Below are 143,538 nucleotides of genomic sequence, written 5' to 3' on the forward strand. Positions count from 1 at the left end.
CCCGGCCCTCTGAGGTCAAACACAACCCTGATGCAGCCCTCAATGAAATCGAGTTTGACACCCCTGTCCTAGGTGTTTGTGGGAGTATGGACTGCTCTGGGAGTGTTGCAATGTCTGAAATACCCTTAGGAGATTGTGCAACATAGTGAGCTGTATCTTTTGCTAAATGGTAGTGGGGCAGTTTGAATCTCACCAAGATCAAGGTTAACTCAGCCTTCCATCCTTCCAAGACCCAGATTGTTGGGGGCAATATGCTGACTCTGTTAAACCACTTAAGAGAGGGCTGTAAAGCACTGTGAAGGGGTATATAAGTCTAAGGGCTATTGATATTATGTCCTGAAGAATCTGATGGCCAAATGTGGCTTTTTCAGGCTTGTGCCTCGCTGTGCATATTTTCCAATGAGACAAAACAAGACGGGAAGATCATTGTATTACAATTTATCAGAATATTAAAACATAAGGGATTCCTCATTCAAAGGGAATCCCGATCTTTAGCTTACATTCCCTTTTATAATTAACATAACAAATCTGAAAGAGGAAAGTTGATTAGACAGGATAATAGCATACATGTGTATTAAAATGAGGTCTGAAGGGGAATAAATTGTAAGGGCAAAGGTTCACAAGAGATAAGCCAGACTCCAATTTGTACTAACAAACTTTTCTTATCAGGAGCTAGTCTCCAGCTTGTTTATCGGTTTAGGAATGTTAAAAACTAATAAATCTTGAACATCACTTTAAAAGAAAGAATATAAATCAGATTAAAATACAAACTATGTTAGTTAACAAATAACAAAACCCATGTTATTTGTCTCTAAGATCATATCCTATTCTTCTTAATCCCACCAGCTGAAGATCTGGGGGGGGGGGGGTATTAAGAAAGAGTGAGTCTGCTTCCTGCCTCTAAAAAAACACGTGTCTTCATTTCTCATTTAGGGAAAAATAATATTCTGCTTTTTAAAATATTCAAAATATTTCATTCTTCTAGGGGGGGGGGGGCTTCCCACAAAATACAAGCCCCTTTAATGGGGTGTGGGGGGAGGGTCAGAAACAGCTATTTTCCAAGTTTAATGTTATCAATAAAGAATATTTGTAGCTCAGGAATGAAACGAGAAGACTTTGGTGTGCTGGTATTAACCTAGTCTGGTAATGAAACGTCTACAAGAAAACAACCAAGCTCAGAAAGCACCCAGGACTCCTCCAAGTTAACATTTTCTCTCCCAAATTCAGGAAATATGATTTCTCCCGGCTCCACGCAAACTCGGTCCGAGTATTTCTAGGCAACACTTTTCAGTGTCCGATTTCAACCTCTACGTCTATCAAGACAAAGTAGGGGCCATTTCCGAAGTTCTGCCCAGAAAAAACCAGTAATCATCCAGCGGCAAAAAGACCAGGAGAAAATATGTGTTGTGACTGACAGCGGCCGCCAGCGGGCCTTTTCCACAAAACTTCCCGCGGAAAAGCCCGCCCAGGCCGCGCCTAATGAAGAGACACCATGTACCGTCGCGCGTTCTTGGGGCTTCGGGCCACCGCCGTCTCCTGGCTGTGGACGGGAAACAGCTGTGCCTGCAGCCGACGTTGTAGCAGCGAACCAGGCACTTCTGAGCCGCGCTTGGTGCGGATCGGCTGCGCCTCAGGCTTCTGGGGGGACACTGCGGCCGCAGGTATTTCCGAGGAAGCCGCGCTAGAGGGAGGCTCGGCCGCAAAGCACAGGCCCCTTTTTTTTTACGCCCGTCGACAGGCAGCTGCTAGGGCCGCTTACATGGCGAGATGTCCGCAAACTAAATATGATTCGAACACAAAACACTCGCCGCTCCACCTTCACGTTCCTACGTTGGGAAGAGAACTCGCCAACGGCCCTCAACGAACTGACTTTCGAATACACGCTAACACGCATGCGTCGTAAGACCTTTCGCTTACGTCCTCTCGACGATTTGTATTCTGACTTATAGCCGTCCCCAGTTTGTGCCATTATCAATTTGCCCCAACTTCACGGTGCTACAAATATATATCCCAATGGAAGCCCGTCTGTATTTTGTACATTGCGCATTTCCACCACGGGCCTTCCAACAGATCTCTCTCCCAAAACTTCCGTTTACTTCATTATGCCGCTCTTAAAATGACTCGCACCTGAGTCTTGGAGAATTGGGAGTCTTGAAGTGGAGAAGTCAAAACACACATCTTCCCATTGCCCGGAATTTTCAATCTAACTTTTTCCCCACATGCGTGATCTGAAAATAAACTGGAGTAGCTAACCACTTTTATTTATTTATTTTTTTGGAGCAGTTTGGCAGAGTTGTTGAAAGATAATCATTTGCCTTATACTGTAAAATTCTGAAACCTCTGAAAGAGTGAATGTTCACATTTAACAAGATGATGTTCAAAAAATATTTGAACCCAGGAGGGATGATGTCAAAGAAGGGACACCTTGAATAAACTAGAAGAAGCAAGACAGAGAGCTCCTTTATCCCCATTACACAACATTCTGGTGAATTTAGGAAACAGGAGACTGCAGTTATATTGGAAGGGGATGTACAGTAAGCAAGCATAACATGCACAATATAATTTTATAAGAATGAAGGCAAAGTTCATAAGAGTAATTTCTATATTTTCATAAGCAAGAAACTTGCCAACTTTTTAAATGTGTGGACTTCAACTATCAGAAAGGGGATTCTGGGAGTTAAAGTCCAAACATTTTAAAGTTGCCAAGTTTGAAAACATGACTTTAAGCAATGGGGCTTTTACCCAAAGAAGTGGATTGTAGCTAAAAACACATTTCATAGCTAAGGTGAAACTCCACCTGGTTTACTAATAACATTTGCAAGGCCAAGTAAATTTGAGACAAAACTAGTAATCTGTATCTTAATGAAAAGCTTCATGGATATTTGAGAAATATTTTATCACTACCTAAGTTCAATGAGATTTGGCATTGAGTTTTAAAAATTAATCCTCTTATATTGGAAGGAGTATATGCACATTTATCTTGTTTTTTGAATTACGTTTTTAAAATTATATAACACAGGGATGAGCAACTTTTGGAATTTATTGTGAGTTAAATTTATTAAGGAATATAGTAAGTTTTTTCATCATGTTTTATAAGGGTAATGTCTAGATCTTTGTCCATATTAAAGTCAATTTTCAACACTGTTAATAATTGTTTGCTTAATGAAAGGCCATATCTTGCCATTTGTAATCTTTTTCTCTTGATTTTCTTTTATTAGTTCCTCAGCTGCTCTACGGAGGAAAGCTGGATTTCCTGATTTTTGATTATCTTTCTGAAATTACAATGTCTTTACTAGCTAGGGCCAAAGCCAAATCTCCAGTAAGTATATTTTTGCAATTTTGGGAAAATAAAACCTAGAAAAGAATCCATTCTATATCTATGAACTGTTAAAGCTGTCAGATTTGTATAACATAACTTTTAACTGATCTAGAATTTTTGAAATGCTAGAACAGTAAAATTTGAAAGAAATAGATCACTTATCTGAACAGTGTTCCTGTAACTTAATTACTTCAACCTAAAATGCACTTTCTCTGCAGCTAATAGCATTATAATTTGTATTAATAGCTTTTTTAGTTTTTCCATTTCTTTAAGGAGAGCATTTGCTTAATTTTTTTCTACAGCTGAACAATTCAGAAATATTTCTTGTAGAGACAAAATGCAAAAATCTATGCCAACTGGAAAATTTGCTTGAGAAAGAAGAGTAAGACTGAACTCTAACATAATCAGAGCCACTTAAATAATTTCAAGAGAATTATTTTGAAGTATTTTTATTACAGAAAACATGTCAGAAACCAAATCTTAATTTCAAATAATTTCAAAAACAATTGGCTTGCAAAAGCCTTTGGTTTTTATTCAGAAGTGCCAGCCACAAAAAGTTTAGAGTTTGAGAATGAATTTTTTGGAGCTCAATTGTTGTTTTCATTGCAAAAAGGAAATATATAGAAATAGAACAAATCTTTGCTGATGATTTGGTATATTGTCCTAGTTTAATTTCAGTGTTTCCCTACCAATGACTTGCAGCACTTAGAGTCATCCATGTCTTACAATAGTAGTAATAAATCCAGGCTTTTTACATTTTCATAGCAATGATGGGTAGCATTGTAAGAAGCAGTAGGTCACGAAAAAGGAAGTGGCTTTAGAAAGTACTCCCCTAAATAATTTGGGAAGATTGCATTGATACTTTAGAATGAGAGATTTTGAAAGAATATTGATTTTTAAAAGGCTTTAGACATGCATATGTCTGTAAAAATGAATACAATTTAATTCTATTGGATTTTCTGCCTTTGAAAAATGGATTTTGCTATATTGTGCAGGTGCAGGAATGGATGTAAATTTGCAAAATAAACAATTCTCTTATTCCATTCTGCTTTCTTATACATGTCCTATAACATCCCTCGACCAAGGATGTTTGAGATGGACTGCTTGTAAGGAAAGTGATTTTGTTCTGCTGGCATATGTTTTATTTGTAAAATCTTTTTTATATAAAATCTGCAGGACATTGATATTGTTTAATTAAAGGTTTAATTTCAGCTGTCAATTGAAGAACAATCTTGTGTGAAATACAGTACAGCTTTTCTTTTTAAAAAATTGGATTTTATTTTGGAAAAAAATGGAAACTTTATAGTTGTTTCAACTGAGGAGGGTTTTATGGCACTGTAATGAACAACAGAAAATAATATGTTATCTGGTAAAATGCTTCAGTTTATTTAGGTGGCTTTTTTTTAGGATTTAGGATACGCTCCTGATTTTGTGTCAGTTGCAATGGCTCCTTATATAAAGGACATACGCAGGAAAGGTATGTTGGGCATATTTTTGTATTTTAAGCAAAAGTCATAATTTCATATTGATGTTTATAATAGCTAATGTTTATATTAATTAAGAAGTCACAATTATTTTCTTCCAGTTTACAGTTCTGAAATATTACATGTAATTATTTGGAATCTTGGTTCATTGTCTATTAAGTTACAGCTATTGAAATAGTAATGCCTTTTGTTTCTTTTTCAAATGTCAAGTCACAATCCTTGGCCTTTGCGATCACTTAGTCTGCAGGTTCAAGCTGATCCAGAATTTCTGCTAAGTTGTTAAAGATGGGCAGAACCAAAACCTATGATCAGGCCTATGTGAATCTCACTTCCTGGCAGCATGACGAAAGCTCTCAGTCCTTACAATTATTTCTAAACTTTTCTTTCAGTTTATAAACAAAAAATCTGAGAGCCATCGTGAGAGATATGTGACTTTTTAAAGTCTAAATAGAATAAGCGGTTAAAATAATTTATAGTAATTTGGTCTCATAACAGTCTGAGCAACTTAATGAGAAATCAAATGATAGTAAACCTTTGATTTAATAGATGTAGGTTTAATTTTATAGATATTGCTAGAGATAAAAATATACTGAATACAAAGACGTTATCTGATGAATCAGATCTTGTCAGAAGGGACATTATTCATTGTTAAAAGGGAATCGGCATTTGGTTTTAACAAGTATCCGTTCTCATTACTCCCTTAAATTAGGGTTTGGGTATATGTCTTAGCTATGTGCCCACTGTTATGAAGCTTTAATTTTGTTTAGGTGTTCGTGTTATCAGTAATGCTGGTGGAATGAACCCACTTGGGTGTGCTGCTGCTCTTCACCAAGTTGCCAGAAATGCTAATGTTGACTTGAAGATAGCTGTTATTACTGGTGATGATTTGATGGGAGAGGTATTTCAATATTTGTAAAATTATGATTGTTTAAAACTAGCAATTTTACTAGGTTTGGTACAATAAAAAAAACAGTTTTAATTGCTATACGACTGAATCCTGATCAAAATCATGGTATTTTCATTTCTTATTCCCCAACTTGCTACCAGTTACCACAGACATTGAAATGTATCACATGGTATATATATAATTTTGCACCGTACTAAATCTGTTTAATTTTTTTTAAATGATAAATCTATTATTAAAAAGGGATTATAATTGATAAAGTACCATAGAATCTTCTGCATACGTACTTAGATGAAGTTTACTAGTAAGACTGCATATCCCTGCAACTTAGCTTTTTCTTGCAATGAAATTTATTCAGTTGTGGACTCAAGAAACAGAAGCATCTTTGATCTCTCAGAGCTTGCAGCCAAAATCCTCAACGCATTTAGGTGAAATCTTTGTTCTTTCCAAATACGATCTGCAACACCACTATGCTATTTTGTGTCTAACTTATCATCTACCTTTGATAAGAAGAATATAAGTTACAGGTTTAAAAGGGCTCATTGCAAACAATCTCACATGACTCCATTTATTTTCAACAATTTATTCGGATATAAATTTTATATGTGCTGCAGATGAATTGATGTATTTATCAATAGCAGCAATTCTGCAAGCAAGTTCAAATACAGTAGGTTTGTATCCTACTCACTTGATTAAATATGGAGTTAAATTCAGATAATTAGATAGTTCTCAATAACTCTTTCTATATCTTAACATTGGTTTGTTACCACGGTTGAAAAAGATTACTCAGATTACAGGTTAGCAGCACCAACTTTATGGCAAACAGACAAGTGTTTTTAAAAAAATATGTGCTAGATAAATAATTACAAAGAAACAAACTTACGTAGTTTCTGTAGTTCCTTAAATAATGAATGCTTTTCTAAAAATGTAAAATGATGTTGATCAAATTTTGTGACTGAGGAAGTTGTATTGATTTTATTAACATTTTAATATGCTGTATATGTTAGGACAGTATATAAATAATATTTTCATAACAAAATCATAGGTTTATTTTGTTTTATTTTACAGTTAAACAATATAAGAAACACCATCATAAAACAGGAGAATGGAAAACTATTTCCAGAAAATGTTCAGAGCATGAATGTATATTTAGGGTAAGATATTTAAATATTTATTTTGTAAAATGTTATCTCAGAAGGCAGTGTATAGTGCAGTGATGGCGAACCTTTTCAGCACCGAGTGCCCGAACCGGATCAGCTAGCCAACGTGTCATTTTTTAGGCCATTTTCAGACTGGTTTTGGGTATGTTTTGAGGCCATTTTCTGGTGCTCCTGGGAGGTACATGCCAGAAACCAGAAGAGTAGCTGGCGACAGCGTGCATGCCCACAGAGCAGGCTCTGCATGCCACATCTGGCACATGTATATAGTGTGTACTCATTTCAGAATCAGAATAGAGCTGGAAGGGACCTTGGCGGTCTTCTAGTCCAGCCTCCTCAAGCAGGAGATCAAATACCATTTCAGACAAGTGACTGTCCAGTGATGACAAGCTGTTCTACTAGTTACTTGTCCTCAGTGTTAGGAAGTTTCTCCTTAATTCCAGGTTGCTTCTCTCCTTGATTAGTTTTCATTCACTGTTTCTTGTCCTGCTCTCTGGTGCTTTGGAAAATAAATTTGTGGCAGCCTCTCAAATACTGGAATACTGCTATCATGTCTCTCTAGTCCTTCTTTTCTCTAGACTAGCCAAATGCAAATCCTGTAACTGTTCTTCATATGTTTTAGTCTCCAGGCATTTAATCATCTTAGTTGCTCTTCTTTGCACTTTTTCCAAAGTCCCAACATCTTTTTTGTAATATGGTGAACCAAAACTGGATGCAGTATTCCAGGTGTGGTCTTATTAGGGTTTTATAAACTAATATGTCATGTGATGTTGATTCTACATCTCTGTTTATGCAACCCAGGATTGTGTTAGCTTTTTTGGCTGCTGCCACACATTACTGACTCATATATCAGTGATCATTCACTAGGACTCCAAGATCCCTCTCAGAGTTACTGTTTTTGAGCCAGGTTTCACCCAATCTGGCTGGGCCCGGAGGGGGGGTTGCCCCTCAGGGAAATGTGCCCTCCAGGTTACTGTGTATTCCACCAGCCACGGGCCCAAGGTAGGGGTGGTGGGGTAGCGATAATCATCCGGGAAGATTTGGCACCGAGAGAATTCACTGTGTCGCAGATATCTGGTTGTGAGTCTCTGGGCGTGAAATGGGGCCCAGGGAGTCAGCTGGGCCTGTTGATAGTATACCTGGCTCCCCGCCATACATCAACGGCCCTGCCCGGGCTCCTCGAGCGGATCGCGGAGATGGCGGTTGAAACCCCCAAGCTGTTAGTGATGGGGGATTTCAACCTGCCATCGACGGGAGAGGCATCCGGGGCAGCCCGGGAATTCATGGCTTCCATGACAGCCATGGATCTGACTCAAGTAGTTCAGGACCCCACGCACGAGGGAGGCCACATACTGGATCTTGTGTTTGTCTCCGACCAGTGGACGAGTGATCTGGGAAGAGGGAATTTAGTCATCACGCCCCTGTCATGGTCAGATCACTCACTTCTCCAGCTGGACTTCCCTGGCGCTGCTCCCCACCGCGGGGAGGCGGAACCAGACTATCCCAGGTGGTTCCGCCCCAGGCGTCTGATGGAACCAGATAGGTTCCAGGCGGAGCTTGGGCCACCTCCTGCAGACCTGCCCCGCCCCCGGGCAGAGGACCTGGTAGCCGCGTGGAATAATGCGGCCGCCGGTGCCTTGGACCGGGTGGCGCCTTTGCGGCCTCTCCGACGGCCACGATCGACCCGGGCCCCCTGGTTTAACGGGGAGCTAAGGGCGATGAAACGCCATAGGAGACGCCTAGAGAGCAAGTGGAGGTCCTCCCGCTCCGAATCCGACCGAGCACAGGTAAGAGCCTATGTAAGGACTTACCTTGTGGCAATAAGAGTGGCCAAACGTCAGTATTGTGCCACCCTTATAGCGTCCGCAGAGAACCACCCTGCCGCCCTGTTTCGGGTGACCCGCTCCCTTTTGTCACAGGGGCAGCGGGACCCCCCATTGCTGGGCCAGGCAGAGGAATTTGGAGAGTTCCTGCAGGATAAAATCGATCGGATCCGAAGGGGATGGACCCACCTCAGTGCTCCAGTGGGGACGTCCGAGGCTAGTCTTGAGAGACCATGCTGGGAGGAGTTTGACCCTGTTGTCACCGAAGATTTGGACAGGTTGCGCGGGCGACTGCGAGCCACCACATGTTTATTGGACCCGTGTCCCTCCTGGTTGGTACTGGCCTCCTGGGAGGGCTCACGAGGCTGGCTACTGGGGCTGGTGAACGCTTCGCTGGGTGAGGGCCTTTTACCAACCGCCTTGAAAGAGGCGGTGGTGAGGCCCCTGCTCAAGAAGCCTTCTCTGGACCCAACGGAGCTAGCAAATTACCGTCCTGTCTCCAACCTTCCTTTCTTAGCGAAGGTTGTTGAGAGTGTGGTGGCTCAGCAGTTTCCGCGCCACCTGGAGGAAGCTGATTATCTAGACCCGCGCCAGTCCGGCTTCCGACCCGGTCACAGCACGGAGACAGCCTTGGTCGCGTTGGTGGATGATCTCTGGAGGGCAAAGGATGGGGGTTGTTCCTCCATCCTTGTCCTATTAGACCTCTCGGCGGCCTTCGATACCATCGACCATGGTATCCTATTGCGCCGTCTGGAGGGGTTGGGGGCACCGTATTACGATGGTTCCACTCCTACCTCTCTGGCCGGACGCAATGTGTGTTGGCAGGAGAGGAGAGGTCGACCGCGAGGCCCCTTATCTGTGGGGTCCCACAGGGGTCGATCCTCTCGCCTCTCCTGTTCAACATATATATGAAGCCGCTGGGCGAGATCATCCGTGGTTTTGGGGTGGGATACCATCTGTACGCTGATGACACTCAGCTGTACATTTCCACCCCAAACCACCCCAACGAGGCTGTTGAAGTGATGTCCCGGTGTCTGGAAGCCGTACGGGTCTGGATGGATGACAACAGGCTCAGGCTCAACCCCTCCAAGACAGAGTGGCTGTGGCTTCCGGCTTCCCGGTTCAACCAGCATATGCCATCGCTGGCCATCGGGGACGATCAATTAGCCCCGGTGGAAGGGGCGCGCAATTTGGGCATCCTCCTTGATGCCCGGCTGTCTATGGAAGATCACGTGGCAGCCGTGGCGAGGGGGGCGTTCCACCAGGTTCGCCTGGTGCGCCAATTGCGGCCCCTTTTGGACCGGGAGGCCTTGCGCACAGTCACTCACGCGCTGGTGACGTCTCGCCTGGACTACTGTAACGCTCTCTACATGGGGCTCCCCTTGAGGTGCACCCGGAGACTGCAGTTGGTCCAGAATGCAGCCGCGCGGGTAATTATGGGGAGATCGAGGTTCTCCCATATAACACCCATCCTGCGCGAGCTGCACTGGCTTCCTGTGGCCTACCGGGTGCGCTTCAAGGTACTGGTTACCACCTTCAAAGCGCTCCATGGCACAGGGCCTAGTTACCTGCGGGATCGCGTCCTGCCCCATACATCCCTGCGACCCGTCCGCTCACACAGAGAGGGACTACTCCGGGTGCCGTCCTCCAGAGAGTGCCAGAGGGCGACGCCCAGGAGTAGGGCCTTCTCTGTAGTGGGCCCCACCCTTTGGAATGACCTCCCCCCAGACATCAGGACAACAACCGACCTTCGCTCCTTCCGTATGAAGCTGAAAACCTACCTGTTTCGACTAGCTGACCTGGCATAATACTACAACCTCTCCAGCCCAGGGCATTTTTAATTGGTAATTTTAGTTTTTAAGGGTTAATTTCACTGGGGTCTTAACTTTTTTAGGTATTGTAACTTATTTATTTATTCTTACCTCCTCTGTACGCTATATAATACTTTTGTACGTCGCCCCGAGTCCCTGTGGGGAGAGGGGGCGACTAATAAGTTCAAGTAATAAATAAATAAATAATAAATCTGTACTTGTACCTTTGTTTTTTCCTGCCCAGTGGTAAAATCTTGCTTTTCTCCAGTTTGCCCTATTATTCAAGTTTGTCAAGATCTTTTTGGATCTTGAGCTTGTCTTCTGGAATGTTGGCTATTCCTGCCAGCTTAGTGTCATCTGCAAACTTGATAAGTTCCCCTTTTGTTCCCTCATCTAAATCATTTATGAAGATATTGAAAAGTACTTGGCCTAAGATGGGACCTTGTGGTATCCCACTGCTTACTTCTCTCCATGTAGATATAGTACAAAACAAGGAAGACTTATTTTAGTTTGTCAGCCAGTTACAAATCCATCTGGTGGTGATGCTGTCTATCCCACATTTTTCTAGTTTACCAAAGTGTTGGTTGTGATCTACTTTGTCAAATACCTTGCTGAAGTCTAAATATACTACTGTATTTTTCGGAGTATAAGACACACCTTTTTTCCTCTAAAAAGAGGCTGAAAATCTGGCTGCGTCTTATACACCAAATACAGCATTTTTTGCCTCCCGAAGCCCCACCCCTTCACCAAAATGGCAGTGCATAGCCTTATGGAGGCTGGGGAGGGCAGAAATGTGCAAAAAACGGCCCGTTTTTGCCCCCCCCCAGCCCCCAGCAGCACTCTATAAGCCTCCATAAGGCTATGCATGCAATTTTTTTTGATATAAAAGCAGCCTGTTTTCACGAAAAACGGGCCAATTTTTTGCTCGATTTTGGCTTCCCCACCCCCAAAGGAGCACTCTGCAAGCCCCCCCCCAGGCTATTCATTCCCCTTTTTTAAAAAAAAAAACTGGCCCGTTTTTGTGAAAAACGGGCCGTTTTGGGGAGGTATGCAGAATGCTAAAAAAAATTTTTTTTCCTTTCAGAAAGCTGTTTAGTTAGAGGGATTGATGAGAATTACATTGGTCAAGTGCTGTGCCAGCAGAAACAAAGTTTTAGGTGCTACAGGTTGTCAGCGATTTCCTTCTCCAGCACATAGATAAATACACCTGGAAACATCTATCTACCTACCTACTCACTCACTCTCTCCCTACCGTATTTCTCTCTCTCTCTCTCTCTCCCTCTATCTACCTATATACCCACCTACCTACTCTCATTCCCTCTCTCTCCCCCTACCTATCTACTGTATTTCTCTCTATTTCTCTCTCTCTATCCCTCTACCTACCTACTCTCTCTCTCTCCCTACCTATCTACTGTATTTCTCTCTCTCTCTCTCTCTCTCTCTCCCTCTAACTACCTACCTATCTACACACTCTCTCTCCCTACCTACCTACTGTATTTCTCTCTCTCTATTTCTCTCTCTCTCTATCCCTTTATCTACCTACCTACCTACCTACTCTCTCTCTCTCACTATCTACCTACAGTATTTCTCTCTCTTTCTCTCCCTCTCTATCCCTCTATCTACCTACCTACTTTTTTTAAAAAAAATTGCCTCTTCAAAACCTGGGCGTGTCTTATACTTCGGTGCGTGTCATACTCCGAAAAATATGGTATTTCCACAGCATTTCGCTGGCCTACTAATTTATCTACTTTGTCAAAGAATGACATGAGATTGGTTTGGCATGATCTGCTTTTAACAAATCCATGCTAGCTTTTAGTTATAACTTTGTTTCTAGATATTCACAGATTTTTTAATTACTTTTTTATTATTTTCTCCTTGGTATTCTGTATTTCTGTAGAGATGTAGTTATCTTTTATATATAATGCAACTCCACGTCCTCTTTTGTTAGGTCTGTTTCTTTGGAATGGTTTGTACATTTCCATCATATATTCCAGTCATGAGTTTCATCCCACCAAGTTTCAGTAATGGCAACTGTATCATATCTATCTTCATGTACGAGTGCTTCAAATTCACCCTGTTTGTTCCCTAAGCTTTGAACATTAATGTATAGGCATTTGAGTCCTTTATTAGTCTTGAGTATGTTTCTTAGAGCTCCTACTTTGTAACTGGGATTTTACATCCTTTCCATCACTATTTCATTATATTTTTCTTTTTTTATTTCTTTTTTCTCTTTGCTTCCTTCCTACCTATGTGATTGGTTATCTAATGGTTTTTACTTTGAATTAGACGCTGTAGGTTGTGAAGATTGTCCCTCCTCAATTTTAGTTTAAAGCCCTTTTGATAAGATGAGCCAGTTGTGTTCTGATTATATTGTTTCCAGTTCTTGTGAGGTACAGTCCATCCCTTGCCAGTAACCCCTCATCTAGGTCAGGCATGTCAAACTCACGTCATGACGGCGGCATCACATGACATATTGGGACTTTTCCCCCCTTCTCTAAACCAGGCATGGGCGTGGCCAGCTTGTGACACATCCAGCCCATGGGCCAGGAGTTTGACAGCCCTAATCTTGGTAATCCAGACATGGTCTAGGAAGCTGAAGTTCTGTTGACAATACCAGTTTTTAAGCCAGTGGCTCTTTTTAAAAATCATTTGCTCCCTCATTGAATGTTGGCCTTTTGTTGGAAGTATAGATGAAAACACCACTTGTGCTCCTAATTCCTTAACTTTCTTCCCTAGTGTTTGTAATCTCTAGTTCGGGTATCTGCAACCTGCAGCTCTGAAGCCACAACTGGCTCCGCCCCTCACCCTCCCCTCAAAGTCACTAGGACATTTTGGTGCTGCACGCACCTTAGTCACTCGGGGAGATGCATGACTTGTTCTCCGCCCCGAGACACTGGCCCAGCTGTGGCCAATGCTCCGTGTCATAATGGACTCCAGGATTGGACTCCCCGTTGTGAAGTGCACTAAATTTAACTGTGCTGCGCAAGGCATTGTGAGAGCAGTGGGCAGGTTATGGAGGTGGCAACAGCAGCAGGTTAACCGCAACCAGGCTGGGCCAGTATCTCAAGGCAAGTCACACATCTCCCCAAGTGACCAAGGTGTGTACAACATCAACAAGAGCTGGAAGAAGTACCTGTGTTAGGGCTCCTCTCCTAATTTAAGAAAGTGAAGACTCTTGACACGGATTATTTCAAATGGAACCTTTAATTAAGAAGAATGGAAGCCATTAGAGCAACATCTGAATCCCTTTTGGCAATGCAAGTAGAATTAAAGTAATAGTGACCCCTCCTCTTTGTCAGAATGCAGATCCTAGCCAATACACAAGTGTGAAAATGTTTCCTTTATCAACTGGCCTGAGAGCCAAATAAACATACATTCCCATGGTTATCTTCCGTTAGACATCCCACACGGCCATCATAAATATTCCTCAGAAGGTGGTGGGATCTCCGGCCTTTCGGGGCCAGGAAACCAGTTGTAAAATATCAGTTGTCACAGGCACTGCCAGTAAATTGACAATTGAGTGGCAGCTTCACTTTTAGGGATCTGACAACCTGTGAGATATGGTAAGCCCAGGGGTGCTTTGCTCCCACTCTGGAATATGGAGCAAGTCTCCATCGCCTGCCATCACCCTTACCTTCTCAGGCCAGGTGAGGAGTGACTGGGAGGGGGGGGCAAAGGGTGGGGCCAGCCAGTGGTGGGTTCAGCTGACAGGGAGCCACAGCAGGCGGATGAAAGAGCTTCCTTTATCTGGGAACCTGAAATGACTCCTGATTTAAATAATATGCTAAAAAGCACCCAAAGAAGAAGAAAGAACAACATAATAAAAAACAGCCCCAATCCTTGCCTGTTTTTGGAAATGGTTCAAGAGGGAACACACAGACACACCTGTTAGGGATGTAACCCTAGGCTTGGCTTGGCAATGTATATAAGGTATTTGTAACAAGTGTATCTGTTACTTTAAATGCTCAAGAGGTGTAATTGGTTTGTTACCTCATGCAGCTATAAGAGGGAGCCAGAATGGTTGTTAGATCTCTCTCTCTGTGTTTTGTTAGAAGCTGATCAGGTGTATGGTGAGGTATTGTGGTTTGCAACTGTTAGCTATTTTGTGTGTTAAACTGAGAATATAGATAACTGACTGACTGAACTGTGTATGACTTGGACTGTTAACCGGACTCTGAATACTTCTATATTTCTACATAGTAAACTACTATATTTTTATACTATTCAGTGTCTCAGTATGCTGGTTTGTGCGTGTTATTCCATATCACTCTCATTACGCTTCTCTGCATACTCGCTCTTCTAACGGGGAGCTTAATCACTTAACAACACCCCCATACACGAGATAGAAAGAGAGAGAGAGGGATACAGACAGACAGAGAGACACAGAGAGAGAGAGTTGGGGAGGGAGGGAGAAAGACAGACACAGAGAGACACACACAGAGGGAGAGATACCTGTTTTCCACATAAAAGAAAACACAAGGAGCCACAAAACCTGGGTAAGCATGGCTGGGGGGGCGGGTGTCCTGTGACTGGGTGGGAGTGAGTGATGTTGAGTTGGTCATGCCCACCCAGGTTTTGTGGCTCCCGGTGTTTGTTTTCTGTGGGAAACAGATCCCAATGGCTCTTTGAGTGTTTAAGGCTGCAGTCCCCTGCTCTAGTTATTGTTTTCAGATTCATTGTTATGCCATTGGCTCCCACGTGTGGGAGAAGAAATAAATAAAATTATTGCACTGGATAGATAGTTTTAATTTTTGAGCCAGCTAAAAATATATTCCATATTGTTTTAATTTGTGAGGTATTACTTAATGGAATGCATGTAATCTCCATTGTAAAGAGCAAGCAATTATGATACATCCACTACAAATTTTGCACAGACGCTAAGTAGTAATGCTATAATAATCAAGCTGAAAAGAAGAAATATATACTGTGATAGACATATTGAGAAAACTAGAGATGCTTAATTAAATATTTTTTTTAATACAGCTTGCTTTGATTATTATCATCTATAAAGTCACTCTTTCAGAAGCATCTAAGATACTCACTTTAGATATTTAGTCCTGTTGGTGCTGTCCAAGATTTGCTTGAAATACAAAGATGCTATGATGATTGGGCTGATTATTTAACTCTAGTGTGTCTGAATGGTCTATTCACAGTCTTAGGAAGTTTTGTCGCTGTCCCTAGTGGCATTTATTGCAGAGAGGTATCTGTATTGGTTGGTTTGGCTTGCTTTCTTCTGTTCTTCCGTCCATTTGATACTTGAAGTTTAAAAATAAGACTTTTTTTCCCCTGAGATGAAGCATGCACATGGTTCATGATTACTCCTTTTTTGTCCATTTTTTGGCTGAATGACTGAACGTTTTACCTTGTAAATGAAGAGCGCCAGGCAGGGAAAGTTTTTGCATTTGCAAAGCTCTCTTGTGGAGAGGAGCCCTTTGCTGCATTTGTTTTGCCAATGTTCTCATTACAGCAATTAGAAACTGTAGTAGTTTTTATTTTATTTTTGGCAGCTAGAATCTGTCATTCTCTCTAAGATTTTAATATGGCAATCTGAGTTGGTCTCTCCACACATCATCCATAGTGAAGCATACAAACCAGCATCTGCATTTCCTGCATCGGATGAGAAGAGCACATCTTTCTCCTTCTGTCCTGACCATTTTTTACAGAGGCATGATTGAGAGCATTTGGAACTGAAGTGCATCATTGTTTGGCTTGGTGGTGGCAGTGCGTCAGATAGAAGGTCCATACAGAGAGCGGTAAAGACAATTGAGAAGATTGTAAGAAACTCACTTCCTATATTCATATAAGCAGTATTCAGGATACTGCTGATAAGCGCTATGTGCTTAGAGTTCAAAGCATTGTTAGAGACCCCACATACCTACTTTACGATCTGTTTCTGTTGTTCCCCTCTGGGAGGAGGTTTTGAAGTATTTCTAGCAGATTCTATAACACTACCAGATTCTATAACAGCTTTGTTCCCTATGCCGTCCATCTGGTAAACTTGCAAGATTCTTTTTTCTTGCCATGTACACTTATTCATCTGAACTAGACTGTGTTGTTTCTGTGTCATATAATATATGAGGGTATGTGGGTATAATCATAATTTTTTATTTATTTATTTTGTCATGTTTATATAGTGTATATTGGAGGTGGTGACCTTTGAGAGTTGTATAGAGCGGAATTTCATTTTAATGTATGCCGATTAGTGTACTTTTAAAATGACAACAAAGTTATTCTAAGTCTAAGTCTTAACTGTTTCTTCAGCGCAACACCAATCAGCAGAGCTCTTGATCAAGGAGCAGATATTGTGGTGATTGGAAGATGTGTTGATAGTAGCCTTGTGTTGGGACCACTACTTCATTCTGTAAGTATGGATTAATATTTTTAAAATATTTTCTTTTTCTACTAGCCATTTTACCAGACTAAATACAGGTAATCCTTAAATTACGACCACAGTTGAGCCCAGAATTTATGTTAATTGAGAAATTTGTTAAGTGAGTTTTACTCATTTTATGATTTTTCTTGCCACATATGTTAAGTGAATCATTGTGGTTAAGTAACACAGTTGTTAAGTGAATCTGGCTTCCCCGTTAAGTTTGCTTGTCAGAAGGTCGCAAAAGATGATCACATGACCCCAGGACAGTACAACTGTCATAAATATGAACTACTTGTCAAGCATTTGAATGTCAAGCATTTGACTATGGGGATGCTGCAACGGTCATAAGTGTGAAAAATAATCATAAGTCATTTTTTTCAGTACTGTTGTAACTTTGAATGGTCACTAAATGCACTGTTGTAAGTTGAAGACTACCTGTATTGGTCATCTTTATGAATTTTTAGACGATTCTAACTGATTTTTCTACAGCTGTTTTCATTACAATGCAGCATTCGTTCTTCCTAGTATAATAAGTATGACTTGACTTGTCTTTACCTTCAGAAAAATCACACATCTTCTTTCACACAGCTACCACTTATCCCAACCATAAGAATCCATAATAATCCCTGCAACAAAGCTAGCACATACACTACATAGGATGTAAATTCCCCTTCCCTTCTTCAAACTCACACATCCTTCCTCCCAACCCAAGCCCCATATACATATTGACATATTTATTTGTTCCACCTACTGGCAATAAACACTTTCTGCTGCCAATTCTTGACATAAGGCAGTAACTAATGTTCTCCTCTTAGTGTGACTTCCTTTTCTTAGTGCAGTTTCTTCCCAGTGCAAATCTTAAAAGATTTAAGGGCCAAGCATTTTTATGGGATATTTGCTTCTGCAGATGCTGTATTGGTAGCATCGGTAGTCCTTAATTTATGACCACAATTGAGCCCAAAATTTCCATTGCTAAACACGATAGTTGTTGAATGAGTTTTGCCTCATTTTACAATCTTTCTTGCCATAGTTCTTAAGTGAATCATTGTAGTTGTAACATGGTTGTTAAGTGAATCTGGCTTCCCCATTGACTTTGCTTGTCAGAATGCCACAAAAAGGTGATCATATGATCAAAATTCGGATGCTTGGCAATTGGCTCAATATTTATGATGATTGCAAGTCATGTATAAGCCAGTTGCCAAGCATCCAAATTTTGATCATATGACCATGGGGATGCTGCAGTGGTCATAAATGTGAAAAACAGTCATGAGACTCTTTGTTTCAGCGCTGTTGTAACTTCGAACAATCACTAAACAAACTGTTGTAAGTTGAGGACTACCTCTACCCATGTTATTTGTTAATTGCAGAGCTAGGAATTGTTACTCACATTTCAAGTCAGAACAAAATTTCATAATGTCCATCTTTCCTATATATAAAAGAGAAGTAAACCAAACACAACTGAAGTCCCATAGTAATACTGTATGTATGGAAATATTTACATATACATAGGTTAGTTTTCTGTAATAACTTTATTCTAAATGTTAAGAAATAGTTATGCATATGATAAACTGAAATTTGATTAATTTAGTTTACTTTCACTGATGCAACTATGAATTCAGATTCTGAAATACACAAAACTTTTAAGCTTGTGACTGTGACATTTTGTTATAGTTTACAAAAAAATATATAGTATGCGTTGTTCTTTTTCTTTTGACCCAGAAAATCGAGTTAATTTCAAAGAGAGATTTTTGCTAATGCTGTTTCCCATTCTATATTTTACAAATACATGCTGCTTTTCAAAATAATACAGCATTGTTAACTTTTCTTTCATCTGAATTTCTTTAACTGCAACTTGCAAACAATTCAGCCCACCACAAGAGGGCAGAAATGGTCAATTTTAATATGTCAAAACAAAGAAAAGGGAGAAGACGAATAGAGAAGTGGGAGGAAAGACTTACTGGGGGGAAATCAGACAACTATAAATTGCTACATGGGGAAATATAAAGCTGAGATATGTGGTTTACTCCTATACATGATAATAAAACTGAATTGCTAACTAATGAAATATGATAATGGAAAGATAATTAAATAAAGGTTAAAATATATGGAATATGGACTAATATGAAACTGTTATGGGGAGAATGTAAAGCAGAGGTATGCGATTCACTTTTATACATAATAATTAAACTGAATTGCTAATTGATTGAATATGACAATGGAAGGACAATTAAGTATGGGTTAAAATATATGAAATATAGATACATATAGAACTCCTAAGATAATGAACAAAGTGAGATGTGTACCGCTTGTTATTCTATATAATAGACTAAGGGTATTGTAATGAACATTGAACAGTAAGGATTGTTATTTAAAGACAATTAAGGGTAACCTAAGCCAAGATATGGAAAAATGGAGAGGGAACATGAAATACTGACAATGGGAAATTATTGAGATTATAAAGACAGAATCACAAATTTGGGGCCTGAAAGGATGCATAATTATATAAATATAATGATGAGAATATCTGGGAATTGTAACCAGGTCTACATCTCGGCCAAGAATAGGCTGGGGGGGGGGGTGTTTAAAAATACAATTACTATATATGTATGGGGGAAGAGGAGGAGAGAAAGAAGGAGTGGAAAGGGGAGAGAGAAGAAGGAGAGAGGAAGGGGAAGTAGAGAAGAGAAGGACAACAGAGGGAAGAAAGGAGGTAGGGAGGAGGAGGAGAGAGGGAGAAGAAAGTGATGGATAAGGTACAAATATGGTGAATGGAGAGCGGAAGAGCCAATAATTGTTTTTGGGAATTGATGGTAAGATGAATTGATGTAAACATTTAATAATATGTAATAGTATACATGTGGTTATATGTTATGAAAATGAAAAAATAAAAAACTTTATATATGAAAAAAAGAAAAAACAACCAAAAACAAGTTTAAATTAAGGGAGTTCTTTTTGACTTAGAAACCACGTTTAATATTAACAAGTTAGGTTTGAAAAGTTTTGCACTGGATCCTGTTTTAAAGATATTTGGAAATCAGATGGATGGATGGATGGATGGATGGATGGATGGATGGATGGATGGATGGATGGATGGATGGTGTCAGCTCTGCCTAGCTCGGCTTAGGGCCTCATAGGCATCCTGCCATCGAAAGTAGAAGGGGGCGGGGGAGATGAAAAGGCAATAAAGCTTTGTGTGTATGTGATAGAAAATTGGAATGGGGGAAATGACAGGTGATATGGACCAGGGCAACTGGATCCTGTTTGTACCAGCATCCCATGGACAAGTACCCTGAGAAATGTGCGGATTACCCCCCAACATCTCAGACTTCTCAAACATCTTGGCGAGCTCCGATTGGCTGGTCACAGGGGGAGGGATGGACTGGAGACAAACCTACACCTTGTTTTTGTTATCTAGCAAGTACGGTAAATTTCAGAGCTGGCTTGACTTTATTGCAACCAACATCCTTAGTAAAATAACCTTTTGCTTTAACCAAATTGAATCGAAGGCTTTTTCCTAAGGGATCGGATTGGGGCCAGTCTGACATTAAGCCAGTTCTGCAGTTGTGGTCAATCTGGAGAGGAAACCGCTTCTACCATGAGGTCCATGCAAATGATGTTGGCTCAAAGAGCGACCAGGAAGATATTTTGGCATGGGGAGGAAACATCCTCAAAACCCCAACCTGGAGGGCTAGATCTGTCTGCACGGCTGGGAGAGGATGACTCACCAAGATCCTTAATGGTCCCTTAGGATGAGGAAAAAGGAAGAATGGGAAGAGAAACCCATGGGAGTGACATTCACCCATGGAGGCTATGGGGGCCACCGGCAAGACACTTGAGTGGAGCTGGACAAACTGGAGGAAGAATCGAGTGCAGGTGAGCCAGAACGAGAGGACTGGATGTTGGAACAAGCCATAAAATCCCAGAGGGGCTTTTTGGTAGTCTGAAAGCTCAAAAAGCCCTAGCCCGGGCAGCACATCCGACTGACCAGCTGGCTTCAGCCACGGCAAGTGAGAGGGAAACTGCCTCTGCCACTGCAATGGCAACAACAGCAAACTCCTAAGCAACCGCAACCCCCCCCCCCGGCACCTGGTCCCACAACTCAGCCTCCACTGGCTGCAGAAGCAGCACCAGCAAGGCAGAGAGGATGCAAGATACCGGCCCTGTAAGTTCAACAGTGACTCCAAGCAATTGGGGTTCTTCCTGGCACACGTTTGGATATACATGCAAGAGTTTGGTCCAGAAATAGCCACCAAAGGGGCTAAAGTGCTGTGCATGACTATGGTGTTAGAGGAGGTCACAACTGAATGGACGGTCACCATCCACAACAATGATGCCACAGAGCTGAGAAACTTTGCCACTTCATGGCTACACTTCGGAAGTGTTTCAAAGACCTTCTAGCCGATTGTAAATCATAAAGACCTTAGCCAAGGGCACAGGGGCATAGCCATGTACACCCAGGAGTTTCGCAGCTTAGTCTGCCAACTGACTGACTGGCTAGAAGATATCTTGATTGGATGCGGCCAAGATGGGCTAAGTGACAAGGTCTGCAACCTGCAATCTGAATTTCCAGAGGCACCCCCTATATATGCTTCATGACTGGTATGTCATAGCAGAGGAACTGGAAATCAACCTGGCTCGATTTAAATACTAGCCAAGCCATGGATGGTGAAGATCCTCCCCCCAAAAAAGAGACCCCAAAACTGCCACCATGTGAGCAGACCTCATGCGGATGATCCACTGGCTGCTTCAGGTGTTGGAAGGAGGGGCACCAAGCTGCTGACTACCAAGATGTATGCCCAGCCCAGAAGATGACTCTGAATCTTGCCAAAAAACCAGCGAAACTAGAACAGTGAGCCTATGAAACTGCCCTGAAGGAAGTAGAAGTCGTAGAGTTTAGCCCATCCCCCAAAGATGGCAGGAGAACTCTGACTGGGAAGTAAAGTCACTCTGTAGGAGTGACATACAAAGGAGGTGCTCCCTGTAGGCTGTGGAGAGTGGCAGCTTTCTTGCTTGGCGCAGGGTTTCCTTTTTACCGAGGACAAGGCAGCCAAAATGGCTACAACGAAGCTGGGGCAACTGAAGAAAAGAACATTGTGCAGGACCGGGGAGAATGGACAGTGAGTGGAACTGGGTGAGGTGATTTTTAAACTTTACCGAGGATTTGACCCTAAAAGAAAATTAATCCGGAAGAAGGAACTCTCTGGAATGTTTGAAAGTGGCGACCAAAGAGTGTAAAGAGTAAAATTATACCCGAATAGGAAATCAGGAAGAATTACAAAATTCAGAAAGATTGGATATTTTTTTTTTATCGGCATGACTTTAAATAGGCATTTTAAAATGCTGGCTATTTGACTGTTTATTGAATAGTTGGATATTTTTTTGAATTAATCTGGAAATAATTAACTGGAAGAAGAGCCTTAACGTTGAATTTTAAACAGATGGCACCATCTATTGGTGAATGCTTATTCCTAGAATAATAAAATAACCCTGAAAAAAATCTGATAAGAAGAATGTACATCTGGAGGTCTCTTGCATTATTTATTGCTATATATTTTTGTAATGTATGGCATTAGAGGATTAACCTTCGAAACCTGGAGGATATCTAAGGGAATAACTTTTGAGCATTGGAATTAACTAGCAATTTCAAGAGTGGATTTAAGGAATTACTTGGAAAACTCCTGAACTGTATAATAGAACCAACTGATTAATTATGGGATATAATGGTGGCTGGGGGATTCTGGGAGTTGAAGTCCACAGGACTTAAAGTCACCAAGTTTGAGAAACACTGCTCTAGACATTGCCCAAGGCAGGCGAGGCACAAAAAAAGTGGAAAGGGCATGGAGGGGTGAGTGGGCATTTCCAGCAGCAATACTACCTTGTAGCCAGAGGTGGTATTTGCTGGTTCTCTGAACTAGTTAAAATTTCCACTACTGGTACGCCCAAACTAGTGTAAACCGGCTGAATACCACCTCTGCCTACAAGGTAGTATTGGATTGGAAGGAAATATCTTGTTGGAAGTAAGGATCTGAAATTCAAAGGAAGACATATTAATTTATTCAGTACAAGCTTTATCCATTAAACCCCTGGAGTAGTTAAATCTTTCCATAATGAAGTAATTACATCTGAATTTAGAGGAGAAACTTGTTCAAATTTTATTATAGATTTTTTCCCCGGTATATGCATTTATCACTGGATTGTTCTTAGAATATGAGCCATATGAAGCTTTTGTGAAGATACTGTCAGTAAGGACTAAAAATAATTTTGTCACTAAGTAAGTTTACATCAATCTCCTTATATAAATTCCACTAGAATTTCTATTGGAATGTTGCCTGCTTAAAAATAAGTTAGAAAATAAGCCAGTTTAGTCTTTTAAGTACAACTTTCATTTGATTTCACTTGAAATATGCTAGTCTTACAATAACATAGTTCCAACCAGTGGTGAAATCTAAAAAATATTCCTACTGGTTCTGTGGGTGTGGCTTGGTGGTGGTGGTGCCATGTGACTGGGTGGGCATGCCTATGTAGTCATGTGACTGGGGGATCAAAAGACAGAAAATTTAACAATGTCCTGCTGGAGCAGGGGGTTGGACTAGATGACCTCCAGGTCCCTTCTAGACCTGGATTGCTGTCCTCTTTCAAGGTAATCCTCTGAAGCTGTGTCTAGTGCCAGGTTTGTGGTCCTTCCTCCCTCTCCTTCCTCCCTCCCTCTCTCTCTTTCTTTCTTTCTTTCTTTCTCACTTCCCTCTCTTTTTTCTCCCCTCCTTCCTTCCTTCCTTTCTTTCCTTTCTTTCTCCTTTCCCTCTCTTTTTTCTCCCATCCTTCTTTCTTTCTCTCTCTCTCTCTCTCTCTCTCTCTCTCTCTCTCTCTCTCTCTCTCTTTCTTTCTTTCTTTCTTTCTTTCTTTCTTTCTTTCGCAGCACCACCCCCCACCCTGTGTTTTGGCCTAGCAGGCCTCAGGGAAGCCTCCTGGGAGCAAAAACAGACTCTCTCACCCCGTTTTTGGCCCAGCAGGCCTCGGGGAAGCCTCCTGGGAGCAAAAATGGACCCCCTCCATTTTTGCCATAGCAGGCCTCAGGAAAATGGACCCCAAATGCTAAAAAAAAGTTTTTTAAAAAGTTCCCACCATCGCGTAGCACAGCTGATGGTTGGAATTCTTTTTGAATTTGTTAAGCATTTTTTTACTACCAGTTTGGGCGAAGGGTAGCATTTTTGTACTACCGGTTCGGCCGAACCGGTAGCATTTCACTCCTGGTTCCAACATGTCCTAGATAGGTGTTCTGTAGCTACAGACCTAGAATTCAGGCTCTTCATAGGGAAAGATATGTTGAAAGTGGGGAGGGTGTTTTTGTGGAATGAGATTTATCTACCATTTCAAGAACTGATGGCCACTGAGTGTTTAAAAATATTTAGTAGTACAGATCAACTATGGCATGGCTAAGATAATAGAGAGCTTGTTTAATTATGTCATCTCCTGGGAAACTAATGCTAATAAGAGAGAGAGAGAGAGAGAGAGAGAGAGAGAGAGAGAGAGAGAGAGAGAGAGATCCCCCCTACACACACAAATAAATATAGATATACAAGGAGTCCCTCTTTGAGGAAGATGGGCAATTTTGAAATGTGAAATGTATGTATATACCCATACCTACACACGCACATATATTTATATGTATGGGTCTGTTTCTTTGTATGCCTGAGTGTGTGTGAGAGAGAGACAGAGACAGAGAGAGAGAGGAGAGAGAGAGAGGTGCATATATGTAGTGCTAACTTCCTCTTTTCCCTTTGTTGGTTTAATTGTGAAATATATAACCTAAATAAAAGACAATACAATTATTTCCAATGGATTTCTAGGTCACTAGAGTATTTTCTCTGCTTACTGCATTACAGTAATTGCACAGGCAATTTATAAAAACGAGAAAAGCGAAATTGGATGGATTATGGAGGGTGTCCATGAGCAACGTATTCCTATAATGTCTCTTTCATATTGTATACAAATGAGCATGCATAGAAGAGGAAACTGGGAAATAGCTGAATTTTTATGAGCTATGGAAATCTGTTGCGGGTTCTGCTTTTGTAATTTAACATTCTTTTCACTATTTAATTCTATTTCATTGTGTATTTTTAAACATTATTTTTCTAGTTTGGATGGACTAGAGATGAATTCAGCCTATTAGCAGCGGGAAGGTAAATATCCTCTTTGTTTCAAAGAATATTGTTAATTTTAATACTTTTAAAATAATTCAACAGTCAAAATCCCTGAAGCAACTAATAATTATGATGTTTCAAAGTCTCTTTCAAAAGGATATCAATTTAGATGTAATAAAGATTTGTTTTTCTAAACATTGGATATTATACAGTAGAAACTTTCAGTAAATGTTAAGGTTTAAAACTCACTTCATTAAAATTGTTTAAATATCAAATGTGATTTTTAGTCTTGCAGGTCATCTGATTGAATGTGGTGCTCAATGTACAGGTGGAATATTCACTGACTGGCATACTGTGCCAAATTGGTATGTTTATTGTTCTGTAAGATACATGTTGGTGAATATTTTTGTAATATATTTTAATACTTAGATTGCTGAATGATAGCATTATAAAGACACTATTCAGCCTATGATCATATTAATATCTGTGCAAAAAATATCCCTGCAAAAATAATTGTGTCACTAAGTAAGATTATATCAATCTCCTTATAGAAATTCTACTAGAATTTCCATTGGAATGTGGCCTACTTAAAAATAAGTTAGAAAATAAACCAGTTTAGTCTTTTAAGTACAATTTTAATTTGATTTCACTTTAAATATACTAGTCTTACACTAATATAATTCCAATATGTCCTAGATAGGTGTTCTGTAGCTACAGACCTAGAATTCAGGCTCTTCATAAGGAAAGATAAGTTGAAACTGGGGAGGGTTTTTGGGTGGAATGAGATTTATTCACCATTTTAGGAGCTGACAGCCTCTGAGTGTTTCAAAATATTCAGTAGTACAGCTCAACAATGGCATGGCTAAGATAATGGAGAGCTTGTTTAATTATGTCATCTCCTGGGAAACTAGTGCTAATAAGATTTTTATGGAACTTGGAGGAGAAGTTAAGACTGAAAAAAAAACCTGGGTCCTGGGAGAGTGCAGTGGTAGATGTTATTATGTTTATTCCTCCTTAGAATTAATGTCTTGTGATGAGAAATCTTGCCAATTGGTACTTGTTTATGTGATCCATCTTTAAATAAAAGTTAATGACAATGCTGAAAAATCAATTGTGCCATTACAATCTGCCCACAGTAATCAATTTGCTAGCTCATAATGTGTTAGTGTGGTTCATTATAGCAAAGCATTATTTTATCTCTGCTGTGTTTCATACATTTATTTGTAATAAGCTGCCAGGTTTTCATGTTCATGTCCATGAAGATGTGGCTGCAATTTGCTAAAGCTGCTATAGATTATAAGCCACAACATCCTCCATTTTGTCCTTGTTCTTTCTTTCTGGCAACTCTTTCCCTTACATGAAATGCAATGTGTTTGCAATCTCTACTGCATTATGATTGCAATGTGGCTTACTCTGAATACCTCAATTAGTTGAAACTTGTGCAATATAATACGGGTAGGAAATGTAAGCACTGAATCTCATACAGGTTGATTAGGAATTGTTCTGAGAAGTGGGCAAAGAATGTTAAAGATTGCATAGTGGCTGATAACTTTGGAAAAATACATTTTCCCAGTATACATTTGCTTGAATTAAATCTCACCAAAGCTGCAATATAAAAGTGAGATGCAACAAAAGCAATTAATATCCAATTGTTTTGTTGTGATACTTTTACTGCAATGTGAAAGATATTGTGGTTTATATTTTCTTGGACTGATATTGCTCGCATACTGATAGCTCTTTTTAAAGCTTTGATACTTTTGTCTCTTTTCTGTATCTAATTGGTTTATTCAGTTGATCATTTGGTTGTCTGTATGATTAAATTAAGGAGCTGAGCTAAAAGGACTTTAAAAAAATGGTGTACATTTTGATAATTTGTTTACCACTGTTTTTAACCATCTAAACATTACCATGAAATACATTATTGATATACTTTCCATATAATTAAATTTTAATATTTTGAACTTTTAGGCATAACATCGGTTTCCCCATAGTAGAAGCTTCTTCTGATGGAAGTTTTATGGTATCCAAAGCACCTGACACAGGAGGCCTGGTGACTTTTGGCACGGTGGCAGAACAATTGGTATATGAAATAGATAATCCTAAAGAATATCTCTTACCAGATGTCACATGTGATTTTTCTCAAGTCTCCCTTACTGAAATTGCAGGTCAGTGTCTGCTGATATTGGATTATTCTAGGGAAATGACAGGGGTGGTATACAGTTTCATTGTTACAGCCTTAAAAAGAATTCTTTTATGTGAATGTCATAACAGGAACCAGACTTCTGTGAATCTGATTCACTCATTCATCCCATTGTCTAAGTAAGTCTGGTTGGGAAATACTGAGAGTTGAACTCATACACCTTATCGTTGCTAAGGTTGAGAAACACTGGTTTGAAGAATTATAATATGCAAATTTTGATGCAGAAGGAAATGCAGAGTGCTGGTGGTGGAGTGAGTGTCACATCATACATACTTGCATTGTAGATGTTTTTTCCATTTTAACATATCAATGTAAAATCCGGTATTGTAAATACTGACTTTAAATTCATGTTCATGTAACAGCACAAAACAGAAAACATGAGATGGAGATCCATGGATGGGAATCAGATAAAGAAGGTTAAATGATTATTATTTACATAGGCCTGGCAGACTTCATGACATAATTTTGCCTTTGCACAAACGTATGTCATGATGTACATGTTGTAATTTTCACCTCATTGTGACTTCCTAAAAATAGTGATGAAATCAGCCTTAAACTGGCGGCACCCTATTCACCTTGACTCTTAGTTTACTTTTTAAAACTTTCATTGGAAAAAAAATCTCATTGCATATTTCATATTATTAGTAAAAGTTAAACCTTTCCACTATGTATTTAATCTAAATAATACAATGCAAATGTTAATGGAATGGAAGGAAGAGGGAAAAATGTTAGTCTTAAGTGAAAAGTTAAATAAAAGTTTCCCCCCAAATTGAGTTCAACGCTTAGTGACTTTGAACTGTGTAATTTTGAGGAGGAAACAATATAGAAATGATTTTCTAGTCCTTCTTATGAGACATTTTATCTATTTCCTAGCCTAGCATATAGCCTTGAGATTTCCTGGCGCTTTTACCAACTACATTTCTGCTTAGCTTTTTTGAGAATGGCCAATATCAGCAAATGCTGCTACTTTCTGAACTCCAAATCAATAGACATGCAATGCATTCATATGCAGTATTGGAATTATACCAAGATTGTTGCATATTCATTACATGTTTTAAATGAAGTTTAATGACTTCTAATGTAACAATGTATGGAATGGAGAGATTATGCAGTAATGAGTTCTGTACTCATCAGAGCAGAAAGGAGGGATATCCATTGAATAACTAAATAAACAAGGTTTTACTGGATTTATGCTGCAGTGGTGAAATCTAAACTTTTTTCCTACTGATTCTGTGGGTGTGGCTTGGTGGGGGTCATGTGACTGGGTGGCCATGGCTATGTAGTCGTGACTGGGGGTGGTCAAAAGACAGAAACTCACGTTAACAATGTACTGCTGGAGCAGGGGGTTGGACTAGATGACCTCCAGGTATCTTCCAGCCCTGGATTGCTGTGCTCTTTTAAGGTATCCTCTGAAGCTACAACTAGTGCCAAGTTTGTGGTCCTTCCTGTCTCTCCTTTTTCCCTCCCTCCCTCCCTCCCTCCCTCCCTCTCTCTCTTTTTTTCTTTCTTTCTTTCTTTTGCAGCACCCCCGCTCCCGCCATTTTTGGCCTAGCAGGCCTCAGGAAAGCCTTCTGGGAGCAAAAACGGACCCCAAATGCTTAAAAAAGGGGGGGAAATTCCTACCATTGTGCAGCACAGCTAATCGTCAGAACTTTCTTTTACTTTATTAAGCAGTTTTGGTGCTACTGGTTCTGGTGAACGGTAGTATTTTTTACTACCGGTTTGGGTGAACCGGCCCGAACCGGTAGCATTTCACTCCTGGTATGCTGCTTTTGGTCAATGAAGCATTAATGATGCTAAATAGGCCAGTTTTAATATACTCCTTGCATGATATCAGTCCTATTGGGCAATGATTCAAAGAACATAAAACTAACCTAAATATTTTCTCAAAATGTGCTTTATTTGCTCAAAAGTGCCTCATTCAGCAGTAGCTGCATTTAAACAGTGTATTTTAAAAAATAAGAATTAAAATATTTTAACCTTCGAATGAACTTCTAGCTTGTAAATGGCCCACTATGACACATTTGAACTCCAAATGAACTTTCACATGAACTTTCAGTGAGTTATTCTATTAGAAATTGAACAGATGGAAAGTAGACAGATTTCTGAAATATCTTTAGATATAAGTGCTGTGACATGTACTCGAGAAAAAGGACTGCAGGCCTTTCTACTTTAATTGTTTACTTTAGTAAATAGTTCATATAGCAGGATTAGATAAAGCATTTGGGTGAACTTAGTGATGCTCTTTTTAATATTTTAAGAGTGATTCATTTTGTAATATAACTGGAAACAAAATTCTATTAAAAGCAAAATACTATTTGTTTTTAAAGGCATATTTGAGCTAAGTAGAATGTTAAGGGTACAATTATACTCAACATGAGTCTACTTAAAACTAAATTTCAGAAAGCTGATGTGATGTAATTCCATTAAATTGAAGTGTGATTTTATATTCTTTTATCTTGTTTATATTTTTTTTCAGAGTAGATACTGGCATTTAAATGCTTAAGTATCAACTATTCATAAAATATAGAATAAATTTAAAGAAATTAAAATACTATTCAAAATAGTGAAAGAGCCCACTGAAATATAATATTCTGGGATAGGGATAGCATGGCATGATATAGAATGGAATAGAATAGAATTGAATAGAATAACAGTTTATTATTATTAACAATAATAATTCTCTTTAAGAAGCCATCACTCAATTTGGCCATTTTAGATAGTTTACTTCTTGGTCTACAGCTTTTTCTTATTGGAGATGGTGGTAGACAACTTGGAGGACAGATTTTTGATTAAATAATTTATTTAGAGCCCTTTCAAATTGGATTCAGGCTTGAGCATGGAATGAAAATAGTATTGATACTCTGGTAGATGGTGTACATCAAGTGTGTCAAACTCAAGGTCCGCGGCTGAATCCGGCCTGTGGGGTGCTTAAATCTGACTTAAAGTAGCAGACTAGAAGTAGCAAAGGATCGGCCCCCATTGCCTCTGGCAGCCGAAATGGAGGAGGGCACCCTGTTTTGGCCGGCAAAGTGCAGCAGGTGGCTTTCCCGGCCGGAGAATGGGACACCAGGGGGGCTCACACAGCCCCCCCCCCGCATCCCGTTTTGGCCAGCAGGGTGCTGCAGGAGGCATCCATCCCATCTCCCCCCTCCTGTCCCTGGCTGGCCCGCGGAGAACTACAATGCTGATCTGACCCTTGAAGAAATCCAGTTTGACACTCCTGGTCTGCATGGTTTACCACTTATAGTATATGAAGCTCTGTGTGAAGTCATCTGCTGATTTGAGATGAAGTGCTATCAATAGCATGCTGATACCCATGTATGCATCAACCCAAGAAGACAAGAGTCTAAGAGTTTGTTATCAGACATGTAAAGTCAAATAATTATTAGATAAATAATTATCTGCAGATTTTCTATTAGTAGTGAAGGCAATTGTTCCCTTCAGGTGTACCATATGTCTGGGAGAAAGGGGACTCTGCCTTGTATATTAAGACTTTGCCTTTATATATAGATATATTAGTTCTATGTTAAAAGTTCATTTTCTGGATTTTGTGTTGTTAACAAGATCTGTGTGAATATTGTGTTTGGAAGAGAATCCTTTCTGGAGCCAATTGCCTAAGGAGTCAAAGGTACATAGACCCAAGGCAATCCCGGTTTGTAATGGCTTCCTTATTATGAAAATCTGTCACTAGAAGTATCCCTGATGCGCTCTTCTCTGAACTTCTGCAAAAATAGAAAACTGTTTAGATTTAATATGTATTTGGTGTTCAGTTTTACAGTTAAGTAATTGTATGGTGACTATTAGACCATTACTTTATTTTCTATTTAGCTAGACTATTTCTTTATTTTCTATTTAGTTTGCCTTTGGATTTGTTTACTTTGGTTGCTGTCTATTTATGCCTTTAATCATATTATTAAGCACTACCCAATTGGATGTACAAGTACATGTACAAAAATAAGCAAAGTTGGATTTATTGTGATAATTCTATGGGTGTCTAGGTTTCCTGTGAGCAATACTGTATTGTTCACAGCAGTGATGGGTTTCACATTTTTTTAGAACCTATTCTGTAGGTGTGGCCTGTTTTGTGGGAGTGGCTCGGCAGTCATGTGACTGGGTGGGCATGGCCAACTTGGAAAATGTGGTGAAACTCACTTAACAACGCTCTTGCTTAGCAACCAAAATTTTGGGCTCAATTGTGGTCATAAGTTCCCTTCCTTCCTTCCTTCCTTCCTTCCTTCCTTCCTTCCTTCCTTCCTTCCTTCCTTCCTTCCTTCCCTTCCCTTCCCTTCCCTTCCCTCCTTCCTCCCCTTCCCTTCCTTCCTTTCCTTCCTTCCTTTCCTCCCTCCCTCCCTCCCTTCCTTCCTTACTTTTGTCTCTCCCTCTTTCTTTCTTTCTTTCTTTCTTTCTTTCTTCTCTCTCTCCCACCTTCTGTTTTTTTCTTTCTTCCTTTCTTTCTCATTCCTTCTTTCTCTTTCTCTCTCTTTCTCTCTTTGTCTCTCTCTCCTTTTTCTCTCACTCTCCCTTCCTTCCTTCCTTTCTTGTGTGTATATCTCCTACTTCCTTAATTCCTTCCTTTCTCTCTTCCTTTCTCTCTTTTTCTCTTTCTCTCCCCCCCCCCCCCCCAATTATATTTCCAATTATATTCGTAGATATATTCTATGAACTAAAACCGGTGCTCAATAAATTCTATGATCACGGCATTCTGTGTCCTACAAGCCAATTCATAGAGCTCCCAATTCAGCCTCTTACTGCTCTGGGGGTCAACTGAATATGGCTAGTCTTCCTGTTATCTCTCAGCTTTGGTTCCCGCCTTTTTAGCAGAGCAGCAGAGAGGGCTAATTTCAAATGGCTTTTTTTCCTTTTTGCCGAAGACCGATTTTTCTGCTGCTTGGCGGGTGACCTACTGGATGTCCGAAGGTGTTGGGCACGCCACAGAAGGCACGCACATCATACACAGACAGAGACACACAGACACACCATGCTTGCCGCAATGCAAGGTGCATGTGTAAGGGGGACTGGATCAGCTGAGAGGATGGCAAAAAAGAAGACTCTCTTTCTCCGCTGCCGCAGCTTGCAAACAAAGCAGGGATGATGGCCGGTGCTCCCCCCTTGCCGCATTCCCGGCCAGCCACCCAGCCAGGCAGGGCTGCAGCCAGCAGGCCACGGTAAATGAAAAGAGCACTGGCCAGCATCCCTGCTTCCTTCCTTTGTTTGTTGCCTCTGTTTCCTTTGTTGCCTCTGTTTCTCAGCTCGCGGTTCACAAACGGAGGCGGGGATGCTGGCCGGCACTCTCTTCATTTACCGCAGCCCACCGACTGAAGCCCTGCCTGGCTGGGTGGCTGGCCGGGAAAGTGGCGAGGGGGGAGCGCAAAGGAAGGTGGTGGGGCTGCTGGCCGGTGCTCTCTTCATTTACCGCAGCCCGCCTGCTGCAGCCCTGCCTGGCTGGGTGGCTGGCTAGGAAAGTGGCGGTGGTGTGTGTGTGTGTGTGTGTGTGACAGCCACCTCGTTTCCAATGAAGGGGGTAGGGAATCCATGCTACCCATCCCACCCCCTTCATTGGAAACGCGGCTGTCAAAGAGAAGGGGGCACGTGCCACATGGGCTTCTTCCAATCCTCTGCTCCAACAAAGGAAGTGAGTGGGTGGGTGAGGCAAGCCTGGTGAGGACAGGTGGGGCAAGCGAGTGAGTGGCAACTGGGTGGGTGGGCAGGAGGAGCAAGCGGTGGCTGGGAGGCGGGGGGGGCAGGCCAGGGGAGGTAGCATTCCGGTACGAGGCTTCCGGAAGAAAGGCTATGGGAAGGCACGCTAAATTTCACCAACCGGTACGCCCATACCGGTCCATACTGGTTGAAACCCACCCCTGGTTCACAGTTATGTTTATGACTAATGCTTACGTAGTTATCTCAAAAGTTTTCATGGATGATAAAGTGGGCTGCACAAAAGGAAAAGATTGTTGGCATATGTATCCAAGAGACCTCAAATTTTCAGAAGAATACGTTTTGGGGCTAACATCTGATACAACATTCTCTGATAATTTACAGATTGAATCAAAATTCTAAAAGTAGCAATCACATTCATGACTAAGCCCCACATATAGAACTATTCTTTCTATATGACATGTCTCATTTGTTGTTATTATCTATTAAATATAAATACATATTTGTTATTCACTTTATTGCATCAGGAAGTTAGAGTTCAGATTATTGCAATTTAATTGTTTGATGTAAGCTGTTGCCTCATTATTGCTGCAGCAATAAATTTGTCTAGGTAGTTTCACTTAGTAAAAGCTGGGTATGAAAAATCTTCCATTCTCCCAGATGAACCTACCTAGTAAAGGGATTACATCCTTTCTAAGTTACAATAAAAGACATGTTACATTGTCTCAATGTCCTCAAAGTCACAAGTGCAATTGTGCGGAGCTACAGGAATTTTAGCCTACCTGCCAGATAATAGTAGTGATTGAAAGATGTTATGTCTGATCCTGAAAAATCCTTTCATCAGGCTAAAGAAAGTTAAGGTACCTTGCTAGTTCCTCAAAGGCTACTTTGTTTAGCATACTACTGAGGCTCTGAGAAGGGAAGTTGACTTCAGACTGGTGTTCAGAGTAATCCAATCCTTTCTCTTTTCTTTTAACTGTTTGATTTTATTTGGTTATATCTATTGCTCAACTTTGTAAACAGAGATTTTGATTTGATTTCCCCCCCGTTTAATTATAAATAATCATGAATTCTTAAACATTATTTTTAGGCATTGACGGTGGTGCAGTGAAAGTTCAGGGAGCCAAAGGATTGCCTCCTTCACCATTTTACAAGGTTGGTTTTCATTGCTTTGCAATTATATAGACTACACTTAGTTTGGAGACAATATGAAACTATTATGACATGAAAATTTCAAGTGTAATTTTTGTCATATAAAAAAAAGTACTTCTGATTTAAAGTTAGGAAGCTTTAAATAAATGGAGGTGGGGAGGTTGGACTAGAACAGCAATCCCCAACATTTTCAGTTCCATGGACCAGCAGTGGCACTGAGCGGCAGTGGAAATGGGATGGTTTCGCGCATGCAATTTAATCCTGCATGTGCGCAAATGCAGCTTTGTGTGCCCGCCTGCTGCTTGTGCAGCCCGGTTCCCAATGGGCCGCAGCCTGGTATCGGCCCACAGACTGTGGTTAGGGACCAGTGGTGGGATTCAAAAAATTTTTACTATTGATTCTGTGGGCATGGTTTGGTGGGTGTGGCATGGCTTGGTGGGCGTGGCAGGGGAAGGATACTGTAAAATCTCCATTCCTACCCCACTCCAGGGGAAGGTTACTGCAAAATCCCCATTCCCTCCCGATCAGCTGGGACCTGGGAGGCAGAGAATAGATGGGGGCAAGTGTCAGATCCCTAAAAGTGATACTGCCATTCAATTGGGAGGAGGAGCGCCTTGGAGTCGATTTATTAGCAGTGCCTGTGACAACTGATATTTTACAACTGGTTTCTTGGCGCCCGAAATGCCTTGAGATCCCCTCACCTTTTAGGAGAATGTTTATGATAGCCATGTGGGACGTTTCACATTCATGTCTAATGGAAGATAGCCATGGGAATGTATGTTTATTCGGTTCTCAGGGCAGTTGGTAAAGGAAACACCTTCACAGTTGTGTATTGATTAAAATCTGCATTCTAACTAATGGGAGGGGTCTCTACTATTTTAATTCTACTTGCATTGCCTAAGGGGATTCAGATGTTGTTTTGAATTCAATGGCTGCCATTCTACTTAATAAAAGGTATCTTTTGAAATACTCCGTTTCAAGAGTCTTCATTTTCTTAAGTTAGAGCGAGCCAGTCAGAGGTGATATTTACCACTTCTCCAAATTACGCAAAATTTTTGTTCCCGGTTCACCAAACTGGTCAAAACCTGCTGAACACCACCTCTGTTTGGGAGCCCTGGACTAGAAGACTTCCAAAGTCCCTTCCAACCCTGTTATTCTGTAAGATATGTACTTTGAGGTTCAGAACATATGGAATATAAGTAACATTTCATTAACAGAACAATACAACTTATATTGAATGTTTATAAAAATAAATGAAATATCTGTGAAGCAACATAATTCTTTGCAAATGCGCAAAGTGCAGGATTATTGGCAGAATATGTGCTCTCAATCAAAGCCCTGTTCCCAAACATTAAAAAGGCAGCTTTAGTTATGTGACCATAGCCAATACCTTCCTGTTTTTGATCTTCCTTTTAGGGATCCCTACATTTGTAATTATTAAAATTAAAGGTCTTGACTCTTGAATTTTGTGGAGGTTGGTTTTACAAGAATAATATAATAAGCTCTTTTTTGGTTCCATAAATAAGCTTGGGTTTAACCATTCGTATACTGACAACATAATTTGCAATGATTCTATCATTTATAATTTATTATTACTACTATAATAAGATAGACCATGACTATTTGATAAATTTCATAACCATTAAATTGAATTTTTATATTTTTAATTAGAGATTGTGTTATTAATTGTAAATCCTTTGCAACTATTTCCCCAGGTAAATGCCACTTATCTTGATGGATTCAGAGCTACAGCTTGCTGCCCAATTGGAGGACCAAGAGCGATAGAAAAGGGGAAAAGAATGGCTGAAAGTATTTTAGAAAGGTTAGATGCTCATGCATAGTACATTTCCCAATTGATTTATTATACAATAGTAAATTATTATTTGGTCAGGATTCTAAAATGTAACTATTTCAAATGATGAGCAGTGTCATATACACGTAGTGTTTCAAGTAATGCATTACCGTTATTGTGTTATAAATTAAACATTGCTGTTAATCATCATCCATGAATGTTGTTAAAAGGGAGAGTGGTTTCAGACATTGATGGTTTTCAAATCCTAAATAAATGGGTGCCTAGATTTCTTGTAAACAATGCCATTCTCCATGGTATCGTCGGGAGAGTCCAGGATGGGTTATTCTAGCCTGCTAGCTTGTTGATTGAATTGAAATTCTGAAGACACGCCTCTTTGGCAATGGTCCCCAGTCTTTCAATTCAGTCTCAGCTCGCAGGATGTTTATCTTGAGCTCTCAGCTCAGGATTTGAAAGATTGTTTGATTTCTGCTATAAACTCGTTTTTTGGACATCAATAAAGTACAGACAAAGAACTGCAACATCGCTCTATGAGTTAGCACCGTAGGCATCATTGCAGGCTCCATTAGCCCAAGATTTAGTGCTTGCCGCTTTCGAGCCCCCTTAGCTCCGAAATTTTGCCTTACGGACTGTTAGCAGGTTGAAGCTGATTTCTAACTGCCCAGGAAAGACCACACGAATTAACAGCATAGTGTGGTCAATTTGGGTGCAGTGCTGCTGCAGTTGGCATTTTTGGAGCCACTTTCCACGAATTGACAGCTTTGCCTTTTCGCGTTGATTATTATTACTGCCTTTCAATTTGTCATCATCAGCAGAGCTATCGGAATGGGCAAAGCCGTTTGACCGCAAGGATTTGGAGTTTAAAGCGGCAGACTTGAGGCTTAAACTAAGGCTTCAGTTCTAAATCAGGACACGGGGCGATAAGAACTCCATTACCGTGCAAACGACCAACGGTTTTTCTCACTTCTCCTTTTTGGCACGTAAATAGTTGCCTCAGGGTTCTAATCATAGCAGCGGCCATTTTGTTTGCTCTGGTGGCCATTTTATAGGCTCCTGTGGCCATTTTGTTGCCCTCTAGCTGCTACTTAATCGAATCGGGTGACCAAAACTATTGATTGATATTGATGCTATATTACTTTGGTCTCTGAATTTGCCACGGGGATCCGGTCAATTCGACCTACCCCGTTTTGGCCTCTGAGTTTGCCATGGGGATCAGGTCAATTTGGCCTATCCCGCAGGTTTGCCGGAAGCTTACAGGGATTCAGGTCAGCTTGGCCTACCCTGCCTATTGAATTTCCCCGGCACGATTGAGATTAGAAAAGCCCAGTCTAACACAATACCAATGAAGAAGAAAAACAACAGCTCCCAAAAGAAACCAGCATGGCTGCATAAACAACTATCTGACAAACTGAAAGACAAAAAAAGTAAGTATAAAAAGTGGAAGGAGGGGGACATAACTAAGGCAGAATATCAGCAAATAGCCCGAGCCTGTAAAGATGAAGTGAGGAAAGCTAAGGCTCACAATGAAGAAAGGCTTGCCACAAAAGTAAAAATTAACAAAAAAAGCTTCTTCCAACATGTTAAAAACAAGAAAAAAGTTAAGGAAACAATTGGTCCATTGCTAGGAGAAAGTGGCAAGAAGGTGACAAGCAACAGGGAGAAAGCAGAACTATTTAACTCATGTTTTGCATCTGTCTTTACACAAAGGGATAAAACAGTCCAACCTATCAAAAGCAGCACCACAAAATTAGGAACACAAATTGAAATAGGGAAGAAAATGGTAAGTGAGCACCTGTCTACCCTAGATGAGTTCAAATCACCAGGACCGGATGGATTACACCCCAGAGTTCTGAAGGAACTAGCAGACGAGATCTCAGAACCACTGAATTATATCTTTCAGAGATCCTGGAACACCGGGGAACTACCAGAGGACTGGAAAAGAGCTGATGTGGTTCCCATCTTCAAAAAAGGGAAAAAATTAGATCCAGGAAACTACAGACCTATCAGCCTAACCTCAATACCAGGAAAGATTCTGGAAAAAATAATCAAGCAACGAATTTGCGAACACCTAGAAGCAAACAAAGTAATAGCCAAAAGCCAACATGGATTTGTCAAAAACAGATCATGCCAGACTAATCTTATTGCATTCTTTGATAATGTGACAAAATTAGTGGACCAGAGGAATGCCGTTGATATAGTTTACTTGGACTTCAGTAAGGCTTTTGATAAGGTAGACCATAACCTACTACTAGATAAAGTAGAAGAATGTGGGTTAGACAGCATCACCACCAGATGGATTGGTAACTGGCTGACCAACCGCACTCAACGTGTAGTTCTCAATGGAACTGCATCTACATGGAGGGAAGTATGCAGTGGAGTACCCCAAGGCTCTGTTTTAGGCCCAGTACTCTTCAACATCTTCATCAATGATTTGGATGAGGGAATAAATGGGGAACTCATCAAATTTGCAGATGATACCAAGCTGGCAGGAATAGCCAACACTCCAGAAGATAGGCTTAAGATACAGAAGGATCTTGACAAACTTGAACATTGGGCACTATCTAATAAAATGAAATTCAATGGTGAAAAGAGTAAGGTTCTACATTTAGGCAACAAAAACGGAATGCACAGGTACAGTATAGGTGATACCTTACTCAGTAGTAGTAACTGTGAAAGGGATCTTGGAGTCCTAGTGGACAACCATTTAAATATGAGCCAGCAGTGTGCAGCAGCTGCCAATAAAGCCAACACAGTTCTAGGCTGCATCAACAGAGGGATAGAATCAAGATCACGTGAAGTGTTAATACCACTTTATAATGCCTTGGTAAGGCCACACTTGGAATACTGCATTCAGTTCTGGTCGCCACGATGTAAAAAAGATGTGGAGACTCTAGAAAGAGTGCAGAGAAGAGCAACAAAGATGATTAGGGGACTGGAGACTAAAACATATGAAGAACGGTTGCAGGAACTGGGTATGTTTAGCTTAAGAGAAAGAAGGACTAGGGGAGACATGATAGCATTATTCCAATATCTCAGAGGTTGCCACAAAGAAGAGGGAGTCAAACTATTCTCCAAAGCACCTGAGGGTAGAACAAGAAGCAATGGGTGGAAACTAATCAAGGAGAGAAGCAACTTAGAACTGAGGAGAAATTTCCTGACAGTGAGAACAATTAATCAGTGGAACAGCTTGCCTCCAGAAGTTGTGAATGCCCCAACACTGGAAGTCTTTAAGAAGATGTTGGATAGCTATTTGTCTGAAACGGTATAGGGTTTCCTGCCTAGGCAGGGGGTTGGACTAGAAGACCTCCAAGGTCCCTTCCAACTCTACTATTGTATTGTATTGTATTGTATTGTATTGTAATATAACTGGAACCAAAATTCTATCAAAAGCAAAATACTATTTGTTTATAAAGGCATATTTGAGCTAAGTAGAATATTATGGGCACAATTACACTGCACATGAGTACTTAAAACTAAATTTCAGAAAGTTGATGTGATATAGTCCCATTAAACTGAAGTGTGATTTTATATTCTTTTATCTTGTTTATATTTTTTTCAGAGTAGATACTGGCATTTAAATGCTTAAGTATAAACTATTCATAAAATAGAATAAATTTAAAGAAATTAAAATACTATTCAAAATAGTGAAATAACCCACTGAAATACAATATTCTGAATAGAACAGGGATAAGAATACAATAGAATGGCATGCCATGGTGTGGCATAGAATAGAATAGAATAGAATAGAATAACAGTTTATTATTATTAACAATAATAATTCTCTTTAAGAAGCCATCACTCAATTTGGCCATTTTAGATAGTTTACTTCTTGGTCTACAGCTTTTTCTTCTTGGAGATGGTGGTAGACAACTTGGAGGACAGATTTTTGATTAAATAAATTATTTAGAGCCCTTTCAAATTGGATTCAGGCTTGAGCATGGAATGAAAATAGTATTGATACTCTGGTAGATGGTGTACATCAAGTGTGTCAAACTCAAGGTCTGTGGCTGAATCCGGCCTGCGGGGTGCTTAAATCTGACTTAAAGTAGCAGACTAGAAGTAGCAAAGGATCGGCCCGCATTGCCTCTGGCAGCCGAAATGGAGGAGGGCACCCTGTTTTGGCCGGCAAAGTGCAGCAGGTGGCTTTCCCGGCCGGAGAATTGGGCACCGGGAGGGGGGCTCACACAGACCCCCCCTGCATCCCGTTTTGGCCAGCAGGGTGCTGCAGGAGGCATCCATCCCAACTCCCCCCTCCTGTCCCTGGCCGGCCCGCAGAGAACTACAATGTTGATCTGGCCCTTGAAGAAATCCAGTTTGACACCCCTGGTCTGCATGGTTTATCACTTACAGTATATGAAGTTCTTTGTAAAGTCATCTGCTGATTTGAGATGAAGTGCTATCAGTAGCATGCTGATATCCATGTATGCATCAACCCAAGAAGACAAGAGTTTAAGAGTTTGTTAAACAATAATTTGCATTGATTATTATTACCACCTTTCAATTTGTCATCAGCGGCGGAGTTGTCGAAACGGGCAAAGCCGTTTGACCACAAGGATTTGGAGTTTAAAGCGGACTTGAGGCTTAAACGAGGGCTTCGTTTCTAAGTCAGGACGTGAGGCGATAAGAGCTCCATTACTGTGCAAACAACCAACGGTTTTTCCCGCTTCTCCTTTTTCTCCCGCCTACTTCTGGCGGCTATTTTATAGGCTCCGGTGGCCATTTTGTTGCCCTCCAGCTGCTATTTAACTGCATCGGCTGACCAAAACTATTGATTGATATCGACGATGTATTACTTTGGCCTCTGAATTTGCCACAGGGATCGGGTAAATCCAGCCTACTCCACGGGCTTGCCGGCAGCTTACAGGAATTCAGGTCAGCTCGGCCTACCCTGTCTATTGAATTTCCCCGGCACGATTGAAGCACCTACATCTGCCTCCAATCTGCAGCATCGTTCATATTCACAAGAACAAGTCCAAAGGCGCCACCTAGGACATACTAACCTGAGGCTCTTAGTTAGCAGGGGGAGAATGTAGATCTGATTATACCACCTGGTCCTTTTACTTCTCGAGATTGTTAAGATCACCTCAGACCACAGGCTTTTCAACTGAGGCGGGGACCTGCTCACTGGACATGGAGGAGCAGGAGATGCCTGCTTATTTCAGGAAGTGGATCTCCCAGGCAATTAGGCAGGAGATGGCCGTATTTCAACAAATTCAGGCGCCTCAACCTCACAGTAGTACAGCTATGCAATTGGACACTGGGTACCCTGGGGGGGGGGATCCCAGATATCAGCCCGGGACTGAGATGGACTGGCTAGAAGTCCATCTCCCTTATCTGAGGGAGAGATCCCAGGGGAGGGTGAGTTTTCTGAAGGAGAAGGTGAACAACCAGCCTTGCCAAATTTTAAAGGCCTATTTAACCATTCTCTTTTTAAGTCCCTGCTTTCCAAGTTGAAAACAACAGCCCGCCTAGGAAAGGACACAACTGCTCCCAAGGGTCAGTGGCAGAGGATGACTTCCTTTTCACGGAGAAGATGACAACGGTAGACGTTATTCCCATTCCTGGGATGTTCCTGGGTGTAATTAAGAAGCAGGGGACTGCTCCGGCCACTCTTTCTAGGCCAAGTAACTCTGAAAATTTTTTATATGCAGTTTACTCTGACCTTTTGACCCTAGTGCAAGTTCCCAAAGTGGATGCGCCGGTGGCCGCGTTGACTTTACCTCTGCCACCTGATGCTGAGGACACTCTGAAGGCAGAGGACAGACAGGAGATGGCTCTCCGCAGAGCCCATTAGGCTGATTCCTGGGCCATCCGGGCCACGACTGCTGCTTCCTTTTTTACTAGGGCATCTTTGCATTGGTTTCGTCAACTGCAAGGCAGAATTCCAGCAGATGGCCCACTGGCAGAGTGGGAAGTTTTGGCATATGAGAGTCAGGCTATTCCAGTGCCCAGGGGTATCACAGCCCATTGTACAAGAAGTGCGGCTACTACAGCTGCTTGGGCTACTCGGGCATCAGTAGAAGAGATATGTAGGGCGGCAACGTGGACATCGCCAATGTCGTTCATTCGCCATTATAGACTGGAAACATACTCTTCTGCAGAAGGAGCTTTTGGGTGGCATGTGCTTCAGAAGGCACTTGAAGAGGACAGCACTTTGGTCTTACCTGTGAACGCCCTTTCTCATGACGATCGACGGGAGATTCCAGAGCTGCCCGGCTAACTGCTTGGCCAGTGGCTGGGAAGTTTGGACTGGACGGAGTACAAGATTCCACTTGCTTCATCTTCATTTTTCAAGATGGGGGACCATTGCCAAGGAGGCATGTCTTCAGAATTTCAATTCAGTCAACAAGCTAGCAGGTTACAATAACCCATCCTGGACTCTCCCGTCGATCGTCATGAGAAGGGGTGATCACCAACGCCCCATATGATTGTTCCCTGCAATAAGACAAAAAGATAAAAATCTGGATTGTTTCCAACATGTTTTCTTTCATTTGTCCCCCAACTATGGTTAAAAAAGGTCCAATGATGAGGAAGTGCTTGGATCCCAAAAACTCACATAGCAGTAAAGATCTTCAAAAAACAACGAAAGACAAACTCAACCAAATGTAGTCACTCTTTAGTTATTTATTTATCCCCCTTTGATCTAAAATCAAATTTAAAACAATTAAACAATTAAAATGAATAAAATGAATAAATGAAAGTAGCAATTAAAATCAACTATAAAAGCTTAGACAAAAGGAGTATTTAAGGGTCCTTCTAAAAATCTAAGAAAAGGTTAGGGCTGTCAATTTCTACAATTTAAAGTCCAGAAGTAGCAACAGAAAAGGCTTTATTCCATAGCACCACTAAATGAATTTGCAGTAATTGTAGCTGAAGTTCTTTAGATGATATCTACAGTGAGATAATCTGCCAAATACAGTAGGCTGCTTGATCATAAGCTATGTAGGCTTTTTACATATAAACACAAGCACTGTCCTTACTTATTTTGCCTAGAAATGAATTGGTAGTAGTTTAATGCTTTAAGTATAGATGTAAAATAGTCTTTTGTATTGTTCCAAGGACTAACCTCAAATAAGGCATATTACATTGTTACCAGTTCATGCACCACAATTTTATGGCAATTGACATATCAACCAGAGTTTATAAAAGGAGTTCTGGAAATTACAATCTTCTGGTTTATCACTTGGTGCCTTTAACCAGAACACTAGACTGGCTCTTGCTGATTGATGTTTTTACTTATGATTTTATCATATGTGTTCCAGTGCTGTACTATAATGTGAGCTGGGATAAAAATAGATGCAAATAAAATAGAAAAAACAAAGATGGTATATTTTTTTCAGGACACGGATTATGTTTCATCAGCTGGGATATGAGGACTACAGTGCAGTTAACCTACAGATTTTAGGTTCTGAAGAAACATATGGACCTCATGCAAAGCAGAACATAGAGGGTGTAAGTATAAAATGGATGGGCTTCAGGGATTAAGAGGAAGTCAAGAGAATTACACCCTTTGCATTCTTCCATCCCTTTTACTCTCCTCCTCCAGGGTGAATGGAAATAAAGATAAACATTTACATGGAATGCTTCTTTTGTTTATGGATTCTAATCTGCTATTCTTAGATAGGAACCTGAACAGAAATGCAAGTTTGTGGCTAAGCATCGATAAGAATAAAGTCATTTTCATTAATGATAATTTATTTTTGTTTATATGACACAGGTCTTCAGAGTATATTATTTTTAGAGAACGGTATAAGCTGTGTAATGTTACAGAAGAATTGGGATATAAATATTTTAAATAAGAGCTGTGGCCATCAGTCATCGATGCTGAATTGGGTGTTTGTTTTTATTGTTTATAATAATTTGTTTATATATTTTTATATTACAAGCTGCTGGGACTGGTATAAAGATTTCTGGTAAATAAATAAAATACCTAGACAATATCATGTTCTATGCAGAACAAATGGCATCATAATTTATTGTTTGGTTTTTTTAAAAAAAAATTACAAACATACAAAATACACACACATAGAACGTAGACGTACACTACATTTACGCAATACATTGGAACTTCCTGTTCCTTCTAATAGCAGTTTCAAATTGGTACAATTCTCCTTATGTTATTTCCCCTTCTAATATATTTCATTTGAGCTTCGCCATTTTTAACCCTCTTATTTTACTCATCTATCTGCTATATTGGGTGATTACCTCTAATAAATTTAAACTCTCTTGAGTGCATATATATATATGTTAATTCTTTTAACTTCTATTTTTGGGCTTTATTGGCTTCTTTCATTGATCCTTGTTTCTTTCCTCCATCCACCTATACGATTTTTCCCATATCTGGTAATATTTTGTTTTTTCTTTTCCCTGGATTTCTTTTGTTAATTTGTCCATTTCGGGACAGTCCCTGACCTTTCTTATTATTTCATCTTCGCTTAGTATCAATTTATTTTTCCATTTTTGAGAGAAGGCAATCCTTGTCGCCGCAATTATGTGTAGAATTAAATACTGGATTTCTTTTTTATATTTCATTGTCATTATTCCTAGTAAAAATACTTCTGGTTTCCAATCAATTTTTGCTCCTGTTATTGATTCTAGCCAATTTTTAATCTTTTTCCAATACTTTTTAGTTTCCTCACACATCCATCATATGTGATAATATGTTCTGTATGTTAATTCACATTTCCAACATTTTGGTAAAATATTTGCTGAGATTTTTGCTAACTTTGCTGGTGCTAGGTGCCATCTGTAAAAAAAAATTAGTACTGGTTTTCCTTGCATGGAACCAATAGTGTCATTTTTAAATTTGTCCCCCCAAATCTTTCCCATTTATTTAATTCAATATTGTAGCCAAAGTTCTGTGCCCATTTTACCATTTGTTCTTTCACTATTTTTTCTTCCATTTTATACTTCAGAATAAATTTATATATTCTCCCTATCATCTTTCTTTCTATGCTTTGAATTATTTTGTCTAATTTGTGTGGTTCCATTTGGATGTCATTTAATTTAGTAGTATTATTGTGTTTAACTTTGATTTGCAAGTAGGTTAGCCAGTCGACTTTCATGTTTTGTTCTGCCAATGCCAATTCTTCAATTGTTTTTAAATTTCCCTGTCCATTAATTAAGTCTCTGTATCTTAGCACTTTATTCATATCTGTAAAATTTGGGTGCGTCATCCTTTCTGTCGGGGATAGCCAATTTTCACATAATGGTTTTTTACAATTTTGAGCCAGTTTTGCAATAGCGTGTTTCTAATTAGATGTTTTTGAAAGTATTTGTGTGTTTTGTTTTAATCATCCCATAGGAACCTATGCCAACCTACTTGCAGATCATGGCCTTCTAAGGTCAAGATTCTTTTATTTTTCAACTCCATCCAGTCCTTCAACCATGTTATTGTTACTGCTTGTGCGTATAACTCCCAGTCTGGTCCCAGCCTCCTCTCTCCTTGCTGTCTTGCATTGACTTTAGTTTAATTCTTGCTTTTGTCCTTGCCAGATGAACCTAGATCTTAGTTTGTTTAATTCCTGGAAGAAAGTTTTACCAGGATTTATAGGTGTGGCTTGCAACAAGAATAAAATTCTTGGTAAAATATTCATTTTAACTGTGGCTGTACGCCCCATTAGTAATAGCTGAATATTTTTCCAACTTTCTAAATCTTTCTTTATTTGTGTCACTAGTTTATTATAATTATCGTCTTTAATTGTAGAACACTTTGCCGACACCCAAATCCCCAAGTATTTCACTTTTTTAGTTTTTTGCATTTTAGTCACTGATTCCAATTCCTCTTCTTGCTTTTTTGTCATATTCTTAGTTATCATTTTTGTTTTGTTTTTATTAATTTTTAATCCTGCCACCTCCCCATATTCTTCTAATTTTTGAATTAATTTTGGACTAGATTCTAGTGGATCTTCTAAAACAAATACTAAATCATCGGCATAAGCTTGGTTCTTATATTCTTCATTTTTAAATCTTAAACCTTTTATTCCCTGGTCCTTCCTAATTTCCTTTAACAATATTTCCAGAGTTAGCATAAACAGCAAAGGAGAGAGGGGGCATCCCTGTCTAACTCCCTTTTTTATTTTGATCTTCTCTGTTAGTTCTCGGTTCATCAGAACTTTGGCTGTCTGGGTGTTATATAGTTTTTCTATCATGTTTGTAAATTTTTCTCCGAATTTCATCTTATCTAATTGTGTTGTTATAAATTTCCAAATTACGTTGTCGAATGCTTTTTGTGCATCAAGGAAAACCAGTACCAATTGCTTTTCTGGATGCGCCTTGTAATATTCTAATATATCTAGGATGACTCGCGTATTATTTTTAATGTGTCTGTAAGATAAAAATCTGTTTTGATCAGGATGTACTGTATTTTTCAGAGTATAAGATGCACCAGAGCATAAGATGCACCAAGTTTTTGAAGAGGCAAATTTTTTAAAAAGTAGGTAGGTAGGTAGAGGGATAGAGAGGGAGAGAAAGAGAGAGAAATACAGTAGGTAGGTAGGGGGAGAGAGAGAGTAGGTAGGTAGGTAGGTAGATAGGTAGGTAGGTAGGTAGGTAGGTAGGTAGATAAAGGGATAGAGAGAGAGAGAGAAATAGAGAGAGAGAGAAATACAGTAGGTAGGTAGAAGGAGAGAGAGAGTAGTTAGGTAGTAAGATAGGTAGATAAAGGAAGAGAGAGAGAGAAATAGAGAGAGAGAGAGAAATGCAATAGGTAGGTAGGTAGGTAGGGAGAGGGAGAGAGTGTGTAGGTAGGTAGGTAGGTAGGTAGGTAGGTAGGTAGGTAGAGGGATAGAGAGAGAAATAGAAAGAGATAGAGAGAAATACAGTAGGTAGGGAGAGAGAGAGTAGTTAGGTAGTAAGGTAGGTAGATAAAAAGATAGAGAGAAAGAGAGAGAGAAATACAGTAGGTAGGTAGGGGGGAGAGAGAGTGGGTAGGTAGGTAGATAGGTAGGTAGGTAGAGGGATAGAGAGACAGAAATAGAAAGAGATAGAGAGAGAGGAATACAGTAGATAGGTAGGGAGAGAGAGAGTAGATAAGTAGGTAGGTATATAGAGGGAGAGAGAGAGAGAGAGAGAGAGAGAGAAATACAGTAGGTAGGTAGGGAGAGAGAGAGAGTAGGTAGGTAGGTAGATGTTTCCAGGTGTATTTATCCATGTGCTGGAGAAGGAAATTGCTGACAATCTGCAGCACCTAAGTCTTTTTTTCTGCTGGCACAGCACTTGATCAATCTAATTCTCATCAATCCGTTAAAGAGCTTTCCAAAGGGAGGAAAACAGCTTGTTTTTTGCAAAAATGGGCCTTTTGTTTAGAAGAAAGGCATGAATAGCCTTGGGGGGGGGCTTGCAGAGTGCTCCTGGGGGGGCAAAAATGAGCAAAAAACTGCCCCTTTCTGCCCTCTCTCTTTCTTGTTTCTGTTCTTCTTTCCTGTTTCTTTCCTTGTCTTCTGCTTCTTCTTCTTCTTGTCTACTACTTTCTAGGTCCTCTTTACTTCCTTGTTCTTCTTCCATTGTGAAGTATTTTTCATAGAATTCTTGCACTGTTTCTATGTTACCTATTTTATATCTTTTTCCTTGCCAAGAGACCAATATCCCTTCTGATACCAACCATCTGTACATTATTCTGTTTTTATTTAACTGGTTCGTTAAAAATTGGTACCGTCTACGTTGTTCCCGGACTCTCTGTGGTATCTGTTTAAGAGTAATCAACTCTTTTCCCTTGTATGTTATTGTCCCTTCTCTGTTTTTTTTTTTTTTTTTTTGTACACTTCATTTCTAGTTGTTCTTTTGGCAAATCTTACATGCACTTCTTTTGGTAGTCTATGTCTTCTGGCATAATTGGTATGTACACGGTAAGCCTCATCAATGTCTCCTCTCCTCTCTTGTTCCTTTTTCTGTAAAATTTCAGGGAAACATTCAGTCATTCTTTCTTTCAGGTCTTCCTCTTTTTCTTCAACTATGTTTTGGAATCTTAGATAATATGAAGCTCTTTCCATTTTGAGGAAGATTATTGATTCTTCTAACTCTTTATTAACTTTTGCATATTTCAACTCCATTATTTCCATCTTCTGATCTGTATGTTCTATTTTTGTTTCAATGTTCTGGATTTTCTGCTCATTGATTGTTATGGCATTCTGTATCTTTGCAATTTTGTCATCCATGTTTTTGATATCTCCTTTCAATTCTACCATTTCATTTTTAATTTCCTCACCGTCCCTCCTCGTCTCTTCGTGATTTGTAGCTATCGCTTCTTAGATTTTTGTCATTGTCTCTTGTATCATCTGGAGCATCAATTGCATACTTTGCATTGTTTGTGCCGGTCCCGTTGTTCCTGCTGTCGATCCGTCTTTCTCCGGCCCCTACGCACTCAATAGATCTTTGGTTTGAGGGTGAGGATGCTGCTGATGTAGGGTTGGATGTTGTTTTTTCCCCTGTCTTCATTAAAGTAGTACTAATTGCCATCTTTATCCCTCTATTTATCCTCGCCCACAGTTGCATACAAGTTCTACTTTAATTGTACTTTATCACAAATATCAGTGGTTATATATCTCAATATTTAACAATAATTAGCCATTCTTAATATCATGTTTAAATATCTAGACAATCCTACTTATTATTCTATTTCTAATCCTTAACTATTATATATCACAGAATTATATATCACACTGTTATCTTATGCAAATAAATATCTCTCAGTTATATCAGTTATACAGATATTCAGTTCTAATAATCAGCCTTTCTTTTTTTTTCATCCACCTTGTGTCATTGTTCTTGCATCAGCCCAACTCTTATACTGTCCTTTGTATGCCTATCATGTCTTCTCTCAACAGCCAATATATCCTGATCCCATTGTAAACACCGGCTTTTTGTGCTTTCTCTTCACTCTCATATCGGGCTTCCCTCTACGATCACTTCTCTTCTATTATTCATGATGTCACTTTCCATTCCCTGCCTCTGCTCTCACTGCTTTTCGGCATCAATCCAGATTGTAAAAAAACGTTGTCCTCCTTTCTTGGGTTGTTGATGATAACAGATAACTCGATTTCAACAGCTTTCTCTATTCGCTTCCCTCTTATGCAGCCACCATCATTCCAGTCCTGTCCAGATGACAGGATAGATCTTCGTTTAGTGTGTTTCTCCTAGCCACTGGGGGATTTGCCTTACCACCCTAGTGTCTTCAGAGTTTCCCCCTGAATCTGCCGATCCCTTCAGGTTCCGCAGTGCTCAAAAGTGAGCCCAAATTAAGAAATTTGAGCTACAGGTTACGGGAGCTGCCATTCCTCAACCCCAGCATGATGATGTCACCGCAGGAAGTCCTATAATTTATTGTTATCTTCACAATTTTCTTTTAATTTCATTAAAATTCTTTATGAAATCACATAACAATTTCATAACATTCTTTATGAAATCACATAACTTTACAAATATAATACTATTTCATTGTAGTATGCTTGTACTTTAAAATATAATACAATCAATTAACCAAATCCAAGCAAGATGATTCCCTTATACATGGAAAGATAAACACTTACATTATGGCTTCTAAGGGTGCCTAAATGCTTATAAACACCACAAATTAATAGAGGAAGAAAAGGGGGGAATTTAGAAACCAAATATCATTTTTAAATGTTTCAATTCTTTTAGTTTGTTTTTTTATCTTTCTACTTTCTTATGTATAAATAATTATAAGTAGCATATGTATAAATAATAACTAACAGTATACTGGAGAGACAGAAAAACAGAAGACAGAAACCTTTCATTGTGTAACAAATAGTTCGATTCTTCAGTTGTTCATTAATTTAAGCAATTTTATGCTTATCAAGATTGACATTTTAGAAATGATAGTTAATATTAACTATTTAAATATAAATCATACAAGCCATACTTCTTGATCAGCAATCTAAAAAATAATTTTGTATAAAGGTCATTCTTGCTTACTGAAAATTTAGTGGTGGGGAAGTAGGAGGTTGCATATGGTGACCATGTATCGTCTTTGCCTAACCCATGATGGTTACAGCTTAACAATTACCTGTACAGGTTTATTTCTATTGCTAGATAATTACTTTTAATATCTTTATTTAACATAAAGCTTAGTATAGCAATCAATTTTACGAATTTTACAAAATAATGATGATTTATTATTAAGGTTCCGGAAAGTAGTATATAGTTTAAATTACTGCAGTTTATGATTTCTGATTCACATTTTAGATTCTGCTTTTCACTTTTGAAATAATTGTACAGTAAACAAATTCCTGTTTGTTCTATTAACCTGTGTTTTCTCTCTTCTAATATTTCAAAACAGGGTCCTCGAGAAGTTGTTATTTGGCTCGCTGTATTTCATAAGCAGAAAGAAGCATTAGAAATCTTTTCCAGAGAGATTGCTCCAGCTGGAACAGGAATGGGTACATCTTCAATTTCTAAATCTCCCCATTTGACAATTTAAATTCATCACATTTTTTTTGTTTGCTATTGTCCTTTATAAATGAATTCTAATCAATTCTAATTAAGCTGTAGAAAAACTTGTGGTCTTTTGATTAAAAAATTTGTGGTCTTTTGATTAAAAACCGTATTTTTCAACTATAAGAAGTGTATAAGATGCACCAAGATTGCGAAGAGGTAAGTAAAAAAAAAAGGTTTTGTCCTCTCCGGCCCCCAGGAGCACTCTGCAGGCTTCAGCAAGGCTGGGGTAAGGCAAAAAAGCCCCCGTTTTTTACCAAAACAGGGGCATTTTTCCCTTCTTCCAGCCCTGCTGAAGCCTGCAGAGTGCTTCTGGGGGGGGAGGCAAAAACACCCCCATTTTGGTAAAAAAACCTGCCCATTTTTTGCCCCTTTTTCATCAAAACGGGGGCATTTTTCCCTTCCCCCAGCCCTGCTGAAGCCTGCAGAGTGCCTCTGTTGGGTTGGGGAAGGCAAAAACACCCCCGTTTTTGTACAAAATGGACCATTTTTCAATCATTTTTCACAAAAATGGGATGCGGGGGCGGGGTTTTGGGAGGCCAAAAATGGCTGCATTCGGTCTATACGATGCACCAACATTTCCACGCTCTTTTAGGGGGGGGAAATGTGTTTCTTACACTCCGAAAAATACGGTAAGTACTAACGTTTAAAAGGGAATTTTATACATGGGTAGAAAATTTTTAGATTTTAAAAAATATATGTGGTGATTTCCTTGTAGATTTATTCACTGTTAATTTCATTAATGAGAACAATTTATAACTTTTAAGTGGGATTAATATTTCATGTATGTATTCAAAATCGAATTTAGGGATTGTTAGCTGAACAAATGTTTGCATTTATAAACAATTTAAAAGAATTTGTTCTGAAAAATATCAGCATTTAAAAGGTTTTGTTAGTGTGCCCCCCACTTTACAGATGGATCAGAATATTGAATTTGTGTTTTGGCTTAGCATGTTATATAAATCCAAACATGTATAAGGACAGCTTCAGAGTGACCAAAAATGTTGCACTTTCCTTCCACCTAAACCAGTTGCTTTTTACTGAAGAAAAGGAGCCAGTACTTTAAAAATTGAGCTGCCTCAGAAAAGGTTGGCTTTTTTAAATGTGGTTGTATAGGAGCAGAAAACATTCTCCCTCCCTCCCTCTCTCCCTCTCTCTCTCACACACATAGACACACAATTGCACAAGAGCAGTAAGCAATAGAGCACTAAAATAGAGCATTAAAAATCTTAGGTGACTTCAGCCAGGAGAAGAACATATTATACAAGGGGATAAACAGTTTTCTCTTATAGAACCACCTAGCAATAGGGTAAGTATCAGTAGTTGCAGAATTGCGATACAGGAGTGATGGTAGTGAACATCTCATCCTGGAGAGCAGGTATCTAAAGAAGACAAGAAGATGGTAGTGATTTGGACTAGGATCACATAGGGATAGTCAGGGTTACCTATGTGGGAAGATGTGCATGCATGGCTAGCAAAGATAATAAATGGAACAACTTCTGAATGATTGCTAGAAGCAATGGAGGCTAACAAGGGATCCAGCACCATGCCAGGTGTACCAATAGCTGGCAGAACACTAAACCTCTTCATTCTGAACTCAGCAATAACTTGCCACATCAGCAATATCAACAGACAGAAGAAGCCACCTTGGAGCAATGGCAGTCATGAAAATAATGATTGAGGTGCCAGAAACTGGTCATGAAAGAAATTAGGTTCCTCCCCACTCTACTCTAAACAGGACCAATGAAAACAGTAGTGATTCAACTGGTAAATATTATTATAAAAAAAGTCTGGTTGCATAAAAACGGGGAAGGAAGAGGTCCTGGAATATCTTGTAGGGAATGTTGGCAACCAGAGGACCTAGAGGACCTCAAAGGAAGGGTGGAGCCCAGGAGAAGACGAGAAAAAAACTATAATAATTCTTTCAGAAAGAGTATGTCAACAAAAAATGCTGGAAGAAACTAGAAGGAATTTGCAACAGGTACAGCATACTCTGACCAAGGACCAGCTTTAGACTATCGCCACAAAGGCACTGTTCTAGGCTGCTAAAGATTACGGAGTGCTAATGCCACCCCTCTTCCAAATCATTTTAAAAATAAAGTTCTTGGTGAATGGACCACGGCGGCAAACGGGCTGTGGAAGCAAACGGACTGCAGCAGCGGCAGAGAACGGGCCACAGCAGCGGAGAACAGGCCACAACAGCAAATGGACCATGGCGGTTGCGGCAAATGGGTTGCGGCAGTGAATGGCCAGGGGCAAACGGGGAAGATGAATACCGGATGGATGCTGGGAAGCAGAGGCAATTTCTTTTCTTGTTTTCCTCCCCAAAAGCTTGGTATGTCTTATAGTCTGAAAAATATGGAATATGCCTGGTTGTGTGTAGCTTTTAGTGTTAATTAGGATGTTAACAAACAGATGGGGAGGAAGTTGACCACCAGATTGCGAACAATTTGTATGATTTGAAGATAAATCAGAGTAAACTCTGGTATCTTAGTCTCTCCGGGAAAGTGCTTTTAATAATAGGGTATGGGTGTGCACAGTGCACTTAAACAAATAGCATATTAAAGATCTGGAAATCCAACAAGATCGGCCTGTTTTCCCCAAGAATGTTTATTTGAGCAGTCAAACTCCCCCTTTTAAAGCAGCAAGATACTTATGTCAAATAACCATCCCCAAAATCCGTAGGGTTACTTAACCTTAGGATACTACAATGTACTTCCCATAGTAGTTTTGGAGGGCCAATGCAAAATAGAAGACTACGTGAGCTGAGACTGTGCCTCTGTGGACAAGGGGCCATTGAAGCTATAGCTCACATCTTGCTATACTGAATCTTCTAGAAGGACTTATAGACTCAATCTATAACACCTTACGTAATAAAATATCCAGGAAATACTGATCTTTTTATGTGAAACTACTGCTATCAGATCAGTACAAAGTAGTTTCTTTGAATTTTTGCTCTGAGAAAATTAGGTAAACTTTAACTGCCCACTGATAATCCACTACCAACTGCAATATATTATTCTGTCTGTCTTTTATTCTATTTGCTATTATTATTGTTTTTAATACTTTTTTATGGTACTGGTCCGTGACCATAATAAAGATTGATTGAACCAACAGATTATGAGAACATAGGCAAGCAGTTAGACAAAGATACCCAAACTCATGGTAGCCTAACACTTCAATGAACAATGACATTAATTCAATTTCGCAGTACTACGATTGTTGGACAAGCAGGGACAAAAATAGGCAGAAATATGACTGAAGCCCCTTGTCAGTCAGCAGGAACACTGATTTACTACTAACTTATCAGATACTTAGGAGCAGAGGGCACAGCGGTACAAGGAAACAACAATCAACGACTTATATCATTGTTAAGCCCAAAAAACCTGGAAGAAAACACCCTTGGTCGAAATAATCAAATCAGATTGCATCCTGCAACATTAATCTGAGACATTTACCTTCATTTGTGAGAATTAGAATAATATAGTAACTAAGAATCTTAGTTTTGAATGGGAAAATTTCTACTTCAGAAATTATTTTTATTGTAAATACTTAGTTCACTTTACAAGCTTTCATATTTTGGGTCACAAACCTCAATGAACTGAAGCAATGTTATAAACAATGGGCAAAAATTCCTCCCACGTATGTAATCATACAGAAAATGATTACTTCAATTTATTACTGCTAAAGGTGGTTCTACAAGCTATTGAATCATAAAGTGTACTTAATTTTTCATATATAGTTTCTCTATTTTGCCTCTTTTTTTTTGGTAAAATAAATGATGACATGGTGCAACATGTGTTGTTGTTCATCTCAGGTTGTATTTGCCAACTTTTAAGCTGCTAAGCACCAGATGATTTTTACTATGTCCTGATAACATAAAACAATAGAACTCAAAGAGGGTGTACTTTTTCACATGACTATACATACTCACTGGTCACATTATTGTATTAGATCTTCCTAATTACTATTTATACATTTTTTAAAACAACATTTAGAGTGTTACATAACACTGTAAAATCCTATTCATATATTACTAGTCCTTCCTTCCTTCCTTCCTTCCTTCCTTCCTTCCTTCCTTCCTTCCTTCCTTCCTTCCTTCCTTCCCTGGTAAGTTGTTGCTTCATGTTTCAATACTATCAATCTATCATTAATCAGAATAGAGCTGGAAGGGACCTTGGAGGTCTTAGTCAGCCCCTTGCTCAAGCAGGAGACCTTATACCCATGATAGCGAACCTATGGGACTCATGCCACAGGTGGCATGCGGAGCCATTTCTGAGGGCATACAAAGCGTTGCCCTGTCAGCTGATTTTCAGCTTTGATTTTCTGCCATTTTTCGCCCACCAGAAGTAGAAAAACGGCCCAACGGGCAACATGGAAGTCCGTTCCCGAACTTCCGGTTTGCGTGTTGGGCTGTTTTTCGCCCTCCCCAGGCTCCTAGAAAGACTTTGGAGCCTGGGGAGGATGAGAAATGGACCTACTGGGCCCACCGGAAGTTGGAAAATGGGCCGTTTCTGGCCTCCGGAAAGCTGGGGAAGGCGAAAAACGGGTCTACTGGGCCCACCGGAAGTTGGAAAACGGTTCTTTTCCAGCCTTGGGGGGTGAGGGAGGCCGTTTTCTCCCTCCCCAGGCTCTTTAAAAAGCCCTGCGCACATGGGGAGCATTAAATTGTGGTGGGCACACTGGGGTGCGCAATAGTGCACATGTGCGTGCTTTTGGCACCAGGTGAAAAAGGGTTGCCATCACTACCCTATACCATTTCAGACAAGTTATTGTTCAGTCTCTTCTTAAAAACCTCCAGTGATGAAACATCCACAACTTCGTTTAACAAACCTGTGCTGGATACTAGTTATAACTTTATTTGTTTCTAGATGTTCACAGATCTGTTTTTTGGTTATTTTCCCCAGTTTCTTCCAAGGTATTGATGTTAGACTGATTAGTCTGTAGTTTCCTGGATCTCTGTTGTTTTTTTTCCCTCTTTTTTGAAAATGGGAACTACATCAGTTCTTTTCCAATCCTCAGGTAATTCTCTGGTGTTCCAGGATTTTTGACAGATATGGTGCAATGATTGTGAGATAACATCTTCAGAACTCTGGGATGTAATCTATCAGGTCCCGGTGATTTATATTAGTCAAGATCAGATAGGTGTTCGCTTGCTTATTTTAATTTAATTTTTAATTTGTGTTTTACAGTTGGGTTTTTGTAGGTTGGGCTCTCAGGCTCATACCTCTTGAGAAATTGTACTTCTTATGCTTTCCCTCTTTTATATAGAGAGGCATGTCTATGGTAATCTGGGATCTGAATAAAACTTATGATTTTAATGTAATAAATGTAATAAGTAAAATATTTCTGAATTTAAGAGAAAGTCAAGACCCATATAATGCTTGATCAGTCTATCTTCATTTCCTTAGCATACACATATATTTTATTCTTGGAAACACTAGAAATTAAGAACAGCTCTGTTGAATATGTTCATTTAAAGAAAAGAGAACGACTTAATAAAAATATTAGTATTAGACCCTTAATTTGGTTAAAAGGAGATTTAAAAAAAACTCATGCTTTTAGAAAGCATATACACACATACAATATTTAAAGTTTCTAAATATTTAAATACGCTCTTTTGAAAATCGGCATTGTGTAAAACAGTCAATCAAATTTCAGAAATTATATTTTGAAAGTAATTATTGCATTATTTGTTTTGACTAAACTTTATCATAAATATCAGTCTCCATTGACCATTTACAACTGTGTAAATTGTGATAATTACACAGGAAAAAATAAACATTTTTGGAATACATTGCATTTACTTCCAATTAACTAATTGTACTACTCTGAAAAATGAAATACAGTAGCTAATATAAGTATATAAATAAATTACTCAGCCATTGCATCTAGGGAAGATGAATGGATTGTTAATTTTAACTTGTTTATAGAAGAAATGTTAGTGTATGGTCATAGTCTAACTGACCATAAATTTTATTTTCTACCAAACAGAGCAAAGTAAAGGGATATTTATCTATACAATTTTAACATTTACAGCTGTACCCATCTTGATGTTTGTTATTAATGGGTATTTGCTTTTACAAGCATTTTTAATATTTAAAAAACATTTCCTTATGTTGCATATCTTCAAAAAATACTGTTTACTAAAATGTCATTCCTCAGATCATATATAAATATAACTGAAAGTTTTCTTAAGCATGGTTACACTATAAACATGAAAAAATCAATTAGTATAGCAAAAAGAAAGCTATGTTATTTTATGGTAAAAAAAATAGGAGTTGTCTTGTAGCATCTTTTGAAATTAATAAATGTTATAAAAAGTAATAAGCTTTTATGAGTACAGACCAGCGGTGGGTTGCCATTTTTTTAGTACTGGTTTGGGCTTGCGCGTGATGCTTGTGCACATGCGCAGAAGCATCCAGGCGGGTGGACGGAGCCTCCTGCCGGCGCTACTACCAGTTCGCCCGATCTGGGCCGAACTGACAGCAACCCACCTCTGGTACCTTTCTTAATGATCCTTGGTACTGTCTGAGTTTGGTTGTTTTCTTGCAGACATTTCACTATCCAAATGAGGTAACGTTATCAGTGCTAGTAAGGAATAGGGTTTGCTCTCAGTTTATATTCCAGTGCATGGATCCCCAACCCCTGGTCCATGGACCAGCACCGCACCACAGTATACTAGATACTGGTCTGCGCAAACAAGCAAAGCCCCATCCGTGGGATGAAGGAGCACACGAAACTATGCCCACTCTGGTCCCCAGAAAAACCTCTCTACATGGAACCAGTCCCTGGTGCCCAAAACGTTGGGGCCACTATTCTAGTGACTTGCCCTATCAGTGTTAGTGGAGGTGATCTTAGAAGTTCTTTGGTTGAGCTGTTTACAGTTAGCTTGTTTGGCAATTCCTTGATTGGGGTAATATTTACTTCTTTATTGTTGGTCTGATGTTGATGTTGGAGTTAATCTATTCTTCATCTCGGTGCTGATTGCTAATTGGGAGGTGGTTGGTCTTTTTGTTGCCTTTTTGGCTTGTTGATTGTCTCTTTTGCATAGTATGTAGATATTGTTTACATTTATGTGACTACTGATCAGTGGTGAAATTCAAAAACTTTCCCTACTAGTTCTGAGAGGCGTGGCTTGGTGGGTGTGGCTTGGTGAGTGTAGCTTGGTGGTCATGTGACCTGGTCGGCATAGCTTGGTAGTCATATGACCAGATGGGCATAGCTTGGTGGTCATATGACCGGGCGGGCATGGCTTCACAACTGACTCACACACAATGTAAAAGCAGCTGGACTTCACACAAAATAACCCCTGCAACAAGCAGGAACCTCACAGAGTCACAGAGAGCTCAAAAACCAACTATCACCCTTTACACAAAAATAACAGAAAAGCTGCACAACTGACTCACACACAACGTAAAAGCAGCTGGACTTCACACAAAATGGCCCCTGCAACAAGCAGGAACCTCATAGACAATCAGACACAGCTGATTGTCGCACAGCTGATCATTGGACTTTTTTTTTACTTTTTAAAGCATCTTTTTACTACCAGTTCGGGTAAATAGGTAGCAAAAAAATGCTTTAAAAAGTTTTTTAAAAAGTTCCGAAGATCGTGCAGCACAGCAGAGTCACACAGTTGATTGTCACACAGCAGAATGCCAGGCTTCCAGAAATTCCTTAGCATTTGGGGATTTGGTCTAGGTTGGTCAACGTTTCCCAGTTGAACTATTTCCCAAGTTGTTGGCTTGAGCTCTGAGCTTGGCGATTTGCTTGCAAAAGTTTCATCCCCATTTGAGAAGACATCTTCAGTGCGCTTTGGATTGTGCTTGTCTGGGGCAGCATTGGCCTTTAAAGGTACCTTTAAATACCTTTCTGAGTCCTGGTCTGATTTCAGGTTGTGGGATTGGCTGGATGTAGTTGCTGAGTCATAGTCCTTGTTTTTAAGTACTTACACTAAATTTAAGAGCTACTAATATTCAAAGACATTTCAATGAACTATGGTAGGGGTGTCAGACTGGTGACCCACGGGTTGTATGTATCATGAGCAGGCCATGCCCACCCCAGCTCCACGAAGGGGGAAAATGTTGCAATATGTCACATGACAGCAACGTGATGCCGTGAGTTTGACATTCATAAACTATGGTTACGTTTGTCCATATGTTGCTATCTTCCATTGCTAGTTGGTTTATGGGTGCATTCTGCCAGTTTTCTGCCTGTTTGTCCTACATAATGTCTGTTGCTTTGTGTTGTAGATAACTCCTGTTTTTTCTTCACCCAAGTCCTGTTTTTACCGCAATGCAGCCAATACCCGATTAAAATATTATTGTTGCCTTGAAACACTGCATAGAAAACACTGTAAAGGCACACGTTTAAGATGTTGATTACAATTACTGAGAATGAAAATGTACAAATTGTCTTTGAATTTTGGAAGTGATTCAACATAAGAAATGTAATTGATATTGTAAAGGATTGGAATGAGGTTACAAAATACTTTGCATGGTGTTTAATGACACTATCTACCTGGTTTTATATCTAACTTTAAAGGCTTTGATCCTATAAAAGAATTAGAGGAGCAGGCCTTAGATAAACTGCTTCAATCCCATATAGAAGAAGTTTCAATAGATCTCTAACAACTTGTTGCTGAACAGCAAGTAGAAGGCAGGAAGAAGTCCAACAAGCCATTATAAGCTTTCCGCTTCTGAGTTATCTTCAGATTTGAGTGCCTTTTTTAAAATGCAATGGCTAGAAGGTAGTGCTTACAATGTAGAAAGGAGCAGGTAGCAGTACATGGAATTCTTGTTATACATAAGTAGCGTCTATGTAAGGCAGTTGTGGGTTGCAGGCGGTATGCCCAGGTACAGGCGTACCAGAACCTGCCTGGAGCATCAGGTACCATTCCATTCCGATGCTCCTGAGGGCCCACCGGCCCACCTGAGTTCCTTACCTGTCCTTTAAGCCTTTGGCGCTTCCGCGCACGCGCATGGCGCATATGGCACCTGGGCGATGCTCCGCCGAGCAGCTGGAACGTTGGGGAGGCGTCGCAGGCAGGTACAACACATGTATGTGCCACGCGCATCCATGTGGGCAACCCCGGGCCCATTCCAACCGTACCAGTTGGAATGGGATCCGGAACCCTCCAGTGATGTAAGGGAAAGAAAAGAGCAAAACAACACTAAATGAGTTTTTAAATCACCAAGAAACAGATCTTCATCAGTCTCCATATACTGCAGCCTCTCATGCCTTATCCATCAAGCTGTCGTGACTTATTTTCAAGATATTACTCTAAATTTGAATTATGAATTTAACATGTTGTAACTCTATACAGTATGCATTTCATTAATTGCAATTGGTTATATTTTAATTACAAATGTTTTTCATTCTTGACTGATCTATCCCAATCTTATTTTTCCTGTAAGCCCTATTATTCATGTTACATAATCTTATATAGCGCAAGTGTTTCTACAAGCCCAAAATTATGTTATATAATAGCCAACTACAGTAGCTGTGTTCACTCATTGTATAGATTGTATTTTGTTAAATAAACTGCAACAACTGAGGTCACATATACCGTATTTTTCGGTGTATAAGACGCACCGGTGTATAAGACGCCCCAAGGTTTTGAAGAGGCAAATTTTAAAATAAAATTTTTTGCACTCTGCAGACTTCCCAAAAATGGACTGTTTTTCATGAAAATGGACCTGTTTTTTGTCAAAAAAGGGCATGCATATCCTTTAGGAGGCTTATAGAGTGCTTCTGGGGGCGGGTGGAGGCAAAATTGGGCTCATTTCTGCCCTCCCCAGCCCCCAAGAGCACTCTGCAAGGCTCCTAAAGGCTATGCACAGCCATTTTGGTGAAGGGGGCAGGGTTTCGGGAAGCACAAAATGCTGTATTCAGTATATAAGATGCACTCAGATTTTCAGACTCTTTTTTGAGGGAAAATGTGTGTCTTATACTCCGAAAAATACAGTAACTATAAACAATGCTTGATAACCTATTATGGACATGTCATGTTAAACTAAAACCAACCACTTTATGGTTTCCCTCGCTTCAAACTGGTTCAAATAGAAATCAAACCATAGTCTGAATATAACTGAGAATAGAATTTCTGCCCTCTAGATTCTAATTTTCTTGTAACTTTTCAGGGGAATATATTCATAAAGAATTATCATTAGTGAATTAAATTATTGACAGTGACTTGGACTCTTGGTCAGTGCTCCAAAGTAGACTTGACTCGGAAATGAAAATTGTGCGAGCTAATATTACTTTCTTTTAAAGTTACAGTAACTGAATCTTGCAAATCTGAATGAACTTCCCCCCTCTCCCATCTTATCTTTATGAGAACTAAGGAAGGTCTTGTCTAATACACTTACTCAAGTTACAGATCTTTTTTGGACTCAAATTTCTTTTATTTGAGGGTTGTAGCTCTTCCTCCTTCTCCACAAGTTTATTCCTTTTTTACATTTGCTCTTTGAGCAGGTTTTGCATCCTTACGATTATTTCATTTTAGTTGAAGGATTGCTCTCAGGACAATGGCCTTAATAGAAAAAGTAAAAGAAATAGTTCTTAAAACTTTTATATATGACATTACACCATGTTGTTAGAATTTTAAAAAGTCTTTTAAAATAGTTTAAGTTCTATTTCATGTAAACATTGTTGAATACATAGAGACAACACAGTATAAATCTGCAAATTTTAATTTAAATAAGTTTGGAATTCAAATTTTTATCAAGAAACATAAAATTGTAATAAACAACTGCTTCTGTGCCTCAAGGAATTCCACAACGGTTATTTATTTGAGATCTTTTCTAGTTTTTTTTATATTTGTATTCCAATAGAAGTAACTAAAAGCCTGTTTCCTCCATTATTAATACTTTCCTTGTTATTTCTTTTTTCATATTCAAAATAATAAAATCTGATGAATAAAATTCCATTACCATAAACAAAAACATTTAAATAATTATGCTGTCCAGTAGTTATTTCTAAAGCCAAACTAATGTGCTAACCCTTATTTCACATCTATTTGACCGGAGGTTGACACTCTGATGACAGCTGGTTAAGACAGTTTGAGATTTTAAAGTCTTCAGTACATGTAAATATTATGAACGATGACAAGTGTGTTGGATGTGTCTCCAACCAATTTAATAGTCAGATCAGTCTTCATTCATGTTTGAGTACATAATCCTAAAAGATTTGTTATCTCTCAGTTGGACGGAAATGGCTAAAGCAATTATAACTGACCTCTGCAAGTTAAGTGTTTTGTATATAATGCACAATATTGTATTGAATGCAGAACATTTGGTTTTAATTGGTTTTGTCATCTAAAAAATTCAGATTGTAATAACTTCGATGGCTGGAGCATTGTCAAGAAACAAAAGATATTTTCCAACATATGTTTTTATCTTCTGGGCCTCTTATCACATTTATCTTGGCCTTAGTTCTAATTACCATTTTCTGTTTTTTGTAATCAAGTACGTCTTACTAGCCACATTCCTTTTCTGCTTATTAGCCACTCTCTCATCTCTTTCTGTGTCTTCACTTTTTCTAGTACATTGGAATACGCAGTAATATATTTGCTGAAAGTAATAGCAAATAATAGTTCCTAGTACTCTCTTGCTCATTCAAATTGCTTACCTTCTTATTTCTAGCAATCAATTGTTGCTTTCTACCCCATTGTTATTTCGATTTTTTAAAAGAAAAGCTCCATACACAGTCATTTGGCTGTTATTTATGCTTTTGTGTTTTGTAGAACTGGGAAATATTAACTTCACCATCCAGCTTTTATTTTATCTCACTTTAAAAAAAAAAAAATGGAGAACAAAGCTGGCATAATGAATAAGTATAATTTAGAATGCTATTCCCCCACTTCTAAAGGTCCTATGATACTGATAGATAGCATAAACATAAACCAGCTTTGTTTCTGTGATTTTCATCAGTTATTGTGTAGGCGACTTTTGAGGATTTTGGGGAGGAGTTATATTGTCATTTTTCTGGTTCTATATTTTTTCCATATATAATGTAATAAGTATGAGTTCAGATTTTTTTCATTTTAAATGAGTTCATTTTGCACTTGCAGATTGAAAGAGCTTCATAGTTGAAGCCATTTCTTAGCTTCTCTGTAATAACTAAAACTGTACTTTGAAGCAATTCAGTGTATTGCAGCTATCCTTGCAGTTCCAAGATGTGTTAAGACTATCCTGATCTCTGTGGGTGCTAGACAGTGGTGGGTTTCTGCCGGATCGCGCGATCCGGTTGGTCAATGAACCCGGAAGTAATTTCCTGCCCTGCCCCCTTGGCGTTTTTTGCATCGGGGCTGACTCCCTGCCACCACCGCTGCGCTACCTCATGTTCTTTGTCTTCTGGCCGCGGCCCCACTCCGTGGAAAACATAGGCGCAATTACAGCCCGGAGCAGGAGCAAAGCCCCTTTTCCAACTGGCCTTTCCTCGCTTGGAGGGCTTCGGAGGGAAGCTTCTGCAGAAGCCCGGGCGAGTGACAACAAGTTCCCGCCATTGCGAAGTCTCGGAGGCTGTAATTTTCTGAGCTGTGCGCGCACGCCTGTTTTCCACGGCGTGGAGCAGCAGCGAGGTTCTGCGTGGCTGGCAATGACTCCGGAGGCCATCCGGGAAGACGAGGAACGCGAGGGGGGACCGTTGATGGCCTCCGGAATCATCACTGGCCGCGCAGAGCCTCGCTGCTGCTCCACGTCTTGGAAAACAGGCGCGCGTGCACAGCTCAGAAAATTGCAGCCTCCGAGACTTCGTAACGGCAGGAACTTGTTGTCACTTACCCGGGCTTCTGCAGAAGCTTCCCTCCGAAGCCTTCCTAGGGAGGAAGGGCCAGTTGGGAATGGGGCTTTGCTCCTGCCCCGGGCTGTAATTGCGCCTATGTTTTCCACTGTGTGGAGCAGCAGTGAGGCTCTGCGCGGCCAGCGATGATTCCAGAGGCCATCAGTGGAGGGCAGGGTCCCCCCTCGCGTTCCTCGTCTTCCCAGATGGCCCCCGGAGTCATTGCCGGCCATGCAGAACCTCGCCGCTGCTCCACGCCATGGAAAACATAGGCGCAATTACAGCCCGGAGGGGGAGGGAGGAGAGAGAGACAGAGATACAGAGAGAGAGACAGACAGATAAACACAGAGAGAAAATGACAGAGGGAGACAGAGAGGGAGGGAGGGCGAGAGAGACAAAGAGCCAGAGAGAGAGAGAGAGAGAAAAAAAGAAAAAAAGAAAGAAAGTGGGAGAGAGAGATGAAAGAAAGAAAGAAAAAGAAAGAGAACTTATGACCAAAATTGAGCCCAAAATTTTGGTTGCTAAGCAAGAGCATCGTTAAGTGAATTTCACCACATTTTCCAAGTTAGCCATGCCCACCTGGTCACATGACTGCCAAGCCACTCCCCCCCGGTCACATGGTCGACAAGCCACTCCCACCCGGTCACATAGTCGGCAAGCCACTCCCACCAGGTCACATGGCCGGTAAGCCACTCCCACAAAGGAGGCCACACCCACAGAGTAGGTTCCAAAAAAAATTGAAACCCACCACTAGTGCTAGAGCTCGGTACTATCTTTTAAAGCTTTGGTTAAAGGGATCCCCCCCCCCCTTCAATGAGTCTGTCCCTGTGCTTATAGAATATTTTACATGAACCTGTTTAAAAATGTTGTTGATCAACTCCATTCCCTAGAACTGGAAAGCTGTGAAATGCCAGAAGTATCTTCAGGCACTTTATCTGGAACACATAGCTCTTTATATAAATATAAGTCTGGTTGCCAACTTCATAGTTCTTGGGGTCCTCTCAAATGAACATATGCCAGTAATTTTGAAATGTTGCTGAGTGTTACCTTTGGCCAGCCTAGATGCCCTTGGCCAGCCTGGATGCCTTCTTTTATATATACATATATACAGTGTGAATCATTTTGAAATTTCAATATTTCTATATAAATATGAGTTGAATCTGTTTTCTTTACAAGTTCTAACATTAGATAAAGAGAACTCAATTAAACCAAAATCAAAAATATTATACTTGTTCACTTATCCAATGAGAATAAATGATACAAAATAACATACAGGTAATCCTCAATTTACAACAATTCATTTAATGACATTTCAAAGTTACAACAGCACTGAAAAAAGTGACTTATCACCATTTTTCACACTTATGACTGTTGCAATATCCCTTTGATCATGTGATTTAAATCCAGATGTTTGACAACTGGTTCATATTTATAATGGTTGCAGTGTCTTGGGGTCATGTAAATCCTCTTTTGTGATCTTCTGACAAGCAAACTTAATGGAGAAGCCAGATTCACTGAACAACCATACTACTAATTTAACAAATGCAGTGATTCACTTAAAATGTGGCAAGAAAAGTCATAAAATGGGGCAAAACTCACTTAACAAATTTTCCACTTAGCAACATAAATTCTTGGCTCAATTGTGGTCATAGGTTAAGGACCACCTGTATTTGTGTTTGGCAAAAGAATGTGAACTAGGATTACCAGTTCATTTGGAAGAGAAATTAGAATAAAATGTTTAGAGTTAAATTATAATCAGGTGTGAGTATAGAAGGCATGTCCTTATTTAAAGAACAAAATTAATCAGATTAATTAATGAGAATAGAGCTGGAAGGGATCTTGGAGGTCTTCTAGTCAGCCACTTGCTCAAGCATAAGACCTATACCATTTAGACAAGTGACTGTCCAGTCTCTTCTTAAAAACCTTCATGAATAAAGCACCCACAGCATCTGGCAAGCTTTTCCACTGGTTAATTGTCCTCACTGTTAGGAAGTTTCTCCTTAATTACAGATTGCACCTCTCCTTGATTAGTTACCATCCATTGTTTCTTGTCCTGCCCTGTGATGCTTTGGAAAATAAGTTGACCCCCTCCTCTTTGTGGCAGCTCTCAAATACTGGAATACTGGTATCATGTCCCTCCTAGTCCTTCTTTTCTCTATGCTAGCCAAACCCAAATCCTGCAACTGGTCTTATATGTTTTAGTCTCCGGGACTTTAATCATCTTAGTTGCTCTTTGCACTTTTTCCAAAGTCTCAACATTTTTTTTGTAATGCAGTGACCAAAACTGGATACATTATTCCAGGTGTGGCCTATGCCTCTCTTTATGCAACCCAGGATTGTATCAACTTTTTTGGCTGCTGCCACACTCTGCTGACTCATGTTTAAGTGATTGTCCAGTAGGTCTCCAAAGTCCTTCTCAAAGTTACTGATTCTGAGCCAGGTTTCACCTAATCTGTACATGTACCTTTGGCTTTTCTTGCCCAGGTGTAAAACCTTGCTTTTCTCCACATTACATGAGCCAGCAGTGTGCTGCAACTGCCAAAAAATCCACAACACTTGCAATGTTAATACCACTTTATAATGCCTTAATAAAGCCACACTTGGAATACTGCATCCAGCTTTGGTCACCACGATGTAAAAAAGATGTTGAGACTAGAAAGATTGCCGAGAAGAGCAACAAAAATGATTAGGGGACTCAAGAATAAAACATATAAACATCTAAAACATATAAAGAACGGTTCTGGAACTGGATATGCCTAGTCTTATAAAAAGAAGGACTAGGGGGTAACAAGATAGCAGTGTTCCAGGGACGGGGCTGAAGTCGCGACGATACGATGTGCGATCTCAATGCTCTGAGATCGCAATCGATACTTTTGCCACGGGGGGGGGGGGGTCCAAACGGATCTAAACTGTCCCATAGAGACAGTGAACAGGAAGAATATGTCTTGCTGAACTCGGGGATATCGCAAAATCCCCAAAAGAAGCAAGATAAATTTCTTCAAGCCGATGACAAAAATCCAGCCAAGGCGGATGAAGTCAGTGCAGCCCCAAAACGGAAGGAATGGAAAGTGAAAGTGTTTCCAGCTGGTGAAGAATCTTCATTGTTTTAAAAGAGAGACTGCCTATAAAATCTTAAAAATTGATTTAAATTGAAGAATAGAAGATTAAAGCAGCGAAATTAATCTTGCAACGGTTCTGGACAGTGGTTATCCCATTTTCTTATATGCTATCTTCATGGATGAAACCTTTATAAGCTTTTTAAAATGGACGGATTAAGTCTTCTGTTTCTACCGTTTTTCTGTGACTCTCGGTGATTTATAAACCAAAGCTTTCCTCTTTCATCGCTGTGAGTATTATTATTATTATTTAAATTCATTTAAAGACTGGACCTCTTTTTCTAATTTGAAATACAAAACAGATATAAAAAAAGAAATATTTTAAAAGTGCTACGTGCCGGGAGGTTTTATTGATTGGAGCCTTGTGTATTCAAGCGGAAGTTTTCCCTTTCTTCACGGTTTGTTTTGACGGCTCGTTACAGAGCGATGGGGTAAGCAAAATGTCCCTTTGAAGCGTGTTTTCAACCAGAGAAGAGGGGAAAAACGGCTTTTGTGAATCCATGTTTTAACTTAAAAAAACCTTCCAAGCGAGAGCTCTTTGTTTAAGATGGCGGAGTGTCAGGAAAATGGAGAGTGTAAGTCTGGAAACAATATTTTCAGAATTACTAAAATTAACAAATATATATGAGAAAATTGAACAAAAACTGGAACTTTTGGAACAGTTAACAGAAAGACGTGATCGAAAATTTGATGATGTTCACCAAATACAAAATGAGGAGATTAAAACTCAAAGAATTGAAGTAGAAAATGAATATAAAGCGATTAAACTTGGTGACATTAACGGCAATTGGTTTGTTTTTGAAAATGCAAAGAATGGAATACTGAAAGAGAAAATAAATGGAGAGGAAACCTATTTCAAAGAGCAAGACAAAGAAGAAGAAGAGGAAGAAGAGGAAGAAGAAGAAGAAGAAGAAGAAGAAGAAGAAGAAGAAGAAGAAGAAGAAGAAGAAGAAGAAGAAGAAGAAGAAGAAGAATTTATGGACTATGAAACTTTATTCATGAAAATATGGATAACACTGCTGACAATTAAAGATGAGTGGAATAAAGAAGCAGAAAGAGGGCATCAGGATTATATGAGAGATCTTACAAGCAAGGCGTTGCTAGGACCAGTCCATACAAAGCTCATTAAGAAGAAGCTTAGAAGATTGATACCACAAATGGCAGAGGACATAAGATTGTTTTGTTATTGGAAAGATACAGATTGATAGATGGAAGAGTATAATTTAAAACTACTAGCTAAACCTAGTGAAACTCTTGTGATAATAGGTATAGTTAAATAAAAAATTGATAATGATAATACTGTATACAATGTGTAGTGTTATGATAAGTAATAATTGGATATGAATACTGAATGATACCCGAGATTATATATAAAGGTTAATAATAATAACAATAAAAAAGAGAACTAAATTAGACACAGTTAAGTTTTGATTATTAGGGGGAAAATGTTGTGACATAGAATATAGCCAAATAAAGAAAGGATAATAATAATAATATATACATATGTATGGGTATAATATAAGGAAATTGGATGTAAATTGTAAACAGTGATCTGGAAAGGAGGATTAGAAAACTCTGTTATTAAATATTATGGATGTTTAGCTAGAATAGGATATAAGGATTTAATGTTAATGGAGGATTTTATAAATAAGTAAATGAAATGCCAGTATGTGGTTATGTATTAAATTTTGCTATATTTCATGATGAAGGACATTTAAACAATTATAGTCAAATAAAAGTGGAGGTATGATGATGGTAATATGTATAAACATTTGAGTTAAGATACTAGAGTTAATATGAATTATACTTGATGACGGTAGAAGAGATGCACAAAAACCGTTTGTAACCAACTGATACACTTTCTACAGGATGTAAAGAAGGAGGATTTTTATGTTTGTTTTGAAAATTAAAAATAAATAAAAAGGTTTTTGGCAAAAAAAAAGATAGTCGTGTTCCGATATCTCAGGGGTTGCCACAAAAAGAGGGTGTCAAACTATTTTCCAAGGCACCTGAGAGTAAAACAAGAAGCAATGGGTGGAAACTAATCAAGGAGAGAAGCAACTTAGAACTGAGGAGAAATTTCCTGACAGTTAGAACAATTAGTCAGTGGAACAACTTGTCTCCCGAAGTTGTAAATGCTCCAACACTGGAAGTTTTTAAGAAGAGATTAGTTAACCATTTGTCTGAATTGGTGTAGGGTTTCCTGCCTAAAAAAAGATGGTTGGACTAGAAGACCTCTAAGGTCCCTTTCAACTCTGTTATTCTATTCTATTTTCTTACTAGTACAGTTACAGTCTTATAATTTCTCATTAAGGTTTCATGGTTTCACATACAATACAATACAATACAATACAATACAATACAATACAATACAATACAATAGCAGAGTTGGAAGGGATCTTCGTCCTCTTTGTCTCTCTGACTCCCCCCTTATATCCAACAGCTCCAATCACCAGCCTCAGGAAAGTTCAAATGAAATGGAGTTAAAGGGCCCCTACCTTAGTCCTCTTTGTCTCTCTGACTCCCCCCTTGTATCCAGCAGCTCCAATCACCAGCCTCAGGAAAGTTCAAATGAAATGGAGACAAAGGGCCCCTACCTTAGTCCTCTTTTCTCTCTGACTCCCCCCTTGTATCCAGCAGCTCCAATCACCAGCCTCAGGAAAGCTCTTCCTTACATACTTCCGCTCCAGTAGAGGTAGCCCTTGACTTATGATCACAATTAGGACCTGTATTTTTATTGCTAAACAAAGCTGTTTTTAATTGAATCATGCCCAATTTTACAAAAACATTTTGCCCTGGTTAAACAAATTAGTGTGGTTTTAAAATGAATCACGTGGTTATTAAATGAATCCTGCTTCCCCCATTGACTTGGCTTATTGGAAGCCATCGGATAAGCTCACAAATGGCAATTGTGTGATCTCAGGAGGCTGCAACTTTTGTAAATACATGCCAATTGCCAAGCATCCAAATTTTGATTACATCACTGTGGGAATGCTGCAATAGTTGTAAATGACTTTTTTCAGTTGTAACTGTTGTAATTTCCAACAGTTGCTAAAGAAATGGTTGTAGGTCAAAGACTACCTGCAGATAACTTTTTTTTTAAAGTAAGTTTTCCTGCTCTTATTTTAATTGAATAAATAACTCTAAACATAATCCTATCATTTGTTCTAGATGTTCTTAAATTGCTAATATTTCATTAAATGGCATTACTGTTTTAGAATTTAATTTTAGCTCTTTATGAAAGTATAAAATGGCTCTGGAATATATTTACACCTGAACACTGAAAATTACAGTCATTCTTTATGAACTATCTTTTTATGTTCCTGTGCTTATTTTCTTATTTCATTCATTTTTAGCACCTGGAGTCACTGCAATTATTGGAGGACGTCCAAAAATGTAAGTGTTTTTAGAGGAGGATTATATTAATTACTGCTCTTTTCTAATGTTTTGCATCCTAAATTCTAGATTTTTGGCTAGGGAAGTTGAAGATGAATTCAGGACACCCATGATTTATAATTCTTCTTGAGGAAGGGTACTGCAGTAGCTGAGTTTTCAATATACAAAGCTTCATGAAAAGTAATGATTCTAATGTTATGTTACCAAACTAAGGCAGTTCTGATATGATAGAAATTCTGACATGTTTCAGCAACTGTTCTTTCACTTTACTTAGTGGGAAGTTGCTGTGAGAAAAGATTGTTTTGCTATTGTTCATGAGATGGAAGCCTGCAATTTGTCCTTGTCAGTGTGCTTTAAGCAATGCACTGAAGAAATTATTCATATGGACTAACAAATATAGGTTGTTTATAGTATTTGGTGTGTCAATGTAAATAACTGTGCATTAAAGCTGGTGAACCAAAAAGAACTGTTTTGTGTGAGCAAGAGCAAATTAGACAATTTGTGTAGCAACATAAGAGTTTCAATTATGAAATCTCTGAAAGATTTTTCCCTGGAGTGTAACTCTTCTGTCTTTAAAGTGAAGGGACTGAGAATGATAAAGATTGAAAGCTGTGATTTTAGTTTACTATTGTTGTAAAATGTAGCTTGATTTTCTTTGCTGTGGATGGCTGTGGATTAAAATCCTCTGACTCCCTGATGATTGAGTAAGTTATTAGAGATATAATAGAAAGGTCTCAAAATAAAATACCCCAATTTGTTGACCAGTTGTGCTCTGATGATAAAAAATTATCTCAAATTACTTCTGAGATGCAAGCAGGTGGAGAATGTTACCAAGCTTCACAACTTCACAAGTAGCTGAAAATGCAGTTTGCTGCAGTTTTAGAAGAATCTGATATTTACTTTCACTATTATGGTTCAAATATAATAATAATAATAATAATAATAATTTTATTTGATTAGCCGCAACCCTCTCCCGAAGGACTCGGGGCGGCGTACAATCAAACAGATAAAAAATACACATAAGACAAACATATATACAAAAAACAGAGACATATACATATGTGCATGGAGGAGGATGGACTTAAGTGAAAGACAGTTAAAAATACAGTTTAAAATCCCCTAATAAAATTACCAAATTAAAAAACCCATCAGGAGCGTTACTAAGTTATGGTCGAGCCAGGCCAGCTATTTGGAAAAGGTGGGTCTTGAGCTTGACACGGAAGGAGCGGAGGTCAGTAGTAGTCCTAATATCCGGGGGGAGGTCATTCCACCTGTCAACACAACTGAAAGAATAAGAGCATTGAGAAAAAAGGCAAACTTGGGACTTTTTCTTTAAAGACATTAACAAGGTTGAGGATCTTGTGATAAAAAGCTTCTGATAAAACTTCCAGAGAAGAAAAAGATTTTGCTTCATGAAGATAAGCTGGAAGGAGTGACTTAAACTTAATGAGCCAACTGGATTTTTCTGTGCTTGATATGTGTAACTGAAAGAAAGGTTTAACCCAAAATAATGTATTTTTTTTACAAATTTGTTTGCATATAATGCTTAAGTAATTTTTAAAGTAGGCAAAAGATATTGTAAATGTGTTTGAGAATACCCGTATTAAGATAAAGTTAAAGAAAATGATATACCAGTTTAAAAAACTGTGTGTTAAAAGGGATGTTTATAAAAGAAAACAAATATTATTCAATAAGGGCATCTTGGAGGGTGGGATTAAATGTAATATTGAAGTTTAAAGTTTATATGTTAAGAAGTCAAAGAAAAAGACATATTAGAAAGTTTTTATTTGAAAAGAGAAAGGAAAAAAACCTGAGGAATATCTTCATAAAACAAAACACATAACTTAGAAATGAAGTACAAGTCTATGGACAATCATCACAACAGTTTCATCTACATAAAAAAATTAAAAATCTAGGCTTCAGCAAGAAAACATAGTTACTGTTGAGCTACAAATGACATTATTCTTTGAACCTTCTACCATAACAACTAAGAATGCTACACTGTATCTCCAAAAAATTGCTAAGCAGTGCTTGGAAACGCAAGATGGACATTCTGCTGCATTCTGCTAGGTCTCACATCTCACAAGTCATCCAATAAGGAATTGTGGAGTTTGATCTCACTATTTGACTCAAATGAAGAAGTGGAAAGTACTGTAAGGACCTGGTTGAAGTGAAAAACTGTGGAGTACTCTGAGGACAACTTTAGTAAGTTTTGTTTAATGGCAGACCTACGTGGCAAATGGGAATGATTATGTGGAAAAATAAAAGGGAACAAAAAACTATTTAAATTAAAGTTATGGAGAGGGACCATTACTTTTAGTTCAACCTTCTTCAAAACAACAGAAATTCTCATTCATCCAGGTCATTCAGTTCCCTGAATTGAAGACGTTTCTTGGATGTGAAGCAAAAGGTGTTCAAAGAAAAAACCAAGAAAGTTCAGTTAACTTTTGAAAGAGCACCTTTGGGACAAGGTTAAAGTTCATAATTTGAGGATTATCTGTAATATATAATTACAATCAATTAAGGTACTGGCAATAACCAAAAAGCTTTCTGAAGCAATTCCATTTTAGTAATTTTCTGAAGGCCAGCATTTGGGGGGGGGGGGGCATCAATAATTATATTATGTTGTCAATATTTAAATTGTTACTCCAAGCACTATAACTGGGCTTAAAGAGTTACAAGGACTGTATGAAAGCCATCTGAAAGGTATTTCTGTTCACATCAATTTTTAATTTGCACTTTTTCCCCCCCCCAGATCTCCTGTTCTGAAACCATTTTTCTTTCTTTATCCAAAGAAATATATCAAGGTAGGAGCTGCTATTTAGCATTAATTCTAGAAAGAATGGCAAGTCCAATATATGAAATTTAAAAAAAATAGAATATTTGGGAAATAACATTGAAGGAGGAAAACCTCAGTTGTCAAGGTTACCTGCTCCTTAGAACTTGCATAGTATTTCCTCCATTTCCATAGAGAGAAAAAGCAGAGAAGATTGTGGAAATAGAGAAGCAGGAACTGGAAATGATGATCACCTGAAAATATCAATTTGACCAATAGGAGATGCAGAAAATTGGTGCAGCCAATATTCTATCTTACAACAATGTAAACTACATAATTTGTTACATTTTAATATGAAACTTAGTAACATGTGCAATCTTACTTTGAACTCCCCCACCTTATATTCATCTGGAAGTGGTAGAGACCTTACCAGGGGGATCAAACTCGATTTTTCCATGGGCCAGATCAAGATTATATCTCGGGGGAGAGGGGAGGAGCATGTGCATGTGAGAGTCAGTGGGTTCAAGCTCACGCAGGAACCATCCCCGCCATCCCAGCTGTTCTCTGTGTACACACACGTCTGCTGGGATGGTGTGGGCCAGACTGAAGCTTCCTGGAGGGCCAGCTGCGGAGCCTCTGCTGCTGGACAGGTCCCCCCCCCCCCCCGATTGCCCAGCAGCCACCCCTCCTCGCTTCCCCCACTGTGCCAGCCCTTACCTGGCCAGCCGGAAGTTTCATTCTCTAGCCAATGTCTTGTGATTCTCATGCCCCCCAGCCTGCTCTCCGCCTGGCAGCAGAGGCCAGCCACAGCCTTGGGATTGCCTTCTCGCTACCCTCTCCACACCAGCCCTTCCCCTGAATGGCCAGCTGGAAGTTCCATTCTCCCAGCCTGCTCCACATGGCGGGCAGTGGCAGCAGCCCCCTGCTCAAGGAGACACCAGGTGGGACGTGCTGCGGCTGCCATGGAGCAGGCTGGGGAGCACAAGAATCGCCTGGCAGCTGCTGGAGAATGGAACTTTTGGCCATCCATCCAGGTGAAAGGCTAGTTTAGTGGGGGCAGCAAGAAGGCAATCCCGAGGCTGTGCCTAGAGCAGCCTCCACTGCTGGGTGGAGAACAGCTGGTAGGCATGAGAATCGTGGGGCAGTAGCTGGAGAGGGGGAGCGCACTGCTGATGAAAGCGGCAGTGGCAGCTGCGTCCTTTGATTCATGAGGAAGAGGAGGAGGCAGTGGTGGCAACCAATGGGCAAGCTATGGACAAGGCAGTGTTGGTCCACCACCTCCTGTGCACATGCACGCATGTGGAATAGGGTGGGCCAGGGTTGTGTGTGCGTACATCCGCTGCCTCCTGCATGCACGCTGGAATCGTGTGGGCCAGGCCGGGCCAGAAAAGAAAGACGAGGTCCTTTCTTTATCCCTAAGCCACCATGGGTAGAGCCAAGAAGGGAGGTGGAAGCTGCAACAAAAGAGCATCCTCAGGGTGATCCCTGAATCCCCAAAGAATATTGGGACCTATGGGACAGTTTTAGTGAAAAGGACTTGGATGTATGTCCACCCTACTGGTCAACTGACTGCTCCATAGATATCCTGTTGGGGGCTAAGTTGCCTAAACCTAAGCTATACTCAATGATCCCTAGAGAACTAGAGGAGCCATAGGTGTTTAGGTACAAAAACCTGAAATGCAGCTTCATACAGCTGGCCAGACCGAGAGCAGCTGTTTTGGTGCTATTCAGAGAAAAGGATGAGTCCGTCTATGTGTTAACTATTATAGGCTAAATACTGTTTGTGTCAAAAATGTCTACCCGCTGTCCCCGATGAAGGACATATTAGCCCATTTAGCCAGAGGGAGGATTTTCACCAAGCTGGACTTACAAGAGGCATATTATTGGGTTAGAATCAAGGAAAGTGATGAGTGGAAGATGGCACTTAATTGCCCTTTGGGATGTTTCCAGTTCCAAGTCCTCCCTTTCAGACTGTAGAGAGCCCATGCTATGTTTATGTAGCTGATAAATGAAGTGCTACATGAGCATCTGTAGAAAAAGGTTGGGTCAATCTGGTTGATATTTTGATTTATACCGTAACTATGATAAAGTATGTAAAATTGGTCAGAGCAGTGCTCAAAAACTTCCAAGCAGCCCAACTGTATGCCAAACTCTCCAAATATGAATTTCACCAAAGCAAATTTGATTTATCTTGGGTATCACATTTCCCATGAAAGAATAGAAATGGATCCTGAGAAGGTGCAGGCAGTGCTGGAGTGGGCTCCTCCCTGCACCCGGAAGCAACTACAAAACTTCTGGGATTCACGAACTTCACCAATTCATTCCATCATTCGCTCAGATTGCCCTCCCTATCACCAACCCATTAAAGACGAAGGGAGAGGAGTGCCAAGCAGCATTCAAAAAAGTCAAACGCCTGTTCACAGAAGTGCTGAAACATCAAGACTCCAATGCCCTCTTTGTAATTCAAGCAGGTGCTTCTGATGTCACAGTGGGGGCAGTGCTGTTGCAGAAAAATGAGCAGGGCATCCTTCAGCCATGTGGCTATACTTCCCAAAAGCTTACTGAAACTGAGTGTAGATGGGCAGTTTATCATATGCTGGGTGCTCCTAACCTGTGGACTGATCATAAAAATTTAGAGGCCCTGAAAAAACATTAGAGATTATTGCCCAAATAAGTTCACTGGGCTCAATACTTTAACCTGCAATAACTTCCAGGGGTAAGAACTTCCTAGCACAGTGATGGCGAACCTTTTTTGGCTGCCGTGCCAAAAGCGGTGGGGAACACAGAGGGGGTCATGTGCTGGTGTGCCACACCCATGCTATGCATGCAACCCTCCCCATGTGCATGCACGTGACCAATGACACACACACCCCCTTTTGCCATGGTTTTTTCGGCCTCCCCAGGCTCCAGAGGCTTTCTAGTCTGTTGCCAAACTTCTGTAGTAGGGCCATTTTTTTGCACTCCGGAGGCTTCAGGGAAGCCTCCAGAAGGCGAAAAATGGCCTCAGAAGAAGGCTGAAGTCAGGGCAACACCTTGTGTGCCCTGACAAATGGCTCTGCATGCCACCTGTGGCACGCTTGCCAAAGGTTTGCCATCACCGTCCTAGCAGCTGCCTTATCCAGGCTGCCACAGTATAATTGCTCAAAACCAGAAGGAATAATAATAATAATAATAATAATAAATATTTATTTCTTAGCCGCACCCTCTCCCGAAGGACTCGGGAATTAGATTGGTTATCCCATCCAGGCAGTTAGCAGTTCCAGTAACCATCAGAGCACAAGTTTTTAAACTGAAAAGCCAAGCAGCTGAAGATCTAATGAGTGCTCTGAAGGCAGCACTAGTGGAGGACAAGTAGTTCCAAGCCCTTAAGGGGGAATGTACGATACAAGATGGGTTACCTTGGGTGGGAGACAAATTGAAACTCCCTGAAAGCCAATGACTGTTGGTTTTACAAAACAGCTATGATCTAAAAGTAGCAGAACACTTCAGTTTTGTTAAAACTTCGCACTTAGTTAAGCACCAGTTTTGGTGGCCATTGTCACTAAAGAAAGACATAGAGAGCTATGTAGCTAGCTGCCCTATCTGTGCCCGTACCAAAAGGTGACAAGGAAAAATACCAAGACTGCTCCAGCCATAGCTAAAGCCCGTTGGAAACAGATTTCAATAGACTTAATAGTGGAACTGCCTGAAAGCTTGGGAAACACGGTGATTTGGGTGATAACTGACTTATTTTCCAAGCAAGTGCACTTTGTGCCCTGTCAAAAAATCCTCTTCACACGCACTTTGGGCAAATTATTTGTGGACAATACTTATAGGCTACATTGAGTCCTAGAGAGGATCATCTAAGACAGTGATGGTGAACCTATGGCACGCGTGCCACAAGTAGCACGCGGAGCCATTTGTCAGGGCACGCGAGGCGCTGCCCTGTCAGTTGGCAAGCGTGCATGCGCGCGCTGGCCAGCTGAGTTCACCTTTTTAAAAGCCATTTTTCACCTTCCCCAGGCTCCAGAGGCTTTATAGGAGCCTGGGGAGGGCGAAAAGAGCCTCCCCCCCCCCCGGAGGCCCTCCAGAGGCTTCAGGGACCATCCCTGACGACTTCGGAGTGCTTAAAACCACCCTCCGAGCAAACCGGGACTTCCGGGTTGCTCGGAGGGTGGTTTTAAGCGTTCCGAAGGCTTCAGGGAAGCCTCCGGAGGGCCTCCGGGGAGGGGGGAGGCTCTTTTCGCCCTCCCCAGGCTCCTATAAAGCCTCTGGAGCCTGGGGAGGGCGAAAAAAGCATGTAAAAATGGGAGGGTCACGCGTTGTTCGTGCATGCACACTGGGGGGGTCACACGTTGCATTATGGGTGTGGCACAGCCGCACACGACCCCCCTGCGCTCCCCCCACTTGTGGCACGCGAGCCAAAAATGTTCGCCATCGCTGATCTAAGATCACAGAGTCCAATTTGCTTCAAGTTTTTGGAAAGAGTGTTTAGTGTGAAGTTCCCAAGAGATTGCCTAATTAATTTACGAGCCTCTAGACAAAGTTCAAACAAAAAACATTCATTTATTAGGATCAACATCTTGGCTTGATCTTCTGTGGAGCCTAAACCAGTTTTTGCTTAATTGCGTTTGAACTTTACCCCTCTATCTCCACCCTTCTGTCATCCGTCATAACTCATATTTGCCAACTAGATCTTTGTGTCATAACTCATATTTGCCAACTGTCATCTTTGGCCTGATGCCTCACTGGCATCCTGCCATCAAAGGCCAGGGGATAGAGGGTGGTATGTATAATGGACAAATGGAGTCAATGGTCTTTTTTACCTAAGGGACTTACCTGGGGCAGGTCTGACACAGATGTTCATTGGGTAACTTTACAGGTTGACAGATTACTCCTACTATCATAGATTTTTATATTTATGGCATTAGAATATCTTCTTGTTGAATGAAAATGTATATTTTTCCAGATCAATATATTTATGAATGGACAACATGTTGAAACGTTTCAGGAAGATATTTCATTCACTTCAGATCTAACTGTTTCACATGATGAGCCTCAGTCTCAAGAAGACTTTAAAGGTACTATTATTTGTTTATTTATGAATTTATTATAGCTTTTATCATCTATCTTCTTGAGAGATCAAGGCATCATACATCCAGAGTCCATTCATGTTATTCCTATAACTTTATGTGTAGGTTTCAGAAATCCATCACAGCAGTGGTGTCCAAAATATCTGCCTTACGCAGAGTTTATTTGGCTTTTATACAGTTTTAACAAGGAAAGCAAAAGCAGGGGTAGCAACAGCATCTTATTGTTTCATTCTACTTGTCAATATCTACTACCATCCCAGCCAGAGTTGAGACTTCACATATCTAAAGGTTCCTGGTACTACCTGGTTCTAATAAACAGTTGAGGTCATCGGTCACTGAGATCATGGAGGCTTGCTGCACATATCTGTATGTAATCCTTCCTCTATTCCTACATTTATGAGATGGATTGAGTTGACAGAAGTAGTTATCCAGTTACCCTTTCGTTAAGTCCGAATTTGCATGTCAGGTCTATTGGGCCCAATTCTAATAACACCATGCTATATTGTCCTTCGAAGTACTACTGTTTAACACTGAAATTACTCATAACTAAAATGTTTATGTGTAGGCCTTGCTTTAGACAGAATACTTTGCATAGTTGACCTTTCTCCATTACATATTCATGTTCAGTGTAAGGGAAATCAAGTGAAGTACAAGAGTTGCTGAAATCTAAAAGTTTCTTATTTGTCAGTAACAATCTTTTTTAAAAAAATCTATAATTCCCTAGGCCTGGGTCACTGCCACGCCCCCAAACCGATTCTCCGGGCAGCACCATAGGCACTGCCATCTTGTTTTTTGCTTCTGCACATGCGCAGAGCAATTTTTATTTCACTGTACATCAAGCATGCGTGCGTGCAAAACACCCACGAGCAAACCGGCAGTAATAACTGCTGGAACCCACCCCTGATCTAAATGGATTTACATAATTTAATTATATAGGATTTGGTTGTTGAGAATCAGTTTATGCCTACTAGTCTTCATTCCCAGATTTGCATTTTCTATTTTAACAAGGCATTTTGTTTGTTGGATTTATCGTCTACAATATATTTTTATCCTTTTTTTTTTCTAAGAATGAAATGTTGGAAAGAAATTATACAAAGTCTCTTGGGATTTTATTACCTATCCACCAAGAGAATAACTCTGATAACAGAACAGAACCATATTTGGTGTGATGGGAGAAGCTAGTAAAAGAAAAATCAGTTTTAAAATGATGCAAATACTGCCAGGGACTGCAGAGCAAGTAGTTCCTGATGTTTATACATAGCTACTATATTACCAAGGCTTGAAAAACTATTGAAGAATAAAATTCTATCAAATTAACCACATGGTGATATTTTTTATTTTCATTTTATCTTTAAATTATAAATAAAATTGTACATTTACTTTTCCCTCCCAAGAGTTAGACTAATGTTCCAAGAGTTTCCAATTAAACTTAATTAGGTTTTTGAAACTATTAAGACATAAGTTACAAGACTGCACTAGTTCAACTATCCACCACACCTTAATTTTTAATATTTGAAACCTGGAGGAGGAAGAGGGGTTTTCCTGTATAATACAGTGCTGTAAACTAGTTATCTGCTAAGGAATCAATCTTAATCAGATAATAGATATGATGGGGAAAAGTGCTCTACTGATTTATTGATTGTTACATAAAGTAACAATCACTGCCAAATCATCAGACTCACAGTAGTTTACAGTTGGTGGAGAAAAAGTTTGCCAATCAATAGCATATCTTTCTGGCAACCATTGAAAGTTTTGTAGACATAAATGTATCCTGGTGGTATTTCTTCTGGCAATACACCCTAAAATACATGTTTCAGAGAAAGGGATTAATATGCATCCCACTTTATCCAAGTTCTATCACTCTCCTAGCACATCATTGGACTGGAGCCCAAAGCTTTGTTAACTTTTCACTAGATATTTTCCTTCTCATTGACTTCAGTGAAAGGAGATAATGAAGCTTTGCTTCTTGTGGCTAGAAACTAAATTTTAAGATCCTGCGTCTAGGTATTCTTTTGACATTCTTTTGTGAGCTGCTCTGAACTGTTGGTTGAAAGTCAGAGTTTTTCCAGCCTTGGATGATCTGAAAAAATGGGGATAGGAATTATAATTACCCATACTTCTTGTCTCTGCTTCTGTAGAATATTTAAGGAAAAGATTTCCTGCAAAATTAAAACTTATAAATGAGGTATGAACACACTTAAATAGAATCTTTCTAAAAATCCAATTTTACTGTTGCAGTTGAAGAAGCAATAATCTGTCTCATTTTATATAGATCTACCAAGTGGTTCTCATGTATATCGTCTGGAAGATCTCGCTTATACAAGAAGTGGAGACAAAGGCAACACAGCAAATATAGGTATTTGTCAATCCTATTTTAAAAAGGAACTTTTGATTAAAAATATACATAAGTATTATGCCGTAATTATTCCTTCTGTAGTGTGATCCCAAATCGATGTAAGAAAATGATAACATATTTTTTTTAAATGTACCAGTTTGTGCTTCTGTTAATAATAACTATTTCATAATAAAAAGTTTGATGGTTGGGTTTTAGCTTGTCCTCTGTGTCCCACTTTTCATTTCTCTTTTAAAAAAAGTTTAAATATAAAGAAAAACATTTATACTCAAAGTAGTTAAAATATTGCCTAATTTAACATTCTTCACTACTCATAAAATATTTCTCATCTTCTCTGAGCCAAACCTAACATAATTTTGTGAATAATGTCATGCAATTTTCTTGGCAACGATATGAAATTATTTTGTCACTACCTTATCGTTTGACTTCCTAATTCAGACTGCAGCCCTGATCTTCCATTCAAGTATTAACAAAACCCAACCCTGTTAAGCCAAAACAAGATCAGTCAGGTGCTATCCTAATTAAGATAAGATCACACAACCCACATACTAAAATAACCTAATTCCTATTTGTGATCACATATGATCACAATGAATTGAGTTCAGTAGTCAGGAATAGGACCTTCTTGGTGGCAGTGTCTCATGAAAACACCTTTCAAAAGAACTATAATGCTGTCTTGTTTTAGTTTTAAAGGAGAGTTAAAGTCATGTCGCTTATCCAGATATTTCCAGAGCACCAACTAACTGTTCTACAATCTGGCTGTTTTTCATACTGTATTTTCAAATTTATGTTTTTTAGAATATTTGTTTGTTATTGTTCCATTTGATTGTTTTTAATAAATCAGCTGTTCCTTTCGCATACTGATTTGCTCTCTTTCATTGTACAAACATGCAGTACAATAATCCATAACTATGAATTGGAGAAAATTAAATATTTACATGGTCCTTCATCATGAAATGTTATTTAACAATTCAAAATTTATTTTCTATTGCTGTGGAAATTAACAAAATTATTTGTAAAATTCTTTACATTTGTTTGCATTTTAGTCTTTATAGGTAATATTACTGTTGCATGGGAGATTGTAACATTTTCCACTGTTCCCATTGCTGGGTCTTTCTTTTCTAAGGTAACAAGAGGGCTGCTTTTCCACTCTAGGAGATACTTTGCACTCATTATATAGCAATAGCACTTAGACTGTTAAACCACTTCACAGTGCTTTACAGTCCTCTCTAAGCGATATAGAGTCAGCATCTTACCCTCAACAATTTGGGCCCTCATTTACCAACCTCAGAAAGATGGAAGGCTGAATCAACCTTGAGCTAGTCAGGCTCAAACCCCCCTGGCAGTCAACAGAATTAGCCTGCAATACTGCATTCAAACCACTGCGCCACCACTGTGCTATATCTCAATACAGATAGTCCTCTAATTACAACAGTTCATTTAGTGACCATTTGAAGTTATTGAAAAAGTGATTTATGACCATTTTTCACACTTATGACCATTGCAGTATCCCCATGGTCATGTGATTCAGATGCTTGGCAAGTACCTTATATTGATGAAGTTTGCAGTATTCAAAGATGATGTGATCACTTTTTGTGACCTCCTGACAAGCAAAGTCAATGGTGAAGCCAGATTCAATTAACAACCGTGTTACTAACTGAACAACTGCAGCGATTCATTTAACAACTGTGGCAAGAAAGATTGTAAAATGGGGCAAAACTCACTTAACAATGGTATCGCTTACAAACAGAAATGTTGGGCTTAATGGTGGTTGAAAGTTAAGGACTTCCTGTATTTCTGTCTACATATCTCTTCCTAACACCAGATTTGAAAAGCTTGCCAATTATTTAAAAATATAAATTAATACAATATGTTTAACCATTGAATTAGTAAAAAGTATTTGGAAGTTACAACGCTTTAAAATATCAATGAATGTTTATAGATTGTGAGACAGTTTAATTATTTTTTGTTTTGTGAATCCAAACAACTAAAATTAATTTGATTCAGGTAATTTTATGCTATTTCAATAAGCTTTTGCCCTTTGCTGCTTATATTCAAATTTTTTCCTCTGTAAGGTGTTTGAATTCATCTCAGAATCTGATAATTCTAATGAAACTCTGAACATGAGGTTACTGATAATCAGTTTTTATTTTCTGCAGAAAGGAAAAAAACTGGATGTCATTTTTGTCTCCCATCTTAACAGAGCAGGCAGAGAGAGAGAAAAAAACAGGCTTGATCCTCACTGTCCTCATGAAAATAAAACTTTTTGTCAAACTTCTTATACTCTTACACAGCTTGCACAGATCGTCACAGTGTTAGAAACTAGTTGGCTTTGAAAGTGCTTTTCAAAATATGATACCTAAATATTTTAAATAAACAAAATATCTTTTCAAAACAAATTGTAGATGTAGTTTAATATTTTAACATAATATATTTTGGCTTTCTGTGGATTTGTTTTATTTTTTGCTGGTTATTGTTTTTTATTGTTTTAACATGTATGTCATCAAAATTTACTGAAATAATTGAGGTAGATTATTAATTAAACAAATACTAGTTAGTGCTACAAAGATATATACCGTATTTTTCAGAGTATAAGACGCACCTTTTTCCCTCAAAAAAGAGGCTGAAAATCTGGGTGCATCTTATACACAGCATTATATACAGCATTTTTTGCCTCCCGAATTCCTGCCCCCTTCACCAAAATGGCCATGCAGAGCCTGTAGAAGGCTTTCAGAGAGCTTCTGGGGGCTGGGGAAGGCAGAAATGAGTGAAAAATGGGCTATTTTTTTTGCTGAATTTTGCCCCCCCCCCCCCAGCTCCCAGGAGTACTCTATAAGCCTCCTAAAGGCTATGCATGAAATTTTTTTGACAAAAAAATGGGCCCGTTTTTGCAAAAAACAAGTCATTTTTTGCTCATCCCCCCCCCCCCCCGAGCACTCTGCAAGCCCCCTAAAGGCTATTCATGCCTTTTAAAGGGGGGGGGGAAACGGGCCCGTTTTCATGAAAAACTGGGCTGTTTTCGTGAAAAACGGGGCCATTTTTGGGAGGTTTGCAGAATGCAAAAACTTTTTTTTAATTTGCCTCTTCAAAACCTTGGTGTGTCTTATACTCTGAAAAATATGGTAGGTTTAGTCTTGAGTAGCTGAAGTTTAAAATAATATGGACGGAATGATTTTTTTTGTAAGAATAATACCATTGTTTGGTGATCCATGCAGAATAACAAGTAATTACGTTCTGTTTGTTTATAACAGGTGTCATAGCCCGCCACCCCCTTTACTACCCATACCTCAAGAAAACATTAACTGCTTTGGCTGTAGAAAATTATTTCCAGCATCTTTTAGAAAGAGAACAGCCTGAAGAAATCTTGGTATCACGGTAGGCACTCATTTAATTCAAGTGTTCATGCAGTATTGTTTGATTATATTTAAAAGTTTTAGACTACATGAAAATCCTCATGTAAACCAAGGGCTTAGCAGTTTGGCAAACAGTATATTGCTTATGCATATACATGTAAGGTCTTGCCTCTCCAGTTTTCCAAAGAAAGCAGGAAATTGCAGTTGTTCCAAAAGGAACTTTTACTGAAAGGTGTGTGATAACAAGAGATCTAGGCAACAACTGAGTTTTTTTACTTAAAACCTGCTATTTAAAGCAATGCTAATCAAACCCCTTCCACACTACATCATTGTAGGGAAACAGAAACAGAAACTTCATATAGAGATTAGCACAGTAATGCAGGCTTTGACTACAGGCTTCAATAAGCTACAATGGAAAATGGGGTGGATTTGCCGTACCACTTTGGTCCCCTCCACTCATGGGTCGAGGTCTGATTGCAAGGGATGCCTAGGGGCCTGGCTCCCGGTTGGCATTCCCACTCCGTGGCCTCCACAGCTTCCACCACAGCTTTTGAAGGCACTTAGATGATCTTGACATAGGTAGGCAATCCATCATCTGCTACTTTCTCCGTGGGCTTCTTTTCTTCCTCCATCTTCCCTGAGTCTTTACGCCACCTGGGCTCGGGTCGGTGCTGGGGCTCAGGACCCCGGTCAGCACTCCAAAATTCAGGATAGCTGGTGAAATATTTTAATGGAGATTCGGGTCAATGTCATGGTACCAAATAGCATCCAAAAGTAAATCAGAGTCCAAGGCAAAGTATTGCTCAAAGTTCCAACTTATTAAGAGAGCCATGTTGGCACATCTGGGAAAACCTGAACCTGAAAGCTTCCTGGTTTTCCCCACCCAGTTGAAAGTTCAAGATCTTGCCCCCACACCCACACGTTCCAATCTCCCACTGCCATGCTAGTAGTTCCACCCATCCAATTCTGGTCAGGTGCAGAAGTGTAGAGACAAAGGATGACCTTGGCTTTCTAGAAAAAATGTTGTTGTGACTACATAGTATGTGACTCCTTGCAATCCCCCCTCCCATTTTCCCACAATAGAAAATGCATAGCACAATAATAGAAAGTGTGGCACGCCATGACCCAAAAGAAAAGATGCCTGACACAGGGTTCGGCAACCCAGGGGTCTTCTCGCTGGTTTCTCTGCCATTGGCTTCCTATGGGGATGGATCTCCAGATCCATAGCCATCACTGTGCTTTACCATGCTTGTATGCACTCTAAGACTCCCCGGATGCCCCAAGCTAGTAAGAGGTTTGGGTCGAGGGCCTCTTTGAAATGGTGAACGAGGAGGTGCTCTGGTTAGTCCCTCAGTTTCCCAGCTAATCTTCAAAACTCCCACACTAACTCATTGGGAGGTCGTCCCACTTGTTTCAATGCCTTTATTTGGACCTCAGCCTCTACTTGATGGCCCATGTCTTTGAAGCAGTATTGGAGCAGCTGGACGAATTTGTCTGCATTGTCTAGCTTCTCCCCCATTCATGCCATCCGCAATCACCAAAATCAAATCCTGATCAGTTGGGTATTGATCCCCATAATGATCAATGTGTGCCCAGACTCGATTAAGGAAGTAGGCTAGCTGTCCTGGGGTTCCATCAAAGGTCTTTCTAAATCGTGTAGGGAGAGCGGCTGGCAGAGCCGGTTGCAGAGTTTGTTGTGCCAGCACCGGTGGCGGGGTCACCATCAGTGGCTGGATTTGCACTGGTTTCTGAACCTGTAGCAGCAGCAGGACGATGGCCAGTATCTGGAATTGCACTGGTTGCTGGACTGATACCGGCGGCGGGGGTGTGACTTGTGGTTGGACCTGCATCAGTTGCTGGGCCAGCATGGGCTGCAAAATTGAAGCAGGTGTCCATTGGTATTGCACCCACCCCTGGCTGGGGTAGAATGTCCACCCTGGTGGGATTTGGTTGGCTGGGGGCAATCTGAAAACTTGCTGCTGGGGTGGAGTACTAGGTCATAACAGCCCCTGTTGGGAGTCCTTGTAGCACCGGATTGGGATGATTCAATGAGCTTTGCTGCTGCCTCATTCCAATTCCAGCATTTGTTGTTCCCTTGGTGGATCGGGTACGACATGCGAATCTGTGGCATGATCCGCTTTGTGCCATATAGAAGAGGGAGACGCTGCACTGGGTGGCGCTGTGGCTTTGAGGCTCAGAAAGGTAAATGTGGACTGAGCCAGAGTCCACCAGGGTTGTCCAGTCCCAGAGAGCTGAGTGACACTGCCCACACTGAGTTGGCCAAATTGCTCCGGGAGGTCCACTAGCAATTGGCTGCACGACAATAGCAGGAATTCTTACTCCTGAGAGTGCCTGGAGTCTGCTGGTCCTGATGCCCTCCATTCGTTAGTCTGCTCCGTTCTGTTCAGTCCCATTTGCTGGTTTGGTAGCATTGTTCCAGACATTGCCTCTTAAGAAAGCTCTTCTCCCACAGCTTTATCCCATAGAGTAAGATCTGGTTGGCTGGCTCACTCAGGCACTGGTTTTTTGGGCAGGCACCTAGCTGGCATTCCGTTTCTGACGCTATTTCTGCTTCCACCATGGCTTGGGAAAGGAGGTAGATGGTTGCAACACACATCGCTGACTGGCTCCCTCTGTGGTTGATTTGTCTTCTTCCATCTTCCCTGAGTCTTCACGGCGCCCGGTATAGGGTTGACATTCGGGGCTCAGGACTCCAGACAGCACCCTGTGGTTTGGAGAGCTGGTTGAAGTTTAAAGAGGATTCGGGTTAATGTCAGGGCTCCAAGTAACACCTCCAATGAAATAAGACTCTGAGGCTCGAAGTTCCTCAAAGTTCCATTTTATTAGAGATGTCATATTGGCACATTTGGGAAAACCCAAATCTGAAAGCTTCCAGGTTTTCCCCACGCAAAGGAAATTCCAAGCACCTACCCAGCATCCACATGTCTATCACAGGGTCCAATCAAAGCACTGTCCCAACTGGAGATGCCTCCCAGTCACACCCTTCCAGGTGCAGGACAGAATGTCCTTGATTCTCAGAGAAAGGAATGTTATTATTACAGAAAGAAGTTTTAAGTCTGCAAAAAATATTCTCAGAAATACAGAAATTATCAAATACACGTGAGAGGTTAGAGAAGAAATTGGAAGACTTAGTGCATCTAACAGCAAAATATGATGAAGAAGTTGAAGATGTTCATCAAATGGAAAAAAGCCCTAAAATCGAAGAGGAAAATGAATATAAAGAAATTAAAATTGCTGATAGTTATGGTGATTGGTTTGTCTCTGAGATTGAAAAGAGTGGAATACTGAAAGCGGAATTAAATGGAGGGGAAATCTACTCCAGATGGCAAGATATAGAAGAAGAAAAAACAAAAGAATTTATGGATTTAAAGAGAGACATTTTATTAGCAATATCATTGATAACACTACCAACAATCAAAGATAAGCTGATTAAGGAAACAGAAGAAGGGCATCGAAATTACATGAGAGATTTTATAAGCAAGGAGTTGCTAAGAGGAGTCCATACAAAGTTGATTAAGGAGATGATTAGAGGACTGACACCACAAATGGCAGAAGATATGAGACTGTTTTGCAATTGGAAAGATACAGGTTGATAGATGGAAGAATATAATTTAGAACTAGTTAAAATTAGTGAAATTTAGTGACAATAGATAGTTAAATAAATAATTGATAATGATAATAATGTATACAATGTGTAGTGTTATGATAAGTAATAATGGGATATGAATATTGAATGGTATCCATGAAAGGAAGATTAGAAATTCTTTGGGATTATATATAAAGGTTAATAAAAAAGAACTAAGTTAGATACAGTTAAGTCTTGAATATTAGGGGAGAAATGTTATGATGCAGGATATAGTTAAATAAAGGAGGGATAACGATAATGTATATATAGGTATGGGTACAACATAAGGAAATTGGATGTAAATTGTAAACAGTGATTTGGAAAGAAGGATTAGAAAACTTTGTTATTAAATATTATTGATGTTTAGCTTGAATAGGACATAAGGATTCAGTGTTATTGGAGGATTTTAGAAATAGTAAATGAAATGCCAGTATGTGGTTATGTATTAAATCTTGGTATATTTTATGATGGACGTTTAAACAATTATAGTCAAATGAAAATATCTGAGTTAAAATACTTGAGTTAATATGAATTATGTTTGTTGACTGTGGAAGAGATGTACGTAAGCCTTTTTGTAACCAACTGATACACTTTCTACAGTATGTAAAGAAGGATGTGTTGTGTTTGTTTTGAAAATAAAAAAAAACTTTTATAAAAAAAGAAATGGGTATGGTATATCCTTGGGTTTAAATATGAAGGTTTTCCATTATTAAATTAAGGTGTGTTCTAATAAATCTGAGTACATTCTAACATTTTGTGTGAAATCTTCCACAACTGATTCAATCCTTCTCTAGTTATTTGTCATGTTGGTGGATCATGAACAATAATGGTCAATGCTTCTTTTACAACCAGACAATTCAGAGATAAGAAAAAAGTAAAATCTTTCACTGCTGTTATGAAAACTATTCAATTAAAATGTCTGATTACAGTAAACTTATTTTAGTAATGAAACCATGGACTTTTTGTTCTTTTAATAATGTATTGATAGGGTAATGTGAGTAGAATTAAAAGAAACTTGCAAAAGAAAGAACACTTTTGTGTATGTCTTAAGAATTAGAAGGAATTATATTCACATGTTTTAAGCTTCCTGAAGCTTCTTATTAACTGTGATAAACACTCTGTTCCTAAAGGAACAAGAACAAATGGAAACAATTGTTCCATTGAACAAAGAGTTACATAAAAACATTAGTTGTAAAATGAAAAGATGGATATCATTCTTGTATACTATCAGCATAATTTTTGTGTTTTTCAAATTTCCAATTATATTAAATAACTTTTTAAATATAAAAATGTAACTCCTACTATCTAAAACCATTTTGAAATACATGTGAACAGTTAGATGCTCTCTACTATCTGTTCCACAGTCAGCCAGTCTGTTCATAGAGAAAATGCTGAAAGCCATAGCACATTTAACCTGAATACATTTATAATGTTTCACTTGCTTGATTTCTATATAAATCTTTTTCTTCAACATGGGTAAATCAGGTATCTTCATTTCCACATTTTTTTTGCACAATGCTTAAAAATTTGCTTTAGGAACCACTCCAATAAAGCAAGACTACAGTTTTCTATCTATCATCAGTTAATGTCCCAAATGAATTCATGATTTTTTATGAATTCATAAGATGATAAATAAAGATTGTGTTGTTAAAGTTTGGTGAGTCACCATACTAAAAATTTTTTAGGTAAGTTAAATTTAAGCGAATATTATTTTTAAAATGGGAACTTAAGATACCACGAGAAGTAATTGAATCTGTGATATTATACGTAAGTAACTGTTATATTGGAAGTATCTAGGCTGAAATGAATGAAGGAATAAATAAAGTCAAAGTATGATTGTCAACTATCCTTGTCATACCAAGGAAAAGACATGAAAATTCTGTTGAAAAGCAAATTATTTTCAGAGAGACATGAAATAGTAGTGATGAGGACCAATATATCACCTAGAAAAATCTGCTGGTTATTCCAGAACATTCCTAATTGGTGTTTCTAACAATGTTCTCCATTTAGAGGCAGATATCAGGTCCGGCCAGCCCAGAGGCCTGGAGCTGCCATTCAGGGGAGATGACTGGGCCAGCTACCAAGACTCACTGTTCCACCTCCACAAGCTGAAGAAACTCCCGCTAACAATCCATGATTAATTGCTGGGTGGTTTTTGCTCTGGGTCATAAGGTGATGGATGTGCACACACATGGGGTGCGGTTTATCATAATTACCAATATAGCTATAAAAGGTGGTGGGAAGCACAGGGTGGCAGCTCTTATTTTATTTATTTTATTTATTATTCGTATTTATAGACCGCCCCCTCTCCCGAAAGGGACTCGGGGCGGTGTACAGTCACTAAAATGCATTATAAAATACATACATAAAACAGTTAAATAATTAAATACGTAGGTGGAGGAGGTTGCAAGACTGTATATAGAATAATAAATATAGTACATTAAAAACTCTAATAACCCAGGAGTTAAAATATTACCCAAAATTACCCATTAAAATATATCCACTGGGAGGTAAAAACTAAGAATGTGCCACGCCAGCTAATCGAAACAGGTGAGTCTTTAATTTTTGACGGAAGGAACGGAAGTCAGTGGTAGTTCTAATGTCGGGGGGGAGGTCATTCCAGAGGGTTGGGCCCATCACAGAGAAGGTCCTACCCCTAGGCGTCGCCCGCTGGCACTGCCTAGTAGACGGCACCAGTAGTAGTCCCTCCCTGTGAGAGCGGATTGGTCGTAGGGATGTGTGCGGGAGGATACGATCCCGCAGGTAACTGGGTCCTGTGCCATGGAGCGCTTTAAAGATGGTAATCAATACCTTGAAACGCACCCGAAAAACCACAGGTAGCCAGTGCAGCTCGCGCAGGAGAGGTGTCACGTGGGAGTATCTTGAGCTCCCCATAATCACCCGCGCGGCTGCGTTCTGGACTAGCTGTAGTCTTCAGATGCGTCCCAAGGGAAGCCCCATGTAGAGGGCATTGCAGTAGTCCAGGCGAGACGTCACCAGCGCATGAGTGACCGTGTGTAGGGCATCCCGGTCCAGTAGGGGGCGCAATTGACGCACCAGGTGAACCTGGTGGAACGCCCTCCTTGCCACGGCTGCCACATGGTCATCCATAGACAGCCGGGCATCTAGGAGGACGCCCAAATTGCGCGCCCGCTCCACAGGGGGGAGTTGTTCACCCCCTATGGCCAGCGATGGAGTTAGCTGGCTGAACCGGGGTGCCGGTAGCCACAGCCACTCAGTCTTGGAGGGGTTGAGTTTGAGTCTGTTGTCCCCCATCCAGACCCCGACGGCTTCCAAACACCGGGACATCACTTCGACAGCCTCGTTGGGGTGGTTTGGGGTTGAGATGTACAGCTGCGTATCATCAGTGTACAGATGGTAAACAACCCCAAAACCACGGATGATCTCCCCCAGCGGCTTCACATATGCGTTGAACAGGAGGGGCGAGAGGACCGACCCCTGCGGCACCCCACAAGAGAGTGGCCTCAGGGTCGACCTCTGCCCCCCTGTCAACACACATTGCGTCCGGTCAGAGAGGTAGGAGCCGAACCACCGTAGAACGGTGCCTCCGACTCCCATCCCACCCAGCCGGCGCAATAGGATACCATGGTCGATGGTATCAAAAGCCGCTGAGAGGTCTAATAGGACCAGGATAGAGGAACAACCTCTATCTCTGGCCCTCCAGAGATCATCAACCAACGCGACCAAGGCTGTCTCCGTGCTGTGCCCGGGTCGGAAACCGGACTGGCGTGAGTCTAGATATTCGGATTCGTCGAGGTGTCACGGAAATTCGCCAAAAAGGGAAGGTTGGAGACTGGACGGTAATTAGCTAGTTCCGTTGGGTCCAGTGAAGGCTTCTTGAGCGGGGGCCTCACCACCGCCTCTTTCAAGGCGGTTGGCAAGGATCCCTCACCCAACGAAGCGTTCACCAGGCCCAGAAGCCAGCCTCGTGTCGTCTCCCAGGATGCCAGTACCAGCCAGGAGGGACACGGGTCCATTGAACATGTGGTGGGTCGCAGCCGTCCACGTAACCTGTCCAAATCCTCGGGGGCAACAGAGTCAAACTCCTCCCAGAGTGGTCTCACAAGACTCGCTGTTGACGGCTCGTCCGGTCCACTGAAGGGGGCCCATCCGCTCCGGATCTGAGCGACTTTGTCCTGCAGATATTCCCCAAACTCCTCTGCTCTTCCCTGCAGGGGTGCCCCCCGCGTCCTCTGTGATAGGAGGGAGCGGGTCACCCGAAACAGGACGGCAGGGCGGTTATCGGCGGACGCAATAAGGGCGGCACAATGTCTACGTTTGGCCGCCCTTAATGCCACAAGGTAAGTCCGCAAGTAGGCTCTTACCTGTGCTCGATCAGATTCGGCGCGTGAGGACCTCCACCTGCTCTCTAGATGTCTCCTGTGGCGTTTCATCACCCTCAGCTCCTCGGTAAACCAAGGAGCCCGGGTGGATCGCTGCCGCAGGAGACGTCGCAAAGGCGCAACCCGGTCCAAGGCCCCAGCCGCCGCCCTATTCCAGGCGGCGGCTAGGTCCTCCGACCGGGAGCGGGTCAGGGCTATAGGTATTGGCCCAAGCTCCGTCTGGAATCTATCCGGTTCCATCAGGTGCCTGGGGCGGTACCAAATTAGACAGTCTGGTTCCGCCTCCTCGCGGTGGGAGGTAGCGCCAGGGAAGTTCAGCCAGAGAGATGAGTGATCAGACCATGACAGGGGCGTGATGACTAAATCCCCCATTCCCAGATCACTCGTCCACTGCTCAGATACGAAAACAAGGTCCAGTGTGTGACCACCTTCGTGAGTGGGGCCCTGAACTAATTGGGTCAGGTCCATGGCCGTCATGGAAGCCATGAACTCCCGAGCCACCTCAGAAGCCTCTCCCGTCGATGGCAAGTTGAAATCCCCCATAACCAGAAGCTTGGGGGTCTCAACTGCCGTTTCCGAGATCAGCTCGAGGAGCTCGGGCAGGGCTGCTGATGCATAGCGAGGAGCCAAGTATGCAATCAGCAAGCCCCCCTGCCTCCCTGGGCCGCATTTCACACCAAGGGACTCACACCCGGGTATCTGAGGAACAGTGAACTCTCTCGGCTCCAAACATTCCCGAATAACTACCGCCACCCCACCACCCTTACCCAGGGCCCGGGGCTGATGAAATGCCCGGAAACCCAGTGGGCACATTTCCACGAGGGGCAAACCGCCCTCGTGGCCCAACCAGGTCTCCGTTATCCCTGCAAGGTCTAGCTCCCCCTCTGAGATCAACTCATTGATGAGGGGGGCCTTGTTAATCACAGACCTTGCTCTGACAATTTATGCATTGCCTTAGTGCTTTGTTGGTGAATTCATGCCGAAGGAAGAATACAAACTGCAGTTACAAAACGTTCTGTGTTTGGCTGGTTTCATTAACCCTTCGGAACCTTACAGTTTGTCAGAGCTGCCACCCTGTGCTTCGCCAGTTCATCCCGTCCTTTGGCCAAGTGGCCCTTCCACTAACCGATCTCTTACGCACCAGACATCACATGGCAAACCCTCGACCGGGAAGCCTAGTTGTGTGGACAACACCGTGTCAGCAAGCGTTTGAATGTCTGAAGTCCTTGTTTGCACAAGAGCCGGTATTGAAACATCCAGAGCCCACTAAGCAATTCATGGTTCAGGCAGACATCAGTGATGTGGCGGTGGCTGCAGTTCTCTTACAAAAGAACAATGAAGGAGTCCTACAGCCATGTGCCTACACCTCGAGGAAGTTGACAGGGACCGAACGCAACTGGCACATTTGGGGGAAGGAGGCGTTTGCGGTCCAGTGGGCCCTGTTGAAGTGGCAGCATTTACTAAAAGGGGGAGGGATACCCTTTGTGGTCTGGATGGACCACAAGAATTTGGAGGCCCTCCAGACCCCGTGAAGATTGTCACCAAAACAAGTTAGATGGGCCTTGTTTTTTTGGTGATTCAACTTCCAATTAAAATATATACCAGGGGGCAAGGACTTCTTAGCTGATGCCCTCTCCCGCAAACCACAATATCATAATAAAAGCGAGGATCTAGTACAGGCTATCATCCCAACCTCACAGCCTAGGGTGTTAGCCATTCAACAGGCCCCATCGGCACCAAACCTGTATGCCCGGGGGAGGACCTCTCCAGAGCAATCAAAGCAGCACTCCCAATGGACCAATGGTTTCAAGAAAAGCAAACTTTATTAACACAGCGAGAGGGCTTTCCCTGGAAGGAGTCGAAGTTATATGTACCAAGTGTGGTATGGGTGGCTGTGCTGCAGTGCTGCCATGACGTTCGCTCAGCTGGACATTTTGGGTTTCTCAAGACTCTGCATTTAGTAAATCGCCACTTCTGGTGGCCCCACATGAAGAGGGACATAGAGGAATATATAAGGAGTTGTGTTGTTTGCACTACCATGAATGCCCTGCCTGGCCGGCCTCCTGGTCTTTTACAGCAGGTGGCAGATCCAATTCGGCCATGGGAACAGTTAGCCATGGCCTTCATCATGGATTTACCGGAGAGCCAAGGGAACAAGGTCATTTGGATGATAATCTCCAAGCAAGCTCATTTTGTAGCATATACCGGCCTTCCATCTGCTAGGAAGCTGGCCAAACTGCTTATTGCCCATGTCTATAGACTCCATGGCATCCCCAAAAGGATAATTTCAGACAGGGGAGTGCAATTCACTGCCTGGTTCTGGCATAGATTCGGGGCAATGGTGGGGTCTTCACAGGGACTTAGTACAGCCCCCCCACCCTGCAACAAATGGTGCAGCGGAGAGAGCAAAAACGATGGTGCAATGCTACTTGAGATGTTATGTCCAGTACCAACAGTTCAATTGGGCTGAACTCCTCCCGTTTGCAGAAGTTGCATATAACAATACACTGCACAAAAGTAAGGGGTTTACCCCATTTCATGTGGCTACAGGGCAGGAGTTCGTCCCAATTCCGGAGTGTCCTCAAGTGCGCCCAGATGACACGACTTCGCAGGAGCGGATAGCCCAGATGCAAACAGTTTGGAAAGTGGTGAGGGATGTGTAATGTCACTCTTTTTCCACATATAAAAAGAGTGCCGGTGAAAGCGCAAGGCACAAGGACCTTTCCATGTAGGCCAGAGGGTATACCCCTCCACTAAATATCTCAGGCTGCCGTTGCCATGTAAGAAACTTGGGCCCAAATTCATTGGGTCTTTCCCAATCATGCGAGTTATTTACCTGGTCATAGTGCAGCTATGACTCCCCTCTCTACTGGGGAAAGCACATCCAGTCTTCCACTGCAGCCTGCTCCGATTAATTCAGGCCTCTGATATCAGAGGAGACCTGCTACGGCCACCAGCCCCAGTTACTGTAGATGGGGAACAGCACTATATAGTGCAAGATATACCAGATTCCAAGTGGCACAGGGGACAGTTACAATACCTTATTTTATGGAAAGGTTATCCCCTGTCGGAGGCATCTTGGGTTCATAGCAAGGATTGTAGGGCATCCCAGCGGGTAGCGAGATTCCACCCTCGACATCCCACAAAACCGGGGAAAAGGGATCCTTCAACTCCTAACTAACTGTAATTTGTAGCTCCCCAAATGCTGTCCCTGTGGTAGGGGGCCACATGTCAGCTCCGGTCAGGCCAGAGGCCTGGAGCTGCCATTCAGGGAAGATGACTGGGCCAGCTGCCAAGACTCACCATCCCACCTCCACAAGCTGAAGAAACTCCCGCTAACAATCCATGATTAATTGCCGGGTGGTTTTTGCTCTGGGTCACAAGGTGATGGGAGTGCGCACGCGCGGGGTGCGGTTTACCTTAATTACCAACATAGCTATAAAAGGTGGTGGGAAGCACAGGGTGGCAGCTCTGACAATTTATGCATTGCCTTAGTGCTTTGTTGGTCAGTTCGTGCCGAAGGAAGAATACAAATTGCATTTACAAACTGTTTCTGTGTTTGGCTGGTTTCATTAACCCTTCGGAACCTGACAGCAGACATAAAATGATCAGCTACTAGTGACTTCATATTAACAAGATTAAATAGCAACATGGGAGAAAAATAATAATGTAATGTTTCAATGAACTTAATGAACATGCTTTTCCATAGTTCTAAGGTAGCAATTTATTCTAACATGTCCAATCATACCATAATAAATTATTTTTGAATCACAGAATCAAATATGTGGAAGGAGTTCATTTGGGCATCAGTCTCAGCATGTAACCTGAACCCTATGTCTTACACTTTTGGGTGCTAGAAAGTGGACCTGGGCTTTCTGTGTCACTACCAAGTACTTAAAGAGTGCTGTTATAGACCTCATCTTCTCATCTTCAAACTCTCTTCATAAAATTTAATTTCTAGCCCCTAATCATCCTTGTTACCTTTAAATTTCTGAAAAGTTTCTCAAAAGCTGAATTCATTCAAGGTAAATAACTGTAGGTATTACCAACTATATTGTTTTTGCATTTCTGAGTTGTCTTTTTTTTAAAATTCTCATCACCTTCCTTTAAACAGATAAAGTATGGTATTTTTTATCTTTACAGATATGACTTGCCAGGAATATATGGATTAAATTTCGTTCTAAAAAACTCTCTTGGTGGTGGTGGCACAGCATCTCTGAGAAGTGACCCACAAGTAGGTATCTATTTATAAAGAATCATTCAGTAAAGCAAAGATTTCATAAACTGGCATCAGTTTCAAATACATTACGTATATAGAGGGGTATAAAGAAATGCAGTCTCTGTATTTATCCCAAAATTGGTTCTAGTTAATAGTATTTCACAAAACAAAGAAATGTTTAGGATGTTGCCTCTTTAAGATGCAACAGGTCAAGTTATTTTTTCTTAGTATCATACTTGAAAAGGGGAATCTAGCTATTATTTTTATGTTACATAGTTCCTTTTGTCAGTCAAGTTTGTATTATAATATCAGTGAGGCATCACTCTCATATAATTAATTCTAGCTCTAAAATTCAGAATTTATTATAGTCAACTTTCAGAAGTGCCCTTTTTACAGATTACAACTGAAGTCCATGCATGTTTGTTATATGTATTATACAAGCCGATGCATGTTATACTAGGAGTAAATCCCAGATTTATAATGCAGGTATCTAAAGGAGCAATAAAAAGACAATCTCATTCAGAAGTAGATTGCACTATTCTACAGGAGGTTGATGCTCAAAAAGTGACACGTTATTTGAGAAAATTTCACTTTTTTCCTGGCTGAGTTTGAACTACAGAGTTTTTTTCTCCTTTATTTCTTTTACAGGGCAAGGCATTTGGACAAATGCTACTTGACTTCAAGATTAAAAATGTTCCAGATTTAAAATCTTTAATAGAATAACATCTTTGTTTTTATTCCATTTTGAAATTGCAATATTTTAAATAAATTTAACAAACCAAAAGTTTTGGTGATGTTTATCATCTAAGGATTTAACCGATTCCTAATGTTCAGATATGAGAATGTTCTGAGTAATTCCAGAACTAATGGCTACTTTGTATATCACTGGTATTTCCTGTCTGCTGCATTCAATGATGATCCTGTTTATTTCCTGTGAATATAATTAAGCAATAAATTATAGAATATTTTTCCAAGAGATAACTACTGCTCTCAAGTAAAAACTGTTTCTCTTTCTCTCCTGCCTGGTATTACAGATATAAAACTAGGAATACTGTGCATAATTATAACTATAATTATATATTCAAATTATATGTCCACCCAGAATGAGCAACAGTTGTCTACAATAATAGTGGAATACTACTGGATTTGCCAAAATTAAATCTTATTACCATGGGGTAAGAAGAAACAATATTGCTAATATACACTGAATAACAGAAAAAGCTTAAGAATGCTAACAAGTCAAAATGTGCTCTTTTTTTGTTTAAAGAAAGGCCCTCAGTTTGGTTGACCATATTAAACTGTAGAATATCATTAGGAAAGTGGGTTCCCAAAGCATGTGTCTTCATAAGAAAACTATACTTAGGACAAATAATCTCAATGTGAACAGAACAGGGTGCAATAGCAATAGCACACTTATATACTGCTTCATAGTGCTTTATAGCCCTCTCTAAGCAGTTTACAAATTCAGCATATTGGCCCCAACAATCTGGTTATTGAGTTGGTGAGAATCAAGCTGGCAATCAGCAGAATTAGCCTGTAATTCTGCATTCTTAATAAGGTGGAGATGGCATCCATGCATGGGTTGACATCATCCGCTCTCTGATTGGACTGAGTCTGATTACTAATTAATTAGTATCCCTTATAACCCGCCCCTGTGAGTGATTCCACCCAGCTTTTCGACTCAGTCCACTCTGGGATAGTCATGTTATCCAATTGCTCTCTCTACCTTTGATTAAAATCAGACTAATTGATCGAAATATTGACTTCTATCACCTGATTGCGTGTGAGTACGTATTTAAAGACTGGCTCCAGTCTCAGGGGTCCTCAGCTCCCATAGGTCAAAGAGCTTCAGCCCATAGGCCGTACCCCTTGGCGCCACTGACCTCGAGCGCAGCCCCGGCTACGGCTACAAAAGGGTGCCTAACAGCCTGCAAGAGGCAACCGGACCTTGACAGCCGCATTTTCAAAAGGCGCACCTAAATGCCTGCAGAGGCACTGGACTTTGACAGCCACATTCGCAGCTTTAACTGTGAGGCTTGTTTGGCACGCGGCAGAGCCAGTAATTTAAACAGCAGCGCCATGGTCTGCTTCCTTTGAGCCCTCAGCCTTACAAAGGGGGGACTCTCTTTGGGGATGCTCTCACTCCATTGTTAATCAGGGGCAAGGAGAAGCATAAGGTTTTGTCATCTGGCATAATTATAACGTCTACCTCCTGGCATACATATTTTTTACTGGTTTTTAGAGGGATCGTCTCTTTTAAATTTAATCTTACAGGATATTGGGGTTTTAAATTTTGTATATTCTGATCTATTTACTTAGCTGTACAGTTTTGCATATCTTTTTATCCTCCTCTCATATACGTATATATGTATCTATTTATTTAATAATTTTAATTTGTTGTATTTTTGATACGGACTGTACACCGCCCCGAGTCCCTTTCGGGAGAGGGGGCGGTATATAAGCGCTAAGAAATAAATAAATAAATAAATAAAATAATAAATAATAATAAATAAATCTAACCCAAAAAGGGGTTTTTCCCGTTCGCCTCCCTATCTCAGGAGGCAGCCCTTTCAGATACATGATTACGGGGGCTCCTTTCACAATACCTACTATTCCCCATCTGGCTTTAGGCCACAGGGGTTTTTTGGCCAATGTCTGAGACAGCAGCCATACAGGCAGCAGAGAGGGAACCAAGGCAAGCAGCCCTTTTAGGGAGGCGGTAACCAATACTACCGCAAGCCCTAACCTGCCTGATGGCTGGTTTCCCATTGGGGGGGGGCGCTTAAGGCATTTTGCTGCCCAGTGTGTGGCCACCACATCCGACAACTGGGTTAGGTCCACGGTCAGGTTCGGTCTGGCCTTGGAGTTCGTCTCTAACCCCCCCCCCCCGAGGTTTTTCTTTCCTTGTATAGTTTCTTGCAACCCGCAGAAACAGCTCCTGATGCTATCGGTCATCCAGCACCTCTTGAACATTAGGGCCATCCAGCAGGTGCCGGATGACCAGATACATCAAGTTTTTTATTCTATTTTATTTGTCATTCCCAAGACCTTGAGAGGGGGGGGTGGAAGTCCTTAAAAAGGACTTAACAATTATTTACGGTATAGACATTTCAAAATGCATTCATTAAACTCAATTTTAGAAGGGGTTCGTGAGGGTTTCTGACCTCAATTGATTTAACGGAGGCATACTTGCATGTACTCATCCTCCGACAACCCTCAGTGGCTCCAGCTGACTACCTGGCTCTTCTCCTATCTGAAATAGGCTCCAGATCAGCAAAGAAATAAGACAAAGCTGTATAATATCCCCTTATTTATTCAAGTTATTTGCTGAATATTCTCAAGGGATATTGGATTGGAAACGTATTAGTGTGGTTTTAAAATTGCAAAAAGAAATACCAATAACTGAATTATACTGATACTACTTCAATAGCTGAAAATGTAAATGATTCAGATGTTCTGATAATTAAAATCATGGTGTAGAGTGAAAAAAATGGGACTAAGATTGAATATAAAGTTTAATGAGTACAGAAACTAACCTTAGCATTTACAAAACTTTCATGTTGTTGAAGTGGTGCATAGCTTTTGCCTTTTACATTTAACCATCAATAATAGCAGTAAAGCATACACCATAGTCTAGCCCTTGGTAGGATAGCAGTAAAAGCCTTGGAAAATATATTCAAATGCCATGATGTATCTACATCTACAAAGAATAGAATTGTACAGGCAATTAGGTTTACTATGACACTGCATGGAAGCAAAAGTTGGATCCTTGGTAAGCCATTTGACAAAGTAGACCACAATCTACTTCTTGGTAAGATAGAAAAATGTGAGATAGACAGCATCACTACCAGATGGATTTGTAACTGGCTGACAAACTACACTTAACAAGTAGTCCTTAATGATACTACATGGAAACGAAGGGAAATAAGTAGCGGGATACCACAAAGTTCCATCTTAGACTCACTACTCTTCAATATCTTCATACACAACTTAGATGAGGGAATAGAAAGGGAACTCATTAAATTTGCAGATGGAACTAAACTGGCAGGAATAGACAACATCCCAAAAGATAGGCTCAGAATCCAAATGAATCTTGACAGATTTGAACATTGGGCCCTTCTAACAAAATAAAATTTAATGTAGAGAAAAATAAGGTTTTACACTTAGGTAGGAAAAACCAAATATGCAAGTACAGATTAGGTGAGACCTGGCTCAAAAGCAGAAACTGTGAAAGAGATCTTGGAGTCCTAGTGAACAATCACTTAAATGACTGGAACATACTGATAGAAGGATACACACTGTTCAAAAAAACCAGATTCCAAAAAAGAGGAGGTGGAATTGCACTGTATGTTAAGGGCCACTACATTGCTATAGAAATGCATGAAACCAAGGACGAAAACCTCCTAGAATGCATATGGATTAATATAAAAGAAAAAAAAATGAAGTCTCTGTTGGGCCTTTACAATCACCAGAGACGTGTTGTTTTTCCAGATGAGCTCTTGACTAATAAGCATTATCATAGATGTATACTATATGCCACCCAGCCAAACAGAAAAAATAGACGTACTTGTCGCCAACCAATTAACAAATATATATAGGAAACACACAATAGTAATGGGGGACTTCAATTACCCTGACTTCAGAGGTGGGTTTCAGCCGGTTCTGACCGGTACGCCAGTACCGGTTGACAGAATTTGGAATGCCATCCCGTACCGGGGCTTCTGGGGGCCCGGAACCGGAAAGGTCCCTCCCCTGGCCTGCCCCTTCCTCCCACTCGCCTGCCAGAAGAAGCCTTCTGGGAGGTTTTGGCTGGTGCACGCGCGGAGGGAGGGTGGGGAATCCATGCAGAGGTAGGAAATCACATGGATTCCCCACCTCCTTCATTGGAAATGAGGTGGCTGTCAGAGGAGAGAGCAGTGCACGCCCGTTGGCTTGGTTGGTTTGTCCAACGAATGCTCCCCTCCTGTTAATTCTTCTGTTTGAATAAGCCATGTGGGGCACATTCCCTTGCTTTGACAGCTGTCTCGTTTCCAATTGGGGGGGGAGAAATTCATATTTTCCGTCTCTCTCCATGGATCCCCCCCCCAATTGGAAATGAGGGGGCGGTCAAAGCAAGGGAGCGCGCCCTGCATGACTGTTCAAGCAGCAAAAGAAGGAACAGGAGAGGAGTTCCACATGGGGCTTTTTAAACAGCCAAACTCTCCTCCTGTTCCTCAGGCCGGACTGGGAGCACACACCAGGCTGTTGCTCCTCTTGCCGCCGCTGCTGTTGGCGCAACTCTCATGAGGGAAAGAGAAAAAATAATAAAAGGTTCCCGCCATGGAGCGACCCACCGCGCTCCCCTGCCCAGCAGAGCTTTTTTTTCCCCTCTCAGCTCAGCTCTTCTTTGTCCACCAAAGTGCTGCCCACGCTCGGCTGCCCTTGCTGTTGCCACGCACGCCCCCTCTGCATGCTCAGCCAAAGGCCTGAAGGGGAGCGAGTGATGGTGGTGCGGGGCAGCAGCTACTGCTCCTGGGCTCGTTGTGGCTAGCGGACAGTGCCCCGACTCCCCCACTGCCACCACCATGCCGCCTGCCCACCTGCAGAACCGAGGCAGGGAAGAAGATCGAAAGACGTGGAACCACAGACTCCCCCCTTTCCCCCACCCCACATCTCGCCTCCTTGGGTGGACCCAGGGGTGAGGAGTTTGCAACCAACTTTAAAGTGAATGGGGCTGTTTGTGACTAAATGGGACAGAGAACATAGAGAAATGCAAGGGAACATGGAGGTAATCTAGTCCAACCCCTTCCCAAGGCAAGAGTCCTTCCTTCTCTTTGAGAGCTGTCAGTGACAGACATGAAGGAAATGGTGTGTGTGTGAATGAGAGAGAGAGAGAGAAAGAAAGAATAAGAGAGGAAGGGAGAGAGGGGGAGAGAGGGAAAGAAATTATGATCACAATTGAGCCCAAAATTTTGGTTGCTAAGCAAGAGCATTGTTAAGTGAGTTTCACCACATTTTCCAACTTGGCCATGCCCACCCGGTCACATGACTGCCAAGCCACATCCACCCGGTCACATGACTGCCAAGCCACGTCCACTGGGTCACATGACTGCTAAGCCACTCCCACAAAACAGGCCACACCTACAGAATAGGTTCTAAAAATTTTGAAACCCACCACTGCCTGACATCAATTGGAAAACTAATTCCACACCAAGTGAGAAATCGAATAGGTTCTTGACCAACCTAGCTGACAACTTTGTTGTCCAAAAGGTGGAGAAGGGAACTAGAGGGACAGCCATACTGGACTTAATTCTTACAAACAGAGAAGAAGTGATAGAGGGAGTTGAAACCGCAGGAACCTTGGTGAGAGTGACCATGTCATACTAGAATTCAACATAATGCAAACATAATGATACCAAAGTCCTAGTTTTTAAAAGAGCTGATTTTTAACAAACTCAAAGAAAACTTGGGAAAGATTCCTTGGATAAAAATCCTAAAGGAAAAACAGCTCAAGAAGCTTGCGAAAATCTGAAAAATATGATCATAAAAGCCCAGACCAGCACAATACCACTGAAAAAGAATAACAAGAAACCCAATAAGAAACCAGAATGGCTGAACTAAAATCTCTCTGACAAATTGAAAAACAAAATGGACAAGTACCAAAAATGGTAAGAGGGACACATAACTAAGACAGAATATCAGCAGAATGAACAAAATCTTGCAACAAAAGTTAAACATAATAAAAGTTTCTTCCAACATACAAATAACAAGAAAAATATCAAGGAAATGGTCAGTCCTTGACTGAAGAGAGAAGGCAACAAGGAAGTAACAGGCAGCATTAGAAAACAGCTGCTTAACTCATTCTTTGCATCAGTCTTCATGCAAAAAGAAACTATAGGCCAACCTACCAAAACAACTGTAAAAGATGGACTAGAAATAGCAATGGCACTTAGACTTATATATCGCTTTACAGTGCTTTACAACCCTCACTAAGCGGTTTTACAGAGTCAGCACATTGCCTCCAACAATTTGGGTCCTCATTTTACCCATCTTGGAAGGATGGACGGCTGAGTCAACCTTGAGCGTGGTGGGATTTGAACTGCCAAATTGCAGGCAGCCAGCAATCAGCAGAAGTAGCCTGCAGTACTGCACTCTAACCACTGTGCCACTGAGGCTCTTATAAAGTTAAAATAAATCCAAAAAATTGTAAGAGAACACCTGTCTGACCTTGATTAATACAAATCACCAGGACCTGACAGATTACATCCTAGAGTTCTAAAGGAGCTGGCAGGTGTCATCACAGAACCATGTACTACATCTTTCAAAAATTCCAAAGCACCAGGGAACTACCAGATATGGTTCCCATCTTCAAAAAGTGGGGAGGGGAAACAGACCCAGGAAACTACAGATCAACCAGCCTAAAATCAATACCCGGCAAGATACTGGAAAATAGAATAAAAAAACAGATCTGCCAACATCTAGAAATGAGTAAAGTAATAACTAGAAGTCATCATGGGTTTGTTAAAAACAGATCATGCCAAACTAATCTTAATTCATTTTTCAACACAGTGACTAAATTAGTAGACCAGCGAAATACTGTGGACATAATATACTTAGACTTCAGCAAAGCATTTGACAAAGTAGACCACAACCTATTCTTGGTAAACTAGAAAAAAGTGGGATCGCCATCAGATGGATTTGTAACTGATTGACAAACTGTACTCAATGAGTAGTCCTTAATGGTACTACATCTACATGGAGGGAAGTAAGGAGTGGGGTACCACAAGGTTTTACCAGTAGAAAAACCGGCAAGAACCCATCCCCCCAGACTGGAGGCTAAAACATATGATGAATAGTTGCAGGAACTGGGCATGGCAAGTCTAATGAAGAGAAAGACCATGGGAGACACGATAGCAGTGTTTCAATATTTGAGGGGCTGCCACAGAGAAGAAGGGGTCAACCTATTTTCCAAACCACCTGAAGGCCAGATAAGGAATAATGGATGGAAACTGAACAAGGAGAGATTCAACCTGGAAATAAGGAGAACTTTTCTGACAGTGAGAACAATCAACCAATGAAACAGCTTGCCTTCAGAGGTTGTGGGAGCTTCATCACTGGAAGCTTTCAAGAAGAGACTGGACTATCATCTGTCAGGAATGGTGTTGGGTCTCCTGCTTGGGCCGGGGGTTGGACTAGATAACCTACAAGATCCCTTCCAACTCTGTTAATCTGTTAATTTGATAATCTTAATCTGTTAATCTAAACATTCAACAATGTGCTGCGGCAGCCAAAAAAGCTAATGAAATCCTTGGTTGCATAAACAGAGGGATAGAGTGAAGTTGAAGTGAAATATTAGTACTGCTTTATAAAACCTTAGTAGGACCACATCTGTAATACTGCATCTAATTTTGGTCACCATTAAAAGATGTTGAGACTTTGGAAATAAAGCAGAGAAGAGCAACGAAGATGTTTAGGGGCCTGGAGACTAAAATATGGAGAATACTGTCAGAAATTGGATATGACTAGTCTAATGAAAGAAGGATTAAGGGTCCAATATTTGAAGGGCTGCCATGCAAAGAAGAGGGGCGGGGGACAACTTATTTTCCCAAGCACCAGAAAGCAAGAAACAATGGATGGAAACTAATCAAGGAGAGAAACAACCTAGAATTAAGGAGAAATCTCCTAGTAATGAGAACAATTAATCAGTGGAATAGCTTGCCTTCAGAAGTTGTGGTGCTTCATCACTGCAGACCTTTAAGAAGGGACTGGAGAGCCACTTGTCTGAAATGGTATAGGGTCTTCTGCTTGAGCAGGGAGCAAAGGACCTCCAAGATCCCGTCCAACTCTATTATTCTAAATGTCACAGGTAACTAAAAACAATAACAAATGGATAATAGAACAAGTCAAGAGTTTTCTCTCATGACACAAATGACCATGCTTAGATTTATCATGTTTTATGAAACCTTTATCATGTGAAAAGTCTATAATGGTGGAAAGGTAAAGGAAAGTAAGCTGAATGAGTTTAATTAAAGTGGTGATGAGTGCATTGTTAGAAGATCTAAAAGCTCAAACTGAAGACAAACCATGTTGGAGAAGTCTGCCTATTTAATTGCTGAGAGTCAACATTAACTTGATGCACATAATCAAATTAACAGGTGTAGATAAACACACAGAGACACATACAATAGTAAATGTTTGGCAAGATTGATGACATGACAATATATAGTCAGTGAAAAATCTCTTTTAATTCTCTAGATTGTATAGATTGTGTTTAGTTATTCTATATGGAATCACTTTCCCAATACAAGGTACTCTACTTATGATCACAATTGAGCCCAAAATTTGTGTTGCTAAGTAAAACATTTGTTAAGTGAACTTTGCCCCATTATGCAACTTTTCTTGCCACGGTTGTTAAAAATGAATCACTGCAGTTGTTAAGATAGTAACGCAATTGTTAAGTGAATCTGGCTTCCCTGTGGACTTTGCTTGTAAAAAATTCACAAAAGGTGATCACATAGCTGTTGTAGCCCACCAGCCGCCCTCAGAGCTGGCAGCAGGCTCGGACAATGAGGTTGGGGAGGAACTTGGGCCAGTCCTGGAGTCTGGGGAAGGCTCTGATGGATACTCTGTGTCGGAAGCAGAGATAGAGCCAGGGCCGTCCAACATTTCCCAACTGCCTTTGAAGTCGGAGGTAAGTGGGGAAGAAGAACAGCTGGGGCCTGTTCCAGATGCACATATGAGCAGAGCTGCCAGGAGAGGAGAACAACTGAGGAACAGGGGCGACTCAGGAAGAAAACCATCGGCCTGGCAATTATCCAAGGACTGATAAGGTCTGTTATTGCAATTAACCATTGGAAGGATTATTTCCTGGACTTTTTCTGTGTGTGAATGCCATGAATTTACAATAGCTAAATAAAGAGGGGGTTTTCAGGACAAGGAGTCTGTTTCTTGGTTCTGTTAAAGCTGGGCCAGAACAATAGCACTAGGACACTACAACTGTCATAAATATGAGTCACTTGTTAAGCATCCAAATTTTGATCACATGACCATGGGGATGTCTGTGGAGAATCTCACTCATCCAAGCCACAGTTGTTTTAAAGGTACTTTTTTCTTCAAAAGATAACTAGACGGGTTTTCTTCTTCTTCAAAGAAACAGTAGTCCAGCTGACCTTTGAAGAAAAAAGCATCTTTGAGACAACTGTGGGGATACTGCAATGGTTGTAAGTGTGAAAAACAGTCATAAGTCCCTTTTTCAGTGCCATTGCAACTTTGAATGGTCACTAAATGAACTGTTGTAAGTCAAGGATTACCTGTACAAAATGGAATGTTCCATTAGCCTTTACTATGTATGGGAAAACTGAGGAAAATTTGAAATTAATAGACAGCCATACAGCAGGTAAATTACACTATTTCAAGTCTTTGAAATAGACTTGTACAGATATGTCCTACTTGAAACTGGGAATTCACACTAGGGCATTTTACTATAAACTTAAAACACAGTCAATGATAATGTCTGATAAGTATTAATGCTCCTGATGTGCTCCTTGTCTAGACCACATTGAAGGCCAACAACATCTTAAGAGTTCTTTCATTCTCATGCTATACATAACAAACCTACATGTTATGTAACAGTTGGTTTTTCCACATACTCATTGAGATTCATACCAAGCTACCCGCACGTACCAAGCCCGTCTTGGAATCTTTTAGACCACAGGTGTCAAACTCACGGTGTCACGTTGCGGTCACGTGATGGTTTTTTCCCTTCGCGGATCTGGGGTGGGTGTTGCCTGTGCACGACGCACCAGTTTGACACCCCTGTTCTAAATCTTACAGAAACATTTGGCAACTGACTGCCCCCCATCCCCCCAAACACACACTATCACTACATACTGTGTGGTTAAGCAGTACTTCCTTTGAATCCTTTCTGTTGTTTTCAACCACCAAAATAAATTTCACATTCATTCCCTTCAGCTTCTCATTTTGTCCAGATTCTTATTTTCTTCTATTATCTTTGTATCTTATTTGTTATTTTACTGTTTATCCTCACAATTATTTGGGATCAGCAGAGAATTGTGGTTTTTTTGTACTCCAAGGTGAATATATGGCTTTGGCCTTAGGGCTCAACTGGTCAGGTGCCAGCTCTGCAGAACTCCTTTCAAGTAATTTTATTTATTTAGCGGATTTATAAATAAATAAAATTACCAAGTGGAAATTAAACACAGCTCCACGTGTAACCATCTTAGCAATCAAGATTATGTTAACCTCCAATGTTTTGTGTCATAATACCAGGCTGTATTCCACTGATCTCATTGGAAATGAATACTTTCCATTTGATAGGGATTGTGTAGTCAGAAATAAAACTGATGATATTCTGGATAGGCTCCAAAATATTCATTTAATAGCCTTCAAATAGAGTCGATAACTATATTTCTTCTGGTCACCGTCCCAGAGCCTACTCATGCTATGACCATAGGTAATAGGTTTTTAGATGACTACCCCGTAGATTTCTTGCTAGACAAACATTTCATGCCCAGTTTAACAGTTTTAGATATCATCTTCAAATATCCAAGTGACACCTTTGATTTTCATATTTTCCCCTTACTAGTCATCAAGTACTGGCTCACTTTCAAAATATAAATGTCTACTACATTTGTGAGTGCTTTAGTTTAACTTCATAACAAGTTGCGTTCTAGATTCCAAGGCAACTTCCGTGCTTCTCAAAAATCTTTTCATCTGCAAAAAGGAGCAATTAAAAACATCCCTTGAAAAATTAATGTTTTTTCCTTTTCCAAATATTTTCAGTCCTAATTGAAGATTATGGGTGGAAATCCATATTGGACTTCTGCTATTGTACATTTTTGAGATGCTCTTGTTTCAGGATGAGAAAAAATTATTCCATTCTTATCCTACAAAATGGAATATTCTGTTGCCATTAGAATACACATCTTGCACAAGAATCAAACCTGTTGATATAGGAAGTGGGGTGTCGTGTCAATATCACCTCTTGCAGATAAACCTTTAAAACTTCATGAAAATAATTGTTGCCTTCCAGTTCTTCAGTATCATAATGAAATTCTTAGGAGAACCCCTTTTAAGGGAGTAGGTTTTTTTAATGTAAGAAACATTTTCATTTATAAAAATTAACATTTTTAAAGCAGAATTTGTAAATGGCCTACAGAAGCATGACATCATCCATTTAATCTAACTTTGAATTTTATGGCACCCTATATATTATAACCTGTGGTTACCAGACTATAACATGGAATATTATAAAATATAAAATGGGATATATTTTCTAGCAGACTTCTTTTTGTGTTTCTAAAGTATCCTATCATTATTTCTTTTTTCATTTATAGTAAATGGATCTCTTTGCCATTTTCAAGGTTTTTCATGTTTTATCACAGCTCTAAGACGTCCTGTTCTCATATTGATGTTTGGCTTCTTAACATAGATTGTTGTACCGAACTATTCTGACACATGCTCAAGTATTTTTATAGGATAATCTGTTTTCGGATTACTTAAGAGAAATTTGCCCTCTTTCCCTTACAGATTATCCTGTTCCTGGGACATATATTGTCAAAGGAGTGTTTTTTTTCCTATTTATACCAAGACTCTGTATCCTTCAAGCACACAAAATTCTTGGTGCAAAAGCAGAGCACAGGATGTTCTTCAGCTCATCAACCACAGATGGTAGCTGCAACCTCAGTTCACACCAAATGTTCCTATAAAATCTGGAAGTTCCTTTTTTTAAAATAGTCATTTAATTAAACATTACTATTGAAAAGACAACAACTAATACAAACTAAGAGATCACTAATACAAACAATAAAAAGTTCCAAAAAGAAAAGAAATAGAAAAGAAAGCAAAAATAAGAATATAAATAAATGTATAAGGAAATGACTTCTTTCATTACAAGTATAAATAATTTTAGCAATTTATCTTCTTTTAAAATACAATCCATAATCTTCCTCTAGCTCATTTTTTAATCTATGAATTATTAAAGCCTCGTAATTTAATCCTGACCAACAAAAGACCATTAAGGATTACCAGTCACCAACATATCACTTTTTTTCTTTTTATGACCCTTTAATCCCTTTATTCAGGGTAGAGTTGGGGTGACTGAATATAGCTGAGTGTTTACTGGCTGGATGCCCTTCCTGACAGGTACCTACATAGAATTTGCAGCAGATATTTTCTCTTTGCACCCTAATAGAGAAATATCTGCCACTGCCTAGGATTGAACTCTCAACCTTTCAAGTGGGACACTGTGTCATGTTACCAACATATTGATAAAGGAGAATATTTGTAGCTCAGGGTTCAAATGAGGCATCCTTGGTGCTCCCTGAGTTTAGTGGTTTTCTTGCAAATGTTTCATTACCCCAAACTAGGTAACATTATCACTGCTGATGATGTTTCCTGGTTTAGGTAATGAAATGTCTTTAAAAAAACAATCAAGCTCAGGGAGCATCAAGGACCTCTTACCAACACATCTATTTTAATCTTGATCAAATAAATCAAATTCACATACCTTTCTTTTAGCAATCTTGATTTTTAATTCCTTCAAATATTGTCCTATAAGTTGATTCCCCCCCCCCCATTTTTGTTGGTCCCTTCTCACAAAATGCTTTAAAGCTTTAACAAGTTTTATCTTGCCCCTTTTATAAAGAATTCAAAACAAAAGCTTATCCACTGGAAGCATTGGTTAATTAATTCTAAAGTTTTATTTCAAATTTATCTGGATCCTTAGTACATTTGTAATTTTCCAAAGTCAACATTTACTTACCGATTTGTTTGATTGTTTTTAAAGTTTAAGTCTTTGAATTTGTTTAAAACTTGTTCCATTTAAGGTTGGAGGTTATTCACCTAGTGCTGTAAAACTCATCAATTCAAAAGTTCCTGATAGCTGAAAAGCAGTTATCAAGCCATTTCCAAAAGTGATTTTAAAAGGAAGCACTAGCTGTAAGCAGGAGTGGAAAAACTTCACTTCAGTCCCATCCTCTATTGTTTCCTTTTGGGGGGAAAAAAGGATATAGTTATACATATATGTTTCTTTGCAAGAGGGAAACCTACAATTCAGTTTGTGCACAAATGGCAGTAAAGTTATGTTCTCATCTCTCTGCTAATTCTTAATTCACTTTCCAGGGATATAGTTCAAACATATACTTTATAACATACTCTTCGTCTATAAAGACAGGTACAGCACAGAGGTGGGTTGCAAATTCCAGTGCTACCGGTTTGCTCATGCTCGTGCATCGCTTGTATGTGCAACACTTCTATGCCAAACCGGGAGCAACCCACCTCTGGTACAGAGCACCTATCATCATCCAATGTTATTAATCTAAAATTTCAACAGTCCCAAACAAGCCTGGCCAATGACAATGGAGGCTGTGATAAAGCAGCATATGCTTTAAACTCTTCTATGTTTCCATGTATTATGATTAATTTATATAATATTTGATTGTGACTTGTCCTAAACTAACAAGTACAGTACCCAGTGGAGAACAGGAAATTGTGAATATTATGCTTTTTATGTCAATCATATAGCATATATACTTTGTATAACTTAACATATCCAGATGAGAGACTTGCCTGAAATACATTCCATTATGTGTAATGCAGTATTTCAATAAAACGAGTTTTGGTCTTATTAAAGATGGCCGGGCTTTAGAAAGTATAAAACTAAGTGAATGGGCAATGAATCAATACAATTTGGATATAACAAAATGTATACATCTTATACTTTTATTTATACAATAGCTTTAACCAAAAATATATGCTCTTTCTTAACTGAGCACATTATAAGGCAAAAACACAACTATGTTTTGTAATATGGAAATCTTACACATAATTTCTTGGAATTCAGATTTAACTAGGGTTATTTCCCATTAACTTTGCATCTATACAGAACAGTTAAAATTTGCAACTATTCTGGTAAAACCTTTCATTTAACTATACACTCACTGATAAGGTAGAGTTGGCAAAGTTATAGCCAAAGATAATATCTGATTATAAAAACACTTGAAGGAAATGTTTGGCATTGTTCCTTCTAAAACACAGACATTTACACATGCACCCACATAGGGGTCCTGATAAAATTCACTACAGTAGTGACAATAATGAAGAAGGCATCCTACATATTTCCAAGTATTCTCATTTTAAGAAAAGGCACAAGTATTTTATGGTGATATTTAATAGGATGATGTGAACAATATACAAATTAGAAAAAATATTTCCATTTGTGTCAATGCACTACTTCAAACATTGAAGCTGCTTTGTGGTCTGAGGTGGAGCCCAATCAAGAACAGCTTGCACCTTTTCAGGTCCATTTCTATGCCCTTTCAGGCTATTTGATAATTCAAATAGTCAATTCTGTCTTTGTGGAATTCGCATTTGGAAAGCTTAGCATACAGTTGGGCAGCACAGTTTTTTTAGCACAGCTCACATCAATTTCACATGCTCCGTCATGGTTTCAGCATAAATCAGAATGTTATTCAGGTACACTAGGACCACCTTGTATAGGTGTTCATGTAGGACTTCGTTTATTAGTTGCATGAATATGGTGGGGGCATCCCAGAGCCCAAATAATGAGAGCCTGAACTGGAAACATCCCCAGGGGACAGTCCTCCACTCATCCCCTTCTTTAATTCTCACTCTATAATAGGCTTCCCCTAAATCCAATTTAGTGAAAATCTTCCCTTTAACTATATGGACTAATATGGGTGTCAAACTCAAGGCCCATAGGCCAGATTGAGCCCGTGATGTGATTAGATCCGGCCTGCAGGGCTGTCCTAGAAAATGTAAGATGTTGACCCTTGTCACTTTGGCCTGGTCTACCCATATCGCTTCAGCCTGGTCTACCCATTGCGAAGAGGAAATATTGGGCCAGCATGGCTTCGGCCCGGTCTACACAATGCAAAGAGGAAACATGCCAGCAGTTTGGGAAATGGTGGCAATCTGGCCACGCCCACCCAACTGGCCATGCCCAGTGAATTATGCCCATCCGGCCACACCCACAAAGTCAGCCATGCCCCTCCCAGCCCCCCGAGGTCAACCACAGTCCTGGTGTGGCCCTCAATGAAATTGAGTTTGTCCTTCATTAATGGAAGAGGACAAATGTTTTTTATGCAAATGGCTGTCAGCCTCTATGATTTCCTTGCTACCGGCTGCCATAGTAACAGGGAGGGAGGGGATTTCAGTAGTTAGGAGGGGAATCGTGCTGGAGGTAATATTGGGACGAAGATGGAGTTTTGTTCTTAACATCTTCTGCGCATGCTGAATAATCCTGATTAGGTCTGGGCAAGGTCAACCGTCTCTGCATACCAGATTGATAAGGCCACCTGAAGATGCACCCCACATGACACCCTTGGGGGCTAGAGATTGGACATTTAGCTTGGGGTTGTTGGGGGGAGGGATTTGGTTAACTTTTGATATGTGCAATTTCGCGCCTTTTAGCCTCAGATCTTGCTTAACTTTTAATGCTATCACTTCATATTCAGTAAAAGTACCTTTTCTCTAATACAATGGAGTTAGGGGTTTCCTTTCTTGAATTTTGAAGGAGGCACGTCTGACATTAGCATTCATTCCTCTATAATCTACAGATAGAGGAAGGACCCATCTTTCTTTTCCCTAAAAAGCACTGGAGAGGCTACCTGCAACTCTTAGCAGGTTGGATGAAACCCCTTTTCAAGTTTTTGTCTATAAAGTTCTGCTAGCTCTTTTGGGGTCATTGAGTATAGTTTCAGTTTGGGTAGCTCTTCCCCGGGAGGATCTCAATGGAGCAGTCCGTTGGTCAGTGAGGTGGGGGCTCATCTGACCCCTTTTCACTGAGCACCTCTCTCACGTTGCAATATTCCCAGGGGATGCATGGATCTGATGGTGACTTCCCTCACATGGCCCCACCTAATTCCTTGGTGGGGTAAGTGGGGTGGGGTGGGGTTGGCCAGGGCCCTTGTTTGGGTTTCCCCATTGTTCTGCTGCCTAAACAATCAACCTCCTGTCCAAATGCAGCTTGCCTCAAAATTTTCCTTAGTCTGCTTTCTCTCCCAGCTTGGGACATGGACCAGATTTAACTTCCAACAATTTGGCACTCCAGATGGGACTCCAAGCTAATCTGACCAACAGACCTGGCCCAGATAAGCCTCCATCTTGCTGGCAACAGATTCTTTTAGTCTGTGGGTGGGTTTCCTGGTCCTTGCCCATTTGGAGCAATGGTAGTAAAGGGAGTTTTGAATCATGCTTAATGGCTGCTTGGAAAGGAGTTGAGCACCTCTAATTTGTGTTTGTGTCTTATGCTCAGGAGTGAATGTAAGTGTGTGTAGGGGAATCCTCTTTTCCTCCCACTGCAGCTAGACCTTGTTCCTTTTATGCCATTCCTAGCCACACCCGGAAAATCTGGAAACAAGGGGATTTGGTAAAAGCACAAGGATTTCTGCAAGAAGGAAAGGAACTGTATGTATATGGCAGAGGGAGAGGGAGGGAGGGAGGGAGGGAGGGAGAAAGAGAGAGAGACGACCTAATTACTGAGCAAAGTCCTACTCTTTCAGGAGGGTCCCGCACTCTGTGAAAAGAACTCAGAGTCATCTCAGAACCTTTTGGTCTGAGAACTGTAGACAAGGCAAGGGCTAAAACACTGCCTTGCTGGGGCAAGGGCTGAAAAATTGCCTTGCTGGAACAGAGGATTCCGTAAATATTTGCTCTGCACTTGCAGGAGATCCAGGTCTCACCACAGGAAGTAGGAAGGTTGACATGAGGAATACACCCCAAATATGGGGAACTCAGGCTCAAGGATCCCACTGGGGTCTCCACTAGAGAGACTAATGGAAGGCTGGGATTTGAGGAAGTTGCCTGTCCAGGCAGAAATAAAAAGTAAGCTTGGTTGCAAAGATTTGGTACAGTGGACTAAGTTCACAATGAGGAAAGCAGTCAGATTTGACTAAATAAAGGTACTTAAAAGAAAATATATGTATAGTAACATTGACCGTTCTCATCTTCTATGTACTTTGCAATAACTGAGCAATTAATATGTTTATTGAGATTTTTGCCTCTTCTAATTTGAGTTAACTAAGGTGTACAATGAAAATGACCAGGGTGTCTCCTGGACCAGACCCTCAATGTAATTGTAAATGCAGCTGTTAAATGTCTGTAATCACTAGAGACAAGATGTATTTTTAAAGACCTGTTAGGAAAATATTAAAATAAGCCATAAAAAGAAGGTACCTTCACCCTAGTTTGCCTGGCCAGTGAAACAGTGAAGAGAACTGTGTTCCATTTTCCTTCCTGTGCCTTTAAGAACAGCCCAGTTTGTCAGAAAGGAATGTTTTAAACTCATTTAGAAGAAAAGTTTTTACTTTCTGTAGGTCCATTTTACAAAGCGAGATAAGATACAGGGCCTCATGAACTCAAGTTTGCTTGTGTAGGGAAATAACCTTTTCTTATTATTTTTCTTATCTTATCAGTACCCAGTAAAATTACTATGGAACTAATCCTGAAACATATAAGCACTTTTCAATCTCTAATTGAATTAATCTAATAAAACAAATTTAATATAAAATAATGTGGTCTTTTTATCTGAACTGTGTATTGATAATACTGGGCCAAAGCTGTCGTGATGTTAAAATACTTTAAAACAAATCTAAAAGTAGACTCTCCACGCCCTTCACAAATTGTACACATTAAAATATTATGCCTATAAACTTATTTAAAACGTTCAACAGTCTCAAACTGAACAGCATTCTCAAGCTGCTAGTCCTTAAGTCCTCTTTAATATGTGCTTAACAAAAATTCAGAGGTGGGACCCTTTATTTTTTTCTTCCACCACAAGACATCTTTTTCTTATTGCCAGAATACACCTTCTTTCTTTTTTTCTGTGGTGTCCCCATTGTGTCTATCTGTTTCTTCAACAATGGTAGTTTCAAACCCTACCTGCAAGCTATCCACCCCACTCTACCTTTCCATTTCTTTTGCTCTGTTCTGCTCTGCATTCCTCTTGTCAGACCAACAATGCCTCTTCTGGGAGAGTCATCCTGGGAGGGGAGAGGTGGGCCTGTCCTCATATCTTTCAGCCCTGCACAGATGACTCCACAGCCTATGGAAGTAGAGCACACTGACCCAGACACTGCCAGGAGACCCTCCATCCATTAAAGCCAGGGGATTGGGTCTGGATCTGGTCATTTACTTGAAAGTCACTACTGCAATCAAAGTGGAAGACCTTCCAAAGTCCTATTGATCACTTAGATGCCTGTGAAAGTTGCAGGGGAAAAAAGGGACTTCTTTATTCATTAGTCCCTCATAAGATCAGCCATAACCGACCATAGCACCAAGCCAAGCTCAATGCCAAAGGTGCCACCCATCCGATGTAAAAGAAAGGACCCCAAGTCCTTTGGTTACAGGCGCGTGTCCTGATTTACCAAGAAGTCTTCGTCAGCGTCAGTGTTGCTCCCAATCAGGCCTAATGAGGCTTTGGTTGGAGCTCCAACCTCACCCCTGGATTTTACATTTGTATTTCCCCTTCACCTTTACGGCTGGTGGTCATAACCTTGTAAACCCTATAATAGAAATCTTGCAACACAATTAAATAATAAAGGACACACAGACCCAGGCATTCAATTACAAAGCCCCCAAACTACATAAAAATTAATCTACTGACCAAACCAATTTGCCAGCTGCTCCCCAAAATGCTTGCTGTTGCTAGGCCAATAAACCTCCTTTCCAAATGCAGCCTGCCTCAATGTTTTCCTTGGTTTGCATTTCTCCCCCAGTTTGGAATAAGATACAGAACAGATTTAACTTCCAACGTTAGCTTTTATCTAAGATTATATTTTCATTTGGTTTAAATTTAGAAATGTTCAAAAGAAAGTAAGCATGCAAAAATAATAATCTTGAGAATTATAGTTTTTCCTGTTACTCCTTCAATAAGAAAGGGCTGGAAAAGATTTTAAAAAAACATTTAAAAAAGGAGTTGGAGTAACTGTTATTGAGCTTAAAACCAACCCTGTAAAGATGTTAGAACAGTTAATACAACAGTCAATACAAGCAACTTGAAGAAAATACCATGATTACAAACAGAACATGGCTTTTTAAAAAATATTTTAGGTTGACTAGTTTGCATGTTCTTAAAAGACCACTGTGTAATTGTTAGTGCACCCATCCTGCTAATTATAGATTGTAGGTAATGTGAAACCATCCCTAACTTGTTAGTAGAAGCTGTAAGAAATTAAATTCTGGTTGTCTATGCATGCCTTATAACAGCGATGGCGAACCTTTTTTGGCTCGTGTGCCACAAGTGGGGGGAGCGCGGGGGAGTCGTGTGCAGGCATGATACACCCATAATGCAACGTGCGATCCCCCAGTGCGCATGCGCGCACAACGCGCCCCCCCATTTTTACATGCTTTTTTCGCCCTCCCCAGGCTCCAGAGGCTTTATAGGAGCCTGGGGAGGGCGAAAAGAGCCTCCCCCGCCCCTCCTGGAGGCCCTCCGAAGGCTTCAGGGAACATCCGGAGGCTCCCTGAAGCCTTCGGAGCACTTAAAACGACCCTCCGAGCAACCCAGAAGTCACTTCCGGTTTGCTCGGAGGGTCGTTTTAAGCGTTCCGAAGGCTTCAGGGACCGTCCGGAGGCTTCCCTGACGCCTTCGGAGTGCTTAAAACCACCCTCCGAGCAACCCGGAAGTCACTTACGGTTTGCTTGGAGGGTGGTTTTAAGCATTCCGAAGGCTTTAGGGAAGCCTCCGGATGGTCCCTGAAGCCTCCGGGGGGGGGGCGGGGAGGCTCTTTTTGCCCTCCCCAGGCTCCTATAAAGCCTCTGGAGCCTGGGGAAGGCGAAAAACAGCTTTTAAAAAGGTGAACTCAGCTGGCCAGCGCAGCATGCGCACTGGCCAGCTGACAGGGCAGCACCTTGTGTGCCCTGACAAATGGCTCCACGTGCCACTTGTGGCACGCGTGCCATAGGTTCGCCATCACGGCCTTATAAGGTTCATCTTGGCAATCAAAACTTTTAGTCAAAATTCTTAATACTATCTATGTTTTCATGTGTGTTTACTATCAGAATTTACTTATGATATACTTTTGTTGTGGTGGTGATTAGAGATTAAGTTTAACTACCATTTGGATCAGAAAACAAAGGCTCTGAATACTGAAAAAAGATTGGAAATCAATGTTTTCACTAAGAATAAACTCAGTTTTTGTCTCCACCTGTTCTCCAGATATACATGCTAATGAAAATGCTATATTCAGTTGGCTGCTAATGCTAAGCACTTTTTAAAACAAAGCAAACAACATGCCATTCACATGTTTCGCATTGGCAGAGTGCAGAAAGAGAGTATTTATTTCAAGTTAGTGAATGGGTCCCAAGCAGGGAAGTGGACTATGTCTTCCATATTTTTGGAGACCCTTAGGACTGAATTCTAGCATATTATTTAGTAAACAGTCCTTTTAAACTAATTCTTGAACTATTTCAAAATGGAATACAGGAAGTTAAGTACTGAGATTGCACTTTATAATGTTCAACTGGTCAGGCTTTCTGTTTTGAGGTTTATTTAGGTAGGTAAGAAAGTAAGGTTTCATACTTTTCCTGACACATTTTTATTAATGATCTGGGACATACACCAGCAACCAGTTTCATATGATATCTCCACAGCCTGTGCATGGCCCTCAAGGTTAGCCAATAGCTGGCATATCTCCATGCAGCTTTAAATCCTCTGCTCCTTAATTGGATCTTTTCACCCTAGCGGACCATCTACTGGAGTAACATGTGGTCAACATGTAATGCATTGGCATATATTGGGTGTTGTTAGGTTCCAGAACTGTGCTCCAGGACTGCCCCCTACCCTTTTATCCAGGAACTAGCCCAGTCACCCATTCAGGGCTTGTGAGACTATGGAAATGCTTCTCCAAAGATTGCTCTCTTTTTTCTCTGAAGGAATTTTTGGATCAATTGGTTGAATGCAAGAAGTGACCACAGAATCATAAAACAAGCATGTATCTTAATTGTTCATTACATATAATCATTGCTAGCTGTGTTGACCACAACTGACATACTGGTGTGGACAATGTACCAATTTTGCTTTGCCTTCCCCCAACAGCCATCTGGTCAGCAGCTGACTTACAGTTCCTTAGCTGTGCTCCACATTTTGTTCCAAAGAACTCAGTATTTCCCCTCAGCATTTTCTACATCCTACCTAATGCCGAGAATTTTGCTTTCTAGGTCAAGTAAAAAATCTGGCTAGATGTCCCCTGCATTCCAGGTAGACAGGGATGAGGTACCAGATATAACTTGATTAGCTGGTTAAGGTCCTGATGTGCCACTGGAAACTTTTTTATTTATTTATTTTATTTCATCAAGCATGAATTAGATAATAGATATAAGTATAGATATGATTATGAATACATGAAATGAATACAAATACAATGGAATATTAGGCACGCTCCTTAAAGACCTCTTAGGAATGGGATGAAGTCAACAGTAGACAGTCTAAGGTTAACGTTTTGGTGGTTTGGGGAAGAAACCACAGTATCAGGTAGTGCATTCCAGGCACTGACAACTCTGCTACTGAAGTTGTATTTTCTGCAATCAAGTTTGGAGCGGTTTACCATAGGTTTGTACCTATTGTGAGCTTGTGGATTGTTGTGGTGGAAGCTGAAGTATTCATTGACAGGTAGGACATTGTAGCAGATAATTTTATGTACTACGCTTAGGTCAGATCAAAGATGGTGAAGTTCTAAATTGTCTAAGCCCAAAATTTCAAGTCTGCTAGCATAAGGTATTCTATTGCAAGCAGAGGAGTGGAGGACTCTTTTCATGAAATATCTCTGGACTCGTTCAATTGTATTTATGTCTGATATGCAGTGCGGGTTCCAGACAGATAAGCTATATTCAAGAATTGGTCTAGCAAAAGTTTTGCATGCCCTAGTTTGCAATTCAATATTACCCGAGAAGAAGCTACGCAAGATTTGGTTAACAATTCTTAATGCCTTTTTGGCAATGCTGTTACAGTGAGCTCTGGCACTTAGATCATTTGAGATGAGTACTCCAAGGTCCTTGATAGAGTGAGGGTCATCCACGAGATCATATACACCCAGTTTGTATTTGGTGTTCTGTTTTTTTTTTTTTTTGCCAATGTGTAAGACAGAGCATTTGTTGGTTGAAATTTGGAGCTGCCAATTGTTTGACCATTCTGACACACAGTCAAGGACTTTTTGTAGGGTAGCAGCATTGTCAGTGGTGTTGAATAGTTTTACATCATCAGTGAAGAGAACACAGTTGCTTATAACATGATCTCAAAAGTCATTTATGTAATGTATAAAGAGTGTGGGTCCTAAAATGCTACCTTGGAGGACACTGCTGTTAACAGGTACAGGGTTTGATAGGGTGTTTCCTATTTTGACTACTCAACAACTGCAGGATAAGGCAGACGACTATGTAACATTATAAAGACTGCCTTGCAGCTGCCAGATCTCATTTAGCCTCATCAGTGTGGGAGATTCAATGGTCTATACTGCTACCACTGTAGGCAGCAATGCATCATAGGTTCTTGATGCAGCCCTGGCTGGGCAGACAAGCAGCTGTCACAACAACATACTATAAACCATCACTGCCAAATATGAACAATCATAAAGCAGTTAAACAGCCCATTAAGTAACAGATGCCCCAACACAGGTAGAATACTGTCTTTATCTGCAGGGACAGAAAGAATTCAAGACCCAGGTGCCACAAAGTGATGGAGTTGCAGTCTTCATGTTCCCAATGAATTTATGTGGTCTGGTGACCCTCAAATAAGGAATTGATCACAAACATCTCAAGCCCTCAGTCTCTACTACCACGAGCAAGAAAGGTCTCCAAGTCCAACTTCATAGGTACACCCAAAGCCACCAGAGATATTTTGCTGTACAACGACATGGCAGTGCATGCTGTACACTAACAGGGCAGTGCATTGATACTAATTCCAGATCAACTCTCAGTGGGAATGTAGCTTATCAGCAATATTGCCAATTCAAGTGCTAGAATAGCCAGGTGCCATAGTCAAATAATTATTTGAAAGAATGGTCATGGCATCCCTCAAAATCTATCCCACCCCATCCCATGTATTTCCCATAATGCATTCAGGGTGGTTCTCCTGGATTGGAAAAGCACCTCTATGCCTGAAGAACCTGTTAAAATACACATCAGATAAACAGCAAAATATCAGGGTTTTGTATAACTCAGACATGATAGAAATCTGCTGCAACTTTGAATATGCAAGCTAGGCCAATGCCACAATCAATAAATGGAAATGAAATACATTGTTCATATAAAATACTAGCTTGATAAATCGACACTTATATCTTGAAAATTAATGAGTAGTTACGATCGGCCTCTCCTCTTCCCTTCTCTGCCTCAGGCTGACCCCACATAGTCCTCTCCTCTCCCCTTCTCTTCCTCAGGCTTGCTACACAGAGGCCTCTCTTATCCTATCCCCTTCTCTCCCTTAGGCTTGCCCCACAGAAGCCTCCCCTATCCTATCCCCTTCTCTCCCTCAGGCTTGCCCCACAGAAGCCTCCCTATCCTATCCCCTTCTCTCCCTCACGCTTGCCCCACAGAATCCTCCCCTATTCTATCCCCTTCTCTCCTTCAGCCTTGCCCCACAGAAGCCTCCCCTATGCTATCTCCTTCTCTCCCTCAGGCTTGCCCCACAGAAGCCTCCCTATCCTATCCCCTTCTCTCCCTCACGCTTGCCCCACAGAATCCTCCCCTATTCTATCCCCTTCTCTCCTTCAGCCTTGCCCCACAGAAGCCTCCCCTATGCTATCTCCTTCTCTCCCTCAGGCTTGCCCCACAGAATCTTTAACCGACCGGACGGTTCATTCTACCAGGCCATTTCCGGCCGGGTAGAATGGGGCTGTCGGGGCGTGTCGTATGCCATACTGGTCCAAAAATATCTGGAAGGGTGCCGATGTGAACTGGAGCCCATTGTCAGTCACCACCATGTCAGGCAACCCATGGGTCACAAATAGCCTCCCCAGCACCCTAATTACGGCCTCCGAAGTGGTGGAGGGCATAAGTTATTTATTATAATAATATAATAATAAATCCAAATGGACTTGTGCCCATGGAGCCTGGGGCATGTCCCATTCCCCGATGGGCACAGAAGGGGAAGCTGGTCTAGATTGCTGGCACTGCTGGCAGGTAGCTACCCAGCTTTCTATTTCCTGGTCAATCTTTGGCCACCACATGTAGCTTCAGCCCAAAGCCTTCTTGTGCACAATGCCTGGGTAAGCAGTGTGCAGACAACTTAAAATTGGCGACCTAAGCTTTGGGGGGGGGCTACCACCCTATTGCCCTATAACAGGCACCCGTTAAGGACAGACAGCTCATGCTGCTGTATATAATAGGGGTGAAACTCAGGATCTGCTGGCCCCTGTGGCCACCCCCTGAGCACCCAGTCCAAAACCTGAGCCAGTATGGGGTCTGAGGCAGAGAGCCTGGCAATATCCCTGGTGGATATTGGCATGGCCAACTCCTCAATTAAGAGGATCGAAACTGCAGGAGCAGGATCCAAAACTGACGCTGGCAGAGGGCAGCAACTGAGGGCATCAGCGTGCACCAAGCTTTTCCGTGGTCTATATTGCAGCTGATAATTATAGGTAGCTAGAAAGACTGTCCATCTGGACATCCTTGGAGACAAAATCTGAGGAGTCTGGCGATCCCCCGCCAGAAGACCCAAGAGGGGTCACTAAGTGAAAAAAAAACTGCTTTACCCCTGCTACAGCAGCTAGGGCCTCTTTATCCAGCTGACTGTAATCTCTTTCAGCAGCTGAGTGTGCGCGAATAATAGGCAATTGGGGCTTCTGAGACATTAGGTAGAATGTGACTCAGAATGGCCCCAATGCCATAAGGCGATGCATCGCACACCAATGTTAATGGTAGGCGGTCACTGTACTGAACTAATAAAGACTTAGATGTAAGGATATCCTTAACTGCCCTAAAGGCTTGAGCTTCTTTAGATCTCCAACGCCAGGTCATTTTGGAGTCCAGGAGCCTATGAAGAGGCTCTGCCAAAGACGCCTTATGGGGTAAAAAAAATGGAATAAAAATTAAGCAGCCCCAGAAAGGCTTGCAGTTCAGCCTTAGAAGAGGATGTGGGGGCTTTCTTAATTGCCTCTACCTTCGATGGAGTAGGGTGGATGCCTTTGGAATCAACTAGATACCCCAAAAATTCTACACTGGGAGCCCCTATCCTACATTTCTCTTGTTTGAGCTTCACAGCCCCGCTTGGCGGAAACGGGTCAGGACTGCTTTTAATTTATCGACGAGCTCAGCTTGATCCAAAGCGGAGATAAGCATGTCGTCGAAATAGGGTACCACCCCTGGCAGCCCCTGGAGCATCTGCTCCATTAGGCTCTGGAAAATACCCGGGGCTACACTAACTCCAAATTGCAGGCGTTTACATTTGAAAGTTCCCCGGTACATTACGATGGTTTGAGCCGTGGCTTCGTCTATCAGGAGCTACTGGTATGCTTGTGACAAGTCTAGCTTGGCAAAAATGTTTCCCCAGCCTATTGAATGGAGCAGATGTTGAACCACTGGCACTGGGTAAGGGGTGGCTTGATTGTGCATTTAAAATCCCCGCAAATTCTAATACTACTATCCTGCTTAACAGGTATTACTATGGGGGTCTCCCAGGGGGAGTGGTCTACTGATTCAAGCACTCCTTGTGCTATTAATTTATCTAGCTCTAAATCTACCTTGGAGCGAAGAGGAAAAGGCACTCTCCTGGGTTTTAGACGTATTGGCGCCACCTGGAGGTCCAAGTTAAAAGAAATGGGGGTCCCATTATATTTACCAAGCTTGTTGTCAAATACATCTGCGAACTCGCTGGCCAGTGCGGCAAAGGAATCTGGAACAATGGAGTGGATGCCGGAGACGTTGAGCCCCAATGCGGAGAACCAGTCAAGCCCCAGGAGGCTGGGCAGATGGCCATCTACAATGATGAGGGGAAGAGGCCTCAGGAAGTTCTTGCTGGCTATGGTAAATGTGCCACAACCCACAATGGATATTGGCTGTCCTTGATAATCTCTGAGGCGAAGTGGGCACTTTCTGAGTTAAGCTTTGGTCAGGCTGGGCACTATCTGTTTGATAGTAGCCCAAGAGACCAGAGATTTGGAAGAGCCGATGTCCACTTCCAACTTGCAGGGCTCTCCCTCTATGCGTATGGTCAGGTAGATCTTATGGGTAGGCTTGGTCAGGGAAATGTGGCTGATAGACAATTCAGGGTGCTGCTGGTCACCTGCGATGGCAAAGCAATCTTCGCGGCGCTTGGGCAGTCTTTTTTCGAATTGTTTAGAAAAGGCGCGCTCTGGAGGTGGTTCAGAGATTGGCATGGCCGCTCTGCAGACCTTGGCTAAATGTCCTTTCCTGTTACAACAACGGCATTTTGCGGCTTTGAACCTGCAAACTGACCTTGCATGGTTCGCGCCACAACTCAGGCAGCCCGCCTGAGGTAAAAAATCAGCCTGAGTCCGTTTTTTTTCTGGTGGCCAGTTTGAGGCGGCTAATCTCTTCTTCCTCATCAGAGAAGTCTTCTTCATCGTCTTCTTCATAATGGACAGCATGGCCCCTGCTGGCATGGGTGGCCGGTGGCAGAAATCTCTGAATTTCTGCCGTGGATTTGTCTGACATTTCATATGCCGTGGCTTCATCCACGGCTGCCTGACGGCTCAGCATTTTTCATGCCAGCAAGCGTCGCTGAAGTCTGAGGTCTTTGATACCACAAACCAGCTGTTCTAACAGGGCATCGTCCAGTATAGGAAAGTCACAGTGCAGGGCCACTGTTCTGAGGGAAGCCATGTAGTCGCTCACAGATTCCCCTTCTCTCTGAGTTCTCTGCCTAAAAGCATAATGTCTGGCTATGCGTGAGGGAGTTGGAGAGTAATGATTTTTAAGTTTCTCCAAAAGAGTCTCCAAAGGCATCAAATGGATGGATTGAGGGGTTGCTGAAGCCCTAGCCATCCCAAACATCTCATGGCCACACTTGCTGAGAAAATATCCTTTTACAGCCACTGGACAAACCGGTGAAGTCGTTTGCCTCCAGGAAACACTGGAACCCGCTTGAGGTAGGTGTCCCATGTTTCAGTGGCCGGGTTGAATGCTGTGAATGCCGGTAGACCAGCCATCCTTAGAAGGACGGAAACTGAGGAGTTAGCCTTGGAGCGACGTCTCATCGCCTATGACTTGAGGCAGCTCTGATTAGTGACCGCTTCTCCTTTACCTCAGACCTTATCCCATCCTCGTCGCTAACACAACCTTTATTAACAGTTTAACAAGGCAAAATGCAAGGCAAACCTCGAACTGACAAACAGCAACATTTGACAGCTGACAGCCCTTTTATACCAGAGCTGTCAGATGCTGAACCAATAGAATGGCTGCATTCTCTTGCCAGCTGACTGTTCGCATCTTAACCAATCAGGAGCAGGCAATGATAGTCAATGTCGTCGTAGCCTCGAGGACTTAACACCTCCCCTATCCTATCGCCTTCTCTTGCTCAGCCTTGCGCTACAGAAACCTCTCGTATCCTATCCCCTTCTCTCCCTCAGGCTCCTCTCCAAACTCCTAGCCAGCTGGGCGGATGACTCATGCGCTGGCCACGCCCACGTCCAAGTGGCAGTTGGAACAGTTATTTTTGGGTTAGGAGGAGGAATAGAACGTCTAACTCCTTAGCATCAGAGCATGTTAATAATAATATAAGAAATACTAGTGATCTAATGGTCATTTCAAAAAATCTTTTCTAAGCAAGCACCTAGAAGCCAAGAGGAGGGGTGGTGGCAAGAAAACAATGTTCAAATAACTGCTGACTCCATGAAGTCTGAGACAGAAAGCCTGACATAGAAGATCTATATATAGAATTGTGATTAAGAAAAAAATAAAGAGGTCTGCCTTATATTTGAATTCCTGAATCATATTTGCATGAGGTTCTGCTGGGGCCCAACTAAATATTTTGTCAGCACTTTAATTGATGTTGTATTAGAACAAATAGTGTATCTGGTTCCAAGAGTGAGGATAATGCTCGTTTGCTGTTTGGGCATTGGTTTGACTAGGTCTCCATGGGCTTTAGTAGAGCATCATTCTCTGTTAGAGGCATAGTGGGACCTAAAAATTCAGCAACAAATGGAAGAATTAGCCCAAATCAATGCTAAACTGCCGTCTATGCTCCTCACAATGAAGGGATTATGTAGCAATGAAGGAGAGTTGAGAGAGACAAACCTGTTATTTTTTGAGCAGCCTGAATCTCCCTCATGGCAATTGGGTTTTATTATCCTTCATGCCTGCTGGGAAGAGAAAGGAGAAGGTTTATGGCATGTGAAGAGGGACACTCTCCATATACCATATCTTGGTGTGAAGTGCATGCATGCTGACCCGCTTGTTCAGGGTCCTAGCATCAGATCACTGTCTCCATGTGAAACAGCAGCCTGGATCAGTAGTGGAGAAAAAGAAAAAAGGTGAAAGGCTGAGATACATCTTGGCTTCCTGCCTCCACTTGGTGGCACAGGGCAATTTAATACAAGCATTCTTACTTTGCCTAGAAAACATCCAAAGGGAATGCTTTGATGTGGGCTTGGCAGAGACGTTTGGGAGCAGACCACCTATATTGTGTGGTGGCATAGGACAGGAAGGGCTTAGCGTGCCATGTGGGAGCACAGTGCAACAGGAGTACTGAGTGGAACTGGTGTGAATACCTGTGGTTTTCTAGTACTCACAGTATGAGAGGCTGCACCACCCACAGTCTCTTCATAGCTTGGAAACATGGGGACTGATAGCAAGCAGGGACTTGCCATTGTGCTCTCAAAGGAATCTATAGAAGTGCTCCTTGATAAAGTATATGACTTTGATAATGATAATGGATCATTTGCAGGCATTACTTGGTGGTATTGTTAATCACCTTTCACAACCATTTTCCTCTTTCCCTTCCCACCACTCAATGTCCAGATATTATATGTCTCTGAGAGCCATAATGGTAGAAGCAGCATTAGTTTGCTGATGGAGATGAATATTAATTATCAGTAGAAAGAAAAGCCAGTGTATGCATGCTGCAGTCAAAGTTCTGGCAGTAGTGCAGTCTGATGTAAGGCAAGAAATGGCCTCCAGCATCTCTCATTTAGTTCCAGAAAATATTGAAAGGAGGGTGAATAACAGGAATCCAACAAGCCCCAACCACAATTTGAGTACCGATCACTAGGGCAGCATATTAGGAGATTCCAAGACTTGTCTTGCCAAGCATATATTAAGAATGCTACAGGACTGCTTGGACAACCATCCAAAAGTGGGGGAAACCCTTAAAAATGAACATATTGCCTTTTAACAGATCATTTGTGATAAGCTCAACAACTCCCACAGAAGCCAAATCTTGCTTGCTCATCTGTAAACAAGATAAGAGTGGTGCCAGATTAATTCTGCTCTCCTTTAAATTGTTTCAAAGAGGTCTTACATTATGTAAATACAATAAATGTCATACAATTTAAAAAGAGCCTGCCTCTTTCTCTCGTTCTCTCTTTCTCTCTTCCCCCAACTATTTGAATGAAGAAGAAAAAAAGAACACCGCCCCTTTCTTTTGTCCTGCCCCCTTCTTCCTTCAGGTTCTCGGGAGAGACTTTTATACTTCTCTCTCTCTCTTTTTTTTCCTCTCACCCGCCCCCCCCCCTCCCACCACCACCAAAAGACTGAATTGGGAGACTTGGCGAACTAAACAAAGCAAGCCTGGCTGCCAGGAGCGGTCTAAGAAAAAAAGCCACAGGCTGATTGTGAGAATGAGGGGACTGTGCACTGTGGCGTCTCCCCCTCTTCCAGAATCTCAATCCTTGATGTTTTCCAGGTAAGATGAATGGCCCCATCATCAGCATTTCCAGCCCCCAGGGCAGCTGAAGAAATCCTCTTGCCATAAAGCTCAGATGAGAGCCAGGCTGGGGGCGGAGGGCAGAAGTTTTCAATAAACCAGTACAGCTTTTTTGACAAAACTGAGACTTTTGCTTAATTAGATCAACATGTGATCCGCTTAGAAACGCTGGTTTTACCATGAATGAATGATGGTGAATATCAGATTTTCCCATATATCATTCTGAAAGCTTAAGATAAGATTTCTTAGACTAAGCAACAAGTCCCAAGCCATGCGCATTAACATATGCCTTGAACATTTTAACAGAAACTGCAAAAAAATCTGGAGTTACACAATGGCATGGAACGATTCAGCTCCTCTATTTATAAACAATCTAGCAAATCCATGGATATCTTATTGTTAAGGACTACTTAAGATTGTATGTATTTGGAGTTGTCTATGCCTTTAATTATATATTGATAGCAAGTCTGTTTTTGGTTTTGTAGTAAAAACTGGTTATCTTGAATATCATGAAAAGGGACCAATGTCTAGTTTTCATGTCACCTATGTATGATTTTACCTAATACTAGTATTCTTTTTTTCAAAATTAAGACTGCTGACATAAATGTTCTCACTGGAGAATAAATATCAGCCACATACATGTTCAAATAAATTCCTCTGACATTAATTTTATGTATTATATCATAATTCTTCATTGCTGTTTTAATATGTTTATTTGCAAGTAAGTTCCAGTGAGTCCAACCATATTTACTCCCCAGGAAATATGCCTTGGGTTTCTACCAAGGTTTTTAAATATTTTCCTCAAATGATTTCAGATTATTAGCTCATAAATCATAATGTAGCATTTGCATCAGAAGCTGTTATTATTATTATTATTTTGGCATGCCTGACATACATCTTTGTCAATGACCAAATAATTCATTTAATCAGCACTTTCATTGGGAAAAAAACCAAATGATTTAGGTAGGTAATTTTGTTGTTAAATAACCAACAAATAATAAGGCTTCCTATAAAAACTCGGAGAGCAATCAATGGAACAACTTGCCTTCAGAAGTTGTGGGAGCTCCATTACTGGAGGCTTTCAAAAAAAGACCAGACATCCATTGGTCTGAAATGGTATAGGGTCACCTGCTTGAGCAGGGAATTAGACTAGAACACCTCCAATGTCCCTTCAAACTCTGTTATTTAATGTTCTATATTCTAAAACTTTTCAAATAAAAAGCCACTTTATTTTGCTCCACAGGAACTGCCCACTTGCCTGTCTACCAATCAAAACAGATTCAGTGTGTGGGATGGCCCAACTTGCCATACTAAAAAGAGACCAAACCAGAATAAATCAGGAGCAGCTCGTACAGCAAGAAAAAAAAATCATGAAAAACCCAATGTATGAAATAGCATCCCTGTTGCTGGAAAAGTTACTTCTTCTTGCCAACCTTAAAGTTCTTCAAACAGGTTCCAGTGGAGAGGAGGAGGAGAAAAAAAAACATGTATGTTGGTATGATTCTTCCTATTTCAGACCAGGGGATTTGCTAGAAGTGCCTCGCACTCTCTTCATTCATTTTGGCATTTATTTGGGAGATAACCAAGTAGCGCATCTTATGCCAGACATTCTGCCTGCTTTCACTAATGACCAGAAGTTGATCCAGAAAGTAGTGACTAATAAAAGACTTATCTTGGGGGTCATCACAAAAATGGCAAGGATCCGTGTGGACACAGTGGAGGACTTTGCTTATGGAGGCTCCATCCTGGTGAACAATATGGATTCATTGTTCAAAAATTGTATTCTTTGTAATGATGAAGTGGTCCACAGAGCAAAAAGGCTAGTAGGCACAACCGACTACAGCTTACTCTGGAACAACTGTGAACATTTTGTGACCTTCTGCAGATATGGCTCTCCAGTCAGCTTCCAAACAACCAAGGTAAACTGTCATTGTCCAAATATCCTCTGACAAGTGGGGGCTATATCCTTGTTTTGACTTATGATGTGCTAGAAGGGGGAAGACCAAGTAGCTTATGTTTATAAACATTCTAATATATATTTTAAAAGCACTTTTTCCTAGACATTTTTCTTTAAAACAGAGGCTTGACTAGGATTTTGGAGTGGGTGGATGTGGTGGAACCCCTTTAATAACTGATATCTACCTAGACTGGCTTAAAATGGATTATAAAAGTCTAGGACATGTTTTACATTACCTATTAGATTCAAGCTCCAGTTTTCTTTGCTTATCCAAGAGACTAATATATGGATAGCCACAAATGATCTATGAAGTGGGCAGAACTGTTGATGCTGCCAAGGAAGCACAATGATACTGGTGCAACTTTAATCCTTCAATGCCCTAATCTGAATACAGACACAGGAAGAGAGTTATTCTGTTCATGCTATGTTAATTGCCCTATCTTCTGCAGAAGCATAATTCACTTCTGACTTCACAACTGGAAGAGCGAATAGTACAAAATTGCAATTACTTTTATAAGAGATAATTATCTCTATTTACAGTTTAGCAATATATTCTTGCAGAACATTGGCAATTCATTACTTTAAACTGTCTGGTCTCCTCCCTTCTCTTAGGTGAAAGATTTATTTCTTTCTTTGTTTATTATGAAATTTATTTGCTGCCCTTCTCGTGCCAATATTTATTGCAAGGGACAAACCATTTCAGAAGAGAGTTTCAAAATCTTAATGGTTCCTTAATATTAATTCCTTAAGTCTGTGCAGTAATGAGGTATCTTTTAGTATTGCAAAAGTTTAAAAGTCCACCATTTCTACAAAAATAAATGTAAGGATTTGTTCATTTATTTTCCTATTGTGCCACAATTATTCCTCCACGATATCGCTAAACTTAATGTGCAAGTAAAATTCTGCTGAGAATGCTTTGTTAAAACATTAAGAGCAAAACTGAACTCTCTCCACACTGTACCCCAAAATGAAGGTATGCTTGTGCAGGGATATGGACGGAAAATCTTTGAAAGGAAGTACGTCCTATATTTAAGTCAGAAGCAAATAATTTATTTTAATGGAGATAGTGTTTCTGTGAAGGTAATTAGAACACATATTCACATCTGTGCAGAATCACTTAAAATATTGCATTTGAGTAAAAGGCTATTAAAGTCAGCTAGATTTTCCATGTTTCTATGAATTTATAGGAATTAATATGTAGCACTCTTCATGCAAAAATACATATTAAATACATACATACGTACAGTTTCAGCAACTTTACAATAAATCGTTTAAGAAGGAGAAAATTCAGTTTCTCAATCACTAGAGATGATGTGACTGGAAATGGATAACAGTACCTTTTATAACTAAAAGGTGGGACTGAAGAGTTTTTCTTGTCCCAGTGAAACACCTACTGTTCAGTGTTATGCTCTACCTTTTAGAAGAAATAGTTGCTTTTATGTTGGTTACATTTTCCAACTAAAACAGAAGGAGGCGTGGGAAAGCACCACCCACTGTTTTCTCACTGGTAAACTAGCAAAAACCCACAGGTAAGTAGATGCCAGGAATATAATTCAATTATCTGGAAAGCTAGGCTAATTTGGGATGTCAGAATCTCAGAACTAAGATAAGCAGTACTGGCAGTTGAAATGGCAACCCTCTAGGAAGGCAACATCTCTTCTGCCCTGCATTCAAAAGACCAAAACTTTGGGTGAAGAAATAAGAAATTATTATCTATTGTCCCTAAGGAGGAAGAAAATTCAAGAGAGATTCTCCTTCATCTTTTAATATATAAAAACTAAATCCATATTTTGTTTTGGAAAACAAGCAGACAAGGAAACATGCTGCCTCTCAGTCGTGAGAGCCAAAATGCCCATCCGATATTGAAACAGCAATACAATACAATACAATACAATAGTAGAGTTGGAAGGGACCTTGGAGGTCTTCTAGTCCAACCCCCTGCCTAGGCAGGAAACCCTATACCATTTCAGACAAATGACTATCCAACATCTTCTTAAAGACTTCCAGTGTTGGGGCATTCACAACTTCTGGAGGCAAGCTGTTCCACTGATTAATTGTTCTGTCAGGAAATTTCTCCTCAGTTCTAAGTTGCTTCTCTCCTTGATTAGTTTCCACCCATTGCTGCTTGTTCTACCCTCAGGTGCCTTGGAGAATAGTTTGACTCCCTCTTCTTTGTGGCAACCCCTGAGATATTGGAACACTGCTATCATGTCCCCCCTAGTCCTTCTTTCTCTTAAGCTAAACATACCCAGTTCCTGCAACCGTTCTTCATATGTTTTAGTCTCCAGTCCCCTAATCATCTTTGTTGCTCTTCTCTGCACTCTTTCTAGAGTCTCCACATCTTTTTTACATCGTGGTGACCAGAACTGAATGCAGTATTCCAAGTGTGGCCTTACCAAGGCATTATAAAGTGGTATAATAAAGCAGAAGCAAGTTAAACATTAACATGATGCCATGGCCTCCAATGTGAATTTGAAACTACCAAAATTCTAGACACCTGAAAACATCACTGCTGGGAAGGAAAGATACTGGCAGTGGAGACATAGATTAGTTGGCAAAAATGAGCTAAAACTCACATGAAAGTTAAAAGAAAGGTTTCTACCATTCCATTTCCAAGAGGAAAATTTTTCAGACTACAGTTCACATAATCCCTTATCATTACTTACGTTGGCTAGAACTGATAGGAAAAGCTTACAGTGCATGCATTGTTTCAATGTGTAAATTCTACAAGCTTATGCAAAACTTCAACCTGCACATTCAAATGTGCAGGTTGAACCTGCACAACCTGTACATTTAAACATGGAAGTCATAAAAACAAATCATGAAACAAAAATTTCTTCCCATGCAAGGAAAGGGACATGTTTAATTTTTTAACCTCAAATCTTCTACTATCTTTGCAGTTCTGTGAAACCGTGAAGATGATCATTCGAGACCAGAGAAGTGTACTTGTTTCGGCACTGCTGGGACTGATTTCTATACTTTATCTGGGTCTGGGACCTTCTACTACTCTTCCTACTATCATCATTCCATTTATGCTGTGGATGGCTGGTTAATGAATACCCTACCATTTATTGGCTACTAGATGACCCATGGCCTATTGAGTCCTCTTTTCAGAGATATTTTGCTAATATCTAATAGCTAATTGAAGAAACAGAAAAGCAGTGGGAGCAAAAGCAACTTCTGGCTTCCTGCTGGCTTCCTGATTGACTTTGCTTGTGGGAAGCCAGCAAGAAGTGTTAGAAATCACAATCACACGACCTCAGCTGACCATGGCAGCACTGCAACAGTCACAAGTTGATGAATACAACTGAAGATCTTTGAAATTTTAATTCCATGGGAGTAATGGATTTTTGCACAATGTCCAAATTAGAACATTTGAAGTAAGCTGCTTCAAGAACAGTTGCTTCAAAATGGTTGCTCTATGATGCAACATTTTGGTCAATTGAAGGTTACAAATAGACAAGACAGGAGAGTTTTAGTAGTATCTAGATTGTAAATAGAATGTATCATGTATTTATGAAAGCTGAAACGAATAATATTACACAGTGAAGAAAATATGAAATAATTAATATGCAGTATATAGAATACATTGAACAAGCAATAACTTGTGGAAAAAAATTCCAAACAATTTCAGAGATGACCATATTGGGTTTATTCCCAAGGAACGATGATTAATATGCAGTTTTACATGCAGCATAAACATTTTAGAAAACTTAATGAGGGTGATCTCCCAAGTAAATTTGCATAATTTCAAAGCTATTCTGCTTTGCATCTTTTTCTAATTTCTCTCTCAGTTTACATTCACTAGCTGTATTTTTATTTAAATGGCATAACTGCATCCTGCTTGGACTTGAGATGAACAAAATATTTGCACCAGAAAGGTCTTTGCTATTCCTTGCTAATGAAATCCAATATAAATCAGTCCAAAGGGCTTCTGTAATCACAAGATAAGTGACAAGCAAACTACTGGTAGTGAGAAAGACATATGCAGTTATATCCTTTTGAAATTTTTTCCCCACACAATAGACAAATAATTTTCAGTCATGGGAAAGACATGTGATTATTGCGTGTTTGTTCAATCATGGGAAAGACAGACATTATTGCGTGTTTGTTAGAGCTGCCATTAAATAGGACAAAAAAGATTATCAAAGTTTGAGGGAGTCTGTTAAAAAGACATAAATGCCTAGCTTGATAAGACCAAACGTTGCTGGGTTTTTGGGGGTTTAGAATACTACGGCATACTTCCTCTGATTTGCTTGCATATTTGCCATCATGGCAAGAAGCATTAATTTATGTCCAATTAACATTCATATAATCAGGCTGCACATGCACTAATGTTTATCTCTTTCAGATTTACAGTTTCCTTTGCTTCCTGTTTTGAGACATTTCTAACTGTATTGGGACATCAGAAATGTAATAATTTAGTGATGTTCTATAAAATAGAGGTACTTTACATTTCAGTAAAATGAGTTGATTTCCATGCTATGTGCTACAATTTCTCTGCATCCCATTATTAAATGTCTTTATGGTACAGAGTCAAAGAAAAACAAACAAGCATATGATGCTTTAAATTTTAACATGCTAAGATTGTGTATATTTTTTGCCTTACTTCATTGCATTTTTATATAATTCCTGTCATCTGTGAAGGTGCTGGTAACTGCCTAAATAATTATAATAAATAAATAATAAATCACCTGCTTTGCTGATGTTCAAAGGAATAGAATGGTAGGTAGTATGTGACATACATTTATACCCATTGCTCCTGTTGGAAACTGAATGACATTCCTGCTTTATGACTGTGGTCTCAGATCCTTCTTACAAATTACACTAACACCATAGGCTGCACTATGAGTTGCTTGGTATGGGTAAAGCTGCTCAGAACTATCAAAAGTGAAATATTTTTTGGTTGTATAATTAATGTATATCCCACAGATAGACATCCATCCAAACAGCTAATGGTCCAAAGATATCCTCAGATTCCTAATGAACAACTAATGAAAAATGCACTTGAAAGCCAACTTCTCAATGTTTGTTTCCAAAAGAGCAGCTACTTTACAAATATTAAGCCATCTTCATGAAATGTATGCATTATAAGTTCAGAAGGTGTATATGTTTATGAATTTTACAGTGCAATGTTTTTCCTAAAGCATCAGCTACATCATAACCATGTTGTATTTTGAACATGCACAAATACTTATTTGAACATGAGACCAATATGTTACTATTTTTAAAAAGTAGTTCATGCTGCCTGTACATAAACCCAACCTATGTCTATGAAAGACATTTAATCAAATAAGTAGTCCTCAACATATGACTACAATTGAGCCCAAAATTTATGTTGCTAAGTGAGAAATTTGTTAAGTGAATTTTGCCCGATATTATGAGCTTTTTTTGCCACATTTGTTAATGATTCACTGCAGTTGCTAAATTAGTAATGTGGTTGTTAAGTGAATCTGGTTTCCTGATTGACATTGCTTGTCAGAAGATCACAAAAGGTGATCACATGACATCAGGACATTGCAACCGTCATAAATGTGAATCAGTTTTCCAGAAACCAAATGTAAATCATATAACCATGGGGATGCTACAACAGTCATAAATATGAAAAATGGCCATAAGTCACTTTCAGTGATGACGTAACTTCAAACAGTCATTAAACTGTTGTAAGTCGAGGATTTACTTGGAAAACAACACGGGACTGCAGGGGTTTGTATAATGGATACAGTTTTAAGTGGATTGATTATAGCTAGTTGCCCTCTTGCATAGTATCTTCTTTATTCCAATTGCAAACCACCTATGGGAGAAGTTACACTTTGGACAAGCTGAGTAGCAATGGGCAGCCCAGCCATGTTGTGCTAACAGCAAGAGACTCCCTTTCTCTGGTGAAATTGTTCAGAAAATTATTTAGAAGAATTTCTGAAATGAATAGAAAATGTTGGCAAAGGTTGTGGGTATTAACAAACTCAATAGAAACAAGGGTGAAGAAAAAAGGTTGCTGTTCTGGAATATAAAGGAAAGCTGGACCTTTGTTTCCCAGACTCTATAAGCCTGTCATCTTCCAAGTAAGACAAACGACCTCCATCAATAATCCTGGTAGCCCCTGCTGAAATAGGAGATCTGCTTGGGTCCCAAAATATACAACCCTCCAACGTGGAAGAGAGAAAGAGAGCAAAGGAAGAGACATTTGTATGGAACTGACAGAGGTGCTTTTTTGTAAAATAAATTGCTCATTTGCATAATGCAAATCATTGCAAACTTTAGTCATGCTGTCCCAGATGGTGGAATTAATTAGGATCAATTTGTCAGCCAAAATGAAATCAAAATAATCATAAAGGAAACTCATTTGGTTTTATAGGTATGATTTATCTTCCTTCTTCAACACACATTAGAGTCAGAACATAGTGCTTAATATTATCACTCATGTTCTTGATTTATTTTATACAAAAAATATATTCTGTATATTAACTAAAATTTAAGTTAACTACTAATAATTAGTTAGCCATAACATGTAGTTACATATAGGTATAACATGTAGTTATACCCCTGCTTTAACACTCCCTGTACTGCCGCATGGATACTAAGAGCCACACTGCTCAAGAGCACTGATTACTAGCCCAAGAGTCACAATGATATCATCTATTTCTTCAGGTTGCAAAAGGTGAAACTGAGGCCATGCACACTGATTAAAATTTAGTAGGAACTATTAAAACTTTAGTACAATTTAATATGTACATTTTGCCACTTAATTTGACATGAAGACAGCCATTTTTTCTTTAAAATACAGTTACAAATCTCTAGGTAGTTGAATGAATAGTAAGCTGAATCCACAGTTAAGTTAGTTCTGAGCAGCCCAGCAAGCATTAATTAGCCATTTTGTTAATTATCTATTTCTCTGATTATCTATTCTCCTTCCCTATGGCCTTGTCAGAAGAAAGCCATCATTTATCACCATTTTGCTTTTGCATCAGACACCCCAGGAAAAGGAAAGCTGGAGCAAATCTATCTTAGTGTCAATTCACAATTTCTATGTAGTTCTTTGATAACAAACTGATAATAGGCAAGGCCCACATACAGGAATCCTTAATTAACTGCTCAAGCAGGCGCAAATTAGGGAATTGACCTTGCTATGCCAGGAGTTTAAAAAAAAACACTCACAAAAACCTCTAGCACATCTTGGGCAGGTCCCATTGTGGCAAGTGCCCTGAAATTCTTTTCCACAGTAACTTGCATGCCAATTTGACAGGAGGATGTCTACTACAGTTAACCCCCATCAAATTTAAGATCAACAAATAGGAAAAAAGAGAATATATCTTTTTCAGTTTCTCTCCCGTTCTCCAACTGTAATGTATATTACAGTGGAATCCATAATTTAGAAATTAGGACGTGGGTATCAGTTTGCTAGTTGCTGTATTATGCATTATTTCCTTGTTTTACTTCCTTCAAATACTTAAGATTTTTTCTGCTGTTTTCACTAAAGAAGTTGATTTCTTTTTCCTCCCTAATAAATGTTCTCAGAACATTTTCTCTGAATGAACATTAACATATCGAGGCAAGTGGAAACAAAGCAAGTCCTATGTTAAACTTCTGCTCTGCAGTGTTCAGTATTGATTACTGTATGACTTATCCACATCAGGGACGTGCGGTCAGGGGAGGCAAGGGAGGCAGAGCCTCACCTCTCTTCTTGAAATAATAGTATATTATATATATATATATATATATATATATATATATATATATATATATATATATATATATATATATATATATATATATATATATATATATATATATATATATATATATATATATATATATATATATATATAATATTATATACATCCGGCCGGCCGCGCCTGGGAGCTGCGGAGGCAGAAATGTTGTCGGCGCTCCCGGATGACGAAGACACGAAAGTGACTGGGGGAAGGTTCTCATCGTTCCCCAGTCACTTTCGTGGCTTCGTCATCCGGGAGCGCCGACAACATTTCTGCCTCTGCAGCTCCCGGGCGCGGCTGGACGGATGTAGCCAGAGCGACACTGAGGCGGTCCGGGCGGACGAAAGAGCGAGCGAGCGAGCGATGGAGGATCAGGCAGCCTGATCCTCAGTCGCTCGCCCACCGGACTGCCTCAGCGCCACTCTGGCTACCTCCGTCCATCTGCGCCTGCGAGCTGCGGAGGCAGAAATGTTGTCGGCACCCCCGGATGACGAAGCCACGAAAGCGACTGGGGAACGATGAGAACCTTTCTGCCTCTGCTGGACTTGCGCAAAGTCCAGCAGAGGCAGGAAGGTTCTCATCGTTCCCCAGTCGCTTTCGAGGACTGCGGAGCGCGAGCCGGCGGAGCACGCTCAGGAAGGCGGGGAATGGGATCACGTGTGCTGGAGGCTGAGGCAGCCTCAGCCTCCAGCACATGTGGTCCCATTCCCCGCCTTCCTGATGATGTCACTAGCCTCACCAGCCATAAACCTCACCGCACGTCACTGATCCACATAATACCTTGGTCCTCACTTCAAATAGAAATATAGAAGACTTTAAAATGATCATTTATTCAGCATCCTGGTGATCACACCCTTTGCCTCCCTTCATTCAGGTACTTATAACTTATAACAGTGTTGGCGAACCTTTTCAGCACCAAGTGCCAAAACGGGAGCGCGCGCGCGCACACACACACACGTGCCAGAAACCAAAAGATCAGCCACTGCATGTCCACTGGCCACCTGGTCTTCTGGTTTCTGGCATGCATGCGTGCACGAAGACCAGCTGGCTGGTGCACACGTACGTGCCGGAAACTGGAAAATCATCTTCTCGGTGCAGGCATGCTCACTAGACAGCTGCTCTTCTGGTTTCTGATGCTCCCACGCACGTGAAGACGAGTTGGGCAGCGCACCGAAACCTGGAAGATCAACAGGCGACAGCTCGCATACCCAGAGAGATGGCTCTGCATGCCACTTCTAGCACGCATGCAATAGGTTTGGCATCACAGACTTATAACATGTAGGATCAGACAGTACTAAACAACCAAACCATGTCTACTGTCAATCCAAAGGACGTCATATAGTGATCCCCACCAGATCTGAGGACAACAAAAAAGAAAAGAAAAAGCTGGGATTTTTTGTCACACTTTACAGAAGCAGTCCAAAGCACAGCCTCTTCTGGCATCGCCCACTAAACAGTGGTTGGGTATTTATATAGCCTTCCATTCTGAAAACAGTTCCAACTGGAGCAAAGTTTCCTATGACAGGGTGAAGCAAGTCTGTCTTGCAAGAGTCCAAGAATCCTTACTACTATTTCACAGCAAAAGGGCTGGGCGGGAGACAGATGCCAAATGCTTTTACAATTATTGTTTTAAAAAGTTGTTACATTTTCTTTTCTTTTTTTAAAGTTTTTATTGTGAGAAATAAAAGTGTTCCTCTTTCATGTATTGTGCATCCTAATAATAATAGCCTGTAAAAGTCCTTATTTTTAAAATTGTTGTGTATGGATCAAAAACCTCTGCTACGTGCAGCTGCTTTGTAACTAGACTTTCGAACGTACTTAGTGTTGCTTTTTTCTTACATTAAACAAAATACATTACATTATAAAGCCAGTATTTATCTAATGACTGGATTCTCCTGGATGATTTTTAGTAGGATTAAACACTGCAAATACTTAATATAAAGTAGTTACTATTTCTACAATTAAGACCCCTCTTCTATAATGAAATTGCATGAGAGTTGCTTCCCACTCTTGTGCCATTTTGTCAGAAATATGACCCGGTATTTAATTACTAGCCCAGATCCATGGGTAGTATAGCAGACACAAGCAACCTATAAACCTCAGGTATATTATTTGCAACCATTGAAGCCTCAGAGACAGCCAGTTATTCCTTCTTTCTGGCCACTCAATTGGTGGGTAGATCAGGAACAGATAATTTCCATTTCTGGCTCCAGAAAATCAGAGACTTTGAGCAGAATCCCCTTTCCTCAGCACTTCTCTCTAGATCTCTGGTATCTTAAAATAGTACTAACAGTAGCAGAAAACTATTATTCTGTTCCTGTCAACTACCTGATTAGGTTGATCAGCTTGATAGCAAGAAAGATAAGTAGCTTATAGCAGGAACCAGTCCTAGGTATATAGCAGTGTTGGCAAAACTTTTTGGCACCAAACGCAGAAACGGGAGCGTGCACGCACGCGCACACATGCCAGAAAGCAAAAGAGCAGCCACCCGGTGTGTATGCGCATGCTGGGAAAATGATCTTCCAGTTTCTAACACGCGCATGTGCACCGGTCACCTGGTCTCCTGGTTTCTGGCACCCATATGTGTGTGATGGCATGCATGCGCGAACCGGAAACCAGAAGATCATCTTCCTGGCGTGTGCATGTGCACCGGGCGGCTGCTCTTCCCGTTTCTGGCACGTATGTGCATGTGCGCACTCTCCTGTTTCTGCACTTAGTGCCAGTTTCTGGAATTCCCACGTGCGTGAAAACCAGATGGCTAGTGCACCGGAACCTGGAAGAGCAACGGGCGATGTCTCGCGTGCCAGGAGTACATACAATCGGGTATATAGAATCCTTTGAAGGGAAGAAATAAGAGTTTTGTTCTCTTCCCTCCTAATATTCACACTCAATATAGGCAAATGTTTTGTGTGATATGTAGATGGGTTTACATTCATGTCAGGATATACCTCCAACCTGGCAATCAAGGTAGTCCTTATTGGAAGTTCTTCTCTACAAGAAGAAACTAACCACTTGTTCACTTGTTTAAGTGATGGAACAGGTAGTGGGCATGGAAGAAAGCTTTCTGTTGCATCTCTGTACCAAGGATACGCAGAAAGTGGGAAGTCAGAAGAGGATACCTCCTCCTTTGTGCACTGCACTCTCTAATAAAAGAAAGATCCACAGTAGCAAAGGCAATCAAGTACAGATTGGATATCAGTTCCCACAATTACCAGACAACATCATCCATAGGTATGATGCCTATCATATATCATATATGTCATATAAAATAATGCATACTGATAATTATATTTCAATGTAACTGGAAGGGACTAGCGAGAGTCTTTGAAAAAAACTTTAAGACAGTAATTGATTGAATAGAAATAAGTGATATCAAGTTATCCTTGATCTAGATTTCACATATAAAGAAAACAATTATTAAATTCAGGCAGCATGATAGATTTCATCTTTTTATTTGCATCTATGACTAAGGTAGGAAAATTCTTGTTTTATAAATCATATCACTCATACAATTCATACCATAAAATAGAGCATTTTAAAAAGTCCACTGTTTTAAAAAAAAAACCATCAATCAACGTTGTTATTAAAAAGACTGAGAGGGGATTATTGCAGGATCCAATCTGGTTGGTCACCAGACCAGAGTTTTACTCTTCCAGGCTCTGAGACTCATGCTGGAGCCCATCCTTAGGGAACTTCTGTCTACCACAGCGGTCTGCAATCTTAAACACTCAAAGAGCCATTTGGACCGGCTCCCCTCAGAAGAAAAAAAAGCACTAGGAGCCAATAATTTAATAACCAGTGTGACTGAGTGGGCATGGCCTACTCAACGTCACCCAGTCCCATCCAGTCACATGACCCCACCCTCCCAAAAGCCATGCCTACCCAGCCAGTCATTAGGGCAGAGAACCGGTTGTTAAGTTATTGGCCCCGCCTCACCATACCCGGCCTTGGGTGTGTTCTTCACTTTTTTCTCTCTGTCTCTGCCTCTCTGTCTCTGTCTCTCTGCCTTTCCTCTCTCCCTCTCCCTCTCCCCCCCTCTCTCTCCCTCCCTCTCTCTGTCTCTGTCCTTCTCTCTCCTCCCTACCTCCCTCTCTCTCTCTCACTGTCTCTCTCCTCCTCCCTCATCTCTGTATCTCTCTCTCTGTATCTGTGTGTGCGTGTGCGTGCGTATGTGCGCGTCTTCTCTCTCTCTCTCGGAAAGCCGAGGCTGGGCCAACCCAGCAAGTTCTCCTTGGGGCTCTTTGCTACTCCTTTTCTTTCTTCTTGGCAACTTTTCAGAAATCTGGGCTGGGGGAAGAGCGAGCGCAGAGGCTTCTTAAGGGAATTTTAATATTTGTATTTTAACTAAGAATTGTACAGTATATTTTTTACCTCCTCCGTCTACGTCCACGTCTATGTCTATGTCTATGTTCATGTCTATGTATTTGTTATATGGTTTTAACATGACTGTACACCGCCCCGAGTCCTGCCTAGGAAAGGGTGCGGTCTAGAAATAAAAGTTATTATTATTATTCCCCGAAGATGACCCTTCTCCTCCTCCTTCTCACACAACCCCCTGGCTAGCTGTGGTGGGGCCAGGAGGGCATGCACAAGCGGGGAGACCCTCAAGCGAGTGGCTGGGCTCAGGCACAGTGCAGCAAAGGCAAGTGGAGCAGGCAGATTGACTGGCTAATGGGCGAGCATCTTTGGCAAAGGCACTCTGGCTTTCTCCAAGCCTGACCCCCAGGGTGGGCATGCAAGCTTCAGTGGGGCCAACCCCCTTTTTCTGCTGCCCTGAGCTTCTTTACTCAAGTGACTGAGGCATGCCCAGCACCAAAGGCTGGAAGAAGTGCCCACGAGACCCAACAAGAAATGAGACCCAGCTGCTTCTCCATCCCCCACCGTCGCTTTTACCTTCTCAGGCCAGGGAAGGAGTGACTGGGAAGGGAGAGGGGCAGGGCCAGCCAGTGGTGGAATCAGCCGGTTTGCTGAACTGCAGAAGTTTACCGGTTCGGTAGGGAGCTGCAGCACATGGGTCAAAGAGCCACATGCAGCTCTGGAGCTATGGGTTGCAAACCTCCTATCTTCCAGAATGCATGCTTTATGCCCATGATGGTGAATCTATGGCACGCATGCCACAGGTGGCATGCGGAGCCATATTTGCCGGCACTGTACTCCTCAGCTCTGGCACGCGCAGGTTTTTGGCCTTCTGGGGGGGGGGGGGGCAGGTGAGGTCATTTTCGCCCTCCCCAGGCTTCAGGAAAGCCTCCGGAGCCTGGGAAGGGCGAAATCACCATCCCGCATGGGAGGGGTCATGTGTGCATGTGCTGGTGTGTGTGTGTCATGCACGCATGCACAGGTCGGTGGGCACGTGTGCATGTGTGATAGCATGCACACACAATTTTGGCACACCTTTAGAAAAAGGTTAGCCATCACTGCTTTATGCTATTCTATGCCTAGTATCTATTTGGTGCCTGGTTATGTGTGGCTTTTTAGTTATTGATAGGGGTGTTTATGGCCAGTTATTAAGTTATTGGCTGTTGGCTGTGCTGCTCCTAAGTACCTGATAAGCTGGTTCCCCAAGGAAGGGGTCCAGTACAAGTCCTAAAGCTCAGAAGACTAAACCTTTGATCCTGGTGATTGACGCAGGATCCTACATTATCCTGGGACACATATATTTGCCTTCATTTGTGAGAGAGGATTATAGACAATGCAGCTACCTCAATTAGTTCCTTGAGATCACCAAGCCTGTGGATGTAGTCATATTTTGAGGGATTTTTTTGGAAGAACATCAAGTACGGGAACCAGTCTCACCTTGGGAGGATATTGCACAAGGCATCCACATCAAGATACAGACATCACACTAATGGACAATATTTTTAATCTCTGTAAGAGAAGTACGTTCCTCCCACTTTTTTTTCCTATCCAGCAATAGGCAAAGCTGGGAACCATTGATATTGTCCTTCATACAGTTTTCATTGGGGTATGGTATAGATATAAAACTGATAGGCTGTAGGTATTTTTAAAAGGGATCATTCATTAGCCATAGAATTACTCTTATCTTCCATCAAATCTTGCCAAGGAAATTCTGAGAAATCAAATTTTGTGCAGCTCTATTACGGTATTTTACATTATATAATATTGCCACCTAGTGGTTAAACAGGGACTTCAGTATAGTATTGTATATTTCAGATAACACATTTTGAACACTTCGTAACATTAATATTATTCAACATCTTAGAATTTTATTTATTGGGACAAATAAGGTGCGATTCTGTTTTCTGTGCACAATTCTTGTTTCTATACCAATAATAATTTTATGATTTTTTTTAAAAAATACGCTTTTAGAATATGGGCTTTTCAGGGACTCATGCTTCCAATGGATTTTAAAAACTAAACTGTAAAACATATTTCTTCTTTGTATAGGTCCCTGTAAAGTACAGTAAAGCTTTGATTTAGCTGACTGAAGGTATTTGGTATTATTGACTCTACATTAACTACCAAAGCATATCATTTGTATCAATTTGCATAATACCAAGAGTTGATGCTCATGCTGATAAGAAGTTTAACAAAAGTTTCTAAAACTATCAAAAAGTCTGGACTGCTAGGAATGTAAGCTAACAGTTGGGTCAGCAATATATAAACCATGATGGCAGTACTGTAGTTTTAAGTACTGCTGTAATGTGATTGGTTGCTATTACCTCAAGCAGCCATAAGATGGAGCCAGAATGACTGTTAGCTCTCTGTTTGTTAGATGCTGATCGGTGGATGCTTGTAGATGTATCGTGAGTTACTGTGGGTTTTGCTACTGTTAGCGACTTTGTGTGCTGAACTGATTATATGATACTGGACTGTGTTAGATGGATAATTGACCGATTGAACCATGTATAAATTGAACTCTGAATACCTCTATTTTCCTAAAGTAAAAACCTATTTAAACTGCAATGTCTCTCTATGCTGGTTTGTGTGTTCTTCCATACCACTCTCATTACGCTTCTCTGCACACTCGCTCTCCTAACGGGGAGCTTACCTAACATGGACTATCTTCCAAAAAGAGACAAGCCTCTTCCCCTTACACAAACAAGTATAAAGAATTGAATTAAAATCTTACTCTTTTCAATTGTATATATTTTTTCAACTGAAAGAAGATTGATAGAATTCTTCTGTTGCACCCTTAATTCATTTTCATTAATTCATTTTCTAGTAAATATTACTAGCTAGAACCTTATTCTCTGGACTCTTTCCAGTTAAGGTTGCTGCAAGAAACATCTTATTAATTCTAATAAATGCTTCTTCCCTTTATAATTTGGTCAATGGTGCTTCAAATACTTAAGAGCAAATGACTGATTCATGTGCTGTGCTATTGACTGCTGAACAGGTTGCAAATGTTTTCTCTAATATAGAATCTAGCACAGATGCAGCAAAGCCAGACAGATGTCCAAATTACCCAACTGTCTCAAGCACGTGGGACAGCTCTAACTGTCTGCATTCCAGCTCTATTGCATCCCAGGCTATACCAACTGCCACAATGCTCCTTCGACTATGTTATTTTGCTGTCCTGCTTTCTTATCTGATAAATACAATAGAAATGCAGAGAAATTCAAAGTTTTCATGACACAGTTTGAGTTATATGTATTATTGAGATGATAATTATCCCCCAGCTGAATTTTAGGTGCAACAGAGCTGTCAAA

The 143,538-nt window shown here is 40.6% G+C and overlaps 2 protein-coding genes across 3 annotated transcripts; both read left to right on the top strand.

Annotated features, from left to right (window-relative positions):
* The first annotated feature begins 1,340 nt into the window (after positions 1–1,340).
* LOC309395095 (uncharacterized protein) lies at positions 1,341–96,348 on the top strand. 2 transcript variants are annotated; one of them, XM_081958895.1, is made up of 20 exons: positions 1,341–1,661; positions 3,219–3,319; positions 4,727–4,796; positions 5,571–5,701; positions 6,776–6,861; positions 16,760–16,859; positions 25,008–25,051; positions 25,300–25,377; positions 26,981–27,177; positions 33,961–34,025; positions 35,738–35,844; positions 43,173–43,284; positions 50,129–50,228; positions 69,539–69,578; positions 72,334–72,385; positions 77,303–77,414; positions 79,699–79,782; positions 83,031–83,154; positions 95,286–95,376; positions 96,010–96,348. In XM_081958895.1, exons 1-20 carry the CDS (start codon positions 1,493–1,495, stop codon positions 96,082–96,084), a joined length of 1,938 nt encoding a protein of 645 aa, XP_081815021.1. In that variant the 5' UTR covers positions 1,341–1,492; the 3' UTR covers positions 96,085–96,348. The 2 variants fall into 2 exon arrangements, 1 of the variants encoding a protein (XP_081815021.1); XR_014175853.1 differs by lacking the exons at positions 79,699–79,782; positions 83,031–83,154; positions 95,286–95,376; positions 96,010–96,348 and adding an exon at positions 72,550–72,678.
* A 29,684-nt stretch (positions 96,349–126,032) lies between these two features.
* Positions 126,033–132,849, top strand: LRAT (lecithin retinol acyltransferase). Its single transcript, XM_081959158.1, has 3 exons — positions 126,033–126,178; positions 127,443–128,118; positions 131,057–132,849. Exons 1-3 carry the CDS (start codon positions 126,114–126,116, stop codon positions 131,207–131,209), a joined length of 894 nt encoding a protein of 297 aa, XP_081815284.1. The 5' UTR covers positions 126,033–126,113; the 3' UTR covers positions 131,210–132,849.
* The last annotated feature ends 10,689 nt before the right edge of the window (positions 132,850–143,538 follow it).

The sequence above is a fragment of the Natrix helvetica genome (assembly GCF_964273705.1).
Source record: "Natrix helvetica genome assembly, chromosome: 7".
Classification (NCBI taxonomy): domain Eukaryota; kingdom Metazoa; phylum Chordata; class Lepidosauria; order Squamata; family Natricidae; genus Natrix; species Natrix helvetica.

Coding starts and splice junctions, on each gene's coding strand:
- LOC309395095 (XM_081958895.1), top strand. CDS start 1,493: ATGTACCGTCGCGCGTTCTTGGGGCTTCGGGCCACCGCCGTCTCCTGG. Junction 4,797..5,570: donor AAAGGACATACGCAGGAAAG/GTATGTTGGGCA, acceptor AATTTTGTTTAG/GTGTTCGTGTTATCAGTAAT. Junction 27,178..33,960: donor CTCCCTTACTGAAATTGCAG/GTCAGTGTCTGC, acceptor CATTATTTTTAG/GCATTGACGGTGGTGCAGTG.
- LRAT (XM_081959158.1), top strand. CDS start 126,114: ATGAGGGGACTGTGCACTGTGGCGTCTCCCCCTCTTCCAGAATCTCAA. Junction 126,179..127,442: donor CAATCCTTGATGTTTTCCAG/GTAAGATGAATG, acceptor TTTGCTCCACAG/GAACTGCCCACTTGCCTGTC. Junction 128,119..131,056: donor TCAGCTTCCAAACAACCAAG/GTAAACTGTCAT, acceptor CTATCTTTGCAG/TTCTGTGAAACCGTGAAGAT.